Genomic DNA, 124,302 nt, shown 5'->3' with positions numbered 1-124,302 from the left:
TGAGGGGATCCATCCCTGGCAGGGCCTGATCCGGAGTGGGATCAGCTCAACCTTCGGCCCAGCTCATCCCCAGGCCCAGCTCATCCCCAGGCCCAGCTCAACCTTTGGCCCAGCTCAACTTTTGGCACAGCTCATTCTTATGCTCAGCTCATCCTCAGGCCCAGCTCAATCTTCAGCCCAGCCCATCCTTAGGCCCAGCTCATCCTCTGGCACAGCTCATCCTTAGGCCCAGCTCATCCTTATGCTCAGCTCAACCTTGGGCCCAGCGCAACCTTGGGCCCAGCCCATCTTTAGGCCCGACCCATTCTTCGGCCCAACTCATCCTCTGGCACAGCTCATCCTTAGGCACAGCTCATCCTCTGGCACAGCTCATCCTCTGGCACAGCTCATCCTTTGGCCCAGCTCATCCTTAGGCCCAGCTCATCCTTAGGCCCAGCTCATCCTCTGGCACAGCTCATCCTCTGGCACAGCTCATCCTTAGGCCCAGCTCATCCTCTGGCACAGCTCATCCTCTGGCACAGCTCATCCTTTGGCCCAGCTCATCCTTAGGCCCAGCTCATCCTTTGGCCCAGCTCATCCTCTGGCACAGCTCATCCTTTGGCCCAGCTCATCCTTAGGCCCAGCTCATCCTTAGGCCCAGCTCATCCTCTGGCACAGCTCATCCTTAGGCCCAGCTCATCCTTAGGCACAGCTCAACCTTAGGCCCAGCTCATCCTTTGGCACAGCTCATCCTTTGGCACAGCTCAACCTTGGGCCCAGCTCAACCTTGGGCCCAGCCCATCCTTTGGCCCAGCTCAACATTTGGCACACTTCATCCTTAGGCCAGCTCAACCTTCGGCACAGCTCAGCCTTAGGCCTAACTCCTAGCCCATCCCATCCTTGGGCCCAGCTCAACCTTTTGCCCAGCTCATCCTTAGGCTTAGCTCATCTTCAGGCCCAGCCATCCTTTGGCCCAGCCCATTCTTTGGCCCAACCCAACCTTCGGCCCAGCTCAACCTTTGGCACAGCTGATCCTTAGGCGCAGCTCATCCTTAGGCCCAGCTCAACCTTAGGCCCAGCTCAACCTTAGGCCTGGTTCATCCTTTGGCCTTTTCCACCCCCACGTGGGAACCCAGCTCCAGCGCCCAGGTCAAGGCCTGGCTTTGGACAAAGCCTTGGGATCCTTTTCCTTCCTGGAGCAGCGTTTTTGTTCCTGATAACCCCAAAACCTGCCCTCCTTAAAGCCAGGCTGGACCCTCAGCTGGGAACGGAGTTCCAGGCACAAAAGGATTTTATTTTGGGGCTAGAACTCCAGAACTGGAGAGATTAATATATATACTATATACTATATACTATATACTATATACTATATACTATATACTATATAATATATACTATATAATATACACTATATAATATATAATATATATTATATAATATATAATATATAATATATAACATATAACATATAACATATAATGTATAATGTATAATATATAATATATAATATATAATGTGATATATTATATACATTAATATATAAAATATAATATATAAAATATCCTAATATATGATAATTAGTATAATAATAAAGATATCAATAAATATAATATACAATTATATAAAAATATAACAACACATAAAATAAAATATAAATATGTAACAAAATATAATATGTACTATATATTGAATATAATGACACATAATATAATAATAAATATAATAAATATATAATATTTAAAATTAGGTGTAAATTTAATAATGTATATGATATATTAACATATTATAGTAAATATAATAATAAAGATAACAATAAATATAATATATAATTTTACATAAAATATAACCATTAAAATAATAAAATTATATATATCTATCTATTACATCTATTATAACTATTCAAGTAATAAAGTATAAATATGTAATATATAAAGTATATAATATATATTATATGACAAAAATAATTATACAGAATATTATAATAAATAAAATAATATTTATTATATAAAATTACATACAATAATGGAGTAATAGACAGGAAAATTTGGTTTGGAAGGAGCTAAAAATAAATCCTCCCTGTCCTGAGTAATTTCCTGTTTTCCATTTCCATGGTTTAATCTTCGCTATTGGACTTGCTGCCCTCCCTGGACAGCAGGGATATATATATATATATATATAAACACATTATTATATATTGTGAAATAACAATATTATTATATACTGTGTAATAACATATTGTGTAATAACATATATAATATATATATAATTGTTATTAGATATATATTATATATTATATATTATCTAATAACAATTATATCCATTATATATGAAATATTGATAATATAATATTATATTATCATCTAATATAATTTTGTATCATGATGTGATATAATACCCGATTATAATATCACATATATAATATTGTATTATATAATTTAAATATATTATACATAATATAGTATTATAGAATATACTTATACCTACATTATTACATACTAATTAATATGTAGTTATATTATACATTTACAAAATTTTTATTATATAGTTTGTTATATGTACATTATCTTATAATACATTTATTATTATTTAATATTATATGTTTTATATTCATTATAATTATTAATAATATAGAACTATAATTATAATAATTATATCATTATAATAATATAATAATATGATAATAGTATTATATATAATAATAAGAGAATGTTGTAATAATGTGATATAATTATATAGATGATATAATATTATATAATATAGCATAATATGACATATTAATATTATTTAATATAGTAATAGTATAATTACTAGGTAATAATGATAATGATAACGATATTCAGAATGATGATGATGATGATGATGATAATCATGTTTAATGATGAAAGTTAAAATATATATTTATTCTGTATATGAGAGCGATGGGAAATATGTATAATATATATAATTATTATATATAGTCCCGAATAGTCGAAGCCCCGCCCCCTCACCAGTGGCCTTGACACTTTTGTGACCTCCACATATGACGTCACACTGACGTCACCACAGGAATCCGGGCGGCGATTGGGGGCGGGGCCCTTGACCCTCTCCGGGCCGTACCACAGCGGGGGCTGAGGGGGAGACGGCGCGGCCCACCCCAAGCGAGACGGGGGGGGCGCGGGGGTGGCACCGCGCATGCGCCGTGCGCGTCTCCCCTGAGGCGGGCGGTCGGCCGGGCCGGGCGGAGGCCGCGGCCGAGCCGGGGGCTCGCGTAGATGTGCAGCCCGGGGGAGGCCCCCCCTGGGCCGGCCCCGGCCGGGGACCTGCCCCCGGAGTGGGAGACAGATGATGAGCGCATGGCCTTCCTGTTCTCGGCCTTCAAGCAGAGCCGCGAGGTGAACAGCACCGAGTGGGACAGCAAGATGGCCTTCTGGGTCGGGCTGGTTCTGGCCCGCGGCCGGCGGAGGGGCGCGGTGAGGACGTGCCTGAGGGAGCTGCAGAACGGCTTCGAGCGGCGGGGCAGCGTCCCCTTGGGGCTCGGCACCGTCCTCAGGGAGCTGCTGAGGTAAAGGAGCTCGGGCAGGGTGTGGGGGGTGCCGGGGGATGCGGCTGGCGATGGATCCGCGCTGTGCCCGCCCGGAGGGGGAATTCTGCCCTGGCACGGGCTTCCCACAGCAGCTGTGGCTGCCCCGTGCCTGGAAGCGTCCAAGGCCGGCTTGGATGGGGCTTGGAGCAGCCTGAGGCAGTGTAGGGTGTCCTGGCATGGCAGGGGTGGCGCTGGGTGGGATTTGAGGTCCTTCCAAGCCAAAGCAGTCTGAGATTCTGTGAATTGCGTTCATGGTGTGTAAGTGGAATTTGGGAGGCCGAGCTGGACAGGGAGTCGGAGCTCAGGAGGTGTGGGAGGACAGGAATATTCCCACAGGAATATCGCTGCTAAACAGGGAGATAATCCCTGGAATGTTTTGGTGCCGCGGCTGCTGAGGGCACCGGGGATGTGTTGAGCTGTGTTTGCAACCAGAGATTTTGTGCTGTGAAATTGCAGCCCGGGACTGGTACCTCGAAGAGGCTCCAAACAGCAGGAGCTCTGTTGGTGACCTGAAAATTAAAACCAGTAGGTTTGAGAAGCTGTTGTTGCAATTTAATATAAAAACGGAGCTCTCCTGAAATGGCTGATTACCCCTAGAACTGACCCTCCCTGTTCATCCCCTCCTTTGATGCCTCATCAGTTTTGAGTAGAAAACTGGGAGAAACTTGCAAAATGGGAAAAAAGAGTAAACAAAAAGCACTTGGGATCCAGAGGAAGCAGGGGAGGAGTGGAAACCTGTGTGTTTCCAGCAATGAAATCTCAAACCTGAGCTGGATTTGGTGATAGAAAATGCCACTGAAGGATGGAGGATGTGCAGGATATCCAGTGTTTAGACTGGCTGTGTTCAGTTCCACCTGAATTATCTTCTCCCTAGACGTGGGAAGCTCCAGAGGGAGTCAGACTTCATGGCCAGTGTAGACAGCAGCTGGATCTCGTGGGGTGTGGGAGTTTTCATCCTGAAGCCCCTCAAGTGGACCCTCTCCAGCGTGCTGGGGGACAGCAAAATCCCTGAGGAAGAGGAGGTTCTGATTTACGTGGAGCTGCTGCAGGTGAGTGTTGTGGAGACCTTTTCCTGTGCATCTCCAGGAAAACCAGGTGTCATTTCCAGGGCTGAGCAGATCTTCCTTGGTGCTGCTGAGCCTGGAGAGGGATGTGTGGAGTGCCCTGGGGATGGGAAGGGATTTAGATGTTCCTTGAAAATGATGGAGCTGCTCCAAGGGCTGGAGCCAGGCTGGGAGAGCTGGAGGTGCTCACCTGGAGAGGAGAAACTGCAGGGAGAGCTCAGAGCCCTTCCAGGGGCTCCAGGAGAGCTGGAGAGGGATTTGCACAGGGGATGGAGGGACAGGGCACAGGGAATGGCTCCCACTGCCAGAGGGCAGGGATGGATGGGATGTTGGGCAGGAATTGTTCCCTGGGAGGGAGGGATGGAATTCCCAGGGAGCTGGGGCTGCCCCTGGATCCCTGGCAGTGCCCAAGGCCAGGCTGGAGCCCCTGGGACAGTGGGAGGTGTCCCTGCCATGGCAGGGGTGGCACTGGGGGGGATTTCAGGTCCTTCCATCCCAAACCATTCCATGGCTCTGACAGTGACTTCTCACTGACTCCAGGAGAAGGGAGGGACACAATTCCCTGCTTGTCCAGGGAGGTGAGAACTGTGCTGGGGATCCCAGGCTGGAGCTCATTCCTGTGCAGGAACTCTGAGCCCCAGCTCCATCTGCTCCGGGGGTGAGCAGGGGATGGGACAGTCCCAGCCTGGCTGGAGCTCATTCCTGTGCAGGACATGAGGAGCTCTGAGCCCCAGCTCCATTTTCTCTCAGGATGAACAGGGATGGGACAGTCCCAACCTGGCTGGAGCTCATTCCTGTGCAGGAACTCTGAGCCCCAGCTCCATCTGCTCCAGGGATGAGCAGGGATGGGACAGTCCCAGCCTGGCTGGAGCTCTTTCCTGTGCAGGAACTCTGAGCCCCAGCTCCATGTGCTCCAGGGGTGAGCAGGGGATGGGTCAGGCCCAGCCTGGCTGGAGCTCATTCCTGTGCAGGACATGGGGCTCAGAGTTCCTCAGCTCCATCTGCTCCTGGGATGAGCAGGGGGTGGGACAGGCACAGCCAGGCTGGAGCTGTGCTCATTCCTGTGCAGGAGCTCTGAGCCCCAGCTCCATCTGCTCCAGGGGTGAGCAGGAGATTGGACAGTCCCAGCCGGAGCTCATGCCTGTGCAGGACATGAGGAACTCTGAGCCCCAGCTCCATGTGCTCCAGGGGTGAGCAGGGGATGGGTCAGGCCCAGCCTGGCTGGAGCTCATTCCTGTGCAGGACATGGGGCTCAGAGTTCCTCAGCTCCATCTTCCCCAGGGGTGAGCAGGGGATGGATCAATCCCAGCCTGGCTGGAGCTCATTCCTGTGCAGGAGCTCTGAGCCCAGCTCCATCTGCTCCAGGGGATGGATCAATCCCAGCCTGGCCACCCAAATCCCCCAGCCCACATTCCCTGGGCATTATTGCAGCTGCTTTCCCATGGGGTTGGATCCTGGCCCAGCCCCCGTTCTCTCTCTGTTACTCTGTGTCTGCTGAATGAGCCCCAGGCCTTGCTGTGCTTCTCTGGGTTACTGTGTCCAGCAGAAATGCAGGAAATCTTTAAAAGCAGGAGTTTTTATTTGTTTCAAACCTGGGGAGGGATTTCCAGGAAGTGCAGGGGAAGCCCATTGATTGCCTGTGTGGTTCCTGTGCTGCTCCACAGCTTTCCAGGGAATGTCAATAGCAGAGTTTTGGTTTTTGTGGGTGACTGTTTCGAGAGTTCCCTGTGGCTCAGTGTGAAATTCACTCCAGAATAAAGCAGGAAGTGTCCAAGCTGGGAGGAAGGAGGTGTGGGAGGGTTTGGGAAGTGCAGGAATGCTGTGTGGACATCCCTGGGATGCCTTGGGGTGGCTGCCTACAACAGAGGCTAGACAGAGCTAGAGAATAAAGTGGGCATTTATTATTAATAAATTATAAATGTATTAATAAAAAAGTAAAGGGAATCAATAACAAATTAATAAATATTAATAACAAACAATAATTTAGTACATGTTAATAATAAATAATATTAATAATAAATAATATTAAAGGCCTTCAGTAGCTACACCTTGGGCAGTCAGCAGCCTCCAGGATGCACGGTGATCCTGAGTTTTTCAGACAGGTATGAGTTTGGTTCATTTACATTTCAGGGGTTAATTGTCCAATTACAGCTCCAGGTAATGAAGCAATTTACCCCCAGTTTGCTCCCCCAATTCACTTTGTTGATGCTTTTTGGGGCCTGAGGCAGCAGAGTGTTCCTGGATGTCAGGCCTGGAGGGGTTGTTCTGTGTGCCTAAAATGTGAAGCCAGTAACCAGCACTCTCTGTGGAGTTCAGAGTGATGCACTAAGGCAGGGCAGGATCTGGAAAATTCCAGAGGTGGAATCCTAAGGCATCACTGTGATTTATTAAAAAATTATGGGTATTGATCTAGTACCGATATCCAACTGTGACAGACAAAAACTCTCTAAGAGTTTAGAGTTAGACAGGGGATGTTTATTGTGGGATAGCTCCCAAATGCACACTGCAATTTACAGGTGATCACAGAGTCCTTTTGGGTATTGAATACCCAAAATACAAATACACATTCACATCTTTGGTACATCCCATTCCCAATATGAATATTGATCTAGTACCAATACCCAAAAACTCTCTGACAGTTTAAAGTTAGAAAGTGTTTGTTTATTGTGGGATAACTCCCAAATGCACACTGCAATTTACAGGTGATTATAGAGTCCTTTTATCTGTACAGGTATTGAATAACCAAAATACAAATGGATATTGATAACTTTGGTACTTCCCATTCCCAATATGGATATTGATCTAGTACTGATACCCAAAAACTCTCTGACGGTTTAAAGTGTGTGTTTATTGTGGGATAGCTCCCAAATACACACTGCAATTTACAGGTGATTACAGAGTCCTTTTATCTATACAAACATTGAATACCCAAAATACAAATAGATATTGATAACTTTGGTACATCCCATTCCCAATATGGATATTGATCTAGTACCGATATCCAAAAACTCTCTGACAGTTTTAAGTTAGAAATCAAACAACAATCAAAAAACAATTTACAGGTGTTTAAAGAGTCCTTTTATCCATACAGGTATTGAACACCCAAAATAGGAATACACATTCATAACTTTGGTACACCCCATTCCCCACTTCCCATGGTAATTAGTTCCAAAGGTATTAAGCCTGAGTAGTTTGAAATGGGTTGGTTGTCCCTTTCATGGGGAGGGGTCCCAAACTGAGGAAGTAAATTAAGTCTTCCTCGTTCTGACCTTTCTACATTTTCAATGCCAATATGACAAATGAACCCTTGGTAGAGCTCCCATTCCCCATCTTCAGTTGGTTTCAGAACAGAGGAAGCCACAATTGTCTTATGTTGCTAAAAACAATTGTCTTACATTCCTAAAAACAATTGTCTTACATTCCTAAAAACAATTGGCTTATGTTGCTAAAGACAATTGTCTTACGTTCCTAAAAACAATTGTCTTACGTTCCTAAAAACAATTGGCTTATGTTCCTAAAAGCTATTTATCATTTTCTATATTCATTATAAACCCAGCTAACAAACATTGTGTTGACAAGCAATCATTTATTAGTTAACTGCTAACTCTTAATTAAACTAAATGGGTACCCTGGATGAAGTGAACTCCAGTGAAGCTTATCTCTGACTAAACTCTTCACTATTACAGTGACCTGAGGAGGTCGCTTGGGGTGACAGAAAGACGAGAATCTTGTTTCTTGATCAGAAGGCTGGATTTATTGATATATGATATGTAATACATTATACTAAATAGAATAAAGAGAGAAGTTGCAGATGCTTGCTAAGCTAAGAATAGAAAGAAAGAATTTATAACAAAGTTGTGTCTAGGGACTCTGTTCCCAGCTTGCTCCTGTGATTGGCCCTTAATTATAAACATGGGAACATGAACTGTGGAGAGTTTAGTTCAAGCATGGCTTAAAGAAAAAGGCCATGAAGGCATACAGCTGAGAGAAAAGTAAAAGGTAGTTGCAAAGCAGTTCCAAAAGCAGTTCCCAGGCTGATTTTTATAAACAATTAGGCTCTCTCATGCATCACTTTATAAACAATAAGCTTCTCAGGCAGTCTTCCCATAACAAGCAAAACACCCTCTCTGGGAAAAGATGGCACCTTGGGAACAGATATGGAAGTTTTGGGAACCTTTCATATCACAGTGGGAACACTGGTTCTGTTTTTAATAAACAATTATAGGTATTGTAAAACAAAAGGAGTGGTTCGAGTTTTCTCTGTTAGCCTATCGTGAGCTTGGATTTTGTAATATGCATGAAGTTAATTAACACTATTATATAAAGTGGCTGATCGATCAGTAAATCTGAGTTTGATGCATCAAAGGATGGTCAGCTCCCTTCACTTCAATAATGAACTAATCACAGGTGCATCTTATTGCATTCTCCAGTAGTTGATAATCATTGTTTACATTCTTCTTCTGGGGCCTTTTGCTTCCCAGAAGATACACAACTCTAAAGAAAGGATTTCTGTGAAAAAATGTCTGCGACACTTCACTCCTGTTGAAGCCCCAAAACAGATAGCCTTCAAGAAATAATGAGTTAAAACATAGAATGTGAGGCATTTGAAGAAGGTATAGTATTAGGAAACACATGGAGCAATAAATCGGCTAAAGCATGGAACACAATGACAGGAAAGAGATAGGGATAGGAGAAGCGATGGGCTAAGCATGTTCAGAGCCAACAATGTCAAACCGACCCTAAGAACTTTGCCAAGCCATAGAGACCAAGCCAAGTACACCGGGAAGTGACCAAATTAGGAAAGAAGTTCAAAAGTTTAAAGAGGAAGACTCATCAGGAGACCCCAGCCCATGACGAAGGCAACCGGAACGACCACCAAGATGATCCTCAAAAGAAATGTCCACGCCCACGCTCCGCCTACGCCACGCCTCATATGAATATTCATACAAAGATGTAATTACGTATATGATCTGATGTAATCCCATATTCAAAACTGTATAAAAAGCTTGCTTTTGGTATGGGAAACTCGGAAATCCACTTTGTGATTTCCCCGACGCGTCGCAGTAAAATACCTCCTGCTTATTAGACTTAAGCTGAGTCTCTTAGGCAGTTATTCTCGCCTTTTGGGGCAAAATTCGGCATCACTGTAATACCCTGAATTCCCTGAGGTGTCTGTGTGCCTGCAGGAGAAGGCAGAGGAGGTTTACCGGCTGTACCAGAGCTCCGCCCTCTCGTCGCACCCCGTGGTGGCGCTCTCCGAGCTGCGCTCCCTGTGCGCCGGCCTGTGCCCCGATGAGAGAACCTTCTACCTGCTGCTGCTGCAGCTGCAGAAGGAGAAGAGGGTCACCATCCTGGAGCAGAATGGAGAGAAGGTACAGGGTCCAGGTGACTGCTTTGGGGTGGTGTCATCCCTGTCTTGCCTTCCATCTGCCTGGAGAGGAATGGATTGTAGGCGTTCTGGTGGCTGAAATGGGTGTGCTGTGGCTGGAAAGGTAAATTCCGTGTCCTTCAATGTGGGTGTAGGTGACAGAAAATTCTAATTGTGGCGTGGCAGGTGGTGGTGTGAGGCCCCCAGGATGAGGTGAGAGATGAGGATTTGACTCCATGTCCTCAGGAGGCTGATAGAATGTTATGTTATATTAAATTATATGAAATCCTATTATATTATATCCTATTAAATGATATCCTATCATATCCTATCATATTATATGAAATTATATAGTATTATATGATACAATATGAAATTATATTATATGAAATTATATTATATGATATGATACTATACTATATGAAATTATATGAAATTATATGAAATGATATGATATATGATATTACATTCTATTCTATTATAATATATTATATGAAATTATATGATATGAAATTATATCATATCCTGTCATACCATACCCTATCATATCCTGTCATTATATGAAATTATATGATATTATATCATATAATATGAAATGATATGATATGATATAATATGATATAATATGATATTACATTCTGTTCTATGAAATTATATGATATCCTATTATGTAATATCCTGTCATACCATGCCCTATCATATCCTGTCATATTATATGAAATTATATGATATGAAATTATATTATATGATATGAATAATATGAAATAATATAATATAATATGAAATAATATAATATAATATGAAATAATATAATATAATATAATATAATATAATATAATATAATATAATATAATATAATATAATCTTGTAAGAAATTATATGCTATATGATGTTACATTCTATTCTAATATATTATATGAAATGATATGAAATCCTATGCTATGATATCCTATTATGTCATATCCTATCATACCATATCCTGTCATATCATATCCTGTCATATTATATGAAATCATATCATATCATATTACATTACATTGTATTATATGAAATTATATGATATCCTATCATAACAAATCCTATTATATTATATGAAATTATGTCATATTATATTATATGAAATCATATGATATGATATTAATTATATACTAAAACTATACTAAAGAAAGGGAAAGAATACATCAGAAGGCTTGAAAAAATAATCATGAAAGCTCATGACTGACTCCTCAGAGTCCAACACAGCTGATGGTGATTGGTCATTAATTGAAAACAATTCACAGACCACATTCCAGAGGAGCAAAACATGGAGGAGCTGAGGCTTCTCATCTTCCCAGAAGAAATCCTGGTGAAGGGATTTCTCAGAAAATATCATGGTGACAGTAGGTTTCTTAAAGATTTATAATAATTCAGATTTAATTGAAGAGTTAAAACCATGGCAGACTGTGCAGGTTGACAATTCCCAACCACACAAACTCCACACCTCTTGAGTCAGCATGGAATTCCATGGTTTTGAAAAGCTTTTAATATCCTGTCATATTATAGGAAATTATATAGTATTATATTATATGATATGGCATTATATCATATTATATTATATGAAATCATATCATATCATATGAAATTATATTATATGATATAATATAATACAAGAAATTACATTATATGATATAAGAAATTATATTATATTATATTATATTATATTATATTATATTATATTATATTATATTATATTATATTATTATATAAAATTATATTATGTTAAAGTATATTATATGAAATTATATTATATCCTATTATATCATATCTGTCATATCCTATCATACCATATCCTCTCATATCCTATCCTGTCATATTGTATTATATGAAATTACATGATATGATATATTATATTATATTTATATTATATTATATTATATTATATTATATTATATTATATTATTAATATTATATTACATTACATTACATTATAGGAAATCCTATTCTATGATATCCTATTATCTAATATCCTATATATCCTATCATTCCATATCCTGTCATATTATATTATATGAAATTATATCATAAATATTATATATATATATATATATATATATATATATATATATATATATATAAATATTATACATTATATTCTGTTATGTTTGTCACTTCCTGCAGAGGTGCAGGCACTCAGCTCTGAGATTCCCCTTTCCCTGTAGTGTTCTGAAGTCCTTGGCAGTGTGACATTGCCATCCCCTTCCAGGATCCAGGGACAGCTTTAAACCTTCCAGGTGTTCCCTTGAGGCTTTTTCTTTCCACCCTGCTGATCCTGATCCTAGTTTAACATTAAATCCTCTGGTGCCTGGGACATCCTCATGACTCCAAGGCCTAAACTGGGAGTGCCAAAACTTCTTTTCCTTCCTTCCAAGTGAAATTATTCCTGATTGGGATTTCTGGGGGGTGACTCCAGCCTGTGCTGTGCTTTCAGATTGTGAAGTTTGCCCGAGGCCTCCACGCCAAGGTGTCCCCAATGAACGACGTGGACATTGGGGTTTATCAGCTGATGCAGAGTGAGCAGCTGCTGTCACAGAAGGTGGAGTCCCTTTCCCAGGAAGCAGAGAAGTAATTTGGGGAAGGGTGGTGGGAACAACATCTGTGGGATGTAGAACTTTGGGACACAATTAGAAGCTGCTTTCTCCTGTTGTTCTTTCCTGTTCATAAACAAAACAGTCACAGCCGTGTGCTGGGGCTTTCCCAGCCTTTGTTCCCTGTGAAAACAAGGTGCAGGGAGTGTTTGCAAGGATTTGGAATTCACTCAAGGACTTGTGGGACTCAGCAGAGGTTTGAGGGTGGTTGTGTCCAAAATGCACCTTGTGGTCCCCTCAGACAGAGGGAGGGTGGTTGTGGGTTGTGAAAAAAGGAAGAAATTTCCTTTCCTTTCTCCTTTTTCCATCTTGCAGGTGTAAAGAGGATGCCAGGAGTGCTTGCAGAGCTGGGAAGAAGCAGCTGGTGAGTGGCATTGCCAGGGCAATGTCCTGGAGCTGCCCCAGAACTGCAGATCAACTTGGGGGCCTCATCCCAGGGGTGTTGGAGTCATTCTAGCCAAGCGTTAATACACAGACCATTGTTTTTATTTGTCCTTACTTTCTACACCTCATGTAACTTTTCTGCTGGCAAATCTCATGGCTGCTGCTTAGCTCCAGTCACAGTTCTGTCTCTGAGGCCTGCCCTTTGCAGCTTTCCCAAACCCCTCTGATTTTAAGGATTCCCACACCATGGTGCCAGCAGGAATATTGGACTCCCCAAAGTGGGAATAAGCCCAGGGGAGGGGAGAGTTCCCAGATGTGTGTGTGACGCTGAGCTGAGGGCTCTGTGTGTGAGCTTAGCTATCTCTCTGTGTATTTGTGAAGCTGAGGGCTCTGTGTGTGAGCTGAGCTCTCTGGGTGTGTTTGTGAAGCTGAGCTGTGGTGTCTCTGTGTGAGCTGAGGTCTCTCTGTGTTTGTGAGCTGAGGTATCTGTGTGTGAGCTGAGCTCTGTGTGTGTGAGCTGAGGTATCTCTGTGTGTGTTTGTGAAGCTGAGCTCTGTCTGTATGTGTGTGTGTGATTTGATCTCTGTGTGATCTGAGCTCTGTGTGTTTGTGAAGCTGAGGTTTCTGTGTGTGAGCTGAGGTTTCTGTGTGTGATCTGAGCTCTGTGTGTTTGTGATCTGAGCTCTCTCTGTGTGTGATCTGAGCTCTCTGTGTGTCAGCTGAGGTATCTCTGTGTGTGTTTGTAAAGCTGAGCTCTCTGTGAGCTGAGCTCTGTGTGTGTGTGTGTGATTTGATCTCTGTGTGATCTGAGCTCTCTCTGTGTGTGAGGTGAGCTCTGTGTGTGTGTGAGGTGAGCTCTGTGTGTGTGTGTGTGAGCTGAGCTCTGTGTGTGTTTGTGAAGCTGAGGTTTCTGTGTGTGAGCTGAGCTCTGTGTGTGTGATCTGAGCTCTCTGTGTGTGATCTGAGCTCTCTGTGTGTGTGTGATCTGAGCTCTCTGTGTGTGTGATCTGAGCTCTGTGTGTGTGTGTGTGAGTGAGCTGAGGTCTGTGTGCATGTTTGTGATCTGAGCTCTGTGTGTGTGTGAGCTGAGGTATCTCTGTGTGTTTGTGAGCTGAGCTCTGTGTGTGTGTGAGATCTGATCTCTCTGTGATATGAGCTCTCTCTCTGTGTGATCTGAGCTCCTTCTCTGTATGTGTGTGTGTGAGCTGAGCTCTGTGTGTGTGTGTGTGTGTGTGTGTGATTTGATCTCTCTGTGTGATCTGAGCTCTCTGCGTGTGTTATGTGTATGTGTGTGAGCTGAGCTCTCTGTGATTGGAGCTCTCTGTCTGTGTTTGTGATCTGATCTCTGTGTGATCTCTCTCTGTCTCTGTGTGATCTGAGCTCTGTGTGTGTGTGTGTGTGTGTGTGTGTGTGAGATTTGATCTCTCTCTCTCTCTGTGATCTGAGCTCTCTGTGTGTGTGTGTGTGTGTGATTTGATCTCTCTCTCTGTGTGATCTGAGCTCTGTCTCTGTGTTTGTGTCCCTGGCAGGCCCTGAGGTGCCTCAAGGCCAAGCGGAGGACGGAGCGGCGCATCGAGGAGCTGCACTCCAAGCTGGATGCAGTGCAGGGAATCCTGGATCGGATCTACGCCTCCCAGACCGACCAGATGGTACCGAGGGCTCCTCCCCTGCTCCTCCCTGGGCTCCTCCCCTGCTCCTCCCCTGCTCCTTCCCTGCTCCTCCCCTGCTCCTTCCCGTGCTCCCCCCTGGGCTCCTTCCCCTGCTCCTCCCCTGCTCCCCCCTGGGCTCCTTCCCCTGCTCCTCCCCTGCTCCTTCCCTGCTCCTTCCCCTGCTCCCCCCTGGGCTCCTCCCCTGCTCCTTCCCCTGCTCCTTCCCCTACTCCTCCCCTGCTCCTCCCTGGGCTCCTCCCCTGCTCCTCCCTGGGCTCCTCCCCTCATCTCTTGTCGTCTGCATCTTAACAAAAACCTTTTCCACTATGTCTGGTAAGAAGACACTGTGCCAGCACATAAAACATCCCCCATCGTGTTTTAGAAGTTACTCCCCTCATCCCTTGGCCCCAGGGCTGGCATTTCCCTGGCCGTGTCCCTCTGCACAAAGCTCCTCCATGTCCTGCTGTTTCTCCAAGGATGCTGCTCAGGAGTCAGCTCTGGAGAGCAGCTCCCACTGTTTCCATCAGCACTGTGCATATTTGTCTTTTATTTTGAATTTCAAGGTATTTAATACCAACCATCACCATTGTGCATCTTCATCTCTTTCATTTTTAATTTCAAGGTATTTAATACCTGCTAGGCTGGAGTTCATGAGCATTGTGCATTTTAATCTCTTTCATTTTTAATTTCCAAGTGTTTAATGCCTTTCAGGCTGGAGTTCATGAGCACTGTGCATCTTAATCTCTTTCATTTTTAATTTCAAGGTATTTTATACCTACCAGCCTGGATTTCATCAGCACTGTGCATCTTTCTGTCTTTTATTTTGAATTTCCATTTATTTATTACCTACCAGGCAGAAGTTCATAAGCATTGTGCTGTATTTTATTTTTAATTTCAAGGTATTTAATGCCTGCCAGGCTGAAGTTCATCAGTACTGTGCATCGTAATCTCTTTTATTTTTAATTTCCAAGTGTTAAATGCCTTTCAGGCTGGAGTTCATGAGCACTGGGCATCTTCAACTCTTTTATTTTGAATTTCCAGGTATTTAATAGCCTGGATTTCATCAGCATTGTGCATCTTTCTGTCTTTTATTTTGAATTTCCATGTATTTAATACCTACCAGGCTGAAGTTCATCAGCTTTGTGCATCTTGGTCTGTTTTATTTTGAATTTCCAGGTGTTTATCCTCTGTTTTATTTGAATTTCCAGGTGTTTATCATCTGTTTTATTTAAATTTCCAGGTATTTAACATCATTTTTATTTAAATTTCCAGCTGTTTATCCTCTGTTTTATTTAAATTTCCAGGTGTTCAATGCCTACCAGCCTGAAGTTCATCAGCACTGTGCATCTTCATCTGTTTAATTTAAATTTCCAGCTGTTTATCTTCTGTTTTATCTGAATTTTCAGGTGTTTATCCTCTGTTTTATTTGAATTTCCAGGTATTTATCATCAGTTTTATTTAAATTTCCAGGTGTTTAACATCTGTTTTATTTGAATTTCCAGGTATTTATCATCATTTTTATTTAAATTTCCAGCTGTTTATGCTGTGTTTTATCTGAATTTCCAGGCGTTCAATGCCTACCAGGCTGAAGTTCATCAGCACTGTGCATCTTCATCTGTTTAATTTGAATTTCCAGGTGTTTAACATCTGTTTTATTTAAATTTCCAGGTGTTTATCCTCTATTTAATTTGAATTTCCAGCTGTTTATGCTGTGTTTTATCTGAATTTCCAGGTGTTCAATGCCTACCAGGCTGAAGTTCATCAGCACTGTGCATCTTCATCTGTTTAATTTGAATTTCCAGGTGTTTATCCTCTGTTTTATTTAAATTTCCAGGTATTTATCCTCTGTTTTATCTGAATTTCCAGGTGTTTATCCTCTGTTTTATTTGAATTTCCAGGTTTTCAATGCCTACCAGGCTGAAGTTCATCAGCACTGTGCATCTTCATCTGTTTAATTTGAATTTCCAGGTGTTTAACATCAGTTTTATTTAAATTTCCAGGTGTTTATCATCAGTTTTATTTAAATGTCCAGGTGTTTAACATCATTTTTATTTAAATTTCCAGCTGTTTATCCTCTGTTTTATTTAAATTTCCAGGTGTTCAATGCCTACCAGGCTGGAGTGGGGGCTCTCAAGCTCTCCATGAGGGACGTGACTGTGGAGAGGGCAGAGAACTTGGTGGATCAGATCCAAGAGGTAAAGAAACCTGCCCAGATGTTAATTAATTAATTATTCATTCTTTGCTTACTTTTAATTAGTTTTAATTAGTTTTTTCCCTCTATGGCACTAAATAAACTGACTTAATTTTGAGCTAAAACCTGAGCAGGAAGGTTTCTGTGTCTTCTGGTTGTGCTGCAATGTATTTGAATTTATTTGAAATTTTCTGGGGTTTTTTGGTCGGCAATATTGGGGAAGCAGCCAGCTTTCCTAGACAGTCCTTGGGTGCTTTAAAAATACAAATTAAACATTTGCAAGCTGGAATGAACAGTGTGCATGAAACAGCCTGACATTTTATTTTATTTTATTTTATTTTATTTTATTTTATTTTATTTTATTTTATTTTATTTTATTTTTCTATTTTATTATTATTTTACTCTATTTTATTCTACTTTATTCTACTTTGTCTTTTGTTTTATTGTACTTTATTGTATTTTATTTTATTTTTCTATTGTATTATTATTTTACTTTATTTTATTCTACTTTATTCTACTTTATTCTACTTTGTCTTTTGTTTTATTGTACTTTATTGTATTTTATTTCATTTTTCTATTTTATTATTATTTTACTCTATTTTATTCTACTTTATTCTACTTTATTCTACTTTGTCTTTTGTTTTATTGTACTTTATTTTATTTCATTTTATTTTTCTATTTTATTATTATTTTACTTTATTTTATTCTACTTTATTCTACTTTATTATACTTTGTCTTTTGTTTTATTGTACTTTATTGTATTTTATTTTATTTTTCTATTTTATTATTATTTTACTCTATTTTATTCTACTTTATTATACTTTGTCTTTTGTTTTATTGTACTTTATTGTATTTTATTTTATTTTTCTATTTTATTATTATTTTACTCTATTTTATTCTACTTTATTATACTTTGTCTTTTGTTTTATTGTACTTTATTGTATTTTATTTTATTTTTTAATTTCATTTGTATTTTATTTTATTTATTTATTATTTTTATTTAATTTTTAAAATTTTATTCTATTTCTTTTTAGTTTCTTATTTTATTTTATTTCTTTTAATTTTATTTTATTTTAAAAAATTTATTTTATTTTATTTCTTTTAATTTTTTTATTATATTACTTTGGTTTTTTATTTTTTATTCCTATTTATTTATTTATTCTATTTTATTTCTGTTCTATTTTTATTTTATTTTATTTTATTTTATTTTATTTTATTTTATTTTATTTCTGTTACTTTTATTTTAAAATTTTATTTTATTTTCTTTCTTTTAATTTTTTTATTTTATTACTTTGGTATTTTATTTTATGTTATTCCTTTTTTATTTATTTATTCTATTTTATTTCTGTGCTATTTTTATTTTATTTTATTTTATTCATTTTTTGCTTATTTATTCTATTTTATTTCTGTTCTATTTTATTTCTGTTCTATTTTATTTCTGTTCTATTTTTATTTTATTTATTTTAATTTTATTTTTAAAATTTTATTTTATTTTATTTCTTTTAAATTTTTTATTTTTTACTTTGGTATTTCATTTTATTTTATTCATTTTTTTTACTTATTTGTTCTATTTTATTTCTGTTCTATTTTATTTCTGTTCTATTTTTATTTTATTTTATTTTTAAAATTTTATTTTATTTCTTTTAAATTTTTTATTTTATTACTTTGGTATTTTATTTTATTCATTTTTAATTTATTCTATTTCTGTTTTATTTTATTATTTTATTTTACTGCATTGTACTTTGTCTTTTATTTTATTGTACTTTATTGTATTTTATTTTATTGTACTTTATTGTATTTTTTATTTTATTTTATTTATTTATTATCTTTATTTTTAAAATTTTATTTTATTTCTTTTTAATTTTTAATTTCATTTTATTACTTTGTTTTATTACACAGTTTTACTCCCACTGTGAAATCCTGCTTTGGGTTTGATCCTCAAATGTGCCACCCTTGGTGGTGTTGTTTATTCTGAAATAATCTTCATGTTCCTTGTGAAAGCCAAGGTGGAAATTCTGCACTAATTCCTGCTGCCTTCAGGCCAATTCCTGCTACTTCTGATTTTGTTTTTGATTTCTGCTGTTGCTGGAGCAGCTGCAGCAGGGCACAGAAGGAATTTCTGATCTGGATCTCATCGTGTTTATTTTCCCTCAGCTCTGTGACACTCAAGATGAAGTGGCCCAGACCCTGGCTGGAGTGGGGATCAACGGGCTGGGTATGTGCTGGCCTTTCGTCCTTGGCTTCTGCTTTGCTGCTCCTTCCTTTCCCTGCTCCCTCCTTTCCCTGCTCCCTCCTTTCCCTGCTCCCTCCTTTCCCTGCTCCCTCCTTTCCCTGCTCCTTCCTTTCCCTGCTCCCTCCTTTCCCTGACTCCCCCTTTCCCTGCTCCCTCCTTTCCCTTACTCCTCCTTTCCCTGCTCCCTCCTTTCCCTGACTCCCTCCTTTCCCTTACTCCTTCCTTTCCTTTACTCCTTCCTTTCTCTTACTCCTTCCTTTCTCTTACTCCATCCCATCCCTGCTCCCTCCTTGCCCTTACTTAATCCCTTCCTGCTTCTTCCTTTCCCTTACTCCTTCCTTTCCCTGCTCCTTCCTTTCCCTGCTCCTTCCTTTCCCTGCTCCTTCCTTTCCCTGCTCCTTCCTTTCTCTGCTCCCTCCATCCCTTTTCCCTCCCATCCCTTTCCCCTCCCTTCCCTTTCTCCCTCCTTTCCCTTTTCCCTCCCTTCCCTTTTTCCCTCCCATCCCTTTTTCCCTCCTTTCCCTTTCCCCTCCTTTCCCTTTTTCCCTCCTTTCCCTTTTTCCCTCCTTTCCCTTTTCCCTCCCATCCCTGCTCCCTCCCTTCCCTGCTCCCTCCTTTCCCTGCTCCTTCCTTTCCCTTCCTCCCTCCTTTCCCTTACTCCTCCTTTCCCTGCTCCCTCCTTTCCCTGACTCCCTCCTTTCCCTTACTCCCTCCTTTCCCTTACTCCTTCCTTTCCCTTACTCCTTCCTTTCCTTTACTCCTTCCTTTCTCTTACTCCATCCCATCCCTGCTCCCTCCTTGCCCTTACTTAATTCCTTCCTGCTCCTTCCTTTTCCTTACTCCTTCCTTTCCCTGCTGCTTCCTTTTCCTTACTCCTTCCTTTCCCTACCTCCATCCCTTTTCCTGCTCCTTCCTTTCCCTGCTCCTTCTTTTTCCTTACTCCCTCTTTTCCCTGCTCTTTCCTTTTCATTGCTCCTTCCATTCCCTGCTCCCTCCCTTCTCTGCTCCCTCCTTTCCCTTCCTCCGTCCTTTTCCTGCTCCATCCCTTTCCCTGCTCCTTCCTTTCCCTGCTCCCTCCGTCCCTTTTCCCTCCCTTCCCTTTTTCCCTCCCATCCCTTTTTCCCTCCCATCCCTGCTCCCTCCCTTCCCTTTCTCCCTCCTTTCCCTTTCTCCCTCCTTTTTCCCTCTCATCCCTTTTTCCCTCCTTTCCCTTTCCCCTCCTTTCCCTTTTTCCCTCCCATCCTTTTTTCCCTCCTTTCCCTTTTTCCCTCCTTTCCCTTTTCCCTCCCATCCCTTTTTCCCTCCCATCCTTTTTTCCCTCCTTTCCCTTTTTCCCTCCTTTCCCTTTTCCCTCCCATCCCTGCTCCCTCCCTTCCCTGCTCCCTCCCCACATTCAGCGCCTTCCTGGGGCAATAAACTCTTCCCAAAACACCAAAGTTGGTGCCTGAAGGGAATGGGAGCAGGGATTTCTCCCCTCTGACAGTTTCTCCATCTCCAAATCCTCGTGGTCCCTGTTTGGGGCTGGCTTTCAGTTCAAAGCTGGGTAATGTTGGTTTAAATCTATTTTTAGGGCAGCTGCTGCTTTGTTTTGTTGAAGTGATGAGCTTTTTCCTCTGGCCTGGTTGCTGCTGCAGCTTGTTTGCCTCTGCTGAAAGGTGCCAGAGCTTCTTGGCCTCAGTGCCAAGGAAAAAAGTCTCCTCCCTGAGATCAGGACTGAAATTTCAGTCCTTTAAAAGAAGTACAGGAAATTCCTTGTGAGTAACAATGGAGGGAAGGAATAACAGCTCAGTTTTGGATCTCAGTCTCTGCTGTGAGGATGCCACTGAATTCTCCTTGGAGCTGAAATCTTTTCTTTGCTCAGCAGAGATGGACTCTGAGGAGCTGGAGCAGGAGCTGGACAGTCTCCTGCAGGACTCCAGCAAGGATTCCCTGGATCTGCCTCCCGTCCCCCAGAAGGTGCTGAGTGCCCCCATCTCTGATGCCGAGCTGGAAGCTGAGCTGGAGCAGCTCTCTGTGTCTGCTGGAGGTGGGAATGGCAGCAGGGCCTGGGAGGGGCTGCTCTGGGAGCTGGGACAGCCCTGGGCAGCACAGGGGCAGCAGAGGCCTGGCAGAGCTGGGAATTCTGCCTGGATCCAGGCTCAGGAGAGCTAAACCCAATCCTGAACTGGGAATTCTGCCTGGATCCAGGCTCAGGAGAGCTAAACCCAATCCTGAACTGGGAATTCTGCCTGGATCCAGGCTCAGGAGAGCTAAACCCAATCCTGAGCTGGGAATTCTGCCTGGATCCAGGCTCAGGAGAGCTAAACCCAATCCTGAACTGGGAATTCTGCCTGGATCCAGGTTAAACAGAGTTAAACCCAGTCCTGAACTGGGAATTCTGCCTGGATCCAGGTTCAACATAGCTAAACTCAGTCCTGGGAGAGCTGGGAATTCTGTCTGGATCCTGCTTGAGCAGAGCTTAACCCAGTCCTGAGCTGGGAATTCTAGATCCAGGCTCAGGAGAGATAAACCCAGTCCTGAGCTGGGAATTCTGGATCCAGGCTCAGGAGAGATAAACCCAGTCCTGAGCTGGGAATTCTGCCTGGATCCAGGTTCAGCAGAGTTTAACCCAGTCCTGGCAGAGCTGGGAATTCTGTGTGAATCCTGCTTCAGTAGAGCTTAACCCAGTCCTGGCAGAGCTGGAAATTCTGGATCCAGGCTCAGGAGAGTTAAACCCAGTCCTGAGCTGGGAATTCTGCCTGGATCCAGGTTAAACAGAGTTAAACCCAGTCCTGAACTGGGAATTCTGCCTGGATCCAGGTTAAACAGAGTTAAACCCAGTCCTGAGCTGGGAATTCTGCCTGGATCCAGGTTAAACAGAGTTAAACCCAGTCCTGGCAGAGCTGGGAATTCTGCCTGGATCCTTTGCCAGGGGTGGAGGGAGAGCTGAAGGCTCTGTGAGGGAGCTGCTGCTTGGACAAATTGCTTTTTTACATTTAACAAAGTTGTACAAAGCCAGGCAGTGTTGGAAGGGATAAACCAGAATTTTCTAAACAGGATTTGTCCAGCACTCAGCATCTCCCCTGGAATGCTCTTCATGTGGGACAGGCTTGCTTAAGCTGGGCTTTATTTACTGATTAGGAAATAAATCATAAGAATGATAAATAAATCATATTTTATGATTTATTAATGATCTTTTTGTGTCCCTTCCAACTGAGGATATCCCATGATTCAGTAACAGTGAATGACCAGAGTTTATGGGCTTGCACTGAGCTTTCCCTACACCTGTCCTGGACAGTTCCAGTTTTCCTTTTGGGAATCTGTTCATGAGCAATTCCACAGGATTGGCCTTGTAGTTTTCTTTTGGGTTGAGCATGTTATAACCCCAATTTCCAAGGCATTCCCTGGAAATTCCCAGGGCATGACATGCTCCACGTGGAACACGTGATTCCAGGGGGATGGAGCAGAGCAGGGAAGCCCCTGGGCACTCTGGAATGGTATTGGGTGGTTGTGGGTGGGTTTGATGAGTTCTGATCTTTTCTCTGATGCAATTCCCTTCACAGATGTGGCACAAAAGACTCCCTCTGCTTCTTCTGAACCCAAAACAGCTGTGGGACTGAATCTCTGAAGAGCCAACAGAATCCTGTTGCTGCAGCTTGGGAAGTGTCTCAATGTTCCTTAACTGATGACCAGAACTTCCAAGGAGAGGGGAGCAGCCCTGTCCTCCTGGATCTGTCTTTGCTCAGCAGCAGGAGCCACTGCCATGACAATCCACTCTGGACCTGGCCCCAGCTGGTGTTTGTCATCTGTGCCAACATCTGCTCTCGAGCTGACTTGTGACCCCAAGTCACTGCCACATCCAGTCTTCCCTCTGGGAACACAACTCCAGCCAAGATAAAAACTCTTCTGTGTCCATAGCAGTGCTCGGTTTTGGGTTTGATTTTGGTTTCTCTTCCTTTGCTGTGGCTGATGTTGAGAATCTGAGCAGCAGCAGCGTTGCAGTGGCTCAACATTTGGCTGTTTGTGTGGTTGTTTAGAACACTTGGCACATCAGTCCTGCCCTTAAACACCTGGTGCTTGTCGTGTCCCTCCCTCTGGATCCTGCACTGACAGCCAGGCACTGGATCTGCTCAGTTTGAGGAGATTTTGGTGCTGCTCAGAGAGGGCAGCAAGGGCAAGCACAAGACAAAAGAATCCCTCTCTCTGTAATGACATTAAGGCCTTAAAAGGGAGACCTGCAAAAGATTCCCCCAGAGGAGTTTCGGGCTCTTGTGGCCAAGGCTGCTCTTTCTGCTGGCACTTGAAATTGGAGCTGGTGGCTATTTTTGTATCACCCCTGTAAGCAAAACTCCTGGGGAGCTGCAGGGTGCTGGCTCTGAGCTGCCATGGAGGGATTTGGGGTGGGAAATAAATCAAGGGATCCCTTGGGAGGGCACAGCCCCATGGAACAGCCTTGGCTTTGCCTTCAGCCCTGGCACTGCACTCCCACAGGATTGTGTGTTCCCTGACAGCCCCAGACCAGCCCCTGTGGATGTTTTTGATGCACAAACCCCTGAGCACCACAGCTGCAGCTGCTCCAGGGCTGCCTCTCCCCCTCTCATCTTTTGCAGGTCACTTTTTACCCCTGTGTGCACACAGAAGCCTGGGAAGCTCCAGGAGGGGAATGTGCCCTTCCCTGGCATTCCTGAGCATGGCAGGGGAGTGCCTGGCTGCCTGTGGATGGATCACAGCCCTGTGCCCCTCCTCCTGACTGGGAATGTGTCCCACAGCACTGGGAATGTGTTCCACCACCAGTGGGAATGGATTCCTGCAGCACTGGGAATTTATTCCAGCACTACTGGGAATGTATCCCACAGCACTGGGAATGTGTTCCTGTAGCACTGGGAATGTATTCCTGTACCAGTGGGAATGGATTCCTGCAGCACTGGGTATTTATTCCAATACCACGGAATTTATTCCCACAGCATTGGGAATGTATTCCTGCCCCATTGGGAATTTATTCCAGCATCACTGGGAATTTATTCCCACAGCATTGGGAATGTATCCCAGTACCACTGGGAATTTATTCCAGTGCCACTGGGAATGTGTTCCTGCACCACTGGGAATGTGTTCCCACAGCACTGGGAATTTATTCCCACAGCACTGGGAATTTATTCCCACAGCACTGGGAATGAATTCCTGCAGCACTGGGAATGTGTTCCAATATCACTGGGAATTTATTGCCACAACATTGGGAATGTATCCCTGCACCACTGGGAATTTATTCCAGTACTACTGGGAATGTGTTCCTGCACCTGTGGGAATGAATTCCCCCAGCACTGGGAATGTATTCCAGCAGCACTGGGAATTTATTCCAGCATCACTGGGAATTTATTCCCACAGCATTGGGAATGTGTCCCAGTACCACCAGTGGGAATGTATCCCAGTACCACTGGGAATTTATTCCAGCATCACTAGGAATTTATTCCCACACCATTGGGAATGTATTCCTGCCCCATTGGGAATTTATTCCAGCACCAGTGGGAATTTATTCCCACAGCATTGGGAATGTATTCCTGCCCCATTGGGAATTTATTTCAGTATCACTGGGAATTTATTCCCACAGCATTGGGAATGTATTCCTGCCTCATTGGGAATTTATTCCAGTACCAGTGGGAATTTATTCCCACAGCATTGGGAATGTATTCCTGCCCCATTGGGAATTTATTCCAGTACCAGTGGGAATTTATTCCCACAGCATTGGGAATGTATTCCTGCCCCATTGGGAATTTATTTCAGTATCACTGGGAATTTATTCCCACAGCATTGGGAATGTATTCCTGCCTCATTGGGAATTTATTCCAGTACCAGTGGGAATTTATTCCCACAGCATTGGGAATGTATTCCTGCCCCATTGGGAATTTATTCCAGTACCAGTGGGAATTTATTCCCACAGCATTGGGAATGTATTCCTGCCTCATTGGGAATGTTTTCCTGCCCCATTGGGAATTTATTCCCACAGCACTGGGAATGTATCCCAGTACCACCAGGAATGTGTCCCAGCACTTCCACGCTGCCTCTGCAGCCCCCACTCCTCAGTGGCACCTTGGGATAGTGCAATGGGGGCTGGAGTTTCCCCTCCTGGTGCCCGTTTCGTGCCCGCCCAGTCCCAGCCCAGGGCCAGGGTGGCACTGGGGCTGTCCCCAGGGGCTGTGTCCCCTCTGTCACCGCTCACCAGTGCAGGCTCCTGCCAGGGGAGGGGGAGGCTGCAGCTCTCACGTCCCCCATGGAATGATGTACAATGACTTGAAGCTCTGTATTCCTTTCCTCTGGAAGTAAATGGGAGAAAATCCTCGGTGTTTTCTGCCTGTGTGTGACCAAAGGGGATGGGAGGGACCCAGGGGGCCTTCTGTGCTTTGTCCCTGCTCCAGCTGCTGATCCAGCTGTGCTGGCATCCAGGGATAGTCCTGGGCTGCTCTATCCAAACCCAAACTGAGCACCTGCTCCACCAGACTAGCCTGGGTTTAAAAAGCCCATTATTAAATATTACCACATTTAATAATTTGTCTGTATTTCCTGAGCAGGCTCTGCTCCTTTTTGGGTGGCACTGCCTTCATTGCTGGTGTCATTGTGGACACAATTCCTGCTTTCCCTTATCTGTCCCCTTCTTTTTTATCACTGTGCATCTCAAACCTGCACTTTGAAGGTTCACAGTCACAGCCCTCTGCCCATGGAGAAAAGGAAATCAGTTCTAATGCACCCCTTGCTTTTGTACCAGACAATTCCTAAAGCTGATTTTTGGGGCAGTTTTTCACCCAGCTTCTTGTTCTAATTGCAATTAAGCAGCCCAGACTGGGAGCCTGGCACTGGTTTTACCTTTGCTTGAAGAAAATCGATGTAAATTGAGCGGCCTGCTGATAGAAAACCAAATTTCCCTCTGAAACCACAACGCCTAAACCAGGAATCCCAGGCTGTTGATGCTGTTTCCTCTGGCTGAGGTTTGATCTGATCCCTGGAGAGCTCCCTGGATTTTTTACAGGGCTCAGCTCTCACCTACAACCTGGATTTTTGTTTTACAAGTCTGACCTCCCCCTCCTTTCTCCCCTGATCTCTCAGAACTTGTCCCTTCCCTGGAAATTCCTGCAGGAATAAACACTCCCCTGGGATGCATCAGCTGTGCTGGAAATGACATTTAGGAGTTAAACCCCAGCAGCTGCTGCTTTATTTGGAGTGGCTGGTAATTTTCTGCCTTTGATGCAGAGTGGGGGATGTAATCAGGGTGCCTGAATGGAGAATTTTCAGGATATTTTGGTGAGACAGCAGGGAGAGGAAATCAAGGGCATCCTCTTGCTGGGTGAGGAAATTAAATATAAAAACTTGGAGCTGAATTGCCACCAAACTGGAATCTTTTCATGCTGGAGAGCTGTTTAAAATAGAGCTTAACTTGAGCCTGGAAAAAAATAGCTGCTGAACTGTTGCTGATCAGATAATGCAGATCCTCAGGGGAGGAGATCTGATCCCTCCCAGGAGGAGCTGCTGGGTTTGGTTTGTGACAGCAGAACCCGCAGGGATCCTGCAGCAGGTGTGGTGCAAAGTGCCAGAAATTGGATAAATTGGATCCCATCCCATCCCATGGATACCATCCCATGGATCCCATCTCAAGGATCACATCCCATGGATCCCATCCCATCCTATGGATACCATCCCCTGGATCCCATCCCATGGATCCCATCCCATGGATCCCATCCAATCTCAAGGATCCCATCCCATCCCATGGATCCCATCCCATTCCATTCCATCTCATGGGTCCCATGGATCCCATCCCATCTCATCCCATTCCATCGGTCCCATGGATCCTTTCCTGTCCCATTTCATGGGTCCCATCCCAACCCATGGATCCCATCCCACCCCATCCCCTGGATCCCATCCCCTGGATCCCATCCCATTCCATGGATGCCATCTCATCCTATCCCATCCCATGGATCCCATCCCATCCCATCTCATGGGTCCCATTCCATCCCATGGATCCCATCTCATGGGTCCCATGGATCCCATCCCATCCCATCCCATCTGATGGGTCCCATGATCCCATCCCATGGATCCCATCCCGTGGATCCCATCCCATCCCCTGGATCCCATCCCATGGATCCCATCCCATCCCATGGATCCCATCCCAACCCATGGATCCCATCCCATCCCATCCCATGGATCCCATCCCATCCCATCCCATCCCATCCCATCCCATCCCATCCCATCCCATGGATCCCATCCCATCCCATGGATCCCATCCCAACCCATGGATCCCATCCCATGGATCCCATCCCATCCCATCCCATCCCATCCCATCCCATCCCATCCCATCCCATCCCATCCCATCCCATGGATCCCATCCCATCCCCAGCTGAAGGGGAGACCCTTTCCTGATCCTTTCCTACAGCCTCAAGTTGTGCCAGGGGAGGTTTTGGTTGGAAATTGGGACAAAATCCTTCACGGAAAATGTCAGGCACGGGAAGGGTGGAATCACCGTCCCTGGAGGGTTCAAACAGTGTGGAGGTGGCACTTGGGGACACGGGGTGGGGTGGCCTCTATGGTCTGAAGGTCTTCGCCAACCTTAAGTCTAAAATTTTACATTTGGTGCTCCCAAGGAGGAGGAGCTGATTTGTGTCTCAAAGAAGGATTTCCTGGAAGCCTCCTGGCTCGGGATGTGCCACCATGGGCTGCCACTGCCACCCTGTGCTGTGACTTATGGAGGTGACAGATCCAGTGCCACCCTGCTGGGCTGTGACAGATCCAGTGCCACCCTGCCCCGTGTGACAGATCAGTGCCACCCATGCCCTGTGTGACAGATCCAGTGCCACCAGTGCTCTGTGTGACAGATCAGTGCCACCCATGCCCTGTGTGACAGATCCAGTGCCACCAGTGCTCTGTGTGACAGATCCAGTGCCATCCCTGCCCTGTGTGACAGATCCAGTGCCACCCTGCTGGGCTGTGACAGATCCAGTGCCACCCTGCCCCGTGTGACAGATCAGTGCCACCCTGCCCCGTGTGACAGATCCAGTGCCACCAGTGCCCCGTGTGACAGATCCAGTGCCACCCTGCTCTGTGTGACAGGTCAGTGCCACCAGTGCTCTGTGTGACAGATCAGTGCCACCCATGCCCTGTGTGACAGATCCAGTGCCACCAGTGCCCTGTGCGACAGATCAGTGCCACCAGTGCCCTGTGTGACAGGTCAGTGCCACCAGTGCCCTGTGTGACAGATCCAGTGCCACCAGTGCCCTGTGCGACAGATCCAGTGCCACCCTGCTCTGTGTGACAGATCCAGTGCCACCAGTGCCCTGTGTGACAGATCAGTGCCACCCATGCCCTGTGCGACAGATCCAGTGCCACCCTGCTCTGTGTGACAGATCCAGTGCCACCAGTGATCTCTGTGACAAATCCAGTGCCACCCTGCCCTGTCACAGGGCACTGCCACCCTGCTCACCCGGTCAGCAGTGACAGCAGTGACAGCAGTGACAGCAGTGACAGCATCCCGGTGTTCGTTTTTGAGCTCCTGAAAACCTTCATGCCCAGAGCAGGGGTTGGGAGGAAAATGCCCCGTGGGGCACCAGGGGCAGAGCATCCCTGGGTGGGTGAGGGATCTGCCTTGGGGGCCTTGGGGTATCCTGAGAGGGAAAGGACCCGGACACCCCAAATCCCACCCTGGGGGCGGTGTCCAAACGCTCCTGGATCTCCGGCAGCTCCGGGGCCGTGCCCGTTCTCGGGGGGCTGTCCTGGGGTTATTCGCTCCTCGGGGGATGAACTGTGCCCCAGCCCTGGCCCAGCTCCCGCTTTCCCCCCGCTGGATCCCCAATTCCCGAGGCCGGCGCTGCTCCGGGCGCGGCCGCCGGTGCCACCTACCCTCGCTCCCTGGCGCTGCAGCCGCCGCTAATTAAACCGAGGCTTAATTAAACCGAGCCGTGGCCGTGACACGGGGACAGCGAGCGCCCGGACACCCAGAGCGAGCCCGGCTGCGGCTTCAGGGAGCATCGGCCCCTGCTGGGAATGGATCGGGGCAGGTCCTGCTGACCCCGGGCTCAGCTGGGCCGGCTCGGGGTGATGGACCCGGGTTTGACAATCCCGGGGTGATGGACCTGGGTTTAGCAGAGCTGGCTCGGGGTGATGGACCCGGGTTTAGCAGAGCTGGCTCGGGGTGATGGACCTGGGCTCAGCAATCCCGGGGTGATGGGTCTGGGTTTGGCAATCCCGGGGTGATGGATCTGGGTTTAGCAATCCCGGGGTGATGGACCCGGGCTCAGCAATCCCGGGGTGATGGATCTGGGTTTAGCAATCCCGGGGTGATGGACCCGGGTTTAGCAGAGCTGGCTCGGGGTGATGGATCCGGGCTCAGCAATCCCGGGGTGATGGATCCGGGTTTGGCAATCCCGGGGTGATGGATCTGGGTTTAGCAATCCCGGGGTGGTGGACCCGGGCTCAGCAATCCCGGGGTGGTGGACCCGGGCTCAGCAATCCCGGGGTGATGGACTCGGGTTTGACAATTCCGGGGTGATGGACCCGGGTTTGGCAATCCCGGGGTGATGGATCTGGGTTTGACAATTCCGGGGTGATGGACCCGGGTTTGGCAATCCCGGGGTGATGGATCCGGGCTCAGCAATCCCGGGGTGATGGACCCGGGTTTAGCAGAGCTGGCTCGGGGTGATGGACCCGGGTTTAGCAATTCCAGGGTGATGGATCCGGGTTTGACAATTCCGGGGTGATGGACCCAGGCTTAGCAATCCCGGGGTGATGGATCTGGGTTTAGCAGAGCTGGCTCAGGGTGATGGACCCGGGCTCAGCAATCCCGGGGTGATGGACCCGGCTTTGGCAATCCCGGGGTGATGGATCTGGGTTTGGCAATCCCGGGGTGATGGATCCAGGCTCAGCAATCCCGGGGTGATGAACCCGGGTTTGACAATCCCGGGGTGATGGACCCGGGTTCAGCAATTCCAGGGTGATGGATCCGGGCTCAGCAATCCCGGGGTGACGGACTCGGGTTTAGCAGAGCTGGCTCAGGGGGATGGACCCAGGTTTGACAATTCCGGGGTGATGGACCCAGGTTTAGCAATCCCGGGGTGATGGACCTGGGTTTAGCAGAGCTGGCTCGGGGTGATGGACCCGGGTTTAGCAATCCCGGGGTGACGGATCCGGGTGTAGTAGAGCCGGCTTGGGGTAATGGATCCAGGTTAGCAATTCCAGGGTGATGGATCCAGGTTTAGTAATCTCGGGATGATGGATCCGGGCTCAGCAATCCTGGGGCGATGGATCCGGGCTCAGCAGAGCTGGGTTGATGGACCCGGGCTCAGCAATCCTGGGGTGATGGATCCGGGTTTAGTGATCCCAGGCTGATGGATCCAGGTGTAGCAGTCCCGGGGTGATGGGTCCAGATTTAGCAATCCTGGGATGAAGGATCCGGGCTCAGCAATCCCGGGGTGATGGATCCGGGCTCAGCAGAGCTGGTTTGGGGTGATGGATCCAGGCTCAGCAATCCCAGGGTGATGGATCTGGGCTCAGCAATCCCGAGGTGATGGATCCGGGCTCAGCAGAGCTGGTTTGGGGGGATGGATCCGGGCTCAGCAATCCCGGGGTGATGGATCTGGGTTTAGCAGAGTTGGGTTGATGGACCCGAGCTCAGCCGAGCCAGCTCAGGGTGCTCTGGTGGCTCTTTCCCCTGAGGCGACAGGGAAAGGAGGGGTCAGGGATGCCCCAGGACCACACTCTGGGCACAGAGGGAATGAATTAGAGCTGAACTCGTTTTGTGCCCAGGATTTGCAAATCCTTGTCCTGCTTTTCCCCACCTCACTTTGGCAGGGAGGCTGTTCTCAGGAGAGCAGGGGTGGCACTGGGTCTGTCATACACAGCAGGGTGGCACTGGATCTGTCGCACAGGGCACTGGTGGCACTGGATCTGTCACAGCCCAGCAGGGTGGCACTGGATCTGTCACCTCCATAAGTCACAGCACAGGGTGGCAGTGGCAGCCCATGGTGGCACATCCCGAGCCAGGAGGCTTCCAGGAAATCCTTCTTTGAGACACAAATCAGCTCCTCCTCCTTGGGAGCACCAAATGTAAAATTTTAGACTTAAGGTTGGCAAAGACCTTCAGACCATCAAGGCCACCCCACCCCGTGTCCCCAAGTGCCACCTCCACACCTGACTGGAAAAGGATCTTGACTTTCTGGTTAGTTGTACCAGTTATCCCTGAGGTGGAACGAGCTGGGAATTAAGGAAATTATGATGAACTCGAAAAAGAAGCAACTTTACACCACTTTACTGAAAGTAAAATTCATTTTCAAGGATTAAAAAACTTATCCTCACCCTCACTGGTTCTGCAGGTAACCTGTGCTGAAAAAAGATCTGAGGCTGCTTTGTGTGGGACTTTCAAAAAGAAAAAAACTTCCAGGTTTGTACAGGATTTTTAGATGTGTTTCTTTTCATTTTTTTTTTGTCCTGGAGAAGGGATTTTGCACTGGACAGTAAATGCCAATTTTGCACCAGCACAGGGCAGGAAGGAGTGATTGGTTTGGGGTCATCTCTGAGCTGTGACTCAGAGCCCGGGCACGGCAATCAGGCATCATTTATGCAGAAATCACAATAAATTTCTGTGCTCATTTGCACTGAGGACCCTCAAATCTGACTGGAATGATTATTCTCCCCCTCAAACCCTCTCACTGAGTTCCCAGTGACTCACCCTGTGGATTCACATCTCTCCCAGCTCCCGGGGCAGAGCCAGATCCCACCTGAGCCAAAGGCAGAGGGATTTGGCTCCAGAGGGAAGAGCTGTGAGCAGGGAGGGGCTGCAGGAGCAGAGGGAGCTCAGACCCCTCTTGCTCCTGGCAGTGAATCCCAGCCTGGCCACGGGAGGGATCTGGGAATTCTGCAGGAGCACCAGCAGGTGAAGAGGCAGGACAGCGAGGAAGATTTGCAGCAGAAGATTTGCAGCAAAGCCTCCCCAGCCCTGGAGGTGAGTTCTGGCTCCGGGGAGCAGCAGAGGAAGGGAACTGGGGTGGGAGGCAGGAGGGAAAATCCAAACTCCAAAAATCCAAAAATCTTGTCAGCAGAGATCTGGAAAGGACTGAGAGCTTCCAGCACTTTTACTGGGCTGGCAGCAGGACTGGATTGCAGCTGGGGCTTTGGAGATGCTGTGGGAGCAGGGAAAAGGGGCTCTGGATGCTGATGGAGCCCCGAGAAACCTCAGCAGGAAGGGATAAATGGGTATCTTGGTTTAAAAGCCAGGGGTCTGCTAAGGAAGGCAGGACCCTCCCCTGAAATGGAAAATGTAAAATCCCCTCGCTCCAAATTGCTATAAATTTTAAATTAAGGGGCTCTCAGGCAAAAAATATGGGAGGGAGTAGGAAATAACAGTTCTTTAATAAGGAAGAAAATAAAAGGACAAAATAAACAATGCAGTGAACTGAACCAACCCTGCCAGAGTCAGAACCCAGCCTGACACCCTGTGGGTCAGGGTGTTGGCAGCAGTCCCATTGGAATTGTGGCTCAGCCCTCCTGCAGTGTCAGGGGTGGTTCTGCTGGAGCAGGGATCCTGGACAAGGGTGGAGTCTCCTCTGGAGATCCAGGGGCAGAGGCAGCTGCTGTTCCTCTGGGGAATCCAGTGCAGAAGCCGTGCTGGTGTTCCAGTGTTGGAGCATCGGGAGGTAGGACGGTTGGGACGGATGGAGATGAGAGATCTCTGCAGCCAGGGCTTGGAATTTGGGGTTTATTGCAAAGGACCCTGCTGGGAGCTGCCAGGCACAGCTCAGAGCAGGCTGAGAGAAGAGAGGGGGAGAGAGGATGAGAGGGTAAGAGAGTAAAAGGGGTAAGAGAGCAAGGTTCCCATTGCAATACCATAAATCTTCTTCTGCGCTGAATATTCTGATTCTCACTAACCAATCCAGTACAAGATACAAATCCTACAGCATTTCCATACAGCCTATAAGAATCATTACATTCCCATGCTGTGTTACATTTTAAACCCTAAAAACTCCTCTTTGGGCCCTTCTGCCAAGCTGTAGGGTCTGCTCTGACCCTTGGAGCTGTCTGCAAGCAGAGGGTGTTGTTCCATCAAAAGGGGATCACCTTCAGCCAGCCACACCATTGTTTTCCAGTTGTTCAGTAACTGAGGGATCTCAAAGCTTGCTTTCATTTCAATCTCGCTTATGGTTTCTATATTCTCAAAATCTTTTGCCAGACAATCATGTTTATAAGGCTTTCCTGTTTCATCTTCCCCAACATTCCAGAATCCCCAGATTATATCCAGGCAGGAATGCTTGGCTGGTGTTCCAGAATCTCCAGATTATATCCAGGCAGGAATGCTTGGCTGGTGTTCCAGAATATCCAGATTATATCCAGGTAGGAATGCTTGGCTGCTGTTCCAGAATCTCCAGATTATATCCAGGCAGGAATGCTTGGCTGGTGTTCCAGAATCCCCAGATTATATCCAGGCAGGAATGCTTGGCTCCTCCCTCTGGGCTCACATCTCCCAATGGGATGCTGTAGTTCTTATCAGCCATGCAGGGACATTCAATGGCCTCTTATCAGCAGACTTCCCCCCGGTTGTGGAAGAGATAAGGAAAACCACTGAACAGAAGACAGCTGACGAGCAGATGGTGAACAGAACACAATTTGCTTGACAGTCCAGGACAAGGGGCAGCCATGGATGGATTTTACCCCTCGGCAGGAGGAGCTGGGCAGGACGGGCTCAGTGCCACCAGCTGGGCAGCACAAAGCCACTCCCCGCTGTCCCTGCGGGTGGTGACAGCCGCCTGCCTGTCCCTCCTCATCCTCACCACGCTGCTGGGGAACGCCCTGGTGTGCCTGGCCGTGCTCAGGTTCCCACACCTGCGCTCCAAGGTCACCAACCTCTTCGTGGTCTCCCTGGCCGTGTCTGACCTGCTGGTGGCCGTGCTGGTGATGCCCTGGAGAGCTGCCAGCGACGTGCTGGGCTTCTGGCCCTTCGGGGCCTTCTGTGACCTCTGGGTGGCCTTTGACATCACGTGCTGCACGGCCTCCATCCTCCACCTGTGCCTCATCAGCGTCGAGCGCTACTGGGCCATCGCCGAGCCCTTCCGCCACCAGAGGAGGGTGACACAGCGCCTGGCCTTCGTCACCATCGCGGTGGCTTGGCTGCTGTCCCTCCTCATCTCCTTCCTCCCCGTGCAGCTGCAGTGGCACAAGGCCCGGGAGCAGCTGGGGTTTAATGGCTCTGCGGAGGAGGGGAGCTGTGATCCCAGCCTCAGCAGGACCTACGCCATCTCCTCGTCCCTCATCAGCTTCTACATCCCCGTGGCCATCATGCTGGGCACCTACGGGCGCCTCTTCCGCCTGGCCCGGCGCCAGCTCCGTGGGATCTCCTCCCTGGAGACACCGGTGGGACAGAGCGACCACCCTCGGGAAACCTCCCTGAAAACCTCCCTCAAGAAGGAGACCAAGGTGCTGCAGACCCTCTCCATCATCGTGGGCGTCTTTGTGTGCTGCTGGCTGCCCTTCTTCGTGCTCAACTGCCTGGTGCCCTTCTGCGACCCCGATCTCCACGTCCCGGGAGCGTCGCCGTGCGTCAGCAGGGCCGTGCTCAGCACCTTCACCTGGCTGGGCTGGGCCAACTCTGCCCTCAACCCCATCATCTATGCCTTCAACGCCGAGTTCCGCGCCGCTTTCACCTCCCTGCTGGGCTGGGGCTGCCTGTGCCGCGGCAGCGCCGTGGAGACGGTGACCTTCAGCAACGAGCTGGTGTCCTTCCACCCTGACACCTCCGGGCCGGTGTCCTTCCACCCTGACACCTCTGGGCCGGTGTCCTTCCATCCTGACAACTCTGGGCTGGTGTCCTTCCACCCTGACACCTCTGGGCTGGTGTCCTTCCGTCCTGACACCTCTGGGCCGGTGTCCTTCCATCCTGACACCTCTGGGCCGGTGTCCTTCCACCCCAACACTTCCGGCCTGGTGTCCTTCCACCCCAACACCTCCGGGCTGGTGTCCTTCCACCCTGACACCTCTGGGCTGGTGTCCTTCCGTCCTGACACCTCTGGCCACAGGGCTCTGCAGAGCCTCAGCCCACCCCAGCTGCTGCCCCACGCTGTGCTGCAGGTGGAGAGCCCCGAGGTGGCCTTGGAGAGGGTTTCTCCAGGCTCCTCCCCATCTCAGAATGCCCTTCCTGAGTGTGGGACCCCCGTCCAGCTGGGGAGGGTTCCCCCTCTGGCCAGCAGCGCCTTCCATTGAGCCTGGATGGGAAAAGAGGGGTGGGAAGGTCTCCAGCAGAGAGGGGAGAGGGGACATTTCTGTTTTCTGAGGAGCTGAGAGAGGAGCTGGCCAAATCCAGCTGGTCACTGGCCCGGTGGGACTGGGGCTGCCTTGTTTACCAGACTGCAGAATGTGGCTCCTTTTCCCTGCACAAGCTTCCTCTGTAATCCCATCAGGAAGCATCTTCCTCCTTTTCCTCCTCTTTTCCCTTCTCCCTTCCCAAAGTGGCCTTGGAGAGGGTTTCTCCAGGCTCCTCTCCCCCTCAGATCCCCCTTCCTGAGTGTGGGACCCCCGTCTGGCTGGGGAGGGTTCCCCCTCTGGCCAGCAGCACCTTCCCTTGAGCCTGGGTGGGAAAAAGGGGTGAATGCTGAATGCTGAACGCTGCTGTATTAATTTATAATTAATATTTATAATTCAGCATGTTGTGTGGTGCTTGGAACTCCTGGCTTGGCACAAGAGAGGAGGGAGCACTCGGCTTTTCCCAGAACTGTTTTGGAAGAGTTTCTTGATACGTGTGGCAAAATTCTGGTGCTTAATCCAGGATGGTTTGTAAAGGGGTTGGGGGAAAGCAGGCAGCTCAGTGTGTCTGTGATGAACTGCAAAGGAAAGACAACAAAGAGGGTGAAGTGACCCATTGTGTGTCCTATTATTACCTGTATTTAACTATTTCATTAAATTAATGTGTTTAATTATTGTTAATTTTCCTGCAGCAGCTCTGACCCAGCACCAGGAGGGACAGGTGGTGACAGAGCCAGCCCCAAACCTGCCAGGCTCGGGAAGGAATCCCAGTGTGTTACAGACATTCCTGTGGGCAGACTGGGAAACGGGAAGGCTCCAAACTGGTGGGACTGGCACAGACCCCCTTGTTTACCTGGCTGCAGAATGTGGCTCCTTTTCCCCTTTTTCCCTTTTTCCCTGCACAGGTTTCCTCTGTAATCACACCAGGAAGCGTCTTCCTCCTTCTCCTCCTCCTCTTTTCCCTTCTCCTATCCCAAATTCCACACTGGGGTGGGTGAAATTATTCCAGGCTGGAGCTGATCCCAGAGCAGGGACTGGGGCAGGATTTGTGCCTGACTCTGCTCTGTAATCCCAAAAAATCCACAGGTCACTCCTGGAGCTCTGGATGTGCCATGGGTGACCTGGGGACAGGTTCTGGGTTTTTGGGTGAGGAGCAGAGGGGCCTGAGAAAAGTGATATTTGCAAAAGAGGGAAAGGAGGAAAAGCATCAACTCCACGTGGAAATCAGCAGACAGAGGGAAAAAATTGGAGGTTCCTCCTAATCCAAACCAGTCCAAACCAGCCACATTTGAATGTGCTGGGCTGGGAGAGTGTGGGAATTAACCCTGAGTAGGTGATGGGGAATTGTGCTGCTTTCCCAGCTGGAATTGCAGCGAGACAGGGAATGACTGCTGACTTTCAAGTGATTTTTCAGCCAGAAAAAAATCGGGAATTTTAGGAAGAACGGCTTTAACAGAGAAAGGGAGAAGTGAGCACAGGGGAGGATAAGGGGATGTGGCTGCTGGGGGTTGATGTCTTGCCTGGCTTTATTTCCAGACTGGAACCTGCTCCTCTTGCCCGGGAAAGGGCCGGGAGATGTTCCAGGAAAACCGAGGCCGGGATTGTTTCCTGGGAGAGCCGAGGCCGGGGTTGTTTCCCGGTAAAGCAGCTCCGGACAGGCTGAAATCAGCCCCGGCCGTCCCGACCTCAGCAGCTCCGATTCTGGAGCGCCCGGAGCCGAACGGGGACAGGGGATGAACCCGGCCCGGGAGGGTTTGGGGACAGCGGGGCCAGGAGCGCTGCCGGGGATGGGGCCGGGACGGGGAGGAAGAACGGGGGATGAGGAGAAAGAAGAACCGGGAGCAAGAGGGAAGAAGAACCGGGAGCAAGAGGGAAGAAGAACCGGGAGCGAGAGGGAGAGAATCGGGATGAGGGGGAAGAGCCGGGACAGGCCGAGAGGAGCCCAGACCGAGCGGGACCAGCACGGACGGGGACGGAAAAGTTCGGATCAGTCGGGAGGAGCTGGGACGGGTCGGAACGATCCAGGACGGAGCGGGAGGAGCCGGAACCGGGCGAGACGAGCCGGGATGGAGCCGGGATGGAGCCGGGATGGAGCCGGGGCAGAGCGGGAGGAGCCAGAGCCGGGCGGGAGGAGCCGGGGCTGGGCGGGAGGAGCCGGGACAGAGCAGGAGGAGCCGGGACAGAGCGGGAGGAGCCGGGACAGAGCGGGAGGAGCCGGGATGGAGCGGGAGGAGCCGGGATGGAGCGGGAGGAGCCAGAGCCGGGCGGGAGGAGCCAGAGCCGGGCGGGAGGAGCCAGAGCCGGGAGGGAGGAGCCGGAGCCGGGAGGGAGGAGCCGGAGCCGGGAGGGAGGAGCCGGAGCCGGGCGGGAGGAGCCGGGGCTGGGCGGGAGGAGCCAGAGCCGGGCGCAGGCGCCGCTCCGGCATCCGCTGCTCGGCCGGGCCTGGCGGTGAGGGCGCGGGGGGACCCGGCCGGGGCGGCCGCAGCCGGGAGGGACACCGGGGCTGCGGAACGGGGGCGCGGCGGGGCCGGGAGCGGGGATGGGGGCGATGGGGGGGTTGGGGTGAGGGTGATGATGGTGGTGGTGGTGGTGGTGGTGGTGGTGGTGGGGACGGGAGGCAGCACGTGGCGCTGGGACATGGGGGGGCAGGCGGATGCAGAGAGCGGGATGGGGGTGTCCGGGATAGGGGAATAACGGAGGGCAGAGAGGCTGGGGGTGCACAGGGGTGGGGGAAATTGGGATGGCCGGGGCTGGGGGATTTTGGAGTGCCCGGGGCTGGGGGATTTTGGGATGCCCTGGGATTTTGGGGATAGCGGGGTGCAGACTGAGCCAGCACAGGGGCGGGTGAGATTTGGGCACCCATGGGCGGGGGTTGGCGGCTGTCCCTTCCTCCATGTGCTCGTGTCCCTGTCCCTCCACGTGCGTCCCTCCCTCCAGGTGTGTCCCTCTTCCTCAGGTGTGCCCCAGTCCCTCCAGGTGTGTTCCTGTCCCTCCATGTGCCCCCGTCCTTCCAGATGTGCCCTTGTCCCTCCACGTGTGTCCCTGTCCCTCCATGTGTCCCTGTCCCCCGGCAGGCTGTCCCTGTCCCTCCCTCCGTGTGCCCCTGGCCCTCCACGTGTGTCCCTGTCCCGCCCCATATGCCCCCGTCCCATGTGCCCACATCTGGCGGATGTGTCTCTGTCCCTCCATGTGCCTCCCTGTCCCTCCGGGTGTCCCTGTCCTTCAGGTGTGTCTCTATCCCCCATGTGTCCCTGTCCCTCCATGTGTCCATGTCCCTCTAGCTGTTCCCCTCTCCCTCAGGCGTGTCCCTCCATGTGTGCCCCTGTCCCTCCAGATGTGTCCCTGTCCCTCCCTCCATGTGTGCCCCTGTCCCTCCATGTGTGCCCCTGTCCCTCCATGTGTGCCCCTGTCCCTCCCTCCATGTGTCCCTGTCCCCGGCAGGCTCTCCCTGTCCCTCCATGTGCCCCTGTCCCTCAGGTGTGTCCCTGTCCCTCCATGTGTGTCCCTGTCCCCCGGCAGGCTGTCCCCTGGCTCTGTGCCCCATGGATGGCGTTTTCCTGTCGCCCAGCGAGGATGAGTTCGTGGGCAGGATCGTGGAGGAGCTGGAGCACTTCATGGAGCAGGGCCAGCACCACCGGTGGGTCCCTGACTGTCCCCGGGCCATGGCAGCACCAGGGACACCTGGGCTTGTGCTTGGCATCGATTTTCTGGGGTGAAAGCAGCAGCATTTGGGGTCTGGCTGTGGGATCCCCTCCCCTGGTCACACCTTCAGGCAGGGCTTTGTGGCCTTTGGTGGCTTTCTGCTCGTCCTGGGTTCACCTGGAGCTGTTCCCAACCCAGTGACCTTTGGAGCCCTTGGGGTGGCCAAGCCCAGGGTGCTGGACAGGAGCTGAGCTGAGCTCCCTGCCAGCTTCTCCTGACCTTAAATATTTGTTTCAGTCCTTCTTTAAAATAAAATGTTTGGCAAAGAAATTCCCTGTGCCATTGTCAAAGAGTCGGGGACAAACCAGGTGGCAGCAGTGACATTGAACGTGGAGTTTGTTTATCCATTCTTGCTTTATTCCTGGCTTCCAGGTGGGAAATGGGTTTGTAGAGGAATTTTAAAGTTTGGTAGAAGGTTAATATATTTATAAATTTGTAATTTATAAAGTTTGATAGAAGGTTTATATATTTATAGTATGTGTTTGTGAATATAGAATTATATATAGTATATAACTATATATATATAGTTATATACTATATAAAGGTTTATATATTATATATTTGTATATAAAGAATGTATATATATTTGTATATATATAGTATATGTATATACTATATATACTAGATGTAGTATATATATAGTATACATACTAAATATATACTATATATATACTAAATATATACTGTATATATATAGTATATATACTAAATATATAATATATATATACTAAATATATACTATATATATAGTATATATTTGTATATAAGGGAGGTTTATATAGTATATATTTGTATGTAATTTTTGGGATAAATACTGATTTAGAAATGTTACAGAATAAGATATTGTGGAGAGAGAAATGAAATAAGGCTCAGCCTGGGAGGGAGGGGATCTGTAGCAGCTTTCTGCTGGTGCTTCCCAGCTTTTCCCATATGGATACAGCAGGAAGGAGAGTCCAGGCCAAGGCCTTGGGCCAGGCATTCCCCACACTCCATTTAATGTGTAAAATGTGTCTGGCTGCAAATCTGACGAGTCATTTGTGCCTTTAATACCCCCAAGTCCTGCTTGCCTTTTTTCTGATTTAAACCCCGTGCTGGGGATGCCTCAGGGATGAGGTTATTGAATGTTTCCACCATCCCCATCCCTCCCTGCACGTTCCTGTTGCCCTGAGCCCTCTCTCCTTGCAGGGTGCTGCTGTTCCCACCCCTGTCCAGCCGCCTCAGGTACCTGATCCACAGGACCGTGGAGAACATGGAGTTGCTGAGCAGCTTCTCGGTGGGAGAGGGCTGGAGGAGGAGGACAGTAATTTGTCACTCTGCTGTCAGGTGAGCTGTGATCCCCTGGGTCAGGGCTGGCAGCCATCAAAACCCTGGAATTGTTTGGGAGGGACCCGAAACTCATCCCAGTGCCACCCTTGTCACCTTCTGGGGACACCCCCACTGTCCCAGGTGCTCCAGGCTCCAATGTCCAACCTGGCCTTGGGCATTCCAGGGATCCAGGGGCAGCCACAGCTGCTCTGGGAATTCCATCCCACCCTCACAGGGAACAATTCCTGCCCAACATCCCATCCATCCCTGCCCTCTGGCAGTGGGAGCCATTCCCTGTGTCCTGTCCCTCCATCCTTGTCCCCAGTCCCTCTCCAGCTCTGCTGAAGCCCCTTCATGCTCTGGAAGGGGCTCTGAGCTCTCCCTGGAGTCCCTGGAGCATTCCCAGCTCTCCCAGCCTGGCTCCAAAGGGTTTCCAGCCTGATCCATCAGGCACAAAGTCACTTTGTCCCATTCAGGTTCTCCATTACCTCTGGCACCTCCCAGACCCCAAGGCACAGCAGGATTTTCCCTTTGGGAATTTGATGCTTCTCCTCCTTTTCCCCTGGGCTTGCCCTGCTCCCCTCTCACCATCCTCTCCTTCCCAGTCCCTCTCCAGCTCTCCTGGAGCCCCTTCAGGCCCTGAAAGTGGCTCTGAGCTCTCCCTGGAGCATTCCCAGGTCTCCAGCCCTTGGATCAGGCACAAAGTCACCGTGTCCCATTCAGGTTCTCCATTACCAATGGCACCCCCCAGACCCCAAGGCACAGCAGGATATTCCCTTTGGGAATTTTTCCTTTCGGAAATTCCCTTTTTGATGCTTTTCCCCTGGGTTTCCCCTGCTCCCCTCTCACCATCCCTTGTCCCCAGTCCCTCTCCAGCTCTCCTGGAGCTCCTTCAGGCCCTGAAGGGGGCTCTGAGCTCTCCCTGGAGCCCCTGGAGTGTTCCCAGCTCTCTCAGCCTGGCTCCAGCCCTTGGATCAGGCACAAAATCGCTTTGTCCCATTCAGGTTCTCCATTACCAATGGCATCTCCCGGACCCCAAGAACAGTGGGATTTTTGGGAATTTTTCCTCTTGGGAATTTCCTTTTTGGTGCTTTTCCCCTGCGTTTCCCCTGCTCCCCTCTCACCATGCCCTCCTTCGCAGGCTTCCCAGCGAGCCCTCCAGTGACCACAAGGCGGGTCCCAGCGCTGCCCGTGTGCAGCGCCCGGCGCAGCCCTGGGGCCGGGGGGCGCGGGGGGCCCGGGGGCTGCGCCACGCCGGGGACACGCACGGGGACAGCGCCCGCGCCACCGTGGGCTCGGGCAGGATCTCCAGACCGCCCCGGAGGAAAGCAGAGCGAGCCCCGTTCGTGCCCCGAGGGGGCCGGAGAAAGGCGAATTGGAGGGAGCGCGACAGCCCCGGGGATGAGGCGGCTGCAGGAGGGGAAAACGGCGCCAGGAATCCCAGCCGGGAGCAGCAGGAGCTGGGCGGGGCTGGGGGCAGCCCTGGGAAGGAAGAGCGAGTCCCTGGAAGAGGCAGCGCTGAGCATCCCCTGCGTGCTGAGAAGGTGCCATCCTTGGGAAATGGCGGCGATTCCTGCGAGCGGGAAGGTTGGGGTGAGGACTGTTCCCATTCCCCAAATTCTGCACACCACAAACACCCACCTGAGGCAGGGGAGGAGGAACCAAGCCATGGCAGCACCACCATTCCAGAGCACAGCAAACACCCACCTGAGGCAGAGGAGGAACCAAGCCATGGCAGCACCACCATTCCAGAGCACAGCAAACACCCACCTGAGGGAGGAGAGGAAGAACCAAGCCATGGCAGCACCATCATTCCAGAACACAACAAACACCCACCTGAGGGAGGAGAGGAAGAACCAAGCCATGGCAGCACCACCATTCCAGAAGGCAGCGACTTCCAGGCCCAGCTGCAGGAGGAGAAGCAATCCAGCCGGGATTCCAGAGGGTTGGAGTGTGGGAGGAGCTGTGTCCCTTTGGAGAACCACGGTGGCAGCAGGACAGCCCCAGGTGTGACAGCCCCAGGTGTGACAGCCCCAGGTGTGACAGCCCCAGGTGTGACAGACACTGTGGCAGATCAGCATTCCCGGGATTCCCAGCGAGTCCCGGCTGTTCCCAGCCCCAGCGCTGGGCAGGTGGAGCAGGAGCCCCTGCAGAAGGTTCTGGAAGGTCCAGCCGAGGCTGTGGCTGCCCCTGAGCTGCTCCATGAGGGAGATCCAGGGCGGATCCAGGGGAAGGAGGAAGAGGAGGACAAGGAAGGCTCCGGTGTGGCCGAGGCAATGAGGAGGGGCCTGGATTTGGCTGCAGGGGACAGAGAGGGGACGAGGCAGAGCGACCTCGAGGACGACTGCACGGCAGAGCTCCTGGCTGAGGTGATTTGGGGCAAAACCTGGGGAAAAAGGGCAAGGAGGCACCCCTGGAGGGGATCCCATGTCCAGATGGGGCTGGAGTGGCTGAGGTGAGGATTGGGCTCTGAGGGGGTGAGGAATGGGCTTTTTGGGTGTTTTTTTTGTTTGTTTGTTTTGTTTTTTTTTTTTTTTTTGTTTGGTTTGGTTTTTTTTGCTTTTTGTTTTTGCCTTTGCTTTTTGTTTTTGTTATGGTTTTTCCTTTTTGTTTTTGAGTGACAAAACTAGCTTTTGTCTCCTCAAAAAGGAAAGAAGCCCAGAACTTCCTCCTCTCAATTAGGTGAAAAAGGCATTTCATAGACCTGGGGGACTTCACCTCAAACTTAAGGATAGCCAATTGGACAAAGCCAATAAGTCCCACCTGAGCAATTCACTAGAAAAAGAAGAGAACAAAGCAACTAATCGCTTTTGTGAGGGTGTTTAACCAGGAGAAAGAACCTCTTGCACCTAAATCAGTTTTTCTTTGTAAAGAGTTTTGTTATTTTGCCTTTATTAAAATCTTTTTGTTCCCAGCACTGCCGCAGAAGCCATCCTGCTGATTTTACGCCAAGGTGGCTGAGCTATCTCAAATATGAAATAAACCTCCGAGAGCTTGTGAGACCTCACTCAAAGCAGCTCAAGGGGGTGAAACTCGAGCCTGGCTCATTGTTTTGTATTTAATCCTTGTTTGGGTCTCCCCAGATCGTTGGGAACCTGTCAGTGAAGGACATCAGCATCGAGAGGATCTCTGTGGATTACTCTGGCTATGGGGAGGCGCAGGTCAGCGAGGGGGACCTGGCCCACGTCACCGAGATCTACGACTTCCCCTCGTCCCTGAAAACCGAGGATCTGCTGGGAATGTTCTCGGATTTCCAGTGAGCGACAGCCCAAGGGCCCCAGCAGGGCAGGGAGCTGGGGTTGGCACCAAAATTCTGAGTTTTGGTTTCACCTTCCCCTCATTGTGTGAGGAACTTTCCCTGCAGTTTAGGCCTGGTTTAAAGCACAGCTTTGCTCCACATTTCTGGCTCCCAAATTCTGGATTTTACTTTTATTTCCCCTCTTCGTGGGCCTTAAAGGGGCTTTTCCAGTAGCTTAGGCCTGGTTTAAAGCCCAGCTTTACTCCATGGCTCTGGCACCCAAATTCTGAATTTTTGTTTCACCTTCCCCTCTTTGTGGGCCTCAAAGGAACTTTCCCTGCAGTTTAGGCCTGGTTTAAAGCACAGCTTTGTTCCACATTTCTGGCTCCCAAATTCTGGATTTTACTTTTATTTCCCCTCTTTGTGGGCCTCAAAGGGGCTTTTCCAGTAGCTTAGGCCTGGTTTAAAGCCCAGCTTTACTCCATGGCTCTGGCACCCAAATTCTGGATTTTAGTTTCACCTTCCCCTCTTTTTGTGTCTCAAAGGAACTTTTCCTGCAGTTTAGGCCTGGTTTAAAGCCCAGCTTTACCCCACTTTTCAAATTCTGGATTTCAGTTTCACCTTCCCCTCATTCTGTGCCTCAAAGGGGCTTTTCTTGCAGTTTAGGCCTGGTTTAAAGCCCAGCTTTACTCTGTGGCTCTGGCACCCAAATTCTGAATTTTAGTTTCACCTTCCCCTCTTTGTGTTCCTCAAGGGCTTTTGCTGCATTTTAGGCCTCGTTTAAAGCCCAGCTCTACTCCCAAATTCTGAATTTTAGCTTCATCTTCCCCTCTTTGTGTGCCTCAAAGGAGCTTTGCCCTTTCCCCCATTGAAAATGGGAATAATGCTTTGGGAAACTCCTTAAATCACTGAGAACCCTCGTGGGGCTGCTGGGTTTTGTTGGGGCTTTGTTTTTCTTGACATTAAAAAAAGAAATTATTTTCTTTTCTTTCTCTTCTTTTCAGTGAAAGTGGCTTCAAAATCCAGTGGGTGGATGACACCCATGCCCTGGGAATCTTCTCCAGCCCCTCCACAGGTACAGGGGAGATTGAGGCACCAGAGCTCCCAGCCCCTTCCCAGTGCAGTGGGATTGATTTTATTTTATTTTATTTTATTTTATTTTATTTTATTTTATTTTATTTTATTTTATTTTATTTTATTTTATTTTATTTTATTTTTATTTTATTATTTATTTATTTTTAATTTAAATGTAATTAAAATTTATTTTTTAAGTTTAATTTAATTTTATTTAAATTTTATTTAAGTTTATTTTTTAATTTAAATTTAATTTTATTTTTATTTTATTCTAGTTTATATTTTCTTTTGTTCTGTTTTTATTTTTATTTTATTTTTACTTTTATTTTAGTATTTTATTTTATTTTTTATTAAATTTTAATTTTATTTTTATTTTATTCTAGTTTATATTTTCTTTTATTCTGTTTTTATTTTTATTTTATTTTTTTCTTCCATCCTAAAGTTTTTTCCACATTAAACTTTTCTCCATCCTAAACTTTCTCTTCATACTGAACTGTTTTTCCACACTAAACTTTTTCTACATTAAGCATTTTCCACCCTAAACTTTTCTTTCCATGCTAAACTTTTTCTTCCACACTAAACTCTTTTTTCCACACTAAACTTTTCCCTCCATACTGAATTTTTCTTCCATACTAAACTTTTTCCTCCACACTAAACTTTTCCTTCCACGTTAAACTTTCTTTTCCTCCATCCTAAACTTTTTCCTCCATACTAAACTTTTTCTTCCATCCTAAAGTTTTTTCCACATTAAACTTTTCTCCATCCTAAACTTTCTCTTCCATACTGAACTGTTTTTCCATACTAAACTTTTTCCTCCACACTAAACTTTTCCTTCCACATTAAACTTTTTCCTCCATCCTAAACTTTTTCTTCCATCCCAAACTTCTTCTTCCATCCTACACTTTTTCCCCCGCCACTAAACTTTTCTTTCCATCCTAAACTTTTTCTTCTGTCCTACGTTTTTCCTCCATACTAAACTTTTCCCTCCATACTGAATTTTTTCTCCTTCCCAAACTTTTTCTTCCACACTAAACTTTTTTCCATACTGAACTTTTTCCTCCATCCTAAACTTTTCTTCCACACTACACTTTTTCTTGCCTACTAAATTTCTTTTTCATACTGAACTTTTTCTTCCACGCTGAACTTTTTCTTCCACACTAAACTTCTTCCTCCATACTAAACATTTTCTCCCGTCCTAAAGTTTTTTCCCCCATGTTAAACTTTTTCCCCCATGTTAAACTTTTTCTTCCATACTAAACTTTTTCCTCCATACTGAATTTTTCTTCCACACTAAACTTTTTCCTCCAAACTAAACTTTTCCTTCCACATTAAACTTTTTCCTCCATCCTAAACTTTTTCTTCCATCCCAAACTTCTTCTTCCATCCTACACTTTTTCCCCCCCCACTAAACTTTTCTTTCCATCCTAAACTTTTTCTTCTGTCCTACGTTTTTCCTCCATACTAAACTTTTCCCTCCATACTGAATTTTTTTCTCCTTACTAAACTTTTTCTTCCACACTAAACTTTTTCCATACTAAACTTTTTCCTCCATCCTAAACTTTTCCTTCCACACTACACTTTTTCTTGCCTACTAAATTTCTTTTTCATACTGAACTTTTTCTTCCACACTAAACTTCTTCCTCCATACTAAACATTTTCTCCCGTCCTAAAGTTTTTTCCCCAATGTTAAACTTCTTTTTCCATACTAAACTTCTTTTCCATACTACACTTCTTTTCCATACTAAACTTCTTTTTCCATGCTAAACTTCTTTTTCCATACTAAACTTCTTTTTCCATGCTAAACTTTTTTCCATACTAAACTTTTTTCATGCTAAACTTTTTTCCATACTAAACTTCTTTTTCCATACTAAACTTCTTTTTCCATGCTAAAACCCCCAAGTTTCTCACCCTGTGCTGAACTCCACCACAATCCATTTCACACACTCATAATTCCCATTCATCCCAAAGCCTGGGCAGCTTTCTCCACGGACAAAGGTTAAAAGCAGAGTTCCCCTGGGGGTCAGGACATGTCAGGACAGGCAGAGGAGTCTCCCCTGGGTTCCAGCCCAGCCTGATGTGAATTTTGGGGTTAATTCCAGCCCTTTTGTGTCCCTGCAGCCTCGCAGGCCCTGGGCCGCCGCTACCCCTGCCTGAAGATCCGGCCCCTGCTCCACGCCAGCAAACAGGCCAAGGTCAAGGCCCTGCAGAGACCGAGTGAGGCACAGCTCCCTGAGCCCCCCTGGAATTCCCTAAGCCCACCCCAGTGTTCCTGGAATCCCCTGAGCCCACCCCTGGAATCCCCTGAACCCACCCCTGGAATTCCCTGAACCCACCCCAGTGTTCCTGGAATCCCCTGAGCCCACCCCTGGAATCCCCTGAACCCACCCCTGGAATCCCCTGAACCCACCCCAGTGTTCCTGGAATCCCCTGAACCCACCCCTGGAATCCCCTGAACCCACCCCAGTGTTCCTGGAATTCCCTGAACCCACCCCTGGAATCCCCTGAACCCACCCCAGTGTTCCTGGAATTCCCTGAGCCCACCCCTGGAATTCCCTGAAAACACCCCTGGAATTCCCTGAACCCACCCCAGTGTTCCTGGAATCCCCTGAACCCACCCCTGGAATCCCCTGAACCCACCCCAGTGTTCCTGGAATTCCCTGAACCCACCCCTGGAATTCCCTGAAAACACCCCAGTGTTCCTGGAATCCCCTGAACCCACCCCTGGAATCTCCTGAACCCACCCCAATGTTTCTGGAATTCCCTAAGCCCACCCCAGTGTTCCTGGAATCCCCTGAACCCACCCCTGGAATCCCCTGAACCCACCCCTGAAATTCCCTGAACCCACCCCAATATTCTGGAATCCCCTGAACCCACCCCTGGAATCCCCTGAGCCCACCCCAGTGTTCCTGGAATTCCCTGAACCCACCCCTGGAATTCCCTGAACCCACCCCAATGTTCCTGGAATTCCCTGAGCCCACCCAAATTCCCCTGGAATTCCCTGAGCCCCCCCCCCCCAGTGCTCCTGGAATTCCCTGAACCCACTCCCCCTTCTCCTGGAATTCCCTGAACTCACCCCAATTCTCCTGAATTTCCCCAAACCCACCCCACTTCTCTTGGAATATCCCTAAATCCACCCCATTTCTCTTTGATTTCCCTAAATCCACCCCACTTCTGAATTTCCCTAAACCCATCCCCTTTCTCCTGCATTTCCCTAAATCCACCCCCTTTCAAAATTTCCCTAAATGCTCCCCCCTTCTCCTGTATTTCCCTAAATCCACCCCAACTCCCCTGGAATTCCCTGAACCCACCCTGCTTCTGGATTTCCCTAACCCCATCCCCTTCTCCTGGAATTCCCTAAATCCACCCCACTTCTCCTGAATGTCCCCTAAATCCACTCCACACTTCTGGATTCTCTAAACCCACCCCACTTCTCCTGGAATTCCCTAAATTCACCCCACTTCTCCTAAATTTCCCTAAACCCACCCCAATTCTCCTGCATCCCGTTTCCCTAAATCCACCACACTTCTCCTAAATTTCCCTAAATTCACCCCATTTCCTGGATTTCCCTAAACCCACCCCACTTCTGCATTTCCCAAATCCACTCCCCTTCTCCTGGAATTCCCTAAATCCACCCCACTTCTCCACCTACCCCTCTTCTGGATTTCCCCAAATTCACCCCAATTCTGGATTTCCCTAAATCCACCCCAGTTCCCCTGGAATTCCCTGAACCCACCCCAATTCTCCTGAATTTCCCCAAATCCACCCTCCTGCTCCTGGAATTCACTAAATCCACCCCATTTCTCTTTGATTTCCCTAAATCCACCCCACACTTCTGGATTTCCTAAATCCACCCCACTTCTCCTGCATTTCCCTAAATCCACCCCAATTCCCCTGGAATTCCCTGAACCCACCCCAATTCTCCTGAATTTTCCCAAATCCACCCTCCTGCTCCTGGAATTCCCTAAACCCACCCCAATTCTCCTGAATTTTCCCAAATCCACCCCACTTCTTCTGGAATTCCCTAAACCCACCCCAATTCCCCTGGTACTCTCTAAATCCACCCCAATTCTCCTAAATTTCCCTAAATCCACCCCCTTCTCCTGGAATTCCCTAAATCCACCCCACTTCTCTTGGAATATCCCTAAATCCACCCCATTTCTCTTTGATTTCCCTAAATCCACCCCAATTCCCCTGGATTTCCCTCAAGCCACCCCACACTTCTGGATTTCCTAAATCCACCCCACTTCTCCTGTAATTCCCTGAACCCACCCCACCTCTCCTGGATTCCTCTAAACCACAGATTTCTCCTAAATTTCCCTAAATCCATCTCCTCCTTCCCTGGATTTCTCTAAATCCACCTCCCTTCTCCTGGAATTCCCTCAATCCACCCCATTTCTCTTGGATTTCCCTAAACCCACTTCTGGAATTCCCTAAATCCACCCCAATTCCCTTGGAATTCCCTAAACACACCCCACTGGTCCTGGAATTCCATAAAATCCCACCCCAGTCCCCCTGGATTTCCCTAAACCCACCTCACCTCTCCTGGATTCCTCTAAACCCATTTTTCTCCTAAATTTCCCTAAATCCATCCCCTTCCCTCCTGGATTTCCCCAAATCCACCCCACTGCTCCTGGATTTCCCTAAATCCACCCCAATTCTCCTGGAATTCCCTAAATCCACCCCATTTCTCCTGCATTTCCATGAAGCCACCCCAGTTCTTCTGGATTTCCTTAAATCCATCCCCTTCCCTCCTGAATTTCCTCAAATCCACCCCACTTCTCCTGCATTTCTCTAAATCCACCCCAATTCCCCTGAATTTCCCTAAATCCACCCCAATTCCCCTGAATTTCCCTAAATCCACCCCAATTCCCCTGAATTTCCCTAAATCCACCCCAATTCCCCCTGAATTTCCCTAAATCCACCCCAATTCCCCTGAATTTCCCTGAAGCCACCCCAGTTCTTCTGGATTTCCTTAAATCCACCCCACTTCTCCTGAATTTCCCTAAATCCACCCCAATTCCCCTGAATTTCCCCAAATCCACCCCAATTCCCCTGAATTTCCCTAAACCCACCCCAATTCCCCTGAATTTCCCTAAACCCACCCCAATTCCCCTGAATTTCCCTAAATTCCCCCCAATTCCCCTGAATTTCCCTAAACCCACCCCAATTCCCCCGAATTTTCCTAAATCCACCCCAATTCCCCTGAATTTCCCTAAATCCACCCCAATTCCCCCTGAATTTCCCTAAATCCACCCCAATTCCCCTGAATTTCCCTAAATCCACCCCAATTCCCCTGAATTTCCCTAAATCCACCCCACTTCTCCTGAATTTCCCTAAATCCACCCCACTTCTCCTGAATTTCCCCAAATCCACCCCAATTCTCCTGAATTTCCCTAAATCCACCCCAATTCCCCTGAATTTCCCTAAATCCACCCCAATTCTCCTGGAATTCCCTAAATCCACCCCATTTCTCCTGCATTTCCCTGAAGCCACCCCAGTTCTTCTGGATTTCCTTAAATCCATCCCCTTCCCTCCTGAATTTCCTCAAATCCACCCCACTTCTCCTGCATTTCTCTAAATCCACCCCAATTCCCCTGAATTTCCCTAAATCCACCCCAATTCCCCTGAATTTCCCTAAATCCACCCCAATTCCCCTGAATTTCCCCAAATCCACCCCACTTTTCCTGCATTTCTCTAAATCCACCCCAATTCCTCTGAATTTCCCCAAATCCACCCCAATTCCCCCGAATTTCCAAAATCCACCCCAATTCCCCCTGAATTTCCCTAAACCCACCCCAATTCCCCCGAATTTTCCTAAATCCACCCCAATTCCCCTGAATTTCCCTAAATCCACCCCAATTCCCCTGAATTTCCCTAAATCCACCCCAATTCCCCCGAATTTCCAAAATCCACCCCAATTCCCCCTGAATTTCCCTAAACCCACCCCAATTCCCCTGCATTTCCCCAAATCCACCCCAATTCCCCCTGAATTTCCCTAAATCCACCCCAATTCCCCTGAATTTCCCTAAATCCACCCCAATTCTCCTGAATTTCCCCAAATCCACCCCACTTTTCCTGCATTTCTCTAAATCCACCCCAATTCCCCTGAATTTCCCTAAATCCACCCCAATTCTCCTGCATTTCCCACTCCTCACTGGTCCACATGACAAATTCACATTCAGGACCAATTATTTTTCTTTCTGATTGTTTTTTTTTTTTTAATGGATTTTTTTGGCCCTGTGGTGTGGAATTTTGCTGGAATTCAGATTTAATTTAATTTTTTTATTTCGGTGTAATTTGCTGCGATTTTGGGCAGCTGGGAGGGGAAGGGTTGAGCTGGAATTGGGATTTTTTTGGCATCAAATTCCCCAGGAATTTTCCCCTCTCCCCCTGGCAATCCAAAGCAGACAAACCCAATCTTGTGGTTGGCATAATTTTATTGAGGAAGGAGAAATGGTGAAGCTGAGCCGTGAACATTGATTGATTACCATTGATTGATTGATTAATTATTGATTGGTTGATTGATTGATTGATTGATTTCATTGCCTTCCAATCACATTGATCAGGTCCAGTTGCCACAGGAAAGCAAAGCCATGAAGCTCAGCAGCAGCAGAGACTCTGAACCAACAATTCCTGGCTTTTTCCAGCTCACAATAAATTCAATTTTAATGCTTTAAAGGGACACTGTCACAGGGACAAATTGCTGAGGTCCAGCACTGCTGGATTTAAAGGAAAGATCAAAAAAATTTGGTTTATTTGCATCTCCCCTTCATCTGTTTTTTCATTTATTCACTCTTCTGAATCAGGTAAAATGAAAATATAATTATTTTAAATTTATTGTTAATTAACTAATTACTAAATGTAATAATCAAACATAAATTCTGTTGGTATCCAGTTTCAATTGATTATTTTCCAAACACAAATTTGGATTTTAATTAGCTGACAGTGTCTCTTTTAAAAATTATTTTTAATTATTTTTTTTCCCTTAATGAATGAAACTTCAGGAAAAACAACCAGAGCCCCCCTTGCTGTGTAGATAACAACTTCAGATTGATAAAGGATTAATTAATTAATCCTCAAATTTAAATTATGGTGGACTTGGTGATATTTTGGTGGATTTCCTTGCAGATGGAATTGGAACAATCCAAAAAATGGAGGGCACTGAGCAAGGGCCTTCCCAAATTATCTGAAATATTTAGGTATCATTTTAAATGCAGATTTTTAAAATTTTGCAAGGATTTTGGCAGCTGATTTTTGAGGATTTTCAGTTGGACAAATGGATAAATGGCCTGGGTTTTTCCCGGCGTGGAAAGGGATGGGATGTTGGGAATTTTGCCAGGAATAATTCCTGGGAAGAGGATGGGGAACAACTTTCCACACAGCAGAAGAGCCCTGAACCTTTTTGGTGACCAAACAACCCCAGTGGGAATCACAGAATCACAGAATTCCTAGGTTGGAAGAGACCTTTAAGATCATCGAGTCCAACCCAATTCTATGCCCTGAAAAATTAAATTCTCTAATTCTATAAACCTGAAAAAACCCAATTTATTCACCGAGACAGGAGAGTTTTCGGTCGATGAAGATGAACAAAACAGCAGGGGGGGAAAAAAAAAAAAGCTGATTTTTTTGGGGGGGGATTTAAGCACAAACTTCTCCCCGATCGTTCCCCAGGTGGGTAAAATTTATTTTTATTTTTTATTTTTTTTTCCCCTAGAGCTGCTTCAGCTGGGGAAGGAGAGGCCCCAGACGGACACGGCCGTGGCCAGGAGGCTCCTGTCCCACGCCCTGGGCTGGAGGCAGCGGCAGCAGGAGCCCGCGGGGAACGAGGATTTCCAGCCAGAACCCCTGGATCAGGAGGAATAAACCCCCCAAAAAAAAACCCAAATCAACCCCAAGGCCGTAAAGATGAGCATGGCTGTGCTGTTAAATGCATGCAGAGCAGGGGGGCGTTTCTTTAGTGGGGTTTTTTTTTTTTTTTGGAGCCCTGGGAAGTGCTGGAATTCTGTGCTGGGGGTTTAAGAAGCGTCTGGGGAAGCTGCAGGAGCGAGGTGGTTTCTTTATTCCTCATCCCTGCTCTGTTTTCCAACAAAAAATAGGCGTTAAGAGTCAGAAAATTGGGATTTTTTTGGGGGGGCCAAAGTTCAACTCCAAGCAAAGGCAGGAGTTGAAAAATCTGTTCCAAGTTTGTTGTGATGTTGCTGTTGGGATATCCCAGAACACTGACAGGCAGTGAATCCAAGTTTTAGGGGATTTTTTTTTTTTTTTTCCCCTTATTTACAGAGTTTCAAGAGGCTGAAACTTCCCTGTTGGTGAGGAAAGTTGGGATCTGCTCATCAGGGCAAAAAAACCTCCAGGATTTGCCTGTGCTGGGTTTAAAATGAGCTTCCACCCCCATCCCAGGCTCTGCTCCTGCTCCAGGCTGGAATTCTGGGGAAAAACTGGAATTTTCCCATTGCCAGGAGGTTAAAACCTGCTGGAGCACTGGAGAAATGACAAATACTCAAAATATTCCTGCATTTTTAAGCCTCACAACGTCCCTGTGAGGTTTTGGGGGAAGTTTGGAATTCCCTGTGGAATCAGCCGGAATTTATATAGGAGAGGGGAGAAAACCCCCAAAATTCCATGAATTGTGAGGAGAAAATACACCAAGGAAATACGCCAAGGGCTTCTGAAGTGATGTTTTCTTTTTCCAGGGAAAAGGGGGTTTTTTTTGGAGCTCTGTAGCAAAGTGTGTCCTCAGACAGACAGAGGAGAGGCAGAAATTCCCTCTGCAAGGTGAAAAAAAAGATGGAATATCCAGTGAGGAGGTGATTCCTGGATGGACACAGCACCTGTGGGATGGGAATTTGGGAATTCCCAGCCCAGGGGCCTCACTCATCCCTGGGAATCTGCTGAGCGCTTCAGGGAGCTTTGATTCCCTGGGAGATTCCATATGAAATTGAAATTCCATGTGGAATTCCATGTGGGATTCTCTGTGAAATTGAAATTCCCTGCGAAATTCCGTATGAAATTGAAATTCCATCTGAAACTCCCTGTGACATTGAAGTTCCCAGTGAGATTCCTTATGAAATTGAAATTCCCTGTGAAATTCCACATGAAATTCCACATGAAATTCCATGTGAAATTGAAATTCCCTGTGAAATTCCATGGGAAATTGAAATCCCATATGAAATTGAAATTCCCTGTGAAATTAAAATTCCATGTGAAATTCCATATTCAATTCCCAGTGAGATTCCTTATGAAGTTGAAATTCCCCGTGAAATTCCATATGAGATTCCCTGTGAAATTGAAATTCCATGTGAGATTTCTTATGAAATTCCCTGTGAAATTGAAATTCCCTGTGAGATTCCTTATGAAGTTGAAATTCCCTGTGAAATTCCATATGAAATTCCATGTGAAATTGAAATTCCCCGTGAAATTCCATATGAGATTCCCTGTGAAATTGAAATTCCATATGAAATTGAAATTCTCTGTGAAATTCCATATGAAATTCCCTGTGAAATTGAAGTTCCCTGTGAGATTTCTTATGAAATTGAAATTCCCTGTGAAATTCCATATGAAATTCCATGTGAAATTGAAATTCCATATGAAATTCCCTGTGAAATTCCATGTGAAATTGAAATTCCCCATGAAATTCCATATGACATTCCCCATGAAATTGAAATTCCATATGAAATTGAAATTCTCTGTGAAATTAAAATTCCACATGAAATTCCATATTCAATTCCCTGTGAAATTGAAGTTCCCAGTGAGATTCCTTATGAAATTGAAATTCCCTGTGAAATTCCATATGAAATTCTCTGTGAAATTGAAGTTCCCTGTGAGATTTCTTATGAAATTGAAATTCCATATGAAATTGAAATTACCTGTGAAATTCCATATGAAATTCCCTGTGAAATTGAAGTTCCCTGTGAGATTTATGAAATTGAAATTCCATATGAAATTGAAATTACCTGTGAAATTCTATATGAAATTCCCTGTGAAATTGAAATTCCCCGTGCAATTGAAATTCCCTGTGAAATTCCATGTGAAGTTCCATATGAAATTCCATATGAAATTCCCTGTGAAATTGAAGTTCCCTGTGAGATTCCTTATGAAATTGAAATTCCCTGTGAAATTGAAATTCCCTGTGAAATTCCAGGTTCTGCATTTGCTCCGCTCCGGAGCGCGGCCGTTGTTGGATCCAAGCGTTTTCACTGCAGTATTAAATTCAGCTTTTCACTGTTCTGCTCACACAAAGCTGCTCCTTTTTTCCTGTTTTTTTTTTTTTTTTTTTTTTTTGTTTGTTTTTGGTTTTTGTTTTTTTTTTTTGTTGTTGTTGTTTTTTTGTTTTTTTTTTTTTTTCCTTCAATTTTTCCCTTTCCTTCCGTTTCCTTGCCGAACTGGAGTCGGTGCCGAGGAGGAGCGCAGGAAGCAGCAGCACAAACGGGCACTGGGAGTGGGAAGAGAGCTGAGAATTCCCAAAGAACGCCTCGGGAGCGAGGGGTGAAGGCACTTTTGGGGTGGCTGGCACCCAACCTGAGTGCTGCACAATGTGGGAGGAACCTCTGGGGCGGTGAAGAGCTGGAGCTGAGGAGAGCTGGAATGGCGGGAGCGCCCAAACCGGGGAGGGAGAGGCTTCTTGGGGCGGAATCCAGAGTTTGGTGGTGGAGGCTCCATTTCCTGGAGGGGGCAGTGGTTGGGAAGGGCTGGAGCAGAGTCCTGGCTGCCCTGAGTCACCAGTGGGGATCCTACCGGGCGGAGACGTTGTTATTTGTGAGTCCCCTGAAGTGCTCGAACTTCTGCTCCGTCTCCTCGCTGAAGGAACCGCCTGGAGAGGCCACGGGGAGAGCAGGGGGTCAGCAGGAGCAGGGAAAAACAGCTGGGAATACTGGGAGAGGGTGGGGAAAACAGCTGGGAATACTGGGCAAACCCTTGGGAACGGGAGGGGAGCATGGCAGTAACCCTTGGGATCGGGGAGAGAACGTGGGGGTAACCCTTGGGATCACCAAGAGAGCCAGGGGTGAGCAGGAGAGGGGAAAACCACCTGGGAATACTGGGAAAACCATTTGGAACAGGAGAGAATGGGAAAACCACCTGGGAATACTGGGAGAGGGTGGGAAAAACACCTGGGAATATTGGGAAAACCCCATGGAATACTGGGAAAACCATTTGGAATGGGAGAGAATGGGAAAACCACCTGGGAATACTGGGAGAGGGTGGGAAAAATACCTGGGATCACCAGGGGAGAGGGAAAACCACCTGGGAATACTGGGAGAGGGTGGGAAAAATACCTGGGATCACCAGGGGAGAGGGAAAACCACCTGGGAATACTGGGAGAGGGTGGGAAAAACACCTGGGAGTATTGGGAAAACCCTTGGGAACGGGAGGGGAGCATGGCAGTAACCCTTGGGATCATGGAGAGAACGTGGGGGTAACCCTTGGGATCACCAAGAGAGCCAGGGGTGAGCAGGAGAGGGGAAAACAGCTGGGAATACTGGGAGAGGGTGGGAAAAACACCTGGGAATATTAAGAAAACCCTTGGGAACGGGGGGGGGGGGGGGAGCGTGGCAAGAACCCTTGGGATCATGGAGAGAACGTGGGGGTAACCCTTGGGATCACCAAGAGAGCCACAGGTGAGCAGGAGAGGGGAAAACAGCTGGGAATACTGGGAGAGGGTGGGAAAAACACCTGGGATCACCAGGGGAGAGGGAAAAACACCTGGGAATATTGGGAAAACCCTTGGGAACGGGGGGGAGCGTGGCAATAACACTTGGGATCACCAGGAGAGCCAGGGGTGAGCAGGAGAGGGGAAAACAGCTGGGAATACTGGGAGACGGTGGGAAAAACACCTGGGAATATTGGGAAAACCCCATGGAATACTGGGAAAACCATTTGGAACGGGAGAGAATGGGAAAACCACCTGGGAATACTGGGAGAGGGTGGGAAAAACACCTGGGAATATTGTGAAAACCCTTGGGAACAGGGGGGGAGCGTGGCAATGACACTTGGGATCACCAGGAGAGGGAAAAACCCTTGGGAATACTGGGAGAGCACAGGGAAAGCACTTGGGATTGGGAACACCAGGAAAGCAGAGGGTGAGCAGGAAAAAAAAATACTTGGGAACACCATGAGAGGGAAAAGCACTTGGAAAATGGGGAGAGCACAGGAAAAACCCTTGGGAACACGGGGAGGACATGGGAAAAAACCCTTGGAATCACTGGGAGAGGGGAAAACCCTTGGGAACATCAAGAGAACATGGGAAAAACACTTGGGAATATTGGGAGAGGGAAAAACCCTTGGGAATACTGGGAGACCACAGGAAAAACCTTTGAGAGCACAGGAAAACCGCTCAGGAACGCCAGGAGAGGAAAAAACCCTTGGAAAATGGGGAGAGCATGGAAAAAACCCTTTGGGAACACTGGGAGAGCACGGGGTCAGCAGGAACAGGGAAAAACACTCAGGATCCCTGGGAGAGCACAGAAAAAACACTTGGGAACACGGGGAGAGCATGGAGAAAAACCATTGGGAACATTGGGAGAGGGAAAAACCCTTGGGAATACTGGGAGAGCACAGGGAAAACACTTGGGATTGGGAACACCAGGAAAGCAGAGGGTGAGGAGGAAAAAAAAATACTTGGGAACACCATGAGAGGGAAAAGCACTTGGAAAATGGGGAGAGCACAGGAAAAACCCTTGGGAACACGGGGAGGACATGGGAAAAAACCTTGGAATCACTGGGAGAGGGGAAAACCCTTGGAAACATCAAGAGAACATGGGAAAAACACTTGGGAACATTGGGAGAGGGAAAAACCCTTGGGAATACTGGGAGAGCACAGGGAAAGCACTTGGGATTGGGAACACCAGGAAAGCAGAGGGTGAGCAGGGAAAAAAAATACTTGGGAACACCATGAGAGGGAAAAGCATTTAGGAACAGCAGGAGAGGGGAAAACCCTTGGGAACACGGGGAGGACATGGGGAAAAACTCTGGGGAATCACTGGGAAAGGGGAAAACCCTTGGGAACATGGAGAGGGCATGGGAAAAACACTTGGGAATATTGGGAGAGGGAAAACCCTTGGGAACATGGGGAGAGCACAGGAAAACCACTCAGGAACGCCAGGAGAGGAAAAACCCTTGGAAAATGGGGAGAGCATGGGAAAAAACCTTTGGGAACACTGGGAGAGCACGGGGTCAGCAGGAACGGGGAAAAACACTCAGGATCCCTGGGAGAGCACAGGGAAAACACTTGGGAACACGGGGAGAGCATGGAGAAAAACCCTTGGGATCACCAAGAGAGGGAAAAAGCCTTGGGAGTACTGGGAGAGCACAGGGAAAGCACTTGGGATTGGGAACACCAGGAAAGCAGAGGGTGAGCAGGGAAAAAAATACTTTCCATGAGAGGGAAAAGCACTTGGAAAATGGGGAGAGCATGGAGAAAAACCCTTGGGATCACCAAGAGAGGTTAAAACCCTTGGGAACATGGAGAGGACATGGGGAAAACCCTTGGGAACACCAACAGAACATGGGAAAACCACTTGGGAACATTGGGAAGGTGCAGGGTGAGGAGAGAAAAACCCTTGGGAACACTGGGAGAGGAAAAATCCCTTGGGAACACCAGGAGAGCACAGGGAAAAGCACTTGGGAACATCAGGGTTGGGTGGAACCAGTGCCCAGGAAATGAAGGGCTTAAAGGTTTGGGGTTAATTAAACGAAGTTTTAATTAAATCTTGCCCTAACTGGCACAGCCAGGAGATCCCAGAAGAGCTGGACGAGGATTTGCAAGACTGAATGACCCAAATTTCACTGGTTTGGTGCTTAAAAAAATAAAGTGAGGCCCAACAAGGCCTGTGAGGGTGTGAGGGCTCTGCTCTGAACCAGAAATGAACCCTAATTTCTCTCAAATTAGGACAAAGTGAAAGTTAAAACCTTTATTTTTAACCAGAACTATCTCCCAGCTCAGCTGCAGAGCCCAAACAACAGCTGGAATGGGCTTCACTTTCCTGAACTAGGTCACAGCCTGAAATGTGACACACAGGACCAGAATTTTCTGCTGAAATCCCAACAAAATAATGAGAAAAATCTGGATTTTTTTTTTTTTTTTTTTTTTTTTTTTTTTTTCCAGGAAAAACATTCCTTGAAGAAGGGAATTTTCAAAGCTGGTTTTATTTGGAGCTGGGCAGGGAGTTGCGTTAATTCATTTTTTTGTGGTAAAAACAGTCCTGAAAAGCCCCCAGATTAATTCCATTTTCCATGGTTTTGACAATGGAATAATCCAAATTTAAATTAGTTTGGCTTTGGTATTCCAGGACTGAAAAGAAAAATACTAAATGAGAAAATTTAATTTTTTTCCAAGAAAACAGAGATTTCCCTGACATTCCAGGGACATTTTAATTCCTGCCTGGTACAGCAGGAATTCTCTTTCCCACTGTTTTGTTTGCTTTCCAAGAGAAGATCTGTGATCCGATGAGATCCCAGCTTGGCAAAATAATTGGATTTTGGGAGGAAGGAATTTCCCAGGACGCTGGGATTGCACCAGAGCTATTCAGGGGGGGTAAAACATGAAATTCCTGGTCTGAGAGGAATCCTTGGAGCATTCCAGGGGATCCCAGCCCTCACCTATGTGGCAGTTGTACATCCAGATGCGCTGCCCGTCGTAGCGGCTCCGGCATTTCATGACATTGTTGGAATAATCTGACTCTGCCACCTCGTAGTTGGGGTTGATCACCACCTGGGAGGGGTGCAGGGACAGGGGTGGGGTTGTTAAAGGGGGATTTGGCAGGATCAGTTGGTTTTTATGGCATTTTTTTTAGGCAAAAAATGGAAATGTGATTTGTTTTGTAAAGGGAGAGAAAGGAGTAGAATAAAGGCGGGTCAGGGAATAAAGGCTGAGTCAGGGAATCCTGGGATGGTTGGGGTGGGAAGGGACCTGAAATCCCATCCAGAGCCACCCCTGCCATGGCAGGGACACCTCCCACTGTGCCAGGGGGCTCCAGCCTGGCCTTGGGCACTGCCAGGGATCCGGGGGCAGCCACAGCTCCTTGGGAATTCCATCCCAAAATCCCATCCATCCCTGCCCTCTGAGAATTCCATCCCAAAATCCCATCCATCCCTGCCCTCTGAGAATTCCATCCCAAAATCCCATCCATCCCTGCCCTCTGAGAATTCCATCCCAAAATCCCATCCATCCCTGCCCTCTGAGAATTCCATCCCAAAATCCCATCCATCCCCGCGCTCTGGCAGTGGAAGCCATTCCCTGGCAGAATTCCAGCATTTTTGGTTCCTTTTCCAGGTGAGAAACTGCTCACCTGGTGGGTGGGTGTAGAGTTCCCATGTCCTGTCTGTGCAAACTCAGCTCCCAGGTGTGAAAAAATCAGGGAATGGTTTGGGTTGGAAGGGATTTAAACCCATCCAGAGCCACCCCTGCCATGGGACACCTCCCATTGTCCAGGGTGCTCCAAACTCACCTTGGACCCTCCAGGGATCCAGGGGCAGCCACAGCTCCCTGGGAATTCCATCCAGCCCTTCCCACGCTCATTCCTTCCCAATATCCCACCCCAATCTCACTTTTCCCAGTTCAAAGCCATTCCCTGTGTCCTGTCCCTCCATCCCTTGTCCCCAGCCCCTCTCCTGGAGCCCCTTCAGGAGCTCTGAGCTCTCCTGGATCCTTCCCTTCTCCAGGGGAACATTCCCAGTTCCCTCAGCCTTTCCTCCCAGCAGAGCTGCTCCGTCTCCAACTCACCACAGCCACCCCTTCCCCCGTGCCCCAAATGTCCCTCCAAACCCCCATTTTCCATTTCACACAGTCCAGACAGAAACAATTCCTCTCCTTTCCTTCCTTCCCAGTGCCACTGGCTGTTTTTGGACCAGGACAATTCCCCCCATGGGCCTGGCCAGTATTCCTGCAAAAACCCCAAAACCAGCACCTGGGAATCCCAAAATTCAGGGAATGCTGCTGACAACCAGCTCCAAAGAGGGGTGCTGTGCTTTGGGGGTGTGACAACACTGTCAGCAACATCAGCTGGGCTGGGCCTATCCAGGATTAGCTGGACTTGGATTTTTTTAAGACTTTAATCTTCACACTGGGCCCTGATTTTTCCCTTGGGAATCATGTGTTGATTATCCTTCTGGATAATCCTTTATCTTTAAGGCATCTGGGAATAGAATCCCTTTACAAACAGAAGTTGGAGGTGTCAAATGAACAAATTTGGTGAATTCTGGATGTGGTTGATTAGATAAAAGCAGTGGGGGTGTCCCAGGTCTGTCTGTCCCACCTGAAGAGGTGTTGATTATCCTGGTGGATAATCCTTTAAGGCATCTGGGAATAGAATCCCTTTACAAACAGAATTTGGAGGTGTCAAATGAACAAATTTGATGAATTCTGGATGTGATTGGTAGGATAAAAGAAGAGGGGGGTGTCCCAGGTCTGTCTGTCCCACCTGGAAGAGGTAATCCCCCGGGGGGACATCGGTGATGTCGATCCACTGGCAGTCGATGTCGTGCCGATAAACGTCCCAGCAGCCCACGGTGATGCCCTGCTCCCCAAAGTTGGCGCACTCGTACTGCTTCTGCACGTCTGGGGGAGGAGAATTAAACAAAAAGGGTTAAATCCGCAGCAGAATTCCCAGAAAATTCCTGCTTGTTCCCCATGGACAGGGATGAACTCCAGGGGTGGTGTTTTGGGGGAGATTTAAGGAGTGGCTGCCTTCCAGCAGCTGGAGGCTTCTTTTGGAATTCCTCACTGGAATGCACAATTTGGGGTTGTGGGGCAGCTCAGAGGTGGGATGGAGGGAGCTGAGGGTGGAAAAGAGAATGGGGGACTTGGGGTTTCCCATCCATGCATCATCCATTCATGCAACATCCATCCATCCATCCATCCATCCATCCATCCATCCATCCATCCATCCATCCATCATCCATCCATCCATCCATCCACCATCCATCCATCCATCCATCCATCCATCCATCCATCATCCATCCATCCATCCATCCATCAATCATCCATCCATCCATCCATCCATCCATCCATCCATCATCCATCCATCATCCATCCATCCATCCATCCATCCATCCATCCATCCATCCACCATCCATCCATCATCCATCCATCCATCCATCCATCCATCCATCCATCCATCCATCCATATCCATCCACCCACCCATCCATCCATCCATCCATGGCTGGTTCCTGGCTTCTCCAGGCCATGTTCACCCCTCAGGAGCTGTCACCTCCTCGGGAAGGGGACAGAATTCCTGGGACAGGGGGCCCTGACACAGACCTGCCTCACACTCGGTGTCCTCCAGGCAGAAGCTGGCCTTGTGTCCCTCGGCCACCTTGGTGCCATTGAGGTTCAGCAGGTCGTAGTGGGTGAACACCTCCATGCTGTGGTAGTGCCTGTGGGGACAGACAGGGACAATTATCCCAAGGGATCATTAATTTACTGTTCAGCCCCAGCTTTGGGAATGGGCATCCCAACTTTGGGAATGGTATCCCAGCTTTGGGAATATCTGTTCTAGCTTTGGGAATGGGCATCCCAACTTTGGGAATATCTGTTCTAGCTTTGGGAATGTCTGTCCCAGCACTGGGAATGTCTGTTCCAGCTTTGGAAATGCCTATCCCAACTTTGGGAATGTCTGTACCAGCTTTAGGAATAGGTATCCCAGTTTTGGGAATGGGTATTCCAGCATTGGGAATGTCTATCCCAGCTTTGGGAATGGGCATCCCAGCTTTGGGATTGTGTATCTCAACTTTGGGAATGCCTATCTCAGCTTTGGGAATGTGTAACCCAGCTATGGGAATGCCCATTCCAGCTTTGGGAATGCTTATCTCAAATTTGGGAATGTCTATCCCAACTTTGGGAATGCCTATAGCAAATTTGGGAATGTCTGTCCCAGGTGTGGGATTGTCTGTCCCAGCTTTGGGAATGCCTATCTCAAATTTGGGAATGTTTGTCCCAGCTTTGGGAATGTCTGTCCTCACTTTGGGAATGCGTATTCCGGCTTTGGGAACGTGTATCCCAGCACTGGGAATGCCTATCCCAGCTTTGGGATTGTGTATCTCAACTTTGGGAATGCCTATCTCAGCTTTGGGAATGTGTAACCCAGCTATGGGAATGCCTATTCCAGCTTTGGGAATGCTTATCTCAAATTTGGGAATGTCTATCCCAACTTTGGGAATGCCTATCCCAACTTTGGGAATGTCTGTCCTAGCTTGGGAATGGGTATCCCAGTTTTGGGATTGTGTATCTCAGCTTTGGGAATGCCTATCTCAAATTTGGGAATGCCTTATCCCAGCTTTGGGAATGTGAATCCCAGATTTGGGAATGCCTATCTCAGCTTTGGGAATGTCTATCCCAGCTTTGGGAATGCCTATTCCAGCTTTGGGAATGCCTATCTCAAATTTGGGAATGTCTATCCCAGCTTTGGGAATGTCTGTCCTAGCTTTGGGAATGGGTATCCCAGTTTTGGGAATGGGTATCCCAGCTATAGGAATGCCTATCCCAGCTTTGGGAATGTCTGTCCCAGGTGTGGGATTGTCTGTCCCAGCTTTGGGAATGCCTATCTCAAATTTGGGAATGTCTGTCCTGGCTTTGGGAATGTCTGTCCCAGCTTTGGGAATGTCTGTCCTAGCTTTGGGAATAGGTATCCCAGTTTTGGGAATGGGTATCCCAGCACTGGGAATGCCTATCCCAGCTTTGGGAAGGCCTACCTGAAATTTGGGAATGCCTATCCCAGATTTGGGAATGTGAATCCCAGATTTGGGAATGTGTATTCCAGCTTTGGGAATGCCTATCCCAGCTTTGAGAATGTCTATCCCAGGTGTGGGAATGTCTATCCCAGCTTTGGGAATGCCTGTCCCAGTTTTGGGAATGCCTATCCCAGGTGTGGGAATGTCTATCCCAGCTTTGGGAATGTCTGTCCCAGTTTTGGGAATGCCTATCCCAGCTTTGGGAATGCCCATGCCAGCCCTGGAACCCTGCACTGAGACCCAGCAGGGCCCAGCTGCAAAGCTCAGCTCAGCCAAGGCTCAGACAGGGCCTAACTCAGAACCAGTTGCTTAAGATTAAAAAAAAAATAAAATAAAATAAAAGAAAAGGAGAAAAACGGGCATAAATCCACTCCTTTCCAGCTGTAAAAATAATCAAGGCTGAAACACTTCCAATCACCACCATTGCTCATAGATTTAAAGATGGGCATGAGCAAAGGGGGAAGGGGAGGAAATTTTTCCTGCGTTTCCCCTCTCTAAAAAAAACCAAAACAATCCAGAAATTGCCATCTGCCAGAATGAAAAATGAAATCATTTTTCACTCCCTGCTTGGGGTCTTTCCCATTTTTATTCTACTTCCACATCCAAACAGGAGGTCCCAGGGCAGGAGGCAGAGCAGAGGCCCAAGGCCAAGGCCAGGCTGATGTTTTGAGGCAGATTTGGCTCAAATCAATGAATTTGATGCGAGTTTGAGCTTCTCTGACTCAGATTCTGAGCTATGCCTGAGTCACTCCCTGGGCTGTTTACACTCTGCTGTTCACAGACTGGAAAGATTGAAGAGGGATTGAGTTCATCCCTGTCCATCTAAACTGGTTCCAGTTTGGAGCACAGATGGCTCCTGGCCTCTCCCTCACCCTTTCCCATCCCACCTCCCTTCCACCGTGTCCAAAATTGCTCCAAGTTTCCCCTTTTTCAGTGCTACCTGCACATCTCAGCTCTTTGGGAAGATTATAAAGAAATCTAAGATTTAAGATTTACCACTCTGGTGTTTAAGGTTTTTAAGGTTTAAGGGTTAAGGTTAAGGTTTTTAAGCAGGACAGGACAAAACCAGGACAAAACTGGGACAAACTTGGGACAAAACTGGGACAAAACCAGGACAAAGCTGGGACGAAACTGAGAAAAAAGTGGGACAAAACCGGGATGAAACTGGGAAAAACTGGGAAAAACTGGGACGAAACTGGGATAAAACCGGGAGAAAACTGGGACAAAACCAGGACAAAACCAGGATGAAACTGGGAAAAATGGGGATGAAACTGGGATAAAACCGGGACAAAGCTGGGAAAAACCGGGACAAAGCTGGGACAAAACTGGGACAAAACCAGGACAAAACTGTGACAAAATCGGGACAAAACTGGAAAAAACTGTGACAAAACTGGGACAAAACCAGGAAAAAACTGGAACAAAGCTGGGACAAGACTTCCCCATGGCAGCAGGAGGGGCTGGGGGTGGCAGGGAGCCCCAGGGGGTGGCAGGGAGCCCGGGTGTGGCACCCACCGGTGGCAGTCGTGCCACACCCAGGCGTGGCGGCCGTTCTTGGGCCTGAAGTCGGACTGGCCGTTGTTGTGGATCTGGGAGCTGAAGCGCAGCAGGCGCCGGTAGCCCGAGGTCAGCGAGGTGTTGTGGGCCGAGCTGGCCAGGCAGTTCTCCTCCAGGGCACACTGCAGCAGGAACATGGGCCTGTCCTCCAGGTAGGCCGTCTGCTCCACCAGCTCCGCGTTCAGCACCAGGTCAGGGGCGGCTGCGGTGAGCAATGGGTGGGGTAAATGAAATAAAATCACCCCAAAAGTGTTGCGGTGTGATTTCAAGGTTTACCCCAGAACCTCAGGTCCCTCTCCTGAAGATTCCCTCCCAGGTGTTTCAGTCACCTCTCCCTTCCCTTCCCTGACCCCTGACAATCACTGTCTGTCAGTCCTGGATTGGCAGATCCAAAGGATGCCCTCTACCCCTGGGGACATTGGGCCATCCAGGTGTCCTTTGTCCCTTTGTCCCTCCCCTCCTGTCCCTGCCTGGTGGCTCCCTGCCCCTTCCCTGCCCCTCTCCCCGGGGTTCAAAGGAGCAGCAACCACGGGCTCAGGGAGTTCTGTTGGAGCTGGTGCTGCATTCAGAGGCCTGTGGGCCAGAATAAAGCTCTGGGTCCAAACCCTCCATCAGAACCGACTCCTTTCCTTCACCTTCACCTTAAAGCTTCTCCACAGAGGGAAACCTGAGGAGCAGCCCCTGCTATGGGGGGAAGCTCCATCCCAGCACCACCAGAGCTCCTGCAGGCCTGCACTTGTCCCCACGGGCCCAGTGCAGCACCCAGCCAGCCAGAAGTTCCCTCACCACTCCCAAAAAGAACAATTTCTCCTGAATATCCAAATGAATCCCACTCTTGAGTTTGAGTAGGAAAAGCCTGGGGCGGAACCATTGACCATATGGGAGTAGTTGACCTTAAATCTCATGCCATGCCATGCCATGCTGTGCTGTGCTGTGCTGTCCCATCCCATCTCGTCCTGTCCCAACCCATCCCATGGATCCCATCCCATGGATCCTATCCCATCCCATGGATCCCATGGATCCCATCCCATGAATCCCATCCCATCCCATGGATCCTATCCCATCCCATCCCATCTCATCCCACCCCATGAATCCCATGAATCCCATCCCATCTCATGGATCCCATCCCATCCCATCCTGCCCCATGGATCCCATCCCATCCCACCCCACCATGGGCAGGGACACCTCCCACAACCCCAGCTTTCTCCAATCTGCCTTGGACACTCCCAGGGATGGAGCAGCCCCAGCCAGAACCTCTCAGGTTCAGGGAGTTACAATTCTGTGTTGCTTTGGCACATCCAGTTCCCCCGTTCCCCCTGCACATCCCCTGGCCCGGTGAGCAGATCCCGGGTCACTCACTCTCGGAGCAGGACACGCCGGCCCCGAAGCGCCCCCCTCCCCTGGGGCAGGACACGTGGGCCCCGTCGTGCCGGCAGTGCGACAGCGACATCTCCGTCCCCGAGCACTTCACCCCGCTCATCACCACGTCGTCGGCGCTGACGTCCCCGTGCCAGTACCACGTTTCCTGGGCAAAAAAATGGCAGGAAATGGTGTTTCACACATTCCTTGGGGTTTAGTGGCTCTTAGGGGGATATTTACCTGCCTAAAATGGGGATTCTCCACCAGGGAAGATCAGGGCAAGACCCCACATAATCCAACAAAGGATGCTGGAACAGGGGACTCAGGGAAGCTGAAGTTTTGTCACCAAATCCTTAAAAACCTTGAATCCCATCCAGTCCCACCCCATGCCATAGAGAAGGACACCTTTCACTATCCCAGGTGGTTTAAACCTGGTTTTGGACACTTCCAGGGATAGCCACAACTTCTCTGGGAATTTCATACCAGGACCTCACCGCTGTTCCAGGGGAGAATTTATTCTCAATATCCCATCTCACTCTGTCCTCTAGCAGGGAAGAATTAATTCCAAATATCCCATCTAACTCTGTCCTCTGGCAGTGGGGAATTTATTCCCAACATCCCATCTAATTCTGTCCTCTGAAAGCAAAGAATTAATTCCCAATATCCCATCTAACTCTGTCCTCTGGCAATGGGGAATTTATTCTCAATATCCCATCTCACTCTTTCCTCTGGCAGTGGGGAATTTATTCCCAATATCCCATCTAACTCTGTCCTTTGTCAGTGAAGAATTTATTCCCAATATCCCATCTAACTGTCCTCTGGCAGGGAAGAATTTATTCCCAATATCCCATCTAACTCAGTCCTCTGCCAGTGGGAAGCCATTCTCCCTTCTCCCACCATTCCAGTTCCTGATGAAACTTCCTCTCCTCTCCTCTCCTCATCCTCCAGTTCTATCAAACTCACGGGAATGACACAACATCAACTCCCAAACCCCAGAACGTGGGAGAAGGGGAGGGGAGAGAGAATCTAAAAAAACCCTCCGAGATCTGTCTGTGCCCGAGCTGGGAGCAGTTTCCAGGAAAAGAAACCCCCGGTGTCCCCTGGCTCCCGTTGCCCCCGGCTGTTTGGGAAGGCTGGGAGCACACAGGGCTGCCCTGTTCAGCACACTGGGGCTTTATGCTCCAGAGCTGGGGCAGCATAAGAGCCTTTTCTGTTCCAAATTCCAGCAGCCTCAGCTCAGGGAAAAAATGCCTTTTCCTCGCTGGACTCCCAGGGCTGTGTCAACAGAGGCAGGCAGTCGGAAAGGCCATGCTCAGGGATGTGGAGATCCTCAGCTCCCGGGGTTTGATGGGGGAAATCAGCTGGAGGAAGGAGTTGGAGCAGGGAATGGCCCCAGCAGCACATGGGCAGCTCCAGCCTCCTTCCCGCTCGGTGTCCCAGCCCTGAGTGTCCCCTGAGGACCTGCAGATCCCTCCCTGGCCGTGGAGAAGGGCTGGGATCTGTCCATGAGCCCAGGGTGGCAGAGGTCATGGAATGGTTTGGATTGCTCATCCCATGGGCCGGGACACTTTCCACCAGCCCGGCTCGCTCCAAGCCCTGTCCAGTCTGGCCTGGGACACTCCCAGGGGTGGGGCAGAGCTGAGGTGCTGTTCCTGGCCATGCAGAAGCAGGGAGGAGCAGGGAATACCAACAATTCATGGAGCTGCATCCAGGGCTGCACCAGAGCAGCTCCAGGAGAAAAATCCCATTTTTTCAGGAGACCTGACCCCAGTTTAAACCTGACCTCTGCATTTCAGGGAGGGACAAGAACCTGCATGCAGCCACCAGCCCACGTAGGGATTGGTGAATGTCAGGAAACCTGAGCTGTGAGCAAACAACAGAGAACTCAGGGAAGCATTAATAATCCAAATAATTTGGGATTATCATGAAATCCTTAAATATCTTAAATCTCATCCAGTCCCACCTGGGCAGGGACACCTCCCACTATCCCAGCTTGCTCCAAGCCCTGTCCAATCTGACCTTGAACATTTCCAGGGATGGGGCAGCCACAGCTTCTGTAGAGAATCCATTCCAGCCCCTCCCCACCCTCCCAGAGAAGGATTTGTCCTGAATATCCAATCTAATCCTACTCTGAGTTTGAGCAGGAAAAGCCTGGGGGGGAACAATTCACCATATGGGAATATGGACCTTAAATCCCATTTTATCCCATTCCACCCCTGCCGTGGGCAGGGACACCTTCCACTACCCCAGGGTGCTCCAAGCTGGCCTGGGACACTCCCAGGGTGGGGCAGGACTGAGGGGTCACTCCTGGCCATGCAGAAGCAGCAGGGAGGAGCAGGGAATACCAACAATTCATGGAGCTGCCCTGGAGCAACTCCAGGGGCAAAATCCCGTTTTTTCAGGAGACCTGACCCCAGTTTGAACCTGACCTCTGCATTTCAGGGAGGGACAAGAACCTGCATGCAGCCACCAGCCCAAGGAGGGATTGGTGAATGTCAGGAAACCTGAGCTGTGAGAAAACAACAGAGAACTCAGGGAAGCAGAATGTTTATCACCAAATCCTTAAAAATCTTAAAACTCATCCAGTCCTACCCAGGCAGGGATACCTCCCACTATCTCAGGTTGCTCCAGCCTGGCCTTGGACACTTCCAGGGATGGGACAATCACAGCTCCTCTGGGAATTCCTCACCACAGAGCCAGGGCAGAATTTATTCCCAGTATTCCATCCAACCCTGCCCTCTGGCAGGAGGAAGCCATTCCCCCTTATCCCATCATTCCAGCTCCTGATGAAGTTCCCTCACTTTTTATCCTCCACAGCTCCATCTACTCCAAGTCCCTACCTCCATGTAGGTGTTGTACAAGGAGATTTTACTCTTGGGGTCTTTCCAGCTCCAACCTTGGATCTCCTTTTGGAACGATCCTTCCTCCTCCTCCTCCTCCTCCAGCACCCCCAGCCCACCCATCCAGATGTGAGGCCCAGGCAGGGGCTGGGTTAGGGTTAAGATTAGGGTTGGGGTTAGGGTTAGTGTTAAGGTTAGGGTTAGGGTTAAGGTTAGGGTTAGTGTTAAGGTTAGGGTTACGGTTGGTGTTAGTGTTAGGGTTAGGGTTAGGAGTGGGACAGGGCTTATCTGGAAGACGTGGCTGGGTTAGGGTTAGGATTAGGAGTTAGGGTTAAGTTTAGGGTTAGGTTTAGGGTGGGACAGGGCTCACCTGGAAGGCGTGGCTGGGTTAGGGTTAGGATTAGGAGTTAGGGTTAAGTTTAGGGTTAGGTTTAGGGTGGGACAGGGCTCACCTGGAAGGTGTGGCTGGGTTAGGGTTAAGTTTAGGGTTAGGTTTAGGGTGGGACAGGGCTCACCTGGAAGGTGTGGCTGGGTTAGGGGTTAGGGTTAAGTTTAGGGTTAGGTTTAGGGTGGGACAGGGCTCACCTGGAAGGCGTGGCTGGCGAATCCCAGCCCCAGCTGCCTGCACACCACCATGGCCTCCACGGTGCCCCAGTTGTGGCTGCAGACCGTGCCCCACCTCAGGGTCCCGTTGCGCTCGGCCAGCACCTCCACGCGCCCCTCGTAGGGGTTGCGGCCCCCGCTCAGGCGAAGCTGCCGGACAGAAACCCCTCAATCCACTGAAAACTTCCAAGGGAAGGGGAAACAGGTGGGGAAGAAGATTTTGTTCCCTCAAAAATTTGGAAATCATTGGATGTCCCCAGCTGGAAGTGGCCTGGGTGCTGCACAGCAGAAAACTCCCCCTTTAACACGGAGCTGGAGAAACCCTGGTGAGGGATTTCCCTCCCAGTCTGACTGGCAGAAAGAAGAGCTGTGGGCATTGACCACATTGGGATTCACAAATTGTGACCTTTTGGCTGGGTCTTTGTGCTGGAATCTGCTTCCAGTCAAGGCCTGACATTCCTGACATAGAACTGGGACATTGACACGTGGGCTGTGAATGAAACATCCACAAGGGTGGATGAGGAGTCAGGAAAAGATGAACACATTCCCAAATCTTTCATAGGAAAAATGACTCAGGGCATTCTGGCTGTGCAGCACCGTGTTCCATCTTTGTGTGGGATCAGGAGGGGCTCCCCAAGGGGAATGACGGCACTGGGGAACCATCCAGGCATGGAGCAGCACTGGGAATCTCCTCTGGGTTTGAGCTCAGGGAGTTCAGTTCTTCTCCCACTTTGGCAGGGGATGGTCCAGCCAAGCCTGGCAGTTCAATGGCTTGGACCAGCAGCAGGAATTCCCTGGGAAATCTTCCCTTCCCTGCTCCTTTAGACATTTGGAAGGAGCACTCAGAGGAATCTGTTTTTGGTTCATGCAGTTAGCACAGAATCATGGAATGGTTGTGTAGGAAAGAGTTAAAAATTGGGTTAAAAATCATCCAGTGCCACCCTCTACCATGGGCAGGGACCTTCCACCATCCCAGGTTGCTCCAAGCCCCTTCCAACCTGGCCTTCCTCATTTTCAGGACTCTGAGACTGTCGCCATGATATTTTATGAAAAATACCTTTGCCAGGATTTTTCTCCTGAGAAGCTGAGAAGCCTCAGAGGAAAAGAAAAACAATGATTATCTGCTGCTGTGGAATGCCAGAGGTGCATCTTTGACTGGTCTCATGGGGTTGTTTTTAATTAATGGTCAATCACAGTCCAGTTGTTAATTAATTAAAAACAATAATTATCTGCTGCTGTGAAATGCCAGAGGTGCATCTTTGATTGGTCTCATGGGGTTGTTTTTAATTAATGGCCAATCACAGTCCAGCTGTTTGGGACTCTCTGACCAGTCACAAGATTTTATTATCATTCCATTCCTTTCCTTGCAAGCCTTTTGATGAAATCTTTTCTTCTATTCTTTTAGTATTGTTTTAATACATAATTTTCTTTTAATATAATATATATCATAAAACAATAAATCAGCCTTCTGAAACATGGAGTCAAGATTCTCATCTCTTCCCTCGTCCTGGGACCCCTGCACACCACCACATGAGACGAGTTCAGGGGAGCCCAAAACCCACATAAAATGGGACACTCATCCTCATTTCCCCTCCTTTTTTAGTTAAAACCTGAATTAAATACTCACGGCTTGGGTGAAACAATTCCTGCCCAAAATTCCCACCCAAAATTCCCTCCCACCTGGGTCCCTCAGCTCCTCACCTGGTTCTGGAAGCCCATGGCTGGCACATTGCACCTCACAGCAGCATCTTCCTCGTGGTTGCAGCCCTGGGACTCGGTGTTGAACTTGCAGTCCGTGACCGACTTCTCGAAGCCCGTGCAGTCGATCTCGTTCAGGTGGATGGGACCCATTCCTTGGGGAAAAAAACAGGGAAAAAACTCGTTTTGTGTGGTGAGGGAACACCCCAGCAGGTTGTGAACACCACAGTGACCTCCAGCATTCTAAACTTGGAAAAAATCTGCTGATTTTTTGGTAAAAATAAAACAAAAATCTGTGAAGTTATTGTTATAATTTCACAGTTAAATTCTTTCCAGTATTCTCTGCGACTCAAGCATGCAAGAATCCCAGGAAAAACCAAGTTTCCACTGTTTCATAATTTACAAACTTCACAAATTGTGACCTTTTGGCTGGGTCTTTGTGCTGGAATCTGCTTCCAGTCAAGGCCTGACATTCCTGACACAGAACTGGGACGTTGACACGTTGGCTGTGAATGAAACACCCACAGGGTGGATGAGGAGTCAGGAAAAGAAATCTGGGGCAGGTCGAGGATTCCAGCACTGAGGGAAACAGCAGAGAACAGCTGCAGAGAATGGGCTCGAGGTGCTGGCAGAAAAATGGAATAATTTGGGTCTTCTCAGGATAAGCAGCAGCAGAAAATTGAAATTTCAATCAGAAAAGATCCTCCTGCAAATCTCAGCTCCTGCTTCCAAAACTGGTTAGAAAGAACAACAAGGCAGAGTTGTGAATGCGTTGGGTTTAATTTCACCCACAATTTACTAATGGGGTTTGGGCAGCTTGGCCAGCCCTGTGTCCACCCCTCACACCACAGCTGGGCAGGGTGGGAGGACATTCCTAGGGGAGGCTGATGGGAATGGGAATCTTCTCCCTTTTTTTGCTTCTCTCTCATTAAAATCCCGTTTGTGGTTCCCATGTGGAGCTGGCAGCCCTTCCCGGTGATTCTGCAGCCCCCAAAGGGCTGAGGGGGAGCAAAGCCCTGACCAGAACTGGAGGGAGAAGCTCCAGGAATGCAGGAGGGAGCCAGGCCAGCATCCCCAGCCTGGCAAAGCCATTCCAGTGGGATGACAAAGATGGCAAAGATGACAAAGGACAAGGGCAGAGCCTCTCTCTGAGCCAGAGAACCCTGGCAGGGCTGCTCTTCTTGGGGAAATTATGGCTCATGAGGGCACAGAAATGGAGCCAAATGCTGAAATGTGAGGAAAATTGTATTTCCTCCCATACCTAAAAACCCCAGGATTAGGCCTGTCCATCCAACATTTGCCTTCACCAACTCCTTGGAGTTTAATTCCATGTTTGTTCTCCCTCCCAGGATATCAACACATCCATCTGTCACCGTCATATTTTCTGAAAAAATTCTTTGCCCAGGATTCTCCTCCTGGGAAGATGAGAAGCCTCAAAAAAATAAAAACAAAACCAACAAAACAACCAGAAAATGATAATTATCTGATTTGCTTCTCCTGTGTTTTGCTGCTTTGAAACATGGTTGGAGATTGTTTATCCAACATGTGAATTGTTTTCATTTAATGACCAATCATGGCCAGGCTGTATTGGTACCCTGGAAGCAGTCACGAGTGTTTCTTTATTATCTTTTAGCCTTCTGCCTGGATCTTTTCTCTATTCTTTAGTATAGTATTCTTTAATATAATATAGATCATAAAATAATAAATAAGCCTTCTAAAAACATGGATTCAGATGCATCATTCCTCCCTTCGATGGGAGTCTCTGAAAATACCACACCCATGAGCTCTGGGCTCAGTGTTTCCTCCTTTTGTGGAAAAAAGGGTGAATTGTTTAATGTGGGTCTATGAAAGGTGGATAAATCCTTTCCCACACCCTGAGCTCGGTGGAAGGCACTGCTCTCCCACTTTGCCTTAACTTTCTCCTTCTCCAGGCAGCACTGACAGAACCAGAGGACACGGTCTCAAAGCTGAGCCAAGGGAAATATCATAGATTGGGTATTAGGAAAAAGTTTTTTATGGAAAGAGTGATAAAGAATGGAATAAATTCTGGAATGTTCTGCCCGGGGAGGTGGTGGAGTCCCCATCCCTGGGTGTGTTTAACACGGCCTGGGTGTGGCACTGGGTGCCAGGGTTTGGTTGAGGTGTTGGACTCGATGATTTTGAAGGTCTCTTCCAAGCCAGTGATTCTGTGATTCTGGAAATTCTGTGAGTTCTGTGAACTGGGACTCCCAGTTCAGCCACTGGGAGCTGATTTAGCCTGCAAAATCCAGCCTGCCACACCCATGGTGAGGCTGCTCCTTCAAAGCACCCTCAGAAAACCCCAATTCCCTGGGGTGCAGCTGGAACAGAATAAAGTGTAAACAGGGACACGGCGTGGAGAGCTTGGGGAGCTCCCTGAGCATCCATGGCCAGAAAAAAAAAAATCTCCTTTTCCAACCAAAACGTGACCCTGTGGCTGATGGAGGGACATCACCCGCCCCAAGGGACGCTCCTGACAGGGAGAACTGATGGATGAGAGAAGGGAAAGGAAAAAAAATGGGAAGGGAAGCGTGTGGGAAGGCAGAGGGAGATTCCAGGCTGTGGGACAGCGCGTTCCACGTTCTCCTCCCTCACGTGGCAGCCCCAGGATGATGGAGCTGTTTCCTCCATCCCCTTAAACACATCAGCAAATTCCAGCCCGCCACAAAGAGGGTTTTTGGCAAATCCAGTGGATTTGGTCAAATTTTAAAGCTTCCCAGACTCAGGACACCCACGTGTTTTTTCCTTCTGTCCCCTTCCCTAAGCTGAAGGAATTTTCCCCATTCCTTTATTCTCAATTTTCCCCCATTCCTTTATTCTCAAATTTTCCCCCATTCCTTTATTCTCAAATTTTTCCCCATACCTTTACTCTCAATTTTTTCTCCATTCCTTTAGTCTCAAAATTTCCCCCATTCCTTTATTCTCACAACAAAGTTTTGGTGTAAATTTTTTTGTTACTTTCACAAAAAGGATTTAGTGTCCTGTTTTTTGTGATTATTTTCACAACAAGGGCTTGGTGTAATTTTTTTTTAGTTATTCTCCCAAGGGTTTGGCGTCCTTTTTTTTGGTTGTTCTCACCAGGTCATGGTGTCTTCTGTTTTGGTTTTGTTAGTTTGTTTGTTTGTTTTTCTTTGGTTATTTTCACAACAAGGGTTTGAAAATAAATATTGAAATTTTTATTTTTTTTATTCTCACAACAAGAATTTTGTGCGCTTTTTAATTTTTTTTTTTTTTATTTCCACCCTGGGAACAGGGTGTGGGAATCACCAGGTGGTTTCAATTCACCTTTGACCACTTTTGGGATTTAAACCAACTCCCAAAGACAGGAAATCCAAACCCAGACCTGGCTCTGAGCTGTTCAAATGCCCTTCTATTTATAATGAGCTAAATTACTGTCCTGCTCTTAAATTGGAGCGTTTGAAGTCTGGCTCCAGGACTCATTTTTTGCCAGGAACCTTCTAGTAATGCATTACATCATGGTGTGGTTCTGGAGAACTCAAAGGGAATTTCAGAGCAGCAGATGAGATAATTAAAAATTAATTACTGGAACAATGATGAGTTGTTAAGAATTAATTACTGGGACGCTGAATTTGACCTTTTGCTCAGGAGCAGCTGCCTGAGCAAAAGGTCAAACTCATCATCCCCAGGCGTTTTTTTCAGGGAATCTTTTTAAGTCACAGAATTCCAGTCTGGCCCCAAGAGGCTTATTAAGGTTAGAGAAGAAATTCCTGGTCCTCAAATTGAGCATCCTGATGAAAATCCACTGTGCCCTGAATTATGGGATGTTCTTGGGGGTGGGACATTCCTTAATTCACGGCACCAGTGAAAGAAATGAGGGATTTTTCTTTACCAACAAGCTGTGGGTCTGCTGATGAATAAAACTGGATACTGAGAGATGAAAGAAACAATGGGAGGAACCATAAATTCCATGGGAATTCCACTGATGGACACAAGGAAAAGACAAAGGGGGGATAGATTAGAAGGGGGTCTGGATTAGGGGATTTGGGAAGTCTGTGCCTCTCAAGTACCTCAGCCAATGGGAAATGAGAGGGAGAAATTAGGATTAAAAGGAGCCTCAAATTATTGGAGGATGAAGAGACCCCCATGGCTGCTCCCTGTATTGGAATAAAGTACCAGGACTCCTCTGTCTCCTTTTTGGACATAAACCTATGGTGTTTGGGGATGAATTTGGTGTCTGGGGATGAATTTGGTGTTTGGGGATGAATTTGGGGATGAATTTGGTGTTTGGTGGATGAATTTGGTGTCTGGTGTTTGGGGATGGATTTGGTGTCTGTGTTTGGGGATGAATTTGGTGCTTGGAGATGAATTTGAGGATGAATTTGGTGTTTGGTGTCTGGGGATGAATTTGGTGTTTAGGGATGAATTTGGTGTTTGGAGATGAATTTGGTGTCTGGGGATGAATTTGGTGTTTGGTGCTTGGGGATGAATTTGGTGCCTGGTGTTTGGCGATGAATTTGGTGTTTGGGGATGAATTTGGGGATGAACTTGGTGTCTGGGGATGAATTTGGTGTCTGCTGTCTGGGGATGAACTCTCCTGAGCCCAGGGCTCCCTGGAGCTGTGGTGGAGCTCCCAGGAGCTGTGTTGGAGCTCCCTGGAGTGTGTTGGAGCTCCTGGAGTGTGGTGGATCTCCCTGGAGTGTGGTGGAGCTCCCTGGAGTGTGCTGGAGCTCCCTGGAGTGTGCTGGAGTGTGGTGGATCTCCCTGGAGTGTGGTGGATCTCCCTGGAGCTGTGTTGGAGCTCCTGGAGCTGTGTTGGAGCTCCTGGAGTGTGGTGGAGCTCCCTGGAGTGTGGTGGAGCTCCTGGAGTGTGGTGGAGCTCCCTGGAGTGTGTTGGAGCTCCCTGGAGTGTGCTGGAGTGTGGTGGATCTCCCTGGAGTGTGTTGGAGCTCCCTGGAGTGTGCTGGAGTGTGGTGGATCTCCCTGGAGTGTGTTGGAGCTCCTGGAGTGTGCTGGAGCTCCCTGGAGCTATGTTGGATCTCCCTGGAGTGTGGTGGATCTCCCTGGAGCTGTGTTGGATCTCCCTGGAGTGTGTTGGAGCTCCTGGAGTGTGGTGGAGATCTCCTGGAGCTGTGTTGGATCTCCCTGGACTGTGCTGGAGCTCCTGGAGTGTGGTGGAGCTCCCTGGAGTGTGCTGGAGTGTGGTGGAGCTCACCTTGGCCCAGCCTGGCCCCCGTGATGGCCTCCTTGGCGCTGCCAAAGCCCAGCTCGCGGCACACCACGCTGGCTGACACCAGGTTCCAGTTGTCGTCGCACACCGTGCCCCACTCGCCGTTCTTCAGCACCTCCACGCGGCCTTCGCCCGTGTTGGCTCCTCCCTTGAGCCTCACCAGGGGCTGCTGCAAGACACAGACACAGGAGGGGTGATGCCCTTTGGGTTTGGCCTTTGTTACAAATGCAGAATTCGCAGAATCTGCAGAATTCACAGAATCACTGCGTTGGAAGAGACCTTCAAGATCATCAAGTCCAACCCAGCCCCAGCACCTCAACTAAACCCAGTGTCACATCCAGGCTTGTTTTAAACACACCCAGGGATGGTGACTCCACCACCTCCCTGGGCAGGCCACATATTTATAAATATGTGTTGGGATCCATAAAATTAGAGGGTTTTTATCTATACCCCCTATAGAGATGTACTTATCCTTGTGGGGGTGTTTTGTGGATATCTTTCCATAACTGCTCCTTGAAGGCCTTCAAATAAAGATTCTCTTTTATATTCTTCCTTACTAAAATTGTCTCAATTTTCCTTTCCAGGTTGGGAAAAGTGCAACACTGGGGTGACTTCCACCCTTTTCAGGGGTTATTTATGGAAATCTGGGCCTAAAAAATTACCACAGAATCACTCGAGACACCTTAAAAAATCCATCACATAATTCAATGCCTGAAAGTGCTGGATGAAAGGAGATTTTTATCTGCAAAGGTTTTGGTGAGCATGGATTTGTTCCTCACACCTCACGTGTGGGCAGAGAATAAAAAAACCCATCCCAGTTCTCTGCAGATGTTGGATTTAGGAACATTTTTCCATCCTGGAAAAAATGGAATAAAAACATTTCTCATATTCCTTGGGAGCTTTGCAGGAGGGTTGGGAATGGCCCTGAGCCCACCAGTGCCCAGCTCTCACCCCTGGCTGCCCTAAAGAGCTTTATTTGCTGTTCACACCTCCAGCCCTGGCTTAATCCAGCACCAATGTTGAGCTCAAGCCCTGTAAAACCTGCCTGAGTGCTCAGTTCTGACCAATAATAATATATAAACAATATACAATAAATAATAATGAAAAAATAAATAATAAATGAAAAGTGGAATAGAAAATCTGGCATTTGCAGCCAGAAATGCCCAGCTGAGTGGCAGCTCCAGTTCCTCTCATTTCTGGGAATATAATACAATATAATATAATATAGTATGATATAATATAATATAATATAATATAATATAATATAATACAATATAATATAATACAATATAATATAATTTATATATAATATAGTTAAATACAATTTAGTTATTATCTGTTAATCACCCACTCCTCTCTCCAGTGCCAGGCAGGGAGCTGCCAATTCCTGCTGCACCCCAGACCTGGCTTGAGGTGGTGAGAGCAAAGCTTTATGTTTGGGAACACCAAAAATCCTTTGCTTTTCCAACTGGGATCATGCCTGGAGCTTTTTCCCTGGCTGGGGTCACACCAAGGACGTGCAAAGCCCAAACAAAGGCTTAAGGAATTACTTGGCAGCGCGTGCGGCTCGGGAGATTAACAATGATTTACAAAACCTTTCACCTCCCGGGCCTAAATCCTGCAAGCTCTGCTGCAGGGAAGAGCTTGGGATCCAGGCAGGGATTGCATTATTCCCACCAATAATTTTTCCCATTATTTTCCCATTATTGGCACCTGGGAAGAGCCCAGAGACCCCCTAAAACCACCCAGGAACAGCCACAAAATCCAAATTTCACAAGTCCACAAAATTCTACAATCGAAACCACAGAGATTCCCCATCCATCCCAAGGCTGCAGCTGGAATATTTCCCCTGGCACCCACCTAGGCCGTGTTTGCTGCTGGTTAAGCTGTCCTCTCCTAGCCCTGACACGGGGAATATCCAATTCCAGCCTTGTTTTCCAATATTTTTGCATCTCCTGGGATTTTTATGCCCCGCTCAGCGCTCTCCTCCTCACCAGACTAAACAAACCCAGCTTTCCAAGCTCTCTGTGTTTTCCCAGTCTCCCCCCAGGGCATTTCCTCGACGAGGACATGGAGGTGGAGGAAATGCCAGCTGATTTCCACAGGGTGATTCCAGCAGAATTCCAGAGCCTGTGGAACAGCACAGTCGGGCACGGGTTCAGCTGGCTCAGAGCAGCTCCAACAGGAACGTGACCCAGGGATTCCCTCACTCCTCTCTCCCAGCTCTGCCAGCTGCCCTGGGAGCTGCTCTCCCACCCTTTGGAGGCAGGAGATGGAGGGAAGAACCTGGAATTTGGGAGGGTGGGAGCTCAGCTGGGCGTGCAGGGAGGTGGGAATTGCAGAGGGGACGTTGTGGGAGTTGGTGGTGAATGTTACACCCCTAGGTGTAACACCCTGGTGAATGTGGTGGTGAACATTACACCCCCAGGGGTTTCCTGCTCTAATTGGAAACTGGATGGGATATGGGGAAGAAATTCCTCCCTGTGAGGGTGGTGAGGGGCTGGATGGAATTCCCAGAGCAGCCCCTGGATCCCTGGCAGTGCCCAAGGCCAGGCTGGACAGGGCTTGGAGCCACCCGGGACAGTGGAGGTGTCCCTGCCCATGGCAGGGGTGGAATGGGATGGACTTTGAGGTCCCTTCCAACCCAAAAACCATCCCACAATTCTGTTTTCACATCTCTCAGCAGATGCTGCAGGAACAGCCCTGAACTCTGGGAATCTGCTGGGCAGGAAGGCCTGGAGGGACAGGACACAGACATGTTTTATGAAAACTCCTTTCCTTAGGATTTTTCCTCCTGAGAAGCTGAGAGGCCTCAGGAACAAAATGTAAACATTGATTATCTGCTGCTGTGGAATGCAACAGGGGCATCTGTGATTGGTCTCACGTGGTTGTTTGTAATTAATGCCAATCACAGTCAGCTGGCTCAGACTCAAGCCTTTGTTATCATTCTTTCTTTTTCTATTCTTAGCCAGCCTTCTGATGAAATCGTTTCTTCTATTCTTTTAGCATAGTTTTAATATAATATATATTATAAAATAATAAATCAGCCTTCTGAAACATGGAGTCAGATCCTCATCTCTTCCCTCATCCTCAGACCTGTGAACACCGTCATGGGACAGGACACAGGGAATGACTTCCCACTGCCAGAGGGAATGGATAGATCAGATTTTGGGAAGGAATTCTTCCCTGGAACAGCAGTGAGGTCCTGGGATGGAATTCCCAGGGAAGCTGTGGCTGCCTCATCCCTGGAAGCGCCCAAGGCCAGGTTGGAACAAACCCAGCAGAAAGCGTCCTGCCCATGGCTGGGGGTGGGATCAAATGGTTTTTAAGGTTTTTCCAGCCCATTTTGGGGCTGCTCCCTGCTCACCTCCTGCCTGAAGGCCTTTCGGAAGCCGCTGTGGCTGCTGGGCGCAAAGGCGCGGCCGGGCACGCAGCTGACCACCGCGGGCATCCCGTTGTCACAGCTGCTGTTCTTCCCCGGGCCCGTCAGGTGGTTCCCCAGCTTGCAGCTGGAAATGTGGGCCTCGTTCCCGCTGCACTCCATGGAGTAAGCCCAGTAGTGCTGCTTCCTTCTGCTGGCAAACATCCTGAAAGGAGTCAAGGGGAAGGGGAGAAGTTAGGGATCTGCAAACAAATGGATTTTGCTAAATTCTGTGTTGAAGATTGCAATGCAAGATGTTTTCATTTACCATCTGTATGGCAGATTGCCTTTGTCAAGTGGGCAGTTTGCCTTATCTCTCTCTTTGAGTGACCACAATCACACCTCCCTGGGAGGGGACATCTGCTGATAAGAGGCCATTGAATGTCACTGCATGGCTGATAAGAACCACAGCATCCCATTGGGAGATGTGAGCCCAGAGGGAGGAGCCAAGCATTCCTGCCTGGATATAATCTGGAGATTCTGGAACACCAGCCAAGCATTCCTGCCTGGATATAATCTGGAGATTCTGGAACACCAGCCAAGCATTCCTGCCTGGATATAATCTGGGGATTCTGGAACACCAGCCAAGCATTCCTGCCTGGATATAATCTGGAGATTCTGGAACACCAGCCAAGCATTCCTGCCTGGATATAATCTGGAGATTCTGGAACACCAGCACGGCTTCTCCACTGGATTTCCCAGAGGAACAGCAGCTGCCTCTGCCCCTGGATCTCCAGAGGAAGACTCCACCCTTGTCCAGGATCCCTGCTCCAGCAGAACCAGCCCTGACACTGCAGGAGGGCTGAGCCACAATTCCAATGGGACTGCTGCCAACACCCTGACCCACAGGGTGTCAGGCTGGGTTCTGAATCTGGCAGTGTTGTTTTAGTTCACTGCATTGATTATTTTATCCTTTATCTTTTTTTTTCTTTTCCCTGTTAAAGAACTCTGATTTCCTGCTCCCATATTTTTGCCTGAGAGCCCCTTAATTTAAAATTTATAGCAATTTGGAGGGGTGGGGAGGGTTTACATTCTCCATTTCAGGAGAGGCTTCTGCCTTCCTTAGCAGACTCCTGTCTTTCCAAACCAAGACATTTTGGGAGGAAAAATGCCCTAGGATGAAGTGAGGATTGGACAGGATTATTTGGAGGCTGATCTGTGTCCCCTGTACAGGCTACAAGGAACAGGGAACAGGAAGCTTTGGTTCCACAGGTAAACCAGAAGTATATTGGGCCATGGACATCACAAGAGGTAAACCAGACAAACAGGTAACCCTCACACATCCTAATGGTGATTCTATTACTAAGAACTAAAACTCACAATTGACACTGGAGCAGATGTAACCATCATCTCAAACACAATATGGCCAAAACATTGTGCATCGGCTGAATATGGCCATTATCTAACAAAAACTCCTCAATCTGCAAAAAACTCTCAACAGATCTGTTCATCCACACCATGACTCTGTTGAGGTGTCACTTAAGCTTGGAAAAGACCTCCAAGATCATCAAGTCCGACCACTTTAAAGGAAATAAATCCCTGCAAGAGCTAAAAAGTCTGAGCAGGAATCAAAGCTGCAGCTCCAGCAAATGACACATTCCCAGCAGTGCAGATCCCACCCAAGGCAGGGACAGGGATCAGCTAATTCCAAATGGACCAAGAGGATTTGTGCAGATAACTGGGCTGGAGAGCCCCCAGAAAAACCTTCTCCTTTTGCTGCCCAGCAGCTATCAGCTGGGATTGGGGAAAATCCAAAGCCTCTCCGAGTCTGTGTTAACAACCTGAGAGCAATTTCCGAGAGCACGAGCAATTCCCCTGCTGGCTTGTTCACAGCAGAGCAGCTTGGCAGCAGCTCCTGCTTCTCACTCCCAAACTTCCTGGAGCTGCTCCAGGCACTCCTGAGGAGGCAGGGGCACGTGTGATCAACTGGGAAGGGAAGGGATCCAGCTCCATCCTGACTGGGAGGCTGCTGGGGTGGAGAGGAATGGAAATGTGGGTCAGGTCGGGCTCAAAAAGGAATTAAAACCAGGGAAGGCTCAGGGGAGCCCACACCCTGCTGGGATCTCCACGTGGCTCTGTGTGATCCCAGTGCTGCTCCTCATTCCAGGAGTCTCTGCCACGCAGAGCTGGGATGCAGGGATGAGCTGCGATAAATGGCACAGCAAGGTGGGTGGAATTTGGGGATGAAAGCAGCAGTTGTGCTTTGCTGCAGCAGAGAGAGCCTGGGGAGTAGCTGGAGAGGGGCAAAGAGCTTTTCTGAGGGGGCTTTTGGGGCCCCACTGAGCAGGTCCAGCCTTTCCCGGGTTTTCCATTTAGGATTTAGATTTTGCAGGGTCACGGATGTTTGAGGGGACACTTTTCTCCCCTGTGCTCTCTGAGCTCTGCTGCCCAGCTCAGCATTTCTCCAGGCTCTCCTGGCTCCCAGCCTCTCACTAATCCTTCCTGGAACCCGATCTGCCTGGGGATGGATCCAGGCTGGAGAGGGAGCTGCAGCTGCATCCCATGATGCTGGAAAAGGATGAAGCAGGGCTGAGATCCATCCCAGGGAGCAGCAGCGGGACCCTGCCTGACCTGTGGGGAGCAGAACCCACCTCTGGCACAGCAGAGCTGTCAGGGACTCCCTGAACCGAGAAAAAAATGATGGGAAAGTAGAAATAGAGTTAAAATTTAAAAAATAAACCCAAGGAGGATGCAATAAAAGCAGCCACTTCCCTGCCATGCTCAGGACAGAAGGGAGGACCTGAAGGAGCATTTTCATCCTTCACAGACAGGTCCAGAGAGCTCCATGAACTCCAGAGCAGACAAGAACCAGCCTGTCTTAGGGAAGCAGAGCTGGGGATGCCTTAGAATAGCAAACAATGACCTCATCCTGGAAATTTCATGAGGCAGCAACATCTGGATGGTATTAACAGCCCTCGGGAGGCTGGGGAGAAATAAAACCCCACCTCGTGTCCCCAGACTGAATCTATGTTAAAAAAGCAGAATTCAGCTGATCTTTACAGCCAGAATCTCAGGGCTTTGCTGATGTTTTGTTTTTAACACAAAAGGGTCCAGCTGGGAGCAGTGGGAGCCCAGGGTGATGCTGCTCAGGTCAGAGGTGGGAATGAACATTCCTGCTGGGAGAGCTTGGCCAGTTCCAGGTCAAGCTGGAATTCAAACCATTTCTACTGGTGAGGAGAGAGGGATTTTCATCCCAGAAAAGCTCTGAGCAAAGCTCAGGTGGAGCTCTGTGGGAAGGGTTGGTTAAGGAGCACTCAGTGTACTCCACGATTCCATGACTTGGGGAGCAGAGAACAAATCATTGCGCACAAACTCCAGGAGAATTCACCCAAATCCCGCTGAGCAGAGACTGGGGAGCTCCTCCTCAGGGCTGTGAGCAGAGGTTTCAGCCCTTGGGAAACTCCTGAAGTTATCAAGGTGCTGCCTTCAGCCTCAGGGAGGAGAGAGGGAAGCCAGGCCCACCAAAACCCTTCAGATCCTGGATTTTCCAGGGGAAAAAACCCAGGAGGGTTCCTACTGCAAATACTGAAGTGAGGAGCTGCCCAGCACCTCTGACTGGGTTTGTATCAGGGTGAGCAGACTGGTTGAACTGGGAGTAGCTGTTTGATCCTGGAGCCATTTCTTTGTCAAGTCACACAGATCTCAAAAAGGCACCAGGTCTGTCTCACTGATCCCAAATTTCTCCTCTCTCCATCAGCAAAATGCATTAAATCCTGCTTTCCCAGCCAGAGCAGGAACTGGGAGGAGGAGTTACAGCAGCTCCTATATAAAAGCCACTGTGAGGAATGAACAAGAGCAGGGACTCAACTTTAGATTTGTTTCATTTCCGAACATAAATTGTGCTGTCAGCTCCAGAGGCCGAGTTACAGTCAGGAATAAACCCCTGGCAGCGGGACAACGATGAACTCACTTGTTTTCTTTTGAGCAAGATCCATCTGCAAATCATTTCACCTCCCAGCATTGTGCAGGAGCAGAGCTGGGCAGTGGGATGGGGGGGATGTGGGAAGGGGCAGCCTTGGCCAGCAGAAACCCGATCCCCGCTTTTCTCCTGGCTGTGGAGGAGGAGTGGGGAAAGATCTGCTACAGGGAGAAGGGGATTCTCAAATTAAAGGGAGGAATGGGGAGAAAGGACTTTTCTGCAGCTTCACATTCACAGGGAGAGGGGATTTAGCTCCAGGATGAGCTTCTCCCTCTCCAAAACAAACCATCCCCTGGCCCAGGTGAGAAGGTGCCACTGGTCATCATCCCAGTGCCTTGACCACAAATCCAAGGTCATTCCCAGCCCAGAACTGGGAGCTTTCCCAGTAACACCAGCTGAACACGATGCACCCGCCCAGAACACAGAGGGAACCGGCCCAAGGAAGAACTCAGCTTTTAAACTCTGCTGACAAACAAAACTGTGCAGCTGCCAAAGCTTTACAAGCCTCTCCCACCCAATAAAACGCCATCCCCGTTTTTTTCCCAACCTGGGATAATGTTCTGCGTGTTTTCCAAAATATTTGTGGGTGCTGGAGCCCAGCAAGGCTGAAAACAAGGAAAGGGAGGGAGCTATTGGGGCACTGAGGCTCTTCAGCAGCAGAGATCTCCTGGGCTGGGATTTGGGAGCACTTCATGTTCCTAATTCCAGCTCAGTTCAGTGGGATTTTCAGCAGTGCTGAGCTGCTGCTGAACAACCTTCTGTCAGTCTTTCCATTTCCATGTGTCCCAGAGACAGGACAGCTCCTGAGCACGCTTTCATTCAAGGCAGATGGCTCCAGATGCTGCAGTTAATGCTTTTCTTGGAAAGGCCACAACTGGAAGCAGGAAAAATCTACTTTGTCTGTCTGGAGGTGATTTATTCCCTGCTCCTGCAGGGGATGGGAATCTCAGGGATGGGTTGGAGGGAAATGTGCTGCACTGGTGGAAGCAAAACCTGAAACCGCTGTCCAGGGCAACAAACTCCCTGCTCATCTCCCTGAATTCCAGTGGGTTCTTTATTCCTGATTTTCCCTGTGTGGCTTTGGGTTATTCCAAGGCAAGGACCTCTCCAGCAGATTGGGATCTTGCTAATGAAAGAAACGAAACATGGCCAGGCTGATCCAGAGGGAATGTTCAGAAATAGCAATTCCACAGGCCTGAAGGAGCAGGAAAACCACAGCTCCTGCCTGGGGCCTTCAGCCCTCCCCTGGAGCTGCTTCCCCACTCCCCAGGTCACGGAGCAGCAAAGAAACCAGACAGAATTTCATTTAAACTCTTTTACATCTGCTGCAGGGTGTTTTTCCTAGGCAACAGTGTGGGAAGAGCCCAGTCTGGGATGAGGCTTGGTGACAAAAAGCAAACAGAAGCAATGACAACAAAAAAGCTCCTGGCTCCCAAAGAACAGGAAACACAGCCTAAACCTTTCCGCTTGCAGCTCAGAAAATGCAATGTTCTCCCTGTAAATCACTGCTTTCTTCCTTCATTCTAAAGGAATCTGCAAATCCAGGGAGGAAAAGCAGCACCGAGATCACAGAGAACCCTTTTCCCAGCACCTTCTGGGATGCACAGACAGGAATTGCACTCGGGGTGGGAAGGAGGAAGCTGGGTACAAGGAAGCACAAAAAGGCTCATTTCATTCCAAGGTGACTTTTTGGGAGCTCCCAGCACATCCAGAACTGATCCCACTTCTGGATTTCTGCACAGGGATGGGGTGAGCAGTTGGAGACTTCACATTATGGAATGACAGGACCCAGGGAATGGCTTCAAACTGACAGAGGGCAGGGTGGGCTGGGAGATGGAGAAGGAATTCCTGCCTGGGAGGGTGGGGAGGGGCTGGGATGGAATTCCCAGGGAAGCTGTGGCTGCCCTTGGATCCCTGGAAGTGTCCAAGGCCAGGCTGGACAGTGGGAGCTGTCCCTGCCCATGGCAGGGGTGGCACAGGGTGACTTTTAAGGTCCCTTCCAACACAAATCATTCCAGAATTCCCTGGAGAGGGACTGGGGACAAAGGATGGAGGGACAGGACACAGGGAATGGCTCCCACTGCCAGAGGGCAGGGATGGATGGGATTTTGGGCAGGAATTGTTCCCTGGGAGGGAATTCCCAGAGCAGCTGGGGCTGCCCCTGGATCCCTGGAAGTGTCCAAGGACAGCTTGGAGCAACCTGGTCTCGTGGAAGGTGTCCCTGCCATGGCAGGGGTGGCACTGGATGGGCTGTAAATCCCCTCCAACCAAACCATTCCATGATTTTCTCACAGCTGATGGATTTACTGGCACAGTGGGAGAAGTTTGGTTCCATCCCTGCCCTGCCCACCACACAGAGCTCATCCCTGCTGGAGGAAATGTTCATCCTCAAGCTGGTATTACAAAATACAAATATTTTTTGGGCCAAGTGTCCCATCTCCAATCCCAGGCCCTGTCAAACACTGATACTCATCAAGGCCTGCATCCCATGGATGAGGATCAAAGGCCTCCCCTGCCTGCACCAGGAAACGCTGGACATTCCAAACATTCACACAAACGAAAAATCCCATCTGGAGGAACCAAGCAGTCGGAGCTGTTCCTCCCCCAGGGTCCCCCACCTGCCAGTCTGCCTTGGGAACAAGGCCCTGAGTGTTCCAGGGAATGGCTGTGGCTCCACCCAGCCCTGCCCTTACTTGTAGACGTTGGTGTTGTATTTCCTCTCGCTGGGGAAGCCGAACATCCCGCAGACCACCCGGGAATTCTTCATGGTCCAGTGCCTGTCACAGATCTGCTTCCAGGTGCCCTCGTCCTTCACCTCCACGTAGCCCTCGGTGACAGGGACCCGCTTGCGGTAGGTGGCCAGGATGGCGCGGATCCGGATGTCCTCCACCTGGATGTTCATGTTCTGTGGGTGGGAAATAAACGGGAATGATGCTGGATTGGTGTGGTGGTGTCTGAGGGTCCCCAGGATGAGGGAAGAGATGAGAATCTTGACTCCATGTTTTGTTGCATTGTGATTGCAGGATTTACCCCAGAACTTTGGATCCCTCCCTGATAATTCCCTGCCAGGTGTGTCAGACACCTCTCCTTCCCCCTCCCAGCACTGTCTGTCAATCCTGGCATTCCAGAATTGGCAGATCCAAAGGATGCCCTCCACCCCTGGGCAGAGGGGTCCTGTCCTGTCCCTTTGTCCCTCCCCTCCTGTCCCTGCCTGGTGGCTCCCTGCCCCTTCCCTGCCCCTCTCCCCGGGGTTCAAAGGAGCAGCAACCACGGGCTCAGGGAGTTCTGTTGGAGCTGGTGCTGCATTCAGAGGCCTGTGGGCCAGAATAAAGCTCTGGGTCCAAACCCTCCATCAGAACCAACTCCTTTCCTTCACCATCGCCTCAAAGCTTCTCCACAGAGGGAAACCTGAGGAGCAGCCCCTGTTATGGGGGGAAGCTCCATCCCAGCACCACCAGAGCTCCTGCAGGCCTGCACTTGTCCCCATGGGCGCAGTGCAGCACCCAGCCAGGCAAAAGTGTCTGTGGGGTGAAACACCACACACCCAGCCAGCCCAAAGTGTCTGTGGGGTGAAACACCACACACCCAGCCAGGCAAAAGTGTTTGTGGGGTGAAACACCACACATCCAGCCAGCCCAAAGTGTCTGTGGGGTGAAACACCACACACCCAGCCAGCCCAAAGTGTCTGTGGGGTGAAACACCACACACCCACAGCCAAAAGTGTCTGTGGGGTGAAACACCACACACCCAGCCAGGCAAAAGTGTTTGTGGGGTGAAACACCACACATCCAGCCAGCCCAAAGTGTCTGTGGGGTGAAACACCACAGTGCTGCTGTTTGGTTCAGCACCAAGAGCCAGACAAGGTCAGGCACGTCCCGTCCTGCTATATCGGTAAATATTCCAATAACCCTTAGAAGGCTGATTTATTATTTTATGATATATAGTATATTAAAAGAAAATTATGTACTAAAACTATACTATAAAAAGAGCAAGGAGACATCAGAAGGCTAGAAAGGAATGAATAATAAAATCTTGTGACTGACTACAAAGTCTGACACAGCTGGCTGTCATTGGCCAATTATTAAAAACAATTCACATGCAACCAATCAAAGATGCACCTGTTGGTAAGCCACCTTCAGACCACATTCCACAGCAATCAGAAAATTATTGTTTACATTCCATTTCTGAGGTCTCTCAGCTTCTCAGGAGAAAAATCCTAGTGAAAGGATTTTCATAAAATATGTCAGTGACAGATTGGAGGGAAATGGGCTGTGAGCTTCCAGGTGAGATCACAGCCCAATTGTGGTCAAGTTCTGTGGGTGGAAATAAACAGGAATGATGCTGGATTGTAGGGAAATGGGTTTTGGAAATTCCAGGTGGGGTCCCAGACCTGCTGTGGTCAGGTAGGGCAGACAGGATGAGGTGTTGAGGAAGGGACGGGGCAGGGAGGCAGAGAAGTGACAGGAAAACAGAGATTCAGACTTCAAGAGGGCAGGGTTAGATGGATATTTGGAATACATTCTTCCCTGAAAGGGGCTGGGAAGGAATTCCCAGAGAAGCTGTGGCCGTCCCTGGATCCCTGGAAGTGTCCAAGGCAAAGTTGGAGCAACCTGGGATAGTGGAAGGTGTCCCTGCCATGGCAGGGATGGAATGATTTTTAAGCTCCCTTCCAACCAAAACCTTTCTGGGGTTTTATGAAACAAACCTTTCCACCTTGTGTAAATCCATCCTCTGGAAGAAGATTCTTTTTCTCATTAAAAAAAACGCTCTAATTTATTTTGTAAGTAGCCCTATAACAAATCTGCTTTGTCACTTCAATTCCAAGCGCTGTTTTCACCTTAATTTAGCTCCTGCTCCTGTGTAAATTAACCAAGCTCAGCTTTGTTAGGGCCAGCCTTGCTCACAGAATCATTCCGGGCGCAGGGAGGTGGGAGCCCGGCAGGGGAAGCACTTTGGGGTTTTCATCCAAAGCCATGATTTCGTGTGGAATCTGGGATTCCAATGTGCTGACAGCAGCATTTGTCTGGCTCCTCCTCCACGGCCTGGGACAGCGAGTGAGTCATGGAAGGTGAATGGATTTCACATATGGCACCTACGTGAGGACACAGAGCAGCCCTGCAAGACTCCGGGGGCAAATCCTGGCTGGAGGGGGCAAATTTCCCTGGAAAATATCCCTGAGTGTAAGACCTGAGGGCACAAAGCAGCCCTGCAGGGCCTCAGGGGCAAATCCTGACTGAAGGGGGCAAATCCAGGCTGGAAAAGTTCCTTGAGGGCACAAACCAGACCTGGAGAGCTCCAGGGGCAAATCCTGCCTGGAAAAGATCCCTGAGGGCAAAAATCAGACTTGCAGGGCCACCGGGCAAATCCTCGCTGGAGGGGGCAAATCCTGGCTGGAAAAGATCCCCGAGGGCAAAAAACCCAGATCTTCAGAAACACAGAGGCAGATCCTGGCTGGAAAATACCTGTGAGGGCAAAAATCAGACCTGAAGAGCCACAGAGGCAAATCCTTGCTGGAGGGGACAAATCTTGGCTGGGAAATATCCCTGAGGGCACAAACCAGCCCTGCAGGGCCCCAGGAGAAAATCCAGGCTGGGAAAGTTCCCTGAGGGCAAAAATCATCCCTGCAGAGCCACAGAAGGAAATGCTGGCTGGAAAATATCCCTGAAGGCAAAAATCAGACCTGCAGGACTTCAGGGGCAAATCCTCACTGGTGGGGACAAATACTGGCTGGAATAGATCCCTGAGGGCACAAACCAGACCTGAAGAGCCACAGAGGCAAATCCTGGCTGGAAAATACCCCTGAGGACACCAACCAACCCTGCAGGGCCCCAGGGGCAAATCCTGAATGGAAAAGGTCCCTGAGGGCAAAAATCAGACCTGCAGGGCCCCAGGGGCAAATCCTCACTGAAGGGGGCAAGTTCTGGATGGAAAATACCCCTGAGGGCACAAACCAACCCTGCAGGGCCCCAGGGGAAAATCCTGACTGGAAAAGATTCCTGAGGGCAAAACCAGCCCTGAAGAGCCACAGAAGGAAATGCTGGCTGGAAAATACTTGTGAGGCCACAAACCAGTCCTGCAGGACCTCAGGGGCAAATCCTGTCTGGAGGGGACAAATACTGGCTGGACCAGATCCCTAAGGGCACAAACCAGACCTGCAGAACCTCAGGGCCAAATCCTGTCTGGGAAATATCCATGAGGGCAAAAACCAGACCTGCAGGGCCTCAGGAGCAACTCCAGGCTGGAAAATATCTCTGAAGGCAAATCCTGGCAGGAAAAGATCCTTGAGGGCACAAAGCAGACCTGCAGGACTTCAGGGGCAAATCCAGGGCACATCCAGGGAAAGATCCCTGAGGGAAAACCAGACCTGAAGAGCCACAGAAGCAAATCCAGGCTGGAAAAGTTCCCTAAGGGCAAAAGAGAGCCCTGCGGAGCCTCAGAGGCAAATCCTGGCTGAAGGGGGCAAATCTTAGCTGGGAAATATCCCTGAGGGCACAAAGCAGCCCTGCAGGACTTCAGGGGCAAATCCTCACTGGAGGGGGAAAATCCATGCTGGAACAGATCCCTGAGGGCACAAACCAGACCTGCAGAGCCCCAGGGGCAAATCCTGGATGGAAAATATCCCTGAGGGTACAAACTAGCCCTGCAGGGGCAAATCCTGGCTCAAAGGGGCAAATCCTGCCTAGAAAAGATCCCTGAGGGTACAAAGCAGGGCCTCAGGAGAAACTCCTGGCTGGAAAATATCCCTGAAAGCAAAAAGCAGCCCTGCAGGTCTTCAGAGGCAAATCCTGTATGGAAAAGTTCCCTGAGGGCAAAAATCAGACCTGAAGGGCCTCAGGGGCAAATCTTGGCTGGAAAGACTTGTGCACAAAGCAGCCTTTCAGGACTTCAGGGGCAAATCCTGGCTGGAGGGGGCAAATCCAGGTTGGAAAAGATCCCTGAGGGCAAATCCTGGCTGAAAAATACCCACGAGGGCACAAAGCAGCCCTGCAGAGCCACAGAGGCGAATTCTGGCTGGAAAAGTTCCTCTGTGGCGAGTGGTTACAAAAGAGCTTCTGAAAAATGGATAAATTCCCTTCCAGGAGCCCTTTCCTTGTCAAATATGTGCAAACCCACGTGGTGCCGCTCGGGGTTACATCAGAACTGAGGAATCCTCGGATTCAGCCACTCGGAAAAGAAAAATTGCCCGGAGCTTTAAAGGGCCACGGGCTTCTGGTCAGGGCTCGCAGGGAGATCAGAGCAGGACCTGCTGGGTCCTGCAGATTCCATGGCTCAGCCATTCTCCAGATGCTTTCGCCGGTGCTGATACAACAAACAGAGCCCAGGGAAGGGCAAAGAAAGAGGAAATGGGTCAGGGAGTGGGGCAAGGGGCAAGGAATGGGGTTGGCATCTCCTCCTCATCCTCAGCTCTGCCCACACCACCTTAGACAACTCACTAAAGGCTTCCCCCTTCCTTTTCCTTATTTCTCCTCCACCTTTCTGTCTTTTATTTTTCTACATTTACCACCCAGTTTTGCAAATCACTGATTCCCCCTCTCCCCCTCAGCTGCAGGAATTCAGTTCTCCAAAATCTGTGCTGGAACATCCCTCAACTCCTGGAAAACAGGATTTATCCAAAAGTGCTACTCACATAGGGCTCATAGGCTGGGCTCCAGTTTTGAAAGCTCTTGTAGCCCTCAAGAATTAAAAATAACCCCTGTGATACCTAAATTTGTTACATCTGAGGCAATTTCAGGTGTTCCAAGGGTCTGATGTAAGAGGGGATTTGAAACCTCTCCAGTGGAGCCTGAGAAATCCATTTGCAGCACGAAGTTTCTCCTGAGCTTGGCAGTTTCTCCTGAGCTTGGCAGCTTCTCCTAAAATCTTGCAGAGTTTTTGACTACGTGCTGTCAGGAAGGTATCGGAGCCTCAGGGCATTCCAGGCCTCCTCAGGCTGCTTTCCAAACCCTGCAACCCGCTTCTCCCTGGTGCAATTTAGGAAATGTTTCCAGCTTTTGGCTTGATGGAGAAATTGTGTTTACCCAGGGCTGTCAGAGGGAACTTTGTTCCCCTGTTTCTCCTACCCTGCCTCATTTTCTTCACCAGGAAAAAAAGTAATCGAAGCCTTAAATCTGCTTGGAAGCAGTTCTGGGTGCTGAAGATCTCCAAGTGTTTTTAATAAAAGCTTTTAAAAAGGATTAACCCAAAGGCCAGGGAGCCAACGCTTCAAACTGTGCTGGAAAAGCACCTGGGAAAAGATGGGAAACAGGAGGAAATTTGCACTGGCAGCTGGGGAAGTGGGAGAGGGAGTTTTCCATCTGTGATTGTGGGATTTTTCCATGCTGTAGGAAGCCCTGGGTAGGTGTGAGAGCCACAGTTAGGTGAGGATCAGCTCTGCTGCACATTAAAGTGGCAGAAATGGGACATTTTCCTTCTAGAGCTGGCATCAGCAATGTGCTAAAGCCCACACATGGTTTTCAAAAGGGACAGCCCTGTCCCTTTTCCTTGGATTTAGACCAGCTGGAGGCCACAGCCAGTCCTTGGAAGGAGTTCACACCCAGGGGTGCTGCTCCAGGTGCTGAGTTTTGTGTTTTTGTGAGGAAGCTCAGCCCTCTTGAGTCCTGGGTCACTCCAGATGTTGAACATCTGCCTGGTGCTTCCCAGGATCAGCGTTCCCATGTTCCACCTCTTCCTCATCATTGAACATCCCTGTTCTGGCTGCTGGGCCATCCCAGGGAATGTCATCCAGGTGGGAAACCTGGAAAACCCCCAAGGCCAACACAGGAGTCGAAGGACTTGATCTTGGAGGCCTTTTCAAGCCTTAAGGACTCCTGGGAGGGAGCAGCAATTCCCAAACTCCTCCTGTGCAGGAATCAGGTTCAGAGAGAGCAAAGTGCTTCTTCAAAGGCCAAAAAACCAGGGAATCATATCCAGGATCCTGAGGATTCAGCTCAAACCTCCTTCTGTGCAGGAATCAGGTTCAGAGAGAGCAAAGTGCTTCTTCAAAGGCCAAAAAACCAGGGAATCCTATCCAGGATCCTGAGGATTCAGCTCAAACCTCCTCCTGTGCAGGAATCAGGTTCAGAGAGAGCAAAGTGCTTCTTCAAAGGCCAAAAAACCAGGGAATCCTATCCAGGATCCTGAGGATTCAGCTCAAACCTCCTCCTGTGCAGGAATTGGGTTTAGAGAGAGCAAAGTGCTTCTTCAAAGGCCAAAAAACCAGGGAATCCTATCCAGGATCCTGAGGATTCAGCTCAAACCTCCTCCTGTGCAGGAATTGGGTTTAGAGAGAGCAAAGTGCTTCTTCAAAGGCCAAAAAACCAGGGAATCCTATCCAGGATCCTGAGGATTCAGCTCCAGCCTCCTCCTGAGGATTCCCCTGCAGCAGGGAACAACAGAACCCCTAAAGCAGCCACGTTCTCATCGAGAATATTTGGGTTTTGGGATTTCCTTTTCCTTCCCACTCCTCCAGCCAGGCTGGAGCTCTGTTCCCGAATCCCAACACACCCAGCCTGTCCCTGGATGCCAGAGGCTGAGGGGAGAGCACTGAGCAGGGTGACAAGGAACAATCCCTCCCTGCTGCATTCCTGCACCTTCCAGGCGCCTCCACCTCATGGATTCTCCAAGCCAGAGGGTGGATTTTAATATTCCAAAACCCTGGATGGATCTGGGAAGGCCTTGCTGGGATTTATGGTGTCAGAGCATCAGGCAGAGAATGAAAAGAGCCCAGTGAGGCTGAGAAGGAGAAAAGTCACAATGAGGCAAAAAACCCCAAAAGCTTTTAAAAATGGGAAGCTTGGGAATGCTGGCAGTTACTTTGGGATTTGCCTGTTATTTTTGCAATTATTTCTGCAGCTTAACAAATCAAAAGAAGTTGTTCCAGCTGTTTCCAGAAGAGCTCTGAGCACAGCAGGAGTAGGCTATCCATGACTCCAGAACTCAAGATCCCTGTATTTCCCATTCCAGGACTCAAGATCCCTGTATTACCCATTCCAGGACTCAAGATCCCTGTATTACCCATTCCAGGACTCAAGATCCCTGTATTTCCCACTCAAGCACTTGAGTATCCCCCATTCCAGCACTCAAAATCCCTGTATTTCCCATTCCAGCACTCAAAATCCCCATATTTCCCATTCTAGAATTTAAAATCCCTGTATTTCTCACTCCAGCACTCAAGATCTCAGGATTTCCCCCTCCAGGATTTCAAAGTCCTGGGTTTCCCCCTTCCAGGCTGGGCATTTGGACATTTCTTTCCTCCTGACTGGGCTGGCCCCTTGTTGTTTTTTTTTTATAGCAGTGAAAAATAAGGTATAAATGGAATTTCTTGCTCTTGGATTTGGGAAAACACTCCCAGGTCCAGTGTGCCACCTCAGGCTCTGGACAAAGCTCTCCCATCTCATCCCTCTCCCCCAGAGATGCTGACTCAGACACGAAAAAAAATCCTGCTCCAACCTGGGATTGTGTTTAGTGCATCCAACCCTTTTGTCATAGTTTTTTTTTTTTTTTTTCTGGCCTGCGTTTGCCAAGGAGGACAAAAAAAAAAAATGAGCAAAGCAGCAAAAAATGAGGCAACATTTCATTCCTGGAGGAAATTCATCTCCTGATAGCTCCAACAGGCCACAGTGACATTTTTAGGGTCTGTCTGAGAGCAAAACCAACCCCACTCCCATCCCCTTTTCCCTTCCAGAGCTGGTTTAGAGCAGGGAATTTTGGAATTTTGTATGGGAGCAAAACCAACCAGCCCCTTTTCCCTTCCAGAGCTGGTTTAGAGCTCTGGAGCTCAGGAAATTTTGTCTGGGAGCAAAACCAACCCCAATCCCATCCCCTTTTTCTTCCCAGAGCTGGTTTAGAGCAGGGAATTTTGGAATTTTGTCTGGGAGAAAACCAACCCCAGTCCCATTTCCTTTTCCCTTCCAGGGCTGGTTTAGAGCTCTGGAGCTCAGGAATTTTTTTCTGGGAGCAAAACCAACCCCAGTCCCATCCCCTTTTCCCTTCCGGACCTGGTTTAGAGCAGGGAATTCTGGAATTTTTTATGGGAGCAAAACCAACCCCAATCCCATCCCCTTTTCCCTTCCAGAGTTCTGAAACTCAGGAAATTTTGTCTGAGAACAAAACTAACCCTAATCCCATCTCCTTTTCCCTCCCAGAGCTGGTTTCGAGCTCTGGAGCTCAGGAAATTTTGCCTGGGAGCAAAACCAACCCAAATCCTGTCCTCTTTTCCCTTCCAGAGCTGGTTTAGAGCAGGGAATTTTTGATGGAGCAACTCAAGGGTTTGCTCGGCTCTGAACAAAGAGCAAAACCTCAGAGAGGAATTCAAGCCACTGCAGAGCTCAGCTTTGTATTGGAAAATTCAAGAACAAAGGATCAGAATAAACACACTGAGGGTTCTCCATGAGACAGGGCTGCCAGGAGCTTTTTCCCAATAATTCTTTGGGGTTGGAATGGTTTCCTTTGGGAGCTTTTTTTCCCAATAATTCTTTGGGGTTGGAATGGTTTCCTTTGGGAGCTTTATTTCCCAATAATTCTTTGGGGTTGGAATGGTTTCCTTTGGGAGCTTTTTTCCCAATAATTCTTTGGGGTTGGAATGGTTTCCTTTGGGAGCTTTTTTCCCAATAATTCTTTGGGGTTGGAATGGTTTCCTTTGGGAGCTTTATTTCCCAATAATTCTTTGGGGTTGGAATGGTTTCCTTTGGGAGCTTTTTTCCCAATAATTCTTTGGGGTTGGAATGGTTTCCTTTGGGAGCTTTTTTCCCAATAATTCTTTGGGGTTGGAATGGTTTCCTTTGGCTGCAGAGGTTTTGTTACAGCAGGGCTGTTCAATAATGCAAATGCAGGCAGAAATGGTTTATCCTCCAACAGCAGCTGGGCTGATGGGGAAAACAGATCCCAGAGAAAAACTGGGAGCAAACAACACCTAATGGATAAAGCAGATTCCTAAAATCCCCTTCTCTGTGCTCCAGGGACACGTGGAGAGCGGTCCCACCATGAGGAAAACTCTGGGATCGAGAGAAAGCTGAACCCTAAACCATGGAGGGTGGCAGAGATGTGATGGAGAGGGATTTGGGAAAGGGGGAGAAGGACAGGATGGGGGAAATGGTTTGGAATAGGAAGAGGGCAGGCATAGGATGGGAGGAAAGGGCTGGGATGGAATTCCCAGGGCTGGGATGGAATTCCCAAGGCTGGGATGGAATTCCCAGGGCTGGGATGGGATTCCCAGGGCTGGGATGGGATTCCCAGGGCTGGGATGGAATTCCCAGGGCTGGGATGGGATTCCCAGGGCTGGGATGGAATTCTCAGAGCAGCTGTGGCTGCCCCTGGATCCCTGGGAGTGCCCAAGGAGAGGTTGGAGCACCTGGGACAATCTGAGGTGTCCCTGGGGATGGGATTTAAGCTCCCTTCCCAATCAAACCATTGCAGGATTCTACGATCTCAGCTGGGACTTCCAGCATCCTACAACACAAATGAGTGAAAAATGAGGGGAAAACGTGTGAAACTCTTCCATGCAGGGCCGTGTTTCTCTCTGTTCATCCCTTCCTTGCCAGGAGCCACGTCCAGGGCCCCAGAGCTGCTCCTCCCCAGTGGGACACAAAAGCCCTGGCAGAGGCTGCAGCTCTGTTACGAAACCAGGGACACACAGCCGGGGCCAGCCCAGGGAAAAGGGTTTGTTTTGAACCCTCACAAAAGGATTCCTGGCTCGGAAAACTTTTCACATGAGCCTCGACTGCTTTTGTTTCCACCCTCTGAACCAAGCGCTTCCCCACGGCTCCGGATCCGCGGCAAAATCCCACCCAGCTTTGGGAACGTTCCCTGTGCCATGTGCCACGGGCTTTGTGCTGTGGGTGATGCCCAGGATGGGTTTTTTGGGGTCCTCTCTGTGCCCAAACCCAGCTGTTCCCTTTCCTTTTGAAGGGCCCTGAGGATGCTCAGGAATCAGTCCAAGGAGAGGATCCTGTTCCTCGAAATCCCAGGCTCAGACACTGCCCTGGTGCTGAATCACTCTGGAGTTTGGATTTCTCTCTGCTCTGCCCTTGGACTTTTTCATTTCCATTTTCATTCCTCTCCTGCTTTAAGAGCTCCATGATCCCCTCAAACTCCTCTTTCCTTCCCTGAGCCTAACCTATTCCACTGCCTCTTAAATAAAATTTATATAAATCGGTTTTAATAATATAATAATAGTGAAATCCTTTTTCACTCCTAGCTGAGCTCCAGGATTTCTCAGCTTCCAATCAGAAATTAAGGCTGAAACTTCAACAAGAAATTGGTTTTTTTCCTCCAATCCACAACACAACACAAAAATCTTCCCACAGGGACTTTGTCCACCATAAAAACCTTCACTTCCACTAAAACCTCAGCCACCAGAGGAAAAAGAGTTTTTCCTTCACATGCATTGAAACGGGTGGGATCTGTTTGGGTTTCAACATCTGGAGCTGAGCCTCTGAGTCACCCCAAGGTCCTGGCTGTTAAATAAACACGGCAGGATGGGACAAAGCTGGGGGACAGCAGTGCCTGGGGACAGAGCTGGGCTGGGGCTGCACAAAAGGGTGAGGGAGCAGAGTCTGAGCCAGGCTTAGGGGCCAGGAGCAAACCCAGCCCAGATTTGGGCTGCCAAAAGCCTGGCTGGGCTGGGAAAGGCTCCGTGGAGCCTGGGCAGAGAGAGGGGACAGCCCTGGGAATGGCTGGGGACACCAGGGAGGGGACAGGGCAGAGCAGGGGGGCCTGGAGAGGCTTTGGCACAGGCAGGCTCAGCTTAGGGTAGGCCCAGCTTAGGGCAGGACCAGTTTAGGACAGGCTCAGTTTAGGGTAGGCCCAGTTTAGGACAGGCTCAGTTTAGGGCAGGCCCAGCTTAGGGCAGGCCCAGTTTAGGGCAGGCCCAGCTAAGGACAGGCCCAGTTTAGGGCAGGCTCAGTTTAGGGCAGGCTCAGTTTAGGACAGGCTCAGTTTAGGGCAGGCCCAGTTTAGGGCAGGCTTAGCTCAGGGAAGGCCCAGTTTAGGGCAGGCCCAGTTTAGGGCAGGCCCAGCTCAGGGCAGGCCCAGCTTAGGGCAGGCCCAGTTTAGGCAGGCCCAGTTTAGGCAGGCCCAGTTTAGGCAGGCCCAGTTTAGGCAGGCCCAGTTTAGGCAGGCCCAGTTTAGGGCAGGCCCAGCTCACAACAGGCCCAGTTTAGGACTGGCCCAGTTTAGGGCTGGCTCAGTTTAGGGCAGGCTCAGTTTAGGGCAGGCCCAGCTTAGGGCAGGCTCAACTCAGGGCATGCCCAGCTCAGGAGAGGCCCAGTTTAGGGCAGGCCCAGTTTAGGGCAGGCCCAGCTTAGGACAGGCTCAGTTTAGGGCAGGCCCAGCTCAGGACAGGCTCAGTTTAGGACAGGCTCAGTTTAGGGCAGGCCCAATTTAGGGCAGGCGCAGCTCAGGGCAGGCCCAGTTTAGGACAGACCCAGTTTAGGACAGGCCCAGTTTAGGGCAGGCCCAGTTTAGGACAGGCTCAGCTCAGGGCAGGCCCAGCTCAGGGCAGGCTCAGTTTAGGACAGGCCCAGTTTAGGGCAGACCCAGTTTAGGACAGGCCCAGCTCAGGACAGGCTCAGCTCAGGGCAGGCTGAGCTCAGGCCAGGCCCAGCTTAGGGAGGACACGGCTTTGTCCTGGCAGCCCCAGGGCTGGGGGCTCCTGGTGGGCCAAGCTTTGTCATTCCCTTTGTCATCCCCTGTGTCCTTCCTGCTGAGCTGCCTCCAAGTGTTTGGATCAGGCACTGAAAGCTGGGAACATTTATTGCCAAGGCACAACAAGGTCAGGAACACAGAATTAATTAAATTAAATCTGTGCAAAAGAGCTCCAAGCTCATTAAGCCCAACCTCTGAACAATCAGCACCTTCTCACCCAGGCCACCCCACTCTGTCCTTAGAAGAAGTTCAATATTTGAACAGAAAAATGATCTTTAAAGGCCTTTCCAACACAAATCCTTCCATGAGTCCCTGATTCCAGCACCCTGACCTGCCACAAAAGAGCCACTGAGGCAAATGATCACACTCACACAGTACTAAAACGTGGTGGATCACCCCAAAATCAGGTTAATTAACATTTTCCTGAGGTGAAGAGATGCTGGAGACCCTCCCAGACACACAAAGCAGCATAATTTTGCTGCACTTGGGCTTTGGTTTGGAGGATTAAACATTTACAGCAAGGGGAAACTCAAACCCTGTTGTCACAACAAACAAGCAAATAAAACTTTTCTAATTAAACACTGAGGGCTGCAGCAGGCACAGATGGGCTGGGGGTGACCTGTGTGACAAATCCCCACAGTGGGGACAGAGATTCCACGGATTTTCATGGCAAAAAGCTGGAAAATTACAACAAAAAGGTTGTAATAATCTAAAAATGTAAATGGCAGAGATTGCCATTCCCTTTTTTGTTGTAGAATAATTTTCCTCTGAGGACAGAGCTTCAGGTGCTTCAATCTCAGTAGTGCTGAGTGAAAAAGAGAATTGAAACTCTTGCACCTATTTTAGTGTTTGGAGAAGGAAAATATGTAGATTTTTTTTTCCAGGTCCTGTACAGCATTTTCTTTAATTAAATATTCTGAGGTGTCATTGTTGAGCACTGCAAGGAGCAGGGAGTTGGACTCGATGATCCTTAGGGGTTCCTTCCAACCAGAGATATCCTGAAAGGGGAGATTTACAAGGCACAAACTTGTCCCCCTTCCTTCCTGCAACCCCAGCTCAGTTTGGCCTCACGCAGAGCCTGGTTTGACTGCAAACCCCCCCTTAAAAATCCTCATTAAATCCTTAATATTAAACACATTAATTCCAATAATTAATGGAATTAACCAGAATCATGGGATGGTTCATGTTGGAAGGAACCCCAACCCCATCTCATCCCACCCTGGGACACCTCCCACCACTCCAGGCTGCTCCAAACCCCATCCAGCCAAGCCCTGGGCACTTCCAGCCACGGCTGAGCCCCCTTTTAACCCAGCACAACCAAAGCCTTTGAGGCACCGGGCTTTGAAGGGAGATTTTTCTGCCTCACAAGTACCCAGAGGGGAAATGAAAGCCAAAAATAGCAGCCAGACCTGTCTGGCCACCGTCTGGCCAAAGCCCTGGGCTGGCCTCAGGTACCAGAGCTATTTGGGAGCTGCAGAAATTCGATATATTTAGAGCCTGGCCTGTTTGAAGGCTGTGTGGGCGCACGCAGAGGAAGGAGGTGGACAGCAAATATTTTGTTCAGGATGTTTTGGGGCGGGCATTCAATAAAATCCCTCTGGTGCATTGATTTAAGGAATATATTAAGGTAGGAATCAGCCACTGTGGCCTTGAAATGGCTGGAAAGGGCAGGAAAGCAGCTGCAGGTGGGTCTGGAATGGGTTGGGATAACACAGAGTGACTGCAGGCACTGTTGGGAGAGCAGGGATGGCGTTCCCAGCTCGGGGAGCACACAGGGAATTTGGATTTCAGCAGCTCCATCAGCCCCCAAAAAATCCTCTAAAATCTGCACTGGAAGTGGAAAACAGCAAAAAAAGGAATTTTAACAAGGGAGGGATGGAATTCTGGCATTGCCAGAATCATTAACCTCTTCCTGCCTGTCTCCCTCCTCCTTATCACCACTCTCCCTCCATTCACGCTCCCCCAAAACACTTCAGGGTTTGGGTTGAAAATGCCTTTAAAGATGATTTTTCTGTTCAAATATTGAACTTCTCCTAAGGACAGAGTGGGGTGGCCTGGGTGAGAAGGTGCTGATTGTTCAGAGGTTGGGCTTAATGAGCTTGGAGCTCTTTTGCACAGATTTAATTTAATTAATTCTGTGTTCCTGACCTTGTTGTGTCTTGGCAATAAATGTTCCCAGCTTTCAGAGGTCAAGCACTGCCCCTTCCCAGCAGGAAGAGGATGGAAGGGCTCAGGGATGGGAAGGAGTGTGACATAACCCCACAAACACGAGCTGTGATGGGAAGGGATCTGTCTGAGCACATCCATATGGAATGGCTGGGTGATTTATGGCCATGGAAAATCTCATCCTCTCCCACTTATCCGCAGCTTTTCCAAACTGGGAAGTGGAGCTGAGCTGGTGTCCAATGAAAACGAGCTCAGCTCAGGGGTTATCGAGCTGCTCTGAGGGAGTGGGGGCTCCCTGTGGGGCAGAGCTGGGCCACCAGGCCAGATTTGGGCAAAACGTCCCCAAGCAGGGCCCTGTCACTGTGGTGGATTCCCCTCCCTGGTTTTCCATGTTCCCAGCACTTCCCAGCCCCAGGGAATCTGCACCAAAGGTGCTTTAACACTTTTTAAATAATGAGGAAAATTGGGATTGTTCAGAAGTTTTGGGGTGAGCTCACTGTGGCCTTGCAGTGTCTGAAACATGGAGAGGGATTTGGGACAGGACACAGGGAATGGCTCCCACTGGAAAAGGGGAGATTTAGGTGCAGCATTGGGAGGGAAATTCCTGCTCTGAGGGAGGGGAGGGCTGGGATGGGATTCCCAGAGGAGCTGTGGCTGCCCCTGGATCCCTGGAAGTGCCCTCAAGGTGAAGAAGCTTTTCCCAATATCCAACTGAACTCCCCTGGCCCAGCTCCAGCTGTTCCTTGGATCACGGGCACCAAAATCCGCCCTCACTCCTGTTAATCCACGGGCTGGGCACAGTCAGATCCATTTGGGAATCGCAGCCAGGGTGGGAATGCAGGATCCAGCACCCAGGCTCGGTTTAGCACCTCCAGCCAGGCCTGTTTTAGCACAGCCTGGCTTGAGCAGCAGCTGAAGGACAAACGGACAGATCTGTTCCCCCAGGAACCCCGGTGGGATTGCGCTGGTTCTGCTCTGTCAGCTCAAAAGCCGATGGAGACTCCTGACCACAGCAGAGCTCAGAGGAAATTCCAGCCCCCTCACCCCTCATTCCAAAGGGAAAACATCACTGGGACAAGCTCTGGGCTGCAGCAGGAACCAGGAGCTCACAAGCGATGATGTTTCCCCTGGTGAATGTGAGGAATGACCTGCACGATTCCCAGCATTGGGAAGGGCAAAAACTTCCAAACTCACCTTCACAGGAGGCTTTGAACCCCCCAATTCAGGTTTGTGACCCCCTGGGTCACCCTGTTTCTTGTTTTTAGCCCCAGCTGTGCCCCACTGGCTGCTGGGGAGATAAAGCAACGATAAGAGTGGCAAAACTCAGAGGGGGAAGGAGCTGGAACATTTGACAGCCAGTTGTGAGTGCAAGGAGCTGCCACGATGGCATCCCAAACATCCCAGCTCCTCACCTCCAGCCCTGAAACTGCTCAGGGAAAGCAGCAGAGAAGGAGCCCTGCAGCTCCAGGGATTTTATTTTATAGGGAGAGAGGAAAAACCAGCTGGGTTTTGCAGAATGGAAGCAGTGGTGCTGTGGGAAGGTCAGTGAAATTCAGGGAGAAACAGAATCCTGGAATGGTTTGGTAGGAAAGGAGCTCAGAATCATTTAGGGAAAAACAGAATTGTGGAATGATTTGGGTGGAAAAGGAGCTTAAAATAATTCAGGGAGATAAAGAATCCTGGAATGGTTTGGGTAGGAAAGGAGCTGAAAATCATTCAGGGAGAGACAGAATCCTGGAATGATTTCATAGGAAAAGAGCTCAAAATCATTTAGGGAGAAACAGAGTCCTAGAATGGTTTTGGTGGGAAAGGAGCTCAAAATCATTGAGGGAAAAACAGAATCCTGGAATGGTTTGGGTGGGAAAGGAGCTTGAAATCATTTAGGAAGATAAAGAATCCTGGAATGGTCTAGGTAGGAAAGGAGCTCAGAAATTATTCAGGGAGAAACAGAATCCTGGAATGATTTGGGTAGGAAAGCAGCTCAAAATCACTCAGGGTGAAACAGAATCCTGGAATGGTTTGGTAGGAAAGGAGCTCAAAAATAATTTAGGGAGAAACAGAATCATGGAAGGGTTTGGGTGGGAAAGGAGCTGAAAATCATTCTGGGAGAAACAGAAGCCTGGAATTGTTTGGTAGGAAAGGAGCTCAAAATCATTGAGTGAGATAAAGAATCCTGGAATGATTTGGGTGGGAAAGGAGCTCAAAACCATTCAGGGAAAAACAGAATTGTGGAATGATTTAGTAGGAAAGGAGCTCAGAATCATTCAGGGAGAAACAGAATTGGGAACGATTTGGGTGGGAAAGGAGCTCAAAATCATTTAGGGAGAGACAGAATCCTGGAATGCTTTGGGTGGGAAAGGAGCTCAAAGTCACCCAGTGCCACCCCTGCCATGGGCAGGGACAATTCCCAGGTTGCTCCAGCCTGGTTTTGGGCACTTCCAAGGGTTCAGAGGCAGCCACAGCTTCTCTGGAATTCCATTCCAGCCCCTCCCTGGCCTCTCAGGGAAGGTTTTCTCCCTGATTTCTAATTTTAACCTGCTTCTGTCAGAGTGAGGCAGGCAGGGGACGAGCAGGGGGTGCAGCAGCCACTGCCCAGGAAATGCAGCACTTCCACCCTACTCAGCACAGCCCCTTAAAAATAAATCCACTTTTCCATCCCCTCCTCCTGCTGATCTGGAGGCTTCTGCTGCAGGAATCACTTCAGTCTCATGATTCATCTGAAGTTTCAGCACCCCCAGAGCAGCAGCCGAGCTCATTCCCAATTATCTGAGGAGCTCCACTCCCCAGCCCCGTGCTGAGCTCATGGAAAGGCAGAGCCCTCCAAAGCTGCCGTGATTAATGCCTGGAGCAGCTCGGGGTGAGGTGACCTCTGTCTAGACTAAAGCAGATTTTCTTCCAGGTGTTTTGAGGTCTCTCTGTGGCTTCAGAGGAGCCAAAGCCACCCCTGGTGTTCCATGCTCCCACCTCATTCGCTGGGACACAAGGGAGCCATTGATGGAGCAGCTGGGGATGATCCCTCCCGAGGCAGGGGAGGCGAGGTCAGGGAGAGGAAAGGAATTGAATCGCTCAGATCCTGGAGCTGCAGCCCTTCCCTTCCCTTCCCTTCCCTTCCCTTCCCTTCCCTTCCCTTCCCTTCCTTCCCTTCCCTTCCCTTCCTTCCCTTCCCTTCCCTTCCCTTCCCTTCCCTTCCCTTCCCTTCCCCTTTCCTTTCCTTCCTCCTTTCCTTCCTCCTTTCCTTTCCTTTCCTTTCCTTTCCTTTCCTTTCCTTTCCTTTCCTTTCCTTTCCTTTCCTTTCCTTTCCTTTCCTTTCCTTTCCTTTCCTTCCTTTCCTTTCCTTTCCTTTCCTTTCCTTTCCTTTCCTTCCTTCCCTTCCTTCCCTTCCCTTCCCTTCCCTTCCCTTCCCTTCCCTTCCCTTCCCTTCCCTTCCCTTCCCTTCCTTCCCTTCCCTTCCCTTCCTTCCCTTCCCTTCCCTTCCCTTCCCTTCCCTTCCCTTCCCTTCCCTTCCCTTCCCTTCCCTTCCTTCCCTTCCCTTCCCTTCCCTTCCCTTCCCTTCCCTTCCCTTCCCTTCCCTTCCCTTCCCTTCCCTTCCCTTCCCTTCCCTTCCTCCTTCCCTTCCTTCCCTTCCCTTCCCTTCCCTTCCCTTCCTTCCCTTCCCTTCCCTTCCCTTTCCTCCCCTTTCCTCCCCCTTCAGCTCACAGACAAACTCCAGAGTTCATCCACACTGGGATGTGCAGCACATCCTGGATTTTCCCTGGATGCTCAAAAGCAGCTCTGGAAACCCTTTCAGGGGGGGTCTTTCCATAAATTTTGGCCAAGGGCAGCCAGGAAATTGAGACAGCGAAAAATCCAAGAAAATAGAGGTGCCTGAGGCACCACAGACTCCCCAAGCTGAGGAGATAAAGGAAAAACAAAATCCTTTTTTCTCCCTCTGAAAAATCCCTTTCCCCCCCATCCCAGCTCCCTTCCAGCCCAGCATTCCTGCATTTCTGTATCCTGCAGAAATCCCATGGGATTTCTGTCATTTCCCCAAATCTCCCCCTCAGCCTCCCAGTGAGAGCCCAGAACCTTCCCCACGACTCCCCCACTTCTAGCCCTAATCCCACATTCCCACAAATATTCCCATATTTTTATCATGGCTTCTCCATCATTGCTCATCCAAACAACACAAAAATATCTTTCTATCTTCCCTTTAAATCCAGCGTGGCTGCAGGAATTATTCCACCCCAAATCCAACCCTTCCCACTGCCCCCATTAGCCCAGAGAGCTCCAAACTGGTCCCAGTGGTAAAAGAAGAGAGAAAATTCAGGATTTTTGTCCATTAGAACTAAAAACATCAGGAAGTTCTGTGAGCACAACACAGATTTTCTCTCTTTAAATTCAGTCTTTGAAATATTAACAGAACAGGTTTCAGGTTTGAAAAAAATGATTGAGGAGCCTGAATGATTTATGGTAAAAAGTTTCGAATTCTTGTTGTTTATCTGAATTTCTGAAATTGAAACCTGAATTTTGTCTCTCCAGCCCAGCCCAGAGATGGGATCAATATGGGATAAATTGATCGTGTGAATAATTATGGGATAAACATGAGATAAATTGAGAATGGGAATAAATATGGGATAAATTGATAATGGGAATAAATAGGAGGAATAAATATGGGATAAATTGATAGGGTGAATAAATAGGTGAGATAAATGAGGGATAAATTGATAATTTGCAATAAATATGGGATAAATTGATAATGGGAATAAATAGGAGGAATAAATATGGGATAAATTGATAGGGTGAATAAATAAGTGAGATAAATGAGGGATAAATTGATAATGTGCACTAAATATGGGATAAATTGATAATGGGAATAAATAGGTGGAATAAGTATGGGATAAATTGATAATGGGAATAAATAAGTGGGATAAATATGGGATGCATTGATAATGAGGGAAAAATATGGGATAAATTGATTAGGTGAATAAATAGGTGGAATAAATAAGGGATAAATTGATAATGTGGGATAAATATAGGATAAACTGATAATGTGGGATAAACATGAGATAAATTGATAATGGGAATAAATGTGGGATAAATTGATCATGTGAATGAATATGGGATAAACATGAGATAAATTGATAATGGGAATAAATGTGGGATAAACTGATAATGGAAATTAATATGGGATAGATTGATAATGTGAATAAATGGGTAGGATAAACATGAGGTAAATTGATAATGGGAATAAATATGGGATAAGTTGATAATGTGAATAAATAGATGGGATAAATAAGGGATAAATTGATAATGTGGGATAAATATAGGATAAACTGATAATGAGGGATAAACATGAGATAAATTGATAATGGGACTAAATGTGGGACAAATTGATGATGGAAATTAATATGGGATGAATTGATAATGGGAATAAATTTGTGGGATAAATATGGGATAAACTGATAATGTGGGATAAAAAAACATGACAAATTGATAATGGGAATTAATATGAGATAAATTGATAATGGGAATAAATAGGTGGGATAAATATGGGATAAACAGATAATGAGGGATAAACATTAGATAAATTGACAATGGGAATAAATATGGGATAAATTGATAATGTGGTATAAACACAGGATAAGTTGATAATGTGAATAAATGTAGGATAAATTGGTAAGGTGAATAAATATGGGAATCTTCCCTGGAAGTCAGGGAAATGCTGGGTCTCATTCTTGGTATGCAAATCAAGGTGAATAAATACTGGAAATAAATATGGGATAAATCGATAATATGAATAAATATGCGATAAACATGAGATAAATGGATAATATGAACAAACATGCAGGATAAACACACGATAAATAACAATTTCCATCACTTCCAACCATCCCTCTCCTCGGGACACTTTGGATCACCATTTTCACCCCAATTACCTCAATTTGGTTAATCAGGGAGTTGTCAAACTTGAAGCCAGGGATCCTCTTCTCGCTGCACACCACGCCCACGTCCTCGGTGTGTTTGCAGTCGCTCACGCCCCACCCATTGGAGCCACAGGCGGCCAGGCTGCTCTCCTTGCCCGTGCAGTGCACGTTGTCCAGCCAGATTTTCCCTGGAAAAGGCAGAAAACACAGCTGAGATTCCAAAAGGAGGAATCTGGGCTGGATTCCCTGAATCTGGAAGCCAGGGAAGTGCTTGGTTCTCATCTTGGTGAGAAAATCGAGATGTGAAATCGTGGTGGGAAAGTAAAGCGGCACCTCAAGGATCGATGGATTGGGAAAAGCTCTGGCCCGTGGATTTTCCCATCCTTTATCCATTTGGGAATAAAAATCCACCTCCAGCCTGTGCTGTTCCATGGATGCTGATGAAAATTCTCATTGTGAAAAATCAAGGTGAATAAAGCAGCACCTCAAGCAGAGCACATTGTCCAACCAAATCTTCCCTGGAATGGGAAAAACCACAACTGGGATTCCAACAGGAGGAATCTGGGCTGGATTCCCTGAATCTGGAAGCCAGGGAAGTGCTGGGTCTCATTCTTGGTGAGAAAATCAAGATGTGAAATCTTGGTGGGAAAGTAAAGCAGCACCTCAAGGATGGATGGATTGGGAAAAGCTCTGGCCCGTGGATTTTCCCGTCCTTTATCCATATGGGAATAAAAATCCACCTCCAGCCTGTGCTGCTCTGGGGATCAGTGATGAAAATTCTCAGTGGGAAAAATCAAGGTGTGAAAATCAAGGTGAATAAAGCGGCACCTCAAGCAGAGCACGTTGTCCAGCCAGATCTTCCCTGGAATGGGAAAAACCACAACTGGGATTCCAAGAGGAGGAATCTGGGCTGGGTTTCCTGAATCTGGATTCCAGGGAATCTTGCTTGGAAGTCAAGGAAGTGCTGAGTCTCGTTCTTGATGTGAAAATCAAGGTGAATAAAGCAGCACCTCAAGTAAAGCACGTTGTCCAGCCAGATTTTCCCTGGAAAAGGGGGAAAACACAGCTGAGATTCCAACAGGAGGAATCTGGGCTGGATTCCCTGAATCTGGAAGCCAGGGAAGTGCTGGGTCTCATTCTTGGTGAGAAAATCAAGATGTGAAATCTTGGTGAGAAAGTAAAGCGGCACCTCAAGGATTGATGGATTGGGAAAATCTCTGGCCCGTGGATTTTCCTGTCCTTTATCTCTTTGGGAATAAAAATCCACCCCCAGCCTGTGCTGCTCTGGGGATCAGTGATGAAAATTCTCAGTGGGAAAAACTGAGGTGTGGCAATCAAGGTGAATAAAGCGGCACCTCAAGCAGAGCACATTGTCCAGCCAAATCTTCCCTGGAATGGAAAAAACCACAACCGGGATTCCAAGAGGAGGAATCTGGGCTGGATTCCCTGAATCTGGAAGCCAGGGAAGTGCTGGGTCTCATTCTTGGTGAGAAAATTGAGATGTGAAATCGTGGTGTGAAAGTAAAGCGGCACCTCAAGGATTGATGGATTGGGAAAAGTTCTGGCCCAAACTTTTTCTGGATTTTCCTGTCCTTTATCCATATGGGAATAAAAATCCACCTCCAGCCTGTGCTGCTCCATGGATGCTGATGAAAATTCTCAGTGTGAAAAATCAAAGTGTGAAAAAATCAAGATGTGAAAAATCAAAGTGAATAAAGCAGCACCTCAAGGATTGATGAGCTTGATGCCGTGATGATTTTTTTCCTTTTTTTTATGCACCTTTTATGTATTCTCAGTGCTCTTAGCATGCACACTTGTAATTCCTTCAGTCTGATAACCCCACATAATCCTGATATTCTGTTAAACCAAAAACCCAAACATCCCAAAAGCCTCACAGTTAGAGGCAGAAAAACCCTACCCTAAAAAACTAAAGTCTCTCTAAAATACATCTTATAAACTAAGATTAAGCCCATCCAAGACAATAAAAAATACAATAAAAACAAAATAAATTTAAAAAATTGAAATTAAAAAATATCAGGCTATTCATTCTAGTCTCTCATTAAGACATTTTTGTTAAATATCCTAATTTGCAAAGTCTGTAAAATTCTATCCATGATCTATTGTGTGTGTACATTTCAACGTGCTCCACCTTGGCAAAATGCTGCACCATAAGAATCCTGATTAAATACCAAAATAAAATCATTACCCCTTAACTGAATTAATTAACTTTAAATTTTAACTTTTAAAATATTAATTTAATTAAATTTTAAGACCAAAGGAAAGTTGTCATGTTGGGAAAATCTCTGACCCAATGACTTTTCCAATCCATATGGGAATATTAAATTAATATATTTATTACATATATTATTACATTAATATATTAAATTAACACTATAATTAAATAAATAATTAAAATAATATTATGTTATATTAAATTAATAATAAAATTATAATTCCATTATGTTATAGATAACATATTATGTTAATGCATTTAAATTTATTTAAAATATTAAAATAATAAATTAATACAGAAATGAACCCCCTCAAAACCAGAATGGGAAGAGCCCCCAGACCCTGGATTTGGGATTTCCCTGGGAATTCTCCCTCCTGTGTGACCCCATGGCCAGCCTGGTTTGTTTTCCAATGTCACGGCCTCTTCCTCGCTTGGAAATCTCCCAATCTGCCTCCGGAGCCAAAATCCACAACTTTGGGAGAACATTCCAGGGTTGCAATTTCCCTCAGGCCCCACTCGCTCTTTTATGGGACATTTATAGGTGTGAGCACTCAGAAACTGCTCAAATCCACCCAAACAGCACCTGCGGCCTCCTGAGTGGAATTTCGTCCCTGTGGGATCCACCAGGCTCCAGGGAGGGCAGGAAAAATCCTCAGCAGGACAAGATTCAATCCCAAATCCCAACAAATCCCGAGTAATCCCATGGGGTGCCCGTTATTACACAGATCCGTTGTTATTCCTGGATTATTTCTGAGTTTTCCCTCACAAATTTGGTGGTTTCAGGAATTCCCAGCTGTCACACACAAACATTCTCCTTTCCAAGTGTTTGCCCAGCAGATATTTGGGATTCGGGTGGGATTTTCCACATTTCCACCAGGTGCAAGGTTCAGAGAGCGAGAAAGGATGTGGAAGACTGAAATTAGGGATTCTTGGGAGCTGGAGAGGCTCCCCCAGTGCTCTGGGATCCCAATCCAAGGTCCCTCAGCTGCTCCAAGCCCTTCCCCATCCCTGTGTCCATTCATTGGATGCTTTCCAATAATTTCACACATTTTTTACCTCACAGAGCACAGCTTGAGAAAGGAACATAGAAAAACACCAATTAAACTGAAATTAGGGATTATGGGGAACGGGGAAGCCTCTGAAATCCCAATCCAAGGTCCTTCAGCTGCTCCAGGCCCTTCTCCATTCCTGTGTCCATCCTCTGGATGCTTTCCAACACTTTCACACCTTTTTTACCTCACAGAGCAGAGCATGAGAAACCAACACTCAAAACCATCAATGAGACTGAAATCAGGGATTATTGGGAGCTGGAAAGACCCTCTCCCTATTCCAAGATCTCCTCACCTTCACCTTTCCCATACTCCGAGCTGGGCAGCCAGGACACGGCCTCCACGTAGCCCAGCTCCCATCATGAGAGAAACACCCCAAAAACCATCAGTGAGACTGAAATCAGGGATTATTGGGAGATGGAAAAGCCCTCCCAAAGCCCTGGGATCCCAATCCAAGGTCTTTCAGCTGCTTCAGTCCCTTCTCCATCCCTGGGCCCATCCTTTGGATGTTTCCAACACTTTACACATTTTTTTACCTTGCAGAGCACAGTACAAAAAACCAACCCTCAAAACCATCAATTAAACTGAAATTAGGGATTACTGGGAGATGGAAAGACCCTCTGCCTTTTCCAAGACCTCCTCACCTTCTCCTTTCCTGTACTTGGAGCTGGGCAGCCAGGACACGGCCTCCACGTAGCCCAGCTCCTGGCATGAGAGAGAAACACCCCAAAAACCATCAGTGAGACTGAAATCAGGGATTATTGGGAGATGGCAAAGCCCTCCCAAAGCCCTGGGATCCCAATCCAAGGTCCTTCAGCTGCTCCAAGCCCTTCTCCATCCCTGTGTCCATCCTTTGGATGCTTTTCAACCCTTTAACATCTTTTTTATCTCACAGAGCAGAGTGCGAGAAACCAACACTCAAAACCATCAATGAGACTGATCATTGATGATCAATAACAAAAATCAGAGGTTCTTGGGAGATGGAAACATTCCCCACATTGCTCCAAGATCTCCTCACCTTCTCCTTTCCTGTACTCGGAGCTGGGCAGCCAGGACACAGCCTCCACATAGCCCAACTCCAGCATGAGAGAGAAACACCCCAAAACCATCAGTGAGACTGAAATCAGGGATTTCTTTCTGGGAGATGGAAAGACCCTCTCCCTTTTCCAAGATGTTCTCACCTTCTCCTTTCCCGTACTTGGAGCTGGGCAGCCAGGACACAGCCTCCAAGAGAGAAACACCCCAAAACCATCAATGAGACTGAAATTAGGGATTACTGGGAGATGGAAAGGTCCTTTCCCTGCTCCAAGACCTCATCACCTTCTCCTTTCTTGTACTTGGAGCTGGGCAGCCAGGACACGGCCTCCACGTAGCCCGGCTGCCAGCACAAGAGAGAAACACCCAAACCCCATAAATTAAATTGAAATCAGGGACTATTGAGAGTTGGAAACATTCCCCACACTGCTCCAAGACCCCCTCACCTTCTCCTATTCCATACTTGGAGCTGGGCAGCCAGGACACGGCCTCCATGTAGCCCAGCTCCCGGCCCAACTCCCAAAACCACCAATTAAACTGAAATTAGGAATTATTGGGAGCTGGAAACATTTCCCACATTGCTCCAAGATCTCCTCACCTTCTCCTTTCCTGTACTTGGAGCTGGGCAGCCAGGACACGGCCTCCACGTAGCCCAGCTCCCAGCACGAGAGAGAAACACTCCAACACAACCAATTAAACTGAAATTAGGAATTATTGGGAGCTGGAAACATTTCCCACATTGCTCCAAGATCTCCTCACCTTCTCCTTTGCTGTACTTGGAGCTGGGCAGCCAGGACACGGCCTCCACATAGTCCAGCTCCCGGCATGAGAGAGAAACACCCAAAAACCATCAGTGAGACTGAAATTGGGATTATTGGAAGATGGTAACATTCCTCACAGTGCTCCAAGACCTCCTCACCTTCTCCTTTGCCGTACTTGGAGCTGGGCAGCCAGGACACAGCCCCCAAATAGCCCAGCTCCAGCATGAGAGAAACACTACAAAACCATCAGTGAGACTGAAATCAGGGATTATTGGGAGATGGAAAGACCCTCCCAATTCCCTGGGATCCCAATCCAAGGTCCTTCAGCTGCTCCAGGCCCTTCCCTATCCCTGTGTCCATCCTTTGGATGCTTTCCAACACTTAAACACCTTTTTTACCTCACAGAGCAGAGCACAAGAAACCAACACGAAAAGCCATCAATGAGCCTGATCATTGATGATCAATACCAAAAATCAGGGAGCTGGAAACATTCCCCACATGCTCCAAGATGTTCTCACCTTCTCCTTTGCCGTACTTGGAGCTGGGCAGCCAGGACACGGCCTCCACGTAGCCCAGCTCCCGGCACGAGAGAGAAACACCCAAAAACCATCAGTGAGACTGAAATTGGGATTATTGGAAGATGGAAACATTCCCCACATGCTCCAAGATGTTCTCACCTTCTCCTTTGCCGTACTTGGAGCTGGGCAGCCAGGACACGGCCTCCACGTAGCCCAGCTCCCGGCACACCACGTTGGCGGCGTGGATGGAGAAGTCGTCGTCGCACACGGTGCCCCACTCTCCGCTGTAGAACACCTCCACCCTGCCCTCGTTGTGCTTCCTCTTCTGCCCCGCCAACCTCAGCTGGATTTTGGGCACGTTTGGGGCTCTCTGGGGCGGCTGGAACACCTGGGGGGGTGGCTCGGGGTAGCCGGGCAGGTACGGCCAGGGCTCGTACTGGCCACAGCTCAGCCCTGCCAGCAGCAGCAGCAGCAGCACGCGGTGGTTGGAGGGAAAAACTCGGGATCTTCCCATTTCCAGTGCTCACAGTCCTCAGAGGCAGAGCCAGGCAGTGCAGGCAGGGCTGTCCTGGAGGAAAATCCGGTTTTAATTAAAGTTTGTAATGATACAAAATTGATATGGTTTATATAATTATATTATTTATATTCATTCATCATTATTAATTTATTTTTATGCATTATTATTTATTTTATTGCTTATTATTTATAATTTTTATTTATCCATTATTATATTTTATTATTATAAAATATATAATATATAATATATAATATATAATATATAATATATAATATATAATATATAATATATAATATATAATATATAATACATTATATATTATACAGTATATAGTATGTATACTATATTATATAGTGTATATATAATATATACTATAGTATATACTGTATAGTATATAGCATATAGTATATAGTATATAGTATTGTTTATAATATACAAATATATAATAATATATTATGATATATTATTATATTAGATTATATTATTGTTTTATTATATTATTATTTACATAGTTTCTATTATTTCTATTATAATTATTATTTCTATTATTAATTATTATTTCCATTATTATCTTGGAAATTTGGATTACCTCCAATACCACCTGTAAAAACCAAAGTCAGCTCAATTATTTCTTGTGGAGTGGGACAAACAAACTGGAACCTCCCCCATTTATAAGTTTAGATCAACTTGGCACATCATTTCACCCCAAAAATCCATTTTCCCCAGGTAAAATTTTCTGTGTTGGGAGGTGTAGCAAATGATTTTCCTGATTTCCTCCAGAAATCCAGCAGGAAAACTTCACCCAAATCCTGCCAGGACAGAACTAAACCCTTTTGTCTCCCCATGGAGAACCCAAACCCATCAGGAGCAGTGGAAAACCAGGAGGGTGAGGAAATCTCGAGCCCAGCAGTGAGGGATTTATCCCAAACTCTGGGGTCCCAGTGGGATAAAAGATTTATTTCTGTTCCTGCACATCTGGTTCCATCTGTAGAAACTCAAAACATCACCAGACTCTTGGCAGAAGCCTTGGATGACCTTGGAATAGTGGAAAACATCTCCAGGTTTTGGTTGTAAGTCTGGATGGGGATTTATTGGCATCCAAGTGCTCCACGAGCACAATTTACGGTAGGAACAGACAACTTCTCGTGACTCATGAGAGGAATTTCATCCAGGAGTGGAATCCTGTGAAATCCTGTCCTTTTCCTGCTCCCCACTGACGCCCAGGCATGTGGAGTGGTCAGGCAGGACACGTGGGGATGAGGATTCCATCATTCCCAAGTGAAGCAATGCCAGAGCTCAGTGGGAGAAACCTCCCCAGACCTTCGGAGCTCCGCTGGTTCCTGGCAGCCACCAGAGGGGAAGGAGAAAGGGGGAGGATTTGGCTCCAAAGGAGATGTCTAGGAATTAAAATTCTCCGAGATTTCAGCTAAATCTGGTCTATCCCTAAAAAAAAAAACAAAACCCAGAAAAGTCACATCCTCACATAAAGCTACAAAATCCATGAACAGCCTTTAAAGCTGAGGAGGACATGGATCAGAATTCCAGGACATTTCCAGGGCCGTGCCTCAGTTTCCCTGTGGGTTAAGCAGGGATGGGGCTCCGGAGATTCCTGCTGGAATGAAAAGGATTTTGCCAAGGAAGGGAGAAATGAAACAGAAGCTCGGGGATTAGAGCCCAGGATTGGAGGGAAACAGGAAAAGCCAGAGGAGGTTTTCCAACAGATCTCATAAATCAGGATGGGGCGGGAAAATGAGGGGAAAACATCTTGGAAAACAAACATTGGGTTTCCAGGAGCCAATTTTTTTGTAGGTCAGGAGGTGAAGCTGAGAGAGAGGAATAAAATCAGGTCCTGCCCCAGCCTGGGCAGGGCTGGAGGGGATGGGAGGAGGGAAATGCAGCTGCTGCTCCCTCTGGCAGCGAGGAGAGGGGATTGTCCAACGGGAATGGAGCTGGCAGGGCAGGATCAGAGGGATCCTGGATCAGGGAGCTCCAGGAGTTCCAGAGGGATCCAGAATCCCAGATCCAGGAGATCCAGAGAGATCCAGGAACTCTAGAGTGATCCAGAATCCCAGACCCAGGAGCTCCAGAGGGATCCAGGATCCCAAATCCAGGAGCTCCAGAGGGATCCAGGATCCCAGACCCAGGAGATCCAGAGTGATCCAGAATTCCAGATCCAGGACATCCAGAGTGATCCAGGATCCCAGATCCAGGAGATCCAGGAGTTCCAGAGTGATTCAGAATCCTGGATCCAGGAGCTCCAGAGTGATCCAGAATCCCAAATCCAGGAGCTCCAGAGGGATCCAGGATCCCAAATCTAGGAGATCCAGAGTGATCCAGGATCCCAGACCCAAGAGATACAGGAGTTCCAGAGTGATCCAGAATCCTGGATCCAGGAGCTCCAGATCCAGGAGCTCCAGGGGGATTCACTATTCTGGATCCAGGAGATCCAGAGGGATCCAGGAGCTCCAGAGGGATCCAGGATCCCAAATCCAGGAGATCCAGAGGGATCCAGGATCCCCGATCCAGGAGCTCCAGAGTGATCCAGAACCCTGGATCCAGGAGCTCCAGAGGGACCCAGGATCTCAGATCCAGGAGCTCCAGGAGCCCCAGCGATCCAGAATCCCTGATCCAGGAGATCCAGAGGGATCCAGAAGCTCCAGAGGGATCCAGAAGGATCCAGGATCTCAGATCCAGGAGCTCCAGAGGGATCCAGGATCCAGTACCAGGACTGGTCCCAGCCATCAGCCCTGATCCCAAGCCCAGCAGCACAGGGCTCTGAACAAAGTCTGGAGATGTTTGAATGGGTATGAGGTGGGGACAAACAGGGGCTGGGAGGTGCTCCTGGATGGAGAGAAAATTCCAGAAATCCCCATGGACCCAGGGGACAAACAGGAGCTGGGAGGTGCTCCTGGATGGAGAGAAAGTTCCAGAAATCCCCATGGACCCAGGGGACAAACAGGGGCTGGGAAGTGCTCCTGGATGGAGAGAAAATTCCAGGGATCCCCATGGATCTCGGCAGGGAAGGACGGGTGGGAATTGTCAGTCCAGACTCCAGAGGGGAGGAGTTTCACCTCAGCAGAGCCTCGAGTGCCGCAGGAAAATCTGGGCAGCTTCAGGTTTCATTTTTAAACATCTGGTTTGATCTGCTCCATCCCTAAACATCTGTATTGATTTGTTCCATCCCCAAACATCTGTCTTGGTTTGTTCCATCCCTCAACAACATCTTATTGATCTGTGCCATCCCCAAACATCTGTCTGGGTCTGCTCCACCCCTAAACAACATCTGCATTGATTTGCTCCATCCCTAAACATCTGTCTGGATCTGCTCAATCCTTAAATATCTGTATTTATCTCTTCCATCCCCAAATATCTGTCTTGATTTGTTCCATCCCTCAACAACAACTGTCTTGATCTGCTCCATCCCCAAACGTCTGGTTTGATCTGCTCCATCCTCAGTGGTTGCTGTTCCTTGCATTTTAAAGCATTTTAAACCCTCATCAAACCATCCTCAGAAACAAAATTGGGCTGCAGAAGCTCTTCTGAAAAATTCAGCTGAGGAGGCTGATTTAGCCCCAAACTCCCAGATTGGGGGAGTTAAGGGTTAAACTCCCAGGGTTAAGAAAGGATCCTTATTTGGGTTTAGGAAGGGTCATTATTGTGTTTCTAAAGGGTCATTATTGGGGTTTCTAAAGGGTCGTTAAATCTTTCCCAGGGCTGTCCCACACACTGGGAACGCAGGGCTCTGTTTATAAATATTTGTATTTCTATTCCTGGGAGCATCTGGATGGTCCTGCAGCCACGTGAGGGAAATTTGGGAAGGAAAAGGCAGATAAAGAGTGGAGCAACCTCCCAGTCAAACCCTGCAGCTGTCAGAGATAAGGCAGCACTTCACCATCTTGACCTGAACATGAACAAATTCCCCTCTGGGAATTCGTTCAGCCAAGCTGTGTCAGGACTCTGGAAAGAGCCACGAGTTTTCATTATTATCTTTTTAGCCTTCTGTAAGTATCCTATTCTTCAGTATAGTATGGCATTCTTTAATATAATATAGTATATAAAATAATAAATTACCCTTCTGAGAACATGGGGCCAGATTCATCATTCCTGCCTGCCACGGAGCACCCCACAAATACAATAACGGTGGGCTTGGACAGATAAACCCATCAATGAGGGGGAGGTGATAGCACTCCTGAAATTATCATGGATAACAGCACATCCTGAAATTATCATGGATAAATTGGGCTTGCTGTCATTATTTCATTGAGAAAGCTCAATGTCAACCAAATCTGAATATTTGAGAGGAGAATGTCAACTTAACCCGAATATTTGAGAGGAGAATGTTGACTGAACCCAAATATTAGAGAGGAGAATGTCAACTGAACCCGAATATTTGCCAGGGGAATGTTGACTAAACCCGAATATTTGAGAGGAGAATGTCGACTAAACCCAAATATTTGAGAGGAGAATGTCAACCAAATCTGAATATTTGAGAGGAGAATGTCAGCTAATCCTGAATATTTGAGAGGAGAATGTTGACTGAACCCAAATATTAGAGAGGAGAATGTCAACTGAACCCGAATATTTGAGAGGAGAATGTTGACTAAATGTCAACTAAACCTGAATTTTTGAGAAGAGAACGTCATCTAAACCCCAATATTTGAGAGGAGAATGTCAACTAAACCCGAATATTTGAGAGGAGAATGTCAATTAAACCCGAATGTTTGAGAAGAGAATGTCAGCTAAACCCGAATATTTGAGAGGAGAATGTTGGCTAAACCCGAATATTTGAGAGGAGAATGTCAACTGAACCCGAATATTTGAGAGGAGAATGTTGACTAAATGTCAACTAAACCTGAATTTTTGAGAAGAGAACGTCATCTAAACCCCAATATTTGAGAGGAGAATGTCAACCAAATGTGAATATTTGAGAGGAGAATGTCAACTGAACCCAAATATTTGAGAGGAGAATGTCAATTAAACCCGAATATCTGCGAGGAGAACGTCAACTAAACCCGAATATTTGAGAGGAGAACGTCAACCAAATCTGAATATTTGAAAGGAGAATGTCAACTAAACCCGAATATTTGAGAGGAGAATGTCAATTAAACCCGAACGTTTGAGAAGAGAATGTCAGCTAAACCCGAATATTTGAGAGGAGAATGTTGGCTAAACCCGAATATTTGAGAGGAGAATGTCAACTGAACCCGAATATTTGAGAGGAGAATGTCAATCAAACCCGAATATTTGAGAAGAGAATGTCAGCTAAACCCGAATATTTGCCAGGGGAATGTTGACTAAACCCGAATATTTGAGAGGAGAATGTCAACCAAACCCGAATATCTGAGAGGAGAAAAGGCTCAGCAAAGAGCCCAGAGCCTGCCCCGTGCCAAGGCAAACAGGAACCCGTGTCAGCCCCATTTTCGGGGATCCCTCAGGATCAGGGAACACCCCCAAGCTCTGAACTCCCCTGCCCTGCCCAAACCCAAGCTCTGCAGCCGTTTCACGGAGCACTGGAGCCAAAAGACACAACAGTTCGGGGCAGGAGGGCTGGGGATGGCCCGGAGCCTGCGGAGGTGTTAATGAGCCGAGCCCTGCCAGGTGCCAGAGCCTTTCCAAGAATCCCGGCCCTGAGAGACCTCGGGAGCAGCTGCGAGGGAGGGGAAGGTCACGGCACAGCTCCAGGGCGCTTTAATTGGGACCAAGATTAGCCTGGGAGACGCTAATTGGGATTAGAGCAGATCCAGGAGGGGGAATTTTCACTCTTGGAAAAGCCTGGCTGAGCCCAAAATGAGTTTGCTGCTGTTCCCCAGGGATTTGGGAATCATCAGGATCCTGACCCGCAGGGATCATCCAAATCCTGCACAGGGAAAGGAGAAAACTCTCACAGAGCTGGAGAAATCCTGGAGAGAGAGGATAAAGCACCACTGAGGAAATTCTGGCTGGGAGAAAAGGAATTCCAACGAGATTGTAGGAACACATTCCCCACCCATCCCTAGGAAAAATGGCTCAGGGCACTCAGGTGGAGCAGCACCGTGTCCTTTCTTTGTTCTGGGATCAGGAGGGGCTCCTCGAGGGGAAGGCACTGGAAAACCACTCAGAAATCCCATTCCATGTGCAAAAATCCTGGGGGAATTCTGCACAAGGCTGGGCTCCCTCCAATCCCAAAGACCAGGAGAGAAAACTTCCACAGGGTCTGCATCCCCCATAATAAACCCTCAGCCCCTGTTCAGTGAGGGGCTCAGGAAAATTTCCTCAGATTAAGCCAGGAAAAGCAGAATCCAGAGGGATTCCACAGCCACAGTTTGGGATTCCCACAAAAACGGCAGCCCAGGTCCAAGGGGAAAATTGAGGAACTCAGCAGAGCCAGGGAAAGCTCCCAGGGCTCAGCACTGAAATGGACTCTCAGCTTTTGTCTATCCTGAGGGAACAGGAGGGAAAATTGGGAATTCTGGCACTTCCAGCATCCCTGGAAATATCCAAGGCCAGTCTGGAGGGGGCTTGGAGCGCCCAGGGATGCTGGAAGGGGGTGGGAAGAGATGGGATTTAAGGGATTTAAAGTCCCTTCCCACCCAAACCATTCCATGGCTCTGATCTCCAGCATCCAGATCCTTTCTCACTGGGATTCGAGGCCAGGACTGGTTTGGAGGATTGAGAGCAGAGAAAATTGCCCAGCAGCTCCTTCACTCCACAGAAATCCTGGATTTATTCTCTCCTGAAATCTCCCTGCTCAGCTCCAAGACATTTCAGGGCTCTGATACCCAGAACTCTCCCTGCCCTTCATGCTCAGGGATGGCTCAGCCACAGCCTCACCCAAAACAACATTTACAGCACCAGCAGCACCCACACATTATGGGGGCACCAGAAACCACAAGAACACAACTGAACATGGAAAATATTCCAGCAAAACCACAGCTCTGCTGCTGGCAGCCACACTTGGACACCTTCTCCCTTCCAGTCTGGGGCAGCTGCACGTGCTGAGCTGCCTGAGGAGAAGTCCAGGCTGAAGTTTGCAGGAGGTTTGGTCTGGGCTGGATTTTCCCTTCCTGTCGGGCTCAGTGCTCCCCTCACGGCCTCTAACGACCTCCAGATTTATCCCTGACGTCAGGGCAATATTTTGGTCTCTCCATTCAAAGGAATCCAAGTGAGAGCATTAAAAACCCATCGAGCAGAGCCAGTGGAGAAGGCAGGAAATGCTCCAGCTCTCCTGGTTCTCCGTGCCGTATTCCAGGCTGGGAGCTGAGCTCCATCCCCACAGGAATGTGTAATTTAAGGCTGCCAGGCATGAACCTGGTGGCTGCTGACTCAGCCCTTTCAGGGCTCCAGTTCTGGGTTCTGAAGGGAACAGAGGCACAGGGATGGAGAGGAAAAAACATGGAATTGTTCTGGAATCCTGGGATGGTTTGGGTTGGAAGGGATTTAAATGCCCATGCCATGGGCAGGGTCACCTCCCACTGTCCCAGAGTGTTCATCCCTGGACACTGCCAGGGATCCAGGGGCAGCCACAGCTGCTCTGGGAATTCCTTCCCAACGTCCCATTCATCCCTGCCCTCCGGCACTTTAAAACCATTGCCCCTTGTCCTGGCATGGAGCCCATATAAAATCCTTCTCCCTCCTTTTCACAGACCTCCCAAAGCTCCTAATCCTGAGTTTTTCCTTCTCCATCACTTTCCCAGGTGTAACAGAGCCCGCTCATCTCCCGAGCCAAATCCAGCCCAAAATTCCCCCTTTGGATCCCATCCAGTCCCCCCAGCAATGGCTGAGCTCAGACAGAGCCCAGAGCCAGACACTGCCCTGCTCCCTCCTCATCCAGCAACAAAGGGAAAGTCTGGAATGGGATGGGAGCCCTTTGTGCCCAGGGAGGCAGAAACGCTCCACATCCCCCGCTCCACATCCCCCGGAGCCGGGACAATTGTCCCGATTGTCCCCGGGGCTCTGAACCGTTGGTGCTCAGCCTCTTGGAACCGGGAATCCCGGGAATCCTGGGAATCCCTGCATCCCCAATTCCACTCTCCATCACCCCAGGTGCATTCCTCGGGGTGGGAACAGGAATCCTGGGAATCCTGGGAATCCCTACATTCCCAATTTCACTCTCCATCACCCCAGGTGCATTCCTCGGGGTGGGAACAGGAATCCTGGGAATCCCTACATTCCCAATTTCACTCTCCATCACCCCAGGTGCGTTCCTCGCCCCAGGTGCATTCTTCGAGGTGGGAACAGGATTTCCCTTGGAACAAGAATCTCCAGAATCCCTGCATTCCCAAGTTCCAGCTCCATCTCCCCAGGTGCGTTCCTCGGGGGTGGGAACAGGATTTCCCTTGGAACAGGAACCCTGGGGATTCCTGCATTCCCAATTTCACTCTCCATTGCCCCAAGTACATTCCTCGGGCTGGAAACAGGATTTCTCTGGGAACAGGAATCTCAGGGATTCCCAATTCCAGCTCCTTCACCCCAGGTGCATTGCTCGGGGGTGGGAACAGGATTTCTCTAGGAACAGGAATCCTGGGAATCCCTGCATTCCCAATGCCAGCTCCATCGCCCCAGGCCCCATGTGCATTCCTTGGGCTGGGAACAAGATTTCTCTGGGAAAAGGATTTCCCTTGGAAGAAGAATCCCAGGAATCCCTGCATGCCCAATTCCAGCTCCATCACCCCAGGGGCATTCCTTGGAGTGGGAACGGGATTTTCCTTGGAACAGGAATCCCAGGAATCCCTGAATGCCCAATTCCAGCTCCATGCCCCAGGGGCATTCCTTGGAGTGGGAATAGGAATCCTGGGAATCCCTGAATTCCTAATTTCACTCTCCATTGCCCCAGGTGCATTCCTTGCCCTAGGTGCATTCCTCGGGGGTGGGAACAGGATTTCCCTTGGAACAGGAACCCTGGGAATTCCTGCATTCCCAATTTCACTCTCCATTGCCCCAAGTACATTCCTCAGGCTGGAAACAGGATTTCTCTGGGAACAGAAATCCCAGGGATTCCCAATTCCAGCTCCTTCACCCCAGGTGCATTCCTCAGGGTGGGAACAGGATTTCTCTGGGAACAGAATTTCTCTTGGAACAGGATTTCTCTGGGAACAGGAATTTTGGGAATCCTGGGAATTCCTGCATTCCCAATTTCACTCTCCATTGCCTCAGGTGCATTCAGGTGCATTCTTCGGGATGGGAATAGGATTTTTCTGGGAACAGGAATCTCGACAATCCCTGCATTCCCAGTTCCAGCTCCATCACCCCATGTGCATTCCTCGGGGTGGAAATAGGAATCCTGAGAATCCCTGAATTCCCAGTTTCACTCTCCATTGCCCCAGGTGCATTCCTCGGGCGTGGGAAAAGGATTTCCCTTGGAACAGGAATCCCAGAAATCCTGGGAATCCCTGCAATTCCAGTTCCATCACCCCGGGTGCATTCCTTGGGATAGGAACATGATTTCCCTTGGAACAGGAATCCCGGGAATCCCTGCATCCCCAATTCCAGCTCTATCACCCCAGGTGTGTTCCTGGGGCTGGAAACAGGATTTCTCTGGGAACAGGAATCCCAGGGATTCCCAATTCCAGCTCCATCACCCCAGGTGCATTCCTCGGGGATGGGAACAGGATTTCTCTAGGAACAGGAACCCTGGGAATCTCAGGGATTCCCAATTCCAGCTCCTTCACCCCAGGTGCATTGCTCAGGGTGGGAACAGGATTTCTATAGGAACAGAAATCCTGGGAATCCCTGCATTCCCAATGCCAGCTCCATGCCCCAGGGGCATTCCTTGGGGTGGGAATAGGAATCCTGGGAATCCCTGAATTCCTAATTTCACTCTCCATTGCCCCAGGTACATTCCTCAGGCTGGAAACAGGATTTCTCTGGGAACAGAATTTCTCTTGGAACAGGATTTCTCTGGGAACAGGAATTTCGGGAATCCTGGGAATTCCTGCATTCCCAATTTCACTCTCCATCGCCCCAGGTGCATTCAGGTGCATTCTTCGGGATGGGAATAGGATTTCTCTGGGAACAGGAATCCCTGCATCCCCAATTCCAGCTCCATCACCCCAGGTGTGTTCCTGGGGCTGGAAACAGGATTTCTCTGGGAACAGAAATCCCAGGGATTCCCAATTCCAGCTCCATCACCCCAGGTGCATTGCTCAGGGTGGGAACAGGATTTCCCAGGGCCACAGGAGGAATTCTCCAGCCTCTTCTCCACTGGGAGCCTCTCCAGAATTGTTAAAGCGAATAAAATCCCACCATTCCCTGGGGTGAGATGTTGGATACCTTCTCCTGCTGCTCCAGGAGAGCAGGGGCTCTCCAAGGGTTCAATCCCCATGGATCAAATCCCTTCTTGTTCCCACTCCTGAAAACCTGAGCCACAAAGGTCCCTGCAAGGATCAGAGGCACCAAGCACTGGCAGAAAATCCCAAATTCCTGAGCCAGGGGAACAATCAGAGCAGAGATTTCCCAGTTGGAAAAGGAACTCTGGAATAGCCCAGGAAGCCATGGAATGGTTCAGGTTGGAAAATGGGGTTTCAGAGCACCCGGTCCAGGCCAACACCTTGGTCACCCCCAAACCCCTTCCAGGTGTGCCCGGAGTTCCCAGGGATGGTGGCCCCACCTTGGCTGCCCATTCCAGGGCATCTGGGAATGTTTGCCAGCCAAGGAGGGGAAACCGCAGCAGGCAGAGAGCAAAGAGGGGTGGAAAAATCCCTGTGAAAATTCCCTGATCGAGGGAATCCCTTGTCATCACTGATTGATTAAATCTGAAAATCCTGGAATGGTTTGGGTTGGAAAAGACCTGAAACTCATCCAGTGCCACCCCTGCCATGGCAGGGACACCTCCCAGTGTGCCAGGGGGTTCCAGCCTGGCCTTGGGCACTGCCAGGGATCCAGGGCAGCCACAGCTCCCTGGGAATTCCACCCCAGCCAGGAATTCCTTCCCAATATCCCCCCTAACCCTGCCCTCTGGCTGTGGAAGCCATTCCCTGGGTCCTGTCCCTCCAGGCCCTCCTGCCCAGCACGTTCCCAGTGTCCAGGGCTGTTACTTCAGCATCCAGAGAGAGATGGGGAAATAAAACCAAAGAATCCTGGAATGGTTTGGGCTGGAAGGGACCTTAAATCCCATCCCATCCCACCCTGCCATGGGCAGGGAACGTCCCACCACCCCAGGGTGCTCCAAGGAGGCCTTGGGCACTTCCAGGGATCCAGGGGCAGCCACAGCTGCTCTGGGAATTCCATCCCAGCCAGACATTCCCAATTCCCAATATCCCATCCATCCCTGCCCTCTGGAAGCCATTCCCTGTCCCTCCCTGTCCCTCCTGCCCAGCACATTCCCAGTGTCCAGAGCTGTGCCTGCAGCACCCACAGAGAGATGGGGAAATAAAATCAAAGAATCCTGGAGTGGTTTGGGCTGGAAGGGACCTTAAATCCCATCCCATCCCACTCCTGCCATGGCAGGGACACCTCCTACCACCCCAGGCTGCTCCAAGGAGGCCTTGGACAGTTCCACTGGGAATTCCATCCCAGCCAGGAACTCCTTCCCCATCTCCCACCCCTGCCCTCTGGCTGTGGGAAGTCATTCCCTGTCCCTCCAGG

At 48.5% G+C, this 124,302-nt stretch overlaps 4 protein-coding genes across 4 annotated transcripts; 3 read left to right on the top strand and 1 right to left on the bottom strand.

Moving 5' to 3' along the window:
- The first annotated feature begins 3,183 nt into the window (after positions 1-3,183).
- Positions 3,184-23,043, top strand: CHMP7 (charged multivesicular body protein 7). Its single transcript, XM_058820158.1, has 10 exons — positions 3,184-3,520; positions 4,416-4,590; positions 9,792-9,977; positions 12,441-12,574; positions 12,913-12,961; positions 14,511-14,630; positions 16,727-16,825; positions 18,976-19,036; positions 20,919-21,080; positions 22,597-23,043. The coding sequence occupies exons 1-10, from the start codon at positions 3,231-3,233 to the stop codon at positions 22,659-22,661; spliced, it is 1,341 nt and encodes a 446-aa protein (XP_058676141.1). The 5' UTR covers positions 3,184-3,230; the 3' UTR covers positions 22,662-23,043.
- A 10,651-nt stretch (positions 23,044-33,694) lies between these two features.
- On the top strand, positions 33,695-35,254 carry LOC131568266 (D(1) dopamine receptor-like). Its single transcript, XM_058820258.1, has 2 exons — positions 33,695-34,800; positions 35,071-35,254. Exons 1-2 carry the CDS (start codon positions 33,695-33,697, stop codon positions 35,252-35,254), a joined length of 1,290 nt encoding a protein of 429 aa, XP_058676241.1.
- Positions 35,255-37,689: 2,435 nt separating this feature from the next.
- R3HCC1 (R3H domain and coiled-coil containing 1) lies at positions 37,690-53,557 on the top strand. The gene is made up of 8 exons (XM_058820243.1): positions 37,690-37,741; positions 38,813-38,930; positions 40,181-40,318; positions 41,442-42,669; positions 43,384-43,556; positions 44,543-44,613; positions 46,731-46,826; positions 52,327-53,557. The coding sequence occupies exons 2-8, from the start codon at positions 38,836-38,838 to the stop codon at positions 52,473-52,475; spliced, it is 1,950 nt and encodes a 649-aa protein (XP_058676226.1). The 5' UTR covers positions 37,690-37,741; positions 38,813-38,835; the 3' UTR covers positions 52,476-53,557.
- Positions 53,558-54,964: 1,407 nt separating this feature from the next.
- LOXL2 (lysyl oxidase like 2) lies at positions 54,965-112,737 on the bottom strand. The gene is made up of 13 exons (XM_058820219.1): positions 112,383-112,737; positions 106,640-106,815; positions 86,630-86,841; positions 79,964-80,183; positions 76,582-76,765; positions 71,394-71,545; positions 69,675-69,842; positions 66,250-66,415; positions 64,849-65,092; positions 61,868-61,983; positions 61,028-61,164; positions 59,208-59,319; positions 54,965-55,422 (listed from the first exon to the last, which is right to left on the bottom strand). The coding sequence occupies exons 1-13, from the start codon at positions 112,735-112,737 to the stop codon at positions 55,343-55,345; spliced, it is 2,322 nt and encodes a 773-aa protein (XP_058676202.1). The 3' UTR covers positions 54,965-55,342.
- Positions 112,738-124,302: the final 11,565 nt, after the last annotated feature.

This window comes from Ammospiza caudacuta, chromosome 26 (assembly GCF_027887145.1).
Source record: "Ammospiza caudacuta isolate bAmmCau1 chromosome 26, bAmmCau1.pri, whole genome shotgun sequence".
Taxonomy (NCBI): domain Eukaryota; kingdom Metazoa; phylum Chordata; class Aves; order Passeriformes; family Passerellidae; genus Ammospiza; species Ammospiza caudacuta.
The sequence above is the reverse complement of the archived record's forward strand: the minus strand, read 5'-3'. Positions and strand labels throughout refer to the sequence as shown.

Excerpts from the sequence above, each read along its gene's own strand:
- CHMP7 (XM_058820158.1), top strand. The coding sequence starts at position 3,231 with ATGTGCAGCCCGGGGGAGGCCCCCCCTGGGCCGGCCCCGGCCGGGGAC. Across the intron at positions 3,521-4,415 it reads GTCCTCAGGGAGCTGCTGAG|ACGTGGGAAGCTCCAGAGGG; the intron begins GTAAAGGAGCTC and ends TCTTCTCCCTAG. Across the intron at positions 16,826-18,975 it reads TGGTGGATCAGATCCAAGAG|CTCTGTGACACTCAAGATGA; the intron begins GTAAAGAAACCT and ends ATTTTCCCTCAG.
- LOC131568266 (XM_058820258.1), top strand. The coding sequence starts at position 33,695 with ATGGATGGATTTTACCCCTCGGCAGGAGGAGCTGGGCAGGACGGGCTC. Across the intron at positions 34,801-35,070 it reads CCTGACACCTCCGGGCCGGT|GGCTCTGCAGAGCCTCAGCC; the intron begins GTCCTTCCACCC and ends CTCTGGCCACAG.
- R3HCC1 (XM_058820243.1), top strand. The coding sequence starts at position 38,836 with ATGGATGGCGTTTTCCTGTCGCCCAGCGAGGATGAGTTCGTGGGCAGG. Across the intron at positions 38,931-40,180 it reads GAGCAGGGCCAGCACCACCG|GGTGCTGCTGTTCCCACCCC; the intron begins GTGGGTCCCTGA and ends CTCTCCTTGCAG. Across the intron at positions 44,614-46,730 it reads CTTCTCCAGCCCCTCCACAG|CCTCGCAGGCCCTGGGCCGC; the intron begins GTACAGGGGAGA and ends GTGTCCCTGCAG.
- LOXL2 (XM_058820219.1), bottom strand. The coding sequence starts at position 112,737 with ATGGGAAGATCCCGAGTTTTTCCCTCCAACCACCGCGTGCTGCTGCTG. Across the intron at positions 106,816-112,382 it reads CAAGTACGGCAAAGGAGAAG|GGAAAATCTGGCTGGACAAC; the intron begins GTGAGAACATCT and ends TGCCTTTTCCAG. Across the intron at positions 76,766-79,963 it reads GAAAGGCCTTCAGGCAGGAG|CAGCCCCTGGTGAGGCTCAA; the intron begins GTGAGCAGGGAG and ends TGTGTCTTGCAG.